This window comes from Myxocyprinus asiaticus, chromosome 27 (genome assembly GCF_019703515.2).
Source record: "Myxocyprinus asiaticus isolate MX2 ecotype Aquarium Trade chromosome 27, UBuf_Myxa_2, whole genome shotgun sequence".
Taxonomy (NCBI): domain Eukaryota; kingdom Metazoa; phylum Chordata; class Actinopteri; order Cypriniformes; family Catostomidae; genus Myxocyprinus; species Myxocyprinus asiaticus.
In genome coordinates, this window is record NC_059370.1 from 33,239,625 (window position 1) to 33,383,803 (window position 144,179).

The 144,179-nt window shown below is 37.5% G+C and overlaps 8 protein-coding genes across 15 annotated transcripts; 7 read left to right on the top strand and 1 right to left on the bottom strand.

Annotated features, from left to right (window-relative positions):
- Nucleotides 1-2,704: 2,704 nt before the first annotated feature.
- LOC127417995 (mothers against decapentaplegic homolog 5-like) lies at nt 2,705-40,487 on the top strand. Of its 2 annotated transcripts, none has more exons than XM_051658300.1 (7): nt 2,705-2,851; nt 18,561-19,364; nt 34,692-34,949; nt 36,952-37,062; nt 37,966-38,187; nt 39,195-39,451; nt 39,764-40,487. In XM_051658300.1, the coding sequence occupies exons 2-7, from the start codon at nt 18,962-18,964 to the stop codon at nt 39,905-39,907; spliced, it is 1,395 nt and encodes a 464-aa protein (XP_051514260.1). In that variant the 5' UTR covers nt 2,705-2,851; nt 18,561-18,961; the 3' UTR covers nt 39,908-40,487. The 2 variants fall into 2 exon arrangements, with proteins under 2 accessions (XP_051514260.1, XP_051514259.1); XM_051658299.1 differs by lacking the exon at nt 2,705-2,851 and adding an exon at nt 18,228-18,333.
- Nucleotides 40,488-43,688: 3,201 nt separating this feature from the next.
- On the top strand, nt 43,689-56,152 carry LOC127417992 (E3 ubiquitin-protein ligase synoviolin-like). Of its 2 annotated transcripts, XM_051658295.1 has the most exons (17): nt 43,689-43,902; nt 44,093-44,112; nt 44,310-44,447; nt 44,550-44,642; nt 44,744-44,896; nt 45,579-45,627; nt 48,300-48,403; nt 48,658-48,784; nt 48,883-48,982; nt 49,085-49,150; nt 51,540-51,656; nt 51,758-51,909; nt 52,296-52,448; nt 52,529-52,675; nt 52,769-52,952; nt 53,050-53,162; nt 55,358-56,152. In XM_051658295.1, the coding sequence occupies exons 3-17, from the start codon at nt 44,316-44,318 to the stop codon at nt 55,522-55,524; spliced, it is 1,857 nt and encodes a 618-aa protein (XP_051514255.1). In that variant the 5' UTR covers nt 43,689-43,902; nt 44,093-44,112; nt 44,310-44,315; the 3' UTR covers nt 55,525-56,152. The 2 variants fall into 2 exon arrangements, with proteins under 2 accessions (XP_051514255.1, XP_051514256.1); XM_051658296.1 differs by lacking the exon at nt 44,093-44,112.
- A 557-nt stretch (nt 56,153-56,709) lies between these two features.
- LOC127417999 (integral membrane protein GPR137-like) lies at nt 56,710-61,553 on the bottom strand. 4 transcript variants are annotated; one of them, XM_051658305.1, is made up of 8 exons: nt 61,410-61,553; nt 60,128-60,831; nt 59,953-60,002; nt 59,575-59,815; nt 58,516-58,659; nt 57,861-57,989; nt 57,280-57,398; nt 56,710-57,177 (listed from the first exon to the last, which is right to left on the bottom strand). In XM_051658305.1, the coding sequence occupies exons 2-8, from the start codon at nt 60,470-60,472 to the stop codon at nt 57,084-57,086; spliced, it is 1,122 nt and encodes a 373-aa protein (XP_051514265.1). In that variant the 5' UTR covers nt 60,473-60,831; nt 61,410-61,553; the 3' UTR covers nt 56,710-57,083. The 4 variants fall into 4 exon arrangements, with proteins under 4 accessions (XP_051514265.1, XP_051514266.1, XP_051514267.1 ...); XM_051658306.1 differs by having other exon boundaries at nt 61,405-61,545; XM_051658307.1 differs by having other exon boundaries at nt 61,417-61,514.
- A 4,143-nt stretch (nt 61,554-65,696) lies between these two features.
- On the top strand, nt 65,697-73,793 carry LOC127417987 (5'-3' exonuclease PLD3-like). 2 transcript variants are annotated; one of them, XM_051658288.1, is made up of 12 exons: nt 65,697-66,011; nt 66,532-66,590; nt 67,266-68,180; nt 68,975-69,162; nt 69,258-69,435; nt 70,430-70,544; nt 70,664-70,791; nt 71,030-71,233; nt 72,261-72,400; nt 72,563-72,728; nt 72,827-72,926; nt 73,180-73,793. In XM_051658288.1, exons 1-12 carry the CDS (start codon nt 65,984-65,986, stop codon nt 73,383-73,385), a joined length of 2,427 nt encoding a protein of 808 aa, XP_051514248.1. In that variant the 5' UTR covers nt 65,697-65,983; the 3' UTR covers nt 73,386-73,793. The 2 variants fall into 2 exon arrangements, with proteins under 2 accessions (XP_051514248.1, XP_051514249.1); XM_051658289.1 differs by lacking the exons at nt 65,697-66,011; nt 66,532-66,590 and adding an exon at nt 66,652-66,855.
- A 725-nt stretch (nt 73,794-74,518) lies between these two features.
- LOC127418000 (vesicular integral-membrane protein VIP36-like) lies at nt 74,519-83,113 on the top strand. 2 transcript variants are annotated; one of them, XM_051658309.1, is made up of 8 exons: nt 74,519-74,894; nt 79,156-79,274; nt 79,361-79,478; nt 79,852-79,931; nt 81,320-81,481; nt 81,605-81,719; nt 81,805-81,924; nt 82,048-83,113. In XM_051658309.1, exons 1-8 carry the CDS (start codon nt 74,711-74,713, stop codon nt 82,206-82,208), a joined length of 1,059 nt encoding a protein of 352 aa, XP_051514269.1. In that variant the 5' UTR covers nt 74,519-74,710; the 3' UTR covers nt 82,209-83,113. The 2 variants fall into 2 exon arrangements, with proteins under 2 accessions (XP_051514269.1, XP_051514268.1); XM_051658308.1 differs by lacking the exon at nt 79,852-79,931 and adding an exon at nt 79,730-79,812 and having other exon boundaries at nt 74,569-74,894.
- Nucleotides 83,114-85,552: 2,439 nt separating this feature from the next.
- tmed9 (transmembrane p24 trafficking protein 9) lies at nt 85,553-89,486 on the top strand. Its single transcript, XM_051658321.1, has 5 exons — nt 85,553-85,719; nt 86,271-86,371; nt 86,463-86,588; nt 86,725-86,871; nt 87,538-89,486. Exons 1-5 carry the CDS (start codon nt 85,572-85,574, stop codon nt 87,685-87,687), a joined length of 672 nt encoding a protein of 223 aa, XP_051514281.1. The 5' UTR covers nt 85,553-85,571; the 3' UTR covers nt 87,688-89,486.
- A 1,206-nt stretch (nt 89,487-90,692) lies between these two features.
- On the top strand, nt 90,693-95,700 carry b4galt7 (xylosylprotein beta 1,4-galactosyltransferase, polypeptide 7 (galactosyltransferase I)). Its single transcript, XM_051658313.1, has 6 exons — nt 90,693-91,306; nt 92,404-92,733; nt 93,118-93,343; nt 93,426-93,509; nt 93,642-93,746; nt 94,685-95,700. The coding sequence occupies exons 1-6, from the start codon at nt 91,254-91,256 to the stop codon at nt 94,838-94,840; spliced, it is 954 nt and encodes a 317-aa protein (XP_051514273.1). The 5' UTR covers nt 90,693-91,253; the 3' UTR covers nt 94,841-95,700.
- Nucleotides 95,701-95,778: 78 nt separating this feature from the next.
- Nucleotides 95,779-111,668, top strand: LOC127418009 (homeobox protein EMX1-like). The gene is made up of 4 exons (XM_051658320.1): nt 95,779-95,814; nt 101,283-102,297; nt 108,459-108,643; nt 110,388-111,668. Exons 2-4 carry the CDS (start codon nt 101,949-101,951, stop codon nt 110,553-110,555), a joined length of 702 nt encoding a protein of 233 aa, XP_051514280.1. The 5' UTR covers nt 95,779-95,814; nt 101,283-101,948; the 3' UTR covers nt 110,556-111,668.
- Nucleotides 111,669-144,179: the final 32,511 nt, after the last annotated feature.

A 144,179-nucleotide genomic window follows, 5' to 3' on the forward strand; every position in this document is an offset into this window, starting at 1 on the left:
ACTGATGTACAGATGCAATCTTGTTTTATTCAAATAAAAAGTTCAAATTAGAATCTAAAACCTCTAAAAACTAATGGCAAAAAGTTACCAGTAGATCAATCAGTCATGTTCTTAATCATATTGCTGATCTATGTATTCATCTACAGATCAACAAAATCCCAAGACTGATAGTTGCAGATGTAGAAATGAAATTACCATATTATGTGAAATATTTATTTGGGTGCTTGAATCAATCATTAAGTATGACTGTTGATCAAAACAAGTAATTTAAAAGAATCTTTTACTGTGCATAACATAATTAATATTATGAGTTTTGCAGTACTGTCCCCCACAGCACAATTTTCTGTACAGTTTATATTTATTTAGATCTAAATTTGTGTTAACCTTCACTTTCAAATGGATTATTCCAGCTGTTACAAAGGTGATAGGCCTACAGGACTTTATTAGCAGAATAACATGGGATATGCATGCATTTTCCATCCATTTTAGTCATTTAGTCCAGATTGCTGGTTTTATGAAGCATAGGACATTTTCTCCCCTTTTCTCCCCAATTTGGCATACCCAATTCCCAAAGCGCTCTAGGTGTAGTGACTCGCCTCAATCTGGGTGGCGGAGGACAAATCTCAGTTGCCTGTGACCATCAATCTGCACATCTTATCATGTGGCTTGTTGAGCGTGTTACCACGGAGATCTAGTGCATGTGGAGGCTTCACGCTATGCTCCACAGCATCCACACACAACTCACCACGTGCCCCACCGAGAACCACATTATAGTGACCATGAGGAGGTTAACCCAACGTGACTCTACCCACCCTAGCAACCGGGCTAATTGGTTGCTTAGCAAGCCTGACTGGAGTCACTCAGCACGCCCTGGATTCGAACTTGCGACTCCAGGGGTGGTAGTCAGCGTCTTTACTTGCTGAGCTACCCAGACCCCCATAGCATAGGAAGTTTTAAAATTTGTTGATGTGTTTAATAGACAATGTCTTGGTGTTCTGGAGATAGAGATTTTGTTACTTATTTTTTAATGTTGGCAAATCAGTATCAAAATGGTTATTATGTGGTTACTGTGGAAATGCAGTTGTATCATAAATTCATGGACATTTATAATCTGATAGTGACTCAAATTATTAACTAGTACTTGTTGCAATGGAGCTTGGTACCTTAATCCATAAGAACTACGCATGGACGCTTGCTTTAGTCTTGCCATCCCTCATAGTTTGCATGCCGTCCCCTTGCCACCCCATAAAAAATATTCTAGATCCGCCCATGCAACACCTCAAAGGTAATGTGTTGGAAATAACTTTATTAAACATGCATACAGACCTAATACACAAAATACAACTATAATAAAAACAGGAGAAAATAGATGCAGCCTAGTCAAATCAGATTGCATTTGGACCAACTGTATTCTCAAGGATTATGCTGCATAGGCATTGCAAAACAGTTTGGATTAATATTCTTATTAATTGTAATTATAATATGTTATAGTTTCTGTCTGTTGAAAACATGAAAACCATTAAAATAGTGATTATAACAACATTGGTTCATATCTCCATTTTCTATTTCTGATGTCTAAATAGTAAATACTAAATAGCAAGAGTGAAAATGGCAGTGGCAAAACATCTGCATATTTGAATGACTGCAAAGCAGAACCAATATTTATTTGATGAATGAACACTAATAATAAAAGGGCTAGGACACTTAAAGGAATAGTTCACTCAAAAATGAAAATTCTCTCATCATTTACTCACCCTCATTCCATCCCAGATGTGTATGACTTTCTTTCATCTGCTGAACTCAAATGAAGATTTTTAGAAGCATTTCTCAGCTCTTTTGGTCCATACAATGCAAGAGAATGGGTGCCACAATTTTGCTCCAAAAATCACATAGGTCAGCATAAAAGTAATCCATAAGATTCCAATGTTTAAATCAGTGTCTTCAGAATTGATATTGTACAGTATGTGTGGGTGAGAAACAGATCAATATTTAGGTCCTTTTTTACAATAAAATCTCTTCCCTACTGAGTCAGTCTCCACTGTAACTTTAACATTCTTTCTCTTGTGTTTTTGGTGATTCACGTTCTTCATGCATATCACCCCCTGCTGGGCAGGGAGACGAATTTCTAGCAAAAAAGAACTTACATATTTATTTGTTTCTCACCCACAGCTATCATATCACTTCTGAATGTATGCATTAAAACACTGGAGTCATATGGATTACTTTTATGATGCCTTTGTGTGCTTTTTGGAGTGTCAAAATGTTGGCACCCATTCACTTGCACTGTATGGAACTACAGAGCTGAAATATTCTTCTTGTTCTGCTGAAGAAAGTCTTACACATCTGGGATGGCATGAGGGTGAGTAAATGATGAGATAATTTATCCCTTTAAATAATGCAGTGTAAGACAAAGTTATTTTTAAAGAGTTAATTGAAACACAATAGCTTTTACGTTTTGATCATCTGATCTAATTAGAACAGCAATTTACTCTTTTTTTTTTTTTTTTTTTACATTATGCATCCTACAGCCACTACAGAAAAAGTATAATAATTTCAGGCCAACAAAAGCACACAACACCTATCCAATACTCTATTTATAATTTTACATTTCCTTTTGATCATCTAAAGTGCATCAGTTGGCAAGGAGCTCCTCACTAGTGGAGCTAGAGAGGCTGTCAAATGCGCGGATGGATATGCACTGATGTGCTTCGCCTCCAGTCTGTTTGACGCCAGGGGAGAGAGAGAGACTAGGGAAAGAGAGACGGGGGAAAAAAGGAAAAAAAAATCAGCTTCATGTCGGTGTCTGTAAACCAGAGCAAAGGTCGAGAGACGCTACACCGTTTCATGAAAGGTATGCAATCTAATGATAGTACATCTAGCCGATAAAAAACCGATTAAGCGGTCAGTAACAACTTTATTCCGACAGGGATGGTGGTTTTTCCGCAAGGGGGTGTTGAGAAGTGCTTGAAAAAGTTTCCTTGCTGTTTGTGTGTGTGTGAGTGTGCAAACGAGGTGATGAAAACACGTGGAATAATCGTATCGATGTTTTTAAAAACAAAATTTCGAGTGCTTCAAACAGGATAAGGGACAGTTATTTGATGATTACTTGGGTTAAATGATGTACAGCAACAGATAAACCCGCAAAATGGAAATCTAAACGACTAACTCGCTACGTAGCAACCGAGCTAGCAGTAAGTTTGTACACAAAAGAGAAAAACACACTTAACAACACAATTATATTTAAAAACGATACCTTACGAATTTTTGACAATTATACAAACGGGTCATTTAAAAAAAGTAACAGTTATTGGGCTTTTAATTGAGTGTCCGTGGTCTGAACTCTCTCTGACAAAGTTGCGGCTAGTTTAGCTTAGCTTCAGCCGTTTATTGAGCTAATAAAGGGAATTATGTAGGATTTCACATCAAAACCGCTCACAATTACCTCATAATCCTACGAGGATGAAATAACGCAGTGTGTACTTCAATAACAATTCGTGGACCGTTGAAGAAAGTGACGGTTCGTTACATTCTTGTGAGGATGTTCGTGTCGTGGCGTGTTTTACTGCATGTCTCGATACTGTGTGATCTGCTCACCTATACAGCATTTTGGCATCTTTGTCCCAAAACCTAGTGTTTGTTTATAGCCTGTGATGCCCTAAAATGCTGTCTGGAGTAGGCAGCCAATCGGTTTTGAGACCAGGAACTATGTGAGTCTGTCTTCAGTAACATTGATTTAAACCACATTAACAGATTTCTGCTTATCAACAATTGTCTGTCATTTGTTTTCACGTCAAACCGATCCTTATCATCGAGCATTTCAGATGGTGTCATGAGTTTTTATCGTCCATCTTTATACAGTCTGAAAATATTCACGGTGACCGTCTCAGAGTTAGTGGGGGAGATGTGAAGCACCCTTGAAACAGTTGCATTCGGCCGTGCTTGAAATGATGTGAAGATGGAAATGTTAGAAATCGAAAGTTTTTTTGTTGTTGTTTTGTTTAAATGCTAGTCATGTGCTCTGGGACTGTTGTTGACCCTCTTGCTGTTTTTGGAGATTGTTACTGAACCTTTTAGATATAGTGCTTCAACAATATCTCTGTTCTCTGGCCTTCAATTACAGTGCTGTGGAAAAAGTATTTGCCCCCATCCTGATTTCTTCTGTTTTTGTGTATTTTTCATACTAAATTGTTTAAGATCTTTAAACAAAATATAACAGGCAACCTGAGTAAACACAAAATACAGTTTTCCTATAATTATTTATTTATTTGTATTGAAGCAAAAAAGTTATCCAACACCTATATTACCCATGTGAAAAACTAACTGCCCCCTTAAACCTAATAGCTGGTTGTGCACTTCTGTGAAGCACTTCCGATAACTGGAGATCAGTCTTTCACAGTGGTGGAATTTTTGCCCACTCTTCTTTGCAGAACTGCTTTAGTTCAGCCACATTGGAGGGTTTTTGAGCATGACCTGCCCGTTTAAGGTCCTGCCACAGCATCTCAATCGGTTTCAAGTCAGGACTTTGACTAAGCCACTCCAAAACTTTAATTTAGCTTCTTTTGAGCCATTCAGAGGTGGACTTACTCCTATGCTTTAGATCATTGTCTTGCTGCATAATCCAGTTGCGCTTGAGCTTCAACTCATGGACTGATGATCGGACGTTCTCCTTTAGGATTTTCTGGTAGAGAGCAGAATTCATGTTTCTCTCAATTATTGGAAGTCACCCTGAAGCAGCAAAGCATCCCCACACCATCACACTACCACCATCATGCTTGGCCGTAGGTATGATGTTCTTTTTGTAGAATTCTGTGTTTGATTTACTCCACATGTAACGGGACCCCTGTCTTCCAAACAGTTAAACTTTTGACTCATCAGTCCACAGAACATTCTCCCAAAAGGTTTGAGGATCATCAAGGTGTGTTTTGGCAAAATTCAGACAAGCCTTAATGTTCTTCTGGGTTAGCAGTAGTTTTCGCCTCGCCACACTTCCATGGATGCCATTTTTGTCCATGGCTTTTTTTTGTGACTTCTTGGATGAGTCGTCGCTGTGCTCTTGTAGGAATTTTGGAAGGTCGGCAAGTTCTGGGAAGGTTCACTACTGTGTCAATTTTTCTCCATTTGTAGATAATGGCTCTCACTGTGGTTCTTTGGAGTCCCAGAGCCTTTGAAATAGCATTGTAACCCTTCCCAGACTGATGTATTTCAATCACCTTTTTCTCCTCATTTCTGGAATTTCTTTCGACCTTGGCATAGTGTGCTACTGGGTGAGACCTTTTAGCTAACTTCATGCTGCTGAAAAGTTTAGGTTTTGATTTGATTGAACAGGGCTGGCAGTTATCAGGCCTGGGTGTGTCTAGTCCAGATGAACCCCATTATGAATGCAGTTTCATAGATTTGGGGATTTAGTAATTAAGGGGCAAATACTTTTTCACACAGGCCCAGTTGGTATTGGATAACTTTTTTGCTTCTATAAATAACATTATCATTTAAAAACTGTATTTTGTGTATACTCAGATTGCCTTTGTTTTATGTTTGATTTTGTTTGAATTTTTTAAACAATTTAGTATTACATATACAGTTGAAGTCAGAAGTTTACATACACCTTAGCCAAATACATTTAAACTCAGTTTTCACAGTTCCTGACATTTAATTGTAGAAAAAATTTCCTGTCTTAGGTCAGTTAGGATCACTACTTTATTTTAAGATTTAAAATGTCAGAATAATAGTAGAGAGAATGATTTATTTCAGCTTTTATTTCTTTCTTCACATTCCCAGCGGGTCAGAAGTTTACATACACTTTGTTAGTATTTGGTAGCATTGTCTTTAAATTGTTTAACTTGGGTCAAACGCTTTAGGTAGCCTTCCACAAGCTTCTCACAATAAGTTGTTGGAATTTTGGCCCATTCCTCCAGACAGAACTGGTGTAACGGAGTCATGTTTGAAGGCCTCCTTGCTCGCACATGCTTTTTCGGTTCTGCCCACAGATTTTCTGTCGGTTTGAGGTCAGGGCTTTGTGATGGCCACTCCAGTACTTCGACTTTGTTGTTCTTAAGCCATTTTTCCACAACTTTGGAAGTATGCTTGGAGTCATTGTCCATTTGGAAGACCCATTTGTGACCAAGCTTTAACTTCCTGGCTGATGTCTTGAGATGTTACTTCAATATATCCACATCATTTTCCTTTCTCATGATGCCATCTATTTTGTGAAGTGCACCAGTCCCTCCTGCTGCGAAGCACCCCCACAACATGATGCTGCCACCCTTGGTGTTCTTCGGCTTGCAAGCCTCACCCTTTTTCCTCCAAACATAACGATGGTCATTATGGCCAAACAGTTTAATTTTTGTTTAATCAGACCAGAGGACATTTCTCCAAAAAGTAAGATCTTTGTACCCATGTGCACTTGCAAACTGTAGTCTGGCTTTTTTATGGCAGTTTTGGAGCAATGGTGGCTTCCTTGCTGAGCAGCCTTTCAGATTATGTCGATATAGGACTTGTTTTACTGTGGATATAGATACTTGTCTACCTGTGTCCTCCAGCATCTTCACAAGGTCCTTTGCTACTGTTCTGGGATTGATTTTCACTTTTTGCACCAAACTGCATTCATCTCTAGGAGACAGAATGCATCTTCTACCTGAGCGGTATGATGGATGCATGGTCCCATGGTGTTTATACTTAAGTACTATTGTTTGTACAGATGAATGTGGTACCTTCAGGCATTTTAAAATTGCTTCCAAGGATGAACCAGACTTGTGGAGGTCCACAATTTTTTTTCTGAGGTCTTGGCTGAGGCTTTTGATTTTCCCATGATGTCAAGCAAAGAGGCACTGAGTTTAAAATACATCCACATGTACCCTTCCAATTGACTCCAATTAGCCTATCAGAAGCTAAATTAGGCTTGACATCATTTTCTGGAATTTTCCAAGCTGCTTAAAGGCACAGTTAACTTAATGTGAACTTCTGACCCACTGGAATTGTGATAGTCGATTAAAAGTGAAACAGTCTGTCTGTAAAGCATTGTTGGAGAAATTACTTGTGTCATGCACAAAGTAGATGTCCTAAACGACAATAGTTTGCTAATATGAAATCTGTGGAGTGGTTAAAAAATGAGTTTTAATGACTTCAACCTAAATATATGTAAACTTCTGACTTCAACTGTACACAAAAACAGAAGAAGGCTGGATTTCCTGATAACGTTGCAACTTAAGGTTTTACGATCATCTTAACTAACGTCCAGGCCCGGTTCCTGATCAAAATCACTGAGGGTGCTTCTGAAAATAGTGGGGGTGCTCTGTATAAAGTGGAGATGTATCCTAATTACAATTTTTTACAATCATGTTTAAATTCTACTAAATGTAAAGAACAGATTTTCATGTACAAAACATTTATTGCTTCATTTTTTTTCTTCTGACATGATCTGTCACTGAAAATGACAACAAAATGCTGCACCTGCAGATTAGGACACACACTGATGCAGCATTTTTTGTGTTGACAAAATGCAGAGATTTTTGTGTTTGCTGGGATTCAAGGAAATCCGCTTGCCAATTTACAGTATTAGTCTTACATATTCAATTGAGCGGGTGTGTGCAGTTATTTTAGTACAGGGGCCACATCAGCCATTAAGTAAAACATGGAAGAGAGAAGATAAAAAGTTCTGCATATTTGTATCTTTTAAGCCTAGAAGTATGAATGATGCACAGTTTTCTGAAGTGTGTACTGATGGGACCATTCTGTGATTGCTTGATGTTTTGATGCTACTTTTCTATCATGTGTTAGTAAAACTGAATTAAGACTGAGTATAATTATTAGTTGTTTATTTTACCATCCTTCAATGCAGTGGTAATTTAGTATTCAATTTAACGCTCTATATCAGGAGTCTGGTTTAATAGTAAAAGAAAATATTCGGAAATAATAGATTCTAAAAGCTTATTTTAATGTTGGCCGTAAAGTGGACCCGTTTACTTGTTTTATTCTGAAAGCATTATCAACCCGTTTACAGGCTCATGGGTCAATGGTTTGTTTGGCACCCCATTCAGCACACAACTGAATAAAACAGTCTGCATGACACTGATAAATGATTACTGCCGGTGTAACATTCACATACTGGTGTGAGGGACTTCAGCATTTCACAAAGAACAAACATATTCCTCTGGCACTTGGTTTTACTCACGTGTTCCCTCTGTGTGCGAATGATGCAAAGATCTATTGAGATTTTACTAAAGTTCATCACTGAAAAGGTTTGCTCACAGACTTGGCACTAAACAGCACACGCAGCCTCATGAATGACGAAATAGTGACTGCATCACTTTTCTTTGAGAAGAATATTGCACTATTGAGGGCTAAGTATTTTATTATAATTTTTTCGAAGAGGAGAGAGCGCACACACTCACATGCATGGTTGCCAGATTGCATAAATTAAGTATGACAAGGTGAAATATTTCCTATTTTTGCATTTATAAATCTCTGCTTGGGGTGTTGCATCTATTATCTGGCAACCCTGAGCATATTAAATGCTTGTGGATGCGCCATAGGTCCCAAAGCCAGATAAATGAAAGGATCTAATAAAAAAACATTTATGATAAATAGACCCGCGGGCAGCAGTATGCCCTGGTCTGCAATTGAGGGTGCTTTTTTTTCGTTTTAGGGTGCTTGGCACCCTCAAGCACCCCTGTATAACCGGGCCTGCTAACGTTGCTCGTTATTTTACGATGGAGTGTCATGTAATCAGAGATGGAGAACCATCAAAGAGCAGCATCACCATGTTACTGGCCTTTTAAACTGTTTAACACACACAAGTATTCATTCTGATTTGTTAAAATGTAGTAATGGTCATTTTTACTGTTCATGATGCATACAACTATTTTGTTCATACTATGATGCTTGTTCTTTGTCAGCAGTCTTATTTGGGGAGATTGAAATTGAAATTTCACTTGCTTTGCATGCAACTGATTTTTCAGTTTGATGTCTACAGGGCCTTATTAAGGTGCTGGAGGGGGGGGGGGGATGACGTTTGCACTCAGTCACCATGCGCTACACGGACGGATTTAACCATTGCGTACCTTCTATGTGTTTACATCAGTGTCCCCCGCTGAACGTGTTTACATGCACGCCTTCCTGAGAACATTAACTGGAGAATACAGTGGAGGATGCTGTGACCCTGATGCCGTCCCATATGTGTATGACTTTCTTTCTTCTGCAGAACGCAAACAAAGATTTTTAGAAGAATATCTCAGTTCTGTAGGTCCGTACAATGCAATTGAATGTGACCAAAATTTTGAAGCTCCATAAAGCACATAAAGGCATCATAAAAGTGACCCAAACGACTCTAGTGGTTTAATCCATGTCTTCTGAAGTGATCCAATTAATTTAGGATGAGAACAGACCAAAATAGTACTCCTTTTCCAATATAAATCTCAACATCAGCAGTCTCCTTGGCGATCATGATTTTAAGTCCTGTTACACTTCTTCGCCATCTAGTGCTCTGCGCATTCGTCAAGCACTATGAAGTGTAATCGAGCTTGAAATCATGATCGTGCCTAGAGACTGCAATGGCATGATGTACAGTGAAAAAGGAGTTATATTTTGGTCTTTTCTAATTCAAAACCAATAAGAAGATTAAAGTATCGCTTTTTGCAGCTGAATACAGATGATTTTGATTCTAGGTGAACAGTGTCATTTTAAATTGGGTGAAATACCCTATGGCTTAGCCTAAAGAATTAAGTTTTGTTTCTGCAAAGGTTGTTTGGATTGGAATTCTATTCTCCTTGTCTACCACCTACTTTTTGCAATAGCAGAATTTGATTCTAGTGAGAGCCTCTGGATTTCTGCCAACGTATAACATCTGTCACATAGATGTTCATGTAAGCTTCCACTTATGTTGTCAATTTCGAGCTATGAACTGATCCTGATAAATATTTATTAAAATGGGTGTAGTGCATTGAAGAAACAGTTTAAAACATTAGCCTCTTTTCCACCATCGGGCCGAACTGTTCTCGTTGCGAAACCGATCTATTCTGTGCCGATCCAGGCCAGCCGGTATGGTTACAGATTTTTTTTCCACTGTGGTGCTGAAAACACAAGAAATACGTCAAGTGACAAGTGACCAATCGTGAGTCGCGACATCACTACAGGTATTCCACCAGCACGGTTGTCTAACCATGCTGAGAATTCCGGGCCGAGAATGGTTTCTAGTGGTGCCATGCCGAATCGTGCCTAGGTGGAAAAGCTACTGTAACCATTCCTCACTGTGCTCTGAACCGTTCGGCCCGATGGTGGAAAAGAGACTATTGTTTTCTCAGAATTCTTTTTAGTATTCGACTTGGTGAGAACAATGTGGCGGTATTTGTAGATGTGCATCAGAAAGAGGGGCTATCCCTAATTGTGTTAATGATGTAATGCTCCAGGGATGGTGTCAAGCAATTAAACCGTTCCCCTCTGAACGACTGCACCTTTGTCTTAGACGGGTGTGACCGTCCCCTCCTTTTATGTAGGAAAGGGAGAAATTGTCTTGTTCTGGCTTTGTAAGGAAACCGTGTCTTCTTGTAAGGTATGGATATTTTGCTCAGTGTTTAATTTAGCTAACACTTGCATAGGCTGCTATTAGAATCATCTTCTGAACATGCGTGAGCTGAATAGTAAGGCTGTTCTCCTCTTGTTTACTTGCATCATATATCATTATCCTAAATGTTTCTGTCACTGAAATGTTTGATTGCTCTTTTAGTATGGCCATTATGCTTCTAATTTGATTTCAGAGATGATGCATGGGTTGAAGCTCACTAAGCGCACTAGTATGCGACTGCATGACAGCCCTTTAATGAATTAATTGATCTAGTAGGGAATATAAGCACATCGTTCCTGGTCTGGAGTTCTGTTAGTGTCAAAATGTGGCTCCGTAATGATTTAGAAAGCTTCTGATGTCATTTTTGTTCAAAAGAAACTGAATATTTCACATTAGATCTATATAATAGAGTAGCATGAAGATCCACTTTTTCTGATAATCATGTTATGGTGTTGTGCTAGTTATTGTCTGTATGTGCTATGAAGCAGATCATACTCTATTTTCATTTCACTGTCACATTAGCCTCACGTCAAAGCATTTCTTTTTGCTACTTTAAGCCAAATGTCTCCTAGCCATGAAATAAGACCTGCCAGTTCATTTTAAGCCATACAAGGAGTAAAAGCTTTAAATGGGAGGCTTTCTGTTACTCTTAAAAAAAAATCAATAGGGGTAATGCTTTGTGCTTCTCATTCTAAATGGAGCAGTAGAGTATAGAGGCAGGATGGAGATAGGGAACAGGGAAGTGTGTGTTTGTGTATTGAGCTTCTATATTGCTGATCTGAGTCCTGAACTTCCTATTGTTAAAGCATTGCTATCATCATTTCCACAGCAATAAAGGCTGAGTGAAGTTGTTACAAGCTGATTGCTTGTTTCGGCTGATAAGGAAGACTTTTTTTTCAAGCCCTCTCATTGCACATAATCACAGGGTGATTTTGTGAGTTCAAACACTGGTTTGATTTTTTTACATTCACAGTCTGTACGTTTACATGCACAATTACTGTATACAGGGTTCAACATTAACGCTTCTCCGGGACAAGTAGATTTTTAAAGGGGCAAGTGAAAAATAATTTTACTTTCCTGAAGTAGTGGTCAAATACTAGGGATTTGCGGATGACTAATTTCACTGACGTTTAAATAACATTTTGGAGACGACTAGTCTTAAAAGTAAGAAACTTCAGAAAACAGTCAAAAACAATTTATGCGACCCATTTAAAATACTTTATTCCAAATCCGACGCTAAATTCCACTGAAAAGGGGCATTTATCTGTGATGTGCATGCCTTGCATTATGGTCATTGTACATTTAAATATAGAACATGACACGCATTCACTGAATCAACATTAGCGAATACAGGCATATTTATTGAAAACAATTGTATGTATAGAGCAGGACCAATAAAGCAAACTTAATACCCTGTTCTAAATGGAATTCACCAAATAAAATGTACTTAACATATTAAAACAGTCAGGATATTGTTGAAAATAATGAACAGGTAAGCCAAATCTACGAAACAAAAAAGCGCTGAAAAGTTGGCCATTGATCTAATATGACAACTGTTCAGTTAAGAACGCTAACCAATAACAGTTACGATGTAAAAAAATAGCTATAGGATAGAAAAAAAATAGGCCTGTGAGAAATGTACAATAAATCGAATGCATTCTAAACATGACGTGCACTAGGGCTGCAACAACTAATCAATTAAATCAATAATTATTGATAATGGAGATAGACAACAAATGTAATTATTGATTAGTTGGATATATGCGGCGAGCACGGAGAAGCTCCGTCAGTAACTTTACAGCCCGGTGAATAATTTTTTGTTATAACTCATTTGTAAAACAACAGAGACAAGTTGATGCGGAAAAACACGACCCAAGTTGTCCAACACACGAGAGCACCTAATAAACATGTCAAGGAAGATCATAATAAGCAGACAGTTTAATGTGGAGCGTATGCTGCATCAGATGGGTTGTTGGAGTGATTGTGCTTTTTAATGCAAGGAGCTCTAGGTTTGATGCGCTTAAAGAGTTTAATGTTCAACAGTTAAATGGGGCAAAATATTAACCGATTTGAAATTCCAGTGCCGACTAGCAGCATCAGTACCGTTTAGTCTCACACATCCCTATCAAATACATTTCAAAATTCCGCCAAAATGCCTGTCTTTGTGAGGTGTTCATGTAAAAACAGAATTATGTCTAAAGTGGGGGGGGGGGCTGATTTTAATCAAAATGTAGGACTTGTAAGTTTAAATGTAATCTAGTAGACCTGCCACTGTCTAGTGTGTCCTTAATAGTGCCCGACCGATATATCGGCCGGCTGATATTAGCCTTTCACCGATATATCGGATATGCCGTATATTTTACCGATATGCCCCGATATGAAAACTTTTTTCAGAACATATAATGCAGAAAACAATGCTTTAAAATTGGTGTCATAGCATAGTTTGTCCAGCAGAGCACGCTCCGTCTCCATTGTTTACAGAGCTGACTCTGCGCTGATGGTGGTTCTGCAGACAGGACGGAGTTAAACAGTGCGGATTTGAGCGGTCTATTCTCGTTAAATTGCTAACTAGTTTGTGAAATACATACTGAAAAGTTAATAAAAAATGACCCCATCATTTTATATAACTAATATAACATTAACCCCTGTCCCTGACAACCATGTCACTCATGTTTATCACATCTGTTTGCTGTCAGCCAGCTATAGTTTCTCAGTGCAGTAAGTAATGTAGCAGATTGAAAGGTAAACATCAGAGCATCTTTTTGCATCTCAGCAGACAACGGTGCGGTGGTGGATTGTGTGTGGTGAGTGTTGATTTCACGCTTCGTTGTTACCTAGTTGGTGAGATACAGTGCTGGAAAGTAAATAAAGTCCATCTTTTACTCTCCGTAGCAATGAGCTTACAGCTAATTAGCTGACCACGTAGCTACTTTCATACCTTGTCAGCATGTAAACAGGTATTCACCAAACTGTTTTGTTCAGGATTCACAGTTTGGTACCCCCTACAACTCCAGTCGTTGCATTTATAAAATGTAATATTTAAAAGTCTGGTTTTCCAGACATTAAAATAGGATACGTAATAAAAGCAGATTTAATAAATAGTATATTTGCCCTGTGCAAATAATAATATATAGGAACTGTATCTAAAATAAATTGAGGGGTGATAAATACTAATACAACTGGCTGGAAAAATAGACATTTATTCATTTTAATATATATATATATATATGCATATATATATATATTTTGAATGTGTTGAAACTTGACACCGGGCGACGCACCTTAAAAACGGCATCGTAAGATCGTTTTCATGCTGAAGAGCTGCTTAAAAGTTTTTTTTTCTCTCTCTCGTAAATGTAAACGAGTGTAAATGCCAACACCATCATATATGTCGAAAGGACTGAAGCCTGTCAACCAAAACATGAACTCATTGATGTCATTAAATGAGTCTGCTTTTTTATTCCATCAGTTACTCCTGGTCGGAGGCTGCCGTATATATTTAGTTTATGCGTAGGTTTACGTCCTACATAAATTTAATGGTGCAACGCTCAAATATTTAGTAGAGTGTAAATTGTGACTTACTGCCCATTTACGCCACAACTAGACTAAGTTGTAACATACGTATAGCTGGTGCAACCGGCCCCTGATGTTTATTTAGCTATTTTATTTTTATTTATTCTTTATTTAAATGGTCAGGCATTGACTAATACTAAACAGTACTGATGTTTGTTTAGCTATTTATTTTATTTGAATTTATTCTTTATTTTAATAGTCAGCATTTGACTGATATTAAACATACAGTACTGATTTTTATTTAGCTATTTATTGTATTTTTATTTATTCTTTATTTAAATGGTCAGCAATTGACTTATTCTAACAGTACTGATCTTTATTAAGCTATTTATTGCATTTTTATTTATTTTCTCAGTGTTCATTTCTGGAATTTGTTGACAATGTATAAGAATAATGTCAAATGTTCTTTGATAAAAAATATTTAAGAAAGCAGCCTTCTGAGTACCTTTGCATAGTCATATTGGTGCAAAATTGGTGAAAAATCCACATAGAAAAGGTCTGTTTTTATTCCAGCTCAAAAATTAACTATATCGGCCACCATACCGGTAATCAGTGAATTTCCCCCTTCTAAAATCTGTATCCGTATAGGTCTCAAAAATCCCATATCGGTCGGGCTCTAGTTTGAACTCAGGAGCTCAGGTTAGCAGTTTGAATCAGATTCACTTTCTCAGCAAATCAGCCGTCAGTGAGCTCACAACTGGGAGCGCAGTCATTTCAAAATAAGAGTCCCATGTGTATTTTGGGCTTCTTTATAATTAAAAGTCCCGTATTGTGTACCACTTTTTTTTTTTTCTTCTGGTAATTATTGATTGGGATTGGAGTAGCACAGTAAACTGCATCTGGGATTTCATTCAATTTACACTCTTGTAGTCTCTCTGTCTGGACTATCCGTAACAGTAAAGAAAGACTAAAGCAATATTTTAAAACAATTTAAATTTTATATACATACACACACACACACACACACACACACACACACATATATATATATATATATATATATATATATATATATATATATATAAAATGAAGCTTTTGACTCTTAGGACAATTGAGGAACTTGTACACAATTATTACATAAGGTGCAAACATTCATTGATGCTCAAGAAGACAACACACTACTCTATGCATACTATACTTTATGTAAATATCTGTAATGTAGATTCTGAAGTGCAGTACTAAATAAAAAATATTTTCTCTTATTTGTATAAATTATGAAAGGGGTGTGAACATTTGAGACAAAAGGGAATGCAAACTTATCTCAACTATGTATTCTGTTTATTAAACCTTCGATTAATGGGTCATCAGCTGTCTTTTCTTCAGAATTCTATCTTGTTTCTGAACAGCAATCTAAATCGAGCAAATCTGTGATTTGGCGACTAAAAACAGCCATTTGGCTCCTTAATGTTTCAGTTTAGGAGCCAATGGCTCCCAATTCATTTTTTTAGTCTGGAGCCCTGCCCAGAGAATCAAGTTTGCAATATTGCATAGGTATAATACTGTTAGGTTGGGCATCTGTCGTAATTTTAGAAAGCATACAACAGACACTTTGACATGTTACTGCTTGAGCATGTAACCAATGTATGTCCTTTTTTCCTCTCTGGACAAGTAACTTTTTTTTACTCTGAATGGCCAATTTTCTTATCCGAAGGACAATCACATCAAAATCCTTAATGTCGAACCCTGGTATAATCAAGCTAAAGTGGGTTTTTGCATAGTCGAGCTATCTGTCTATCCAAGTATACATGATAAAAGTGTGTAATTGAATGCATATTTGAAAAAAGAACATCAAATACACTGGGTTAAATAGACGCTCCGCTTCTCTGAGCATAAATGCGCACAAAGCCGAGGCCAGTTGTTATCCGATTAACGTGTATACATGCAGTTAGTTCACCCAAACATGAATATTCTCTCAGCATTTACTCACCCTCATACCATCTAAGATTTCTTCTGCAGAACACCAACAAAGATTTTTAAAAGAATATCTCAACTCTGTAGGTCCATATAATGCAAGTGAATTGTGGCCAGACCTTTGAAGCTCCAAAAAAAAACAGATAAAGGCAACATTAATCAGTAAGACTCCAATGGTTTTATCAAGAGATCTTATTCACACTAATAACATCTTTGATTTTTAATGGGAATGACAACAAGGATGTGAGGGATAGACTTACCATCTCTTCAATTGCATGAACGGTATAAAGCTGTATAAAGCTCCTAGATCACGTCTGATTTTCCACAACTCATGTTGTCTGGAGTTCTTTGTCAGATATTTAATCAATGTTTTGTCCACGGAACGATCCAAAAACACTTAAAACTGCAGTATAGCCCATTGAAGAGACTGTAAGTCTATCTGTCACAGCATCGTTGTCATTCCCATTAAAAATCAAAGATGGTGCTAGTGTGAATAAGGTCTGTGTCATCTGAAGTGATCCAATCAGTTTTGGGAGGGAACAGACCAAAATATAGCTCCTTTTTCACTGTACATCTTGACAGCAGACTCTTTGGCGATCATGATTTCAAGCTCGATTACATTTCCTATAGCACCAACTAGCACTCTGCCCATGTGTCAAGCACTAGGAAGTGTAATTAAGCTTGAAATCATGATTGTGCCTAGAGACTGCAATGGCAACAAGTACATTGAAAAAAGGAGACACATTTAGGTCTGTTGACTGTTCTCACCCAAACCGACTGGATCACTAATCGACATTGATTAAACTACTGGAGTCGAATGGATTACTTGTTTATTTATTTATTAATGATGAGAACATTTTCTATCTAACTATCCCTTTAAGAACTATTTAATGTAGCTGAAGTAGATTTGTTTGGACAACAATGACATGACAATAAAATATTTTATTATTAATGTAGGGACTCTTTTATTGCTTCTGATTCCGTTGCATATATGTGCCTGTACACAAACAGGGCGTGAACAATATAGGGGCAGTTCTGTTGTACCGAGACTGAATATAAAGAGGTGATGACCTACTTTACCCACTGCATGATGACGTTATGATCCAACACTACTATATTCATCTCCAGGATTTGGATGATTTGGTCAACAAATATTGTGATTGCGATTTAAACTGCAATATGAAAACAAGTGTACTTTTTTTTTTTTACCAAAATTTGACAGTGTTTTGCCCATGTTGTTGGACTTTTCTAATGGGCTACTTTTTAAGGGTTCACACTTCAGTCCTCTTAAAAAGAACCAAACATCTGACCTTTTTCACTTCAGCCACAAACAAAAAAAATAAATAATAAATAAAACAGTGAAACAAAGAGAAAAAAACTTCATATTCACATTGTACCTGTCTGCTGTGTACCTGTTTTTGTTCACTTTATGATAGGGTCTCATCCCACTATTCATCATGATTATTTTTTGGAACCCAGTCAACTTGAATATTATATTATTGTTGTATTATCATCATCATCATCATCATCATTTTACAATAGTAATACATTTCTGTAATAAAATGTTAACTTGCATGGGACATTGCTATGCTATCCAGTTAAATGAAAGAAGTTTTAAAACGTCTAGCTTTAAATTTGGCGGACAACTGCCTGAGTAAATGAGTAGCTGACTTCACATTCACAACAGCTGTATAACGCACTCCTCATTTTAGCGTCTTCTCTTCCTTCCACAAATATCATGGTGTATTAATTGTATTTCTGTATTAACTTAAAGCGGCCAAGCATACTTGAAATGATGCAAAAGTGAATCTATCCCTCTAGCCTGCCCATCATGCAGCCATTCAGAATTCTCTAATAATAAATGCATACACTATACTGATCCAGTATTCTCATTTTTTTGTAAAGGATGGAACCATTTTGATAGGACAGGCAGCATTGTGGACAGTGAAAATGGGGAGTGCTTTGAATAGTAACATTTTGTCCTGAGGCCTGATATTTGGCAGCTGAAGAGGTCAAGGGGAAGGGATGTGGCTACAGGAAGTGGCGCTCAGAGGTCTGATATCCTTTCTGTCCTGGTTATACATACAACTTTTTCAACAGCTGCGCTGTGCTCTGCTTGTTCTTGCCCTGGGAGCTCCCTGGGTGGGGCAGCGGGAGGCTGTTGCTTACAGATCTAACACAATGACTTTGTTGTAGTTCGCCATAACACATGGCAGAAGGGTACATCCTAACAGTTATCTACAAGACCTCAGATGTGCATGTTAGTGTGTAGTTTTTATTGCATTGAATGGGAGGTAGGTGTTTTGCACACACCCTTTGGATGTAATTGTCTCTGCGGCAAAGAGGGACTGATGTGGTACTTTTAATGTTTTGTTACTTGTTGCAAAACTCATGAGTAGGCTAATTGTATTGTTCATCTTAACCTGTTCTTCATAACTTGAGAAGAATGTAATGAGATTTGTCTTAATGTTCTTGATTTGCAAACTCATGTCAGTTTCTTTTTTTTGTTGTTTTTTTGCAGGTGCTCCTTCAGGAAGTCTCAACCTCTGACTGAAACCAGATCTGGCATGGATTAGTCTCTAACATCTAACAGCTGTCTAATCTGTGTGTTTTTAATTCCTAACATCGCCTTAATTCCTAAATTGCCCTTAACACTAATTCTTGGAGTGGTTGTGACCCAGTTCTACACCCCCCCCCCACCACACACTTTACTGCAGGCCTTCCTGAGCACCAGCAGCTGCGTCCTGCTTCGATTTCCTGTCCTTGGTCGTACAAGGCTAAGCCTGTCCACTCCCACCCCCCCCCCCCCCCCCCACACACACACACACACACACACACACACAAACACACACATAATCATCTTCCTAGCACACTGCAGGCTGAGAGAGCTTCAGATCCTGCTTCCTGGTGCAGCCCAGCACTATGACCTCCATGTCCAGCCTGTTCTCCTTCACCAGCCCAGCGGTGAAGCGATTGCTGGGCTGGAAGCAGGGCGACGAGGAGGAAAAATGGGCAGAAAAGGCCGTGGATGCCTTGGTAAAGAAACTGAAGAAGAAGAAGGGTGCCATGGAGGACTTGGAGAAGGCCCTCAGCAGTCCTGGGCAGCCCAGCAAATGCGTGACCATCCCCCGCTCGCTGGACGGACGGCTACAGGTGTCCCACAGGAAGGGCCTCCCCCATGTCATCTACTGCCGTGTGTGGCGCTGGCCGGACCTGCAATCCCATCACGAGCTCAAACCCCTGGAGGTGTGCGAGTATCCGTTCGGTTCCAAACAGAAAGAAGTGTGCATCAATCCCTATCACTACAAGCGAGTTGAAAGTCCTGGTAAGTAATTACTGATGTGTTTGTATTATGACATTTACGCACATAGTCAGAACAGTGTAAATGTTTTTGATTAACAATAGGGGTGAGTGGAATGACTGTATACTGTGAAGAGATGTCCATTTTTAGACATTTTCATACTCAACTGTCGTGGAAATTAGCGATCGATTAATCGTTAACACCACAAAGCGCACGTTGAGGACTCCAAACAATATGTGCATGTTGCCTGCTGTTTAAATAAAATGTTAATTAATACACTGAAGAAATGCAAGTATTGGCATTTTCCTCTTAAAATATTCTTTGTTCAGTGTATTTTAATATATTTAGGCTATGTTTAGTACGAATTTGTGAATTGTTTAATAACTGTTAATGAAATACTGTTAATAATAACTTGTATATTAGATACATATTTTAGTTAATGAAAACTTCAAAAGAAGATCGTGGTATGTTTAGGACCTTTTGGACTTCATTTTTTATTTAAATAAAATTAAGTTAAATCATAACATGCTGCGTAAACAGTACATAACATACCGCTTCTCTGGTGGTGAGACGTCAGCTGAATGTGCCTTCGTGCTTTCTCAGAGATCGTTGACATAATTGTAGGTTGGGATGAAGCAAGGAGACTGGCAGATCAACAGTACTTGTTGTACTTTAACACACACACATGGTGTATGCAGAAAACAATGTTAATTTATAGAGAAACGCTTCAACACTGATTACATTGAGCCCGCTTCATCATCTTCAGTGCATGTGTGGTGGTTCTTCCGTGATGCGGACAAGACATGACATGCAGCGGGCAAGTGCCCTCCAGCGGCGGATGACTGTATAGATTGCCTTATCAACATCTGCTGGCATGATTACTGAACGCATTTGTTCTGAAATCAAGTAATTCACCAATGATAAGCTTAATCGATCAAATTATTAATGACAATTAGCCTATTGTCGATTAATCATTAACGTCCCTAAATACTGTGCGATGGCAGAAATGCTAGTCGACTCGGGGAAAAAAAAAACTATAGGTTACTCTGCATACTGTGTTGTGGATGGGTGGTTTCTGTTTAGACAGGTTTGATGATTATAACAGGAGCGATATAGTTTTGGCACATCATGCTGCACTGCTTTCTTCCAGTGTAGATACTTTGTAACTGTTTATTGTTGCCAAGCAATATCACAGTTTGGCATAATTAAATAGATGTTATTGTATGGTTATTTATATAAAAAATTTTGGGGTTGAATTTCCTGCAAAAATGATTATATTGTGACATATGCTATAATGATATAAAATGATTAATACAGTGCAGGGCTCGACATTAAACATTGCCATGTGCATGTCCTTCAGACAAGTAAATTGGCCATTCACTTGTCCGAGTAAAAAAGTTCATTGTGCGGTAGTGTTGTCAAAAGTACCAGTACCAAATCGATACTAAAATAAAAAGATGTAATGATACCAGTGTTTATGCAGTACCGGTAGTACCGAGCACCGACTCTATCCGGTACCAGCGTGCAGTATGACTGACACACGACAGCTTTAAAATGCTCACAGCTTATTTTGAACGTGTGCTCTGTTATTTGTTTTACACTGAAATGGACAATCAAATTGAAATCATGGCATGTCCTAATGTGATTTATTAATGCAATCTTAGTGTGGATGAGCCGTGTACTTTAATGTATACATCCGACCGCTCAGAATCATTCACTTTGTGTGAGATGACAAAGCAGGGCACGAATCCACTGTATAGCATGTATTACATGTAGACTATATATTTATATAATTAAATCACAGCATTTGCTCTTTAATCTCAACTAAACTATTTATATAGCATTTAAAGCAACAGAGTTGACCAAAGTGTTCACAGTAATACAATTTAAAACATAACATTTCCAGAATACCACATACACAAACACCAGTAATCTAAAATACAAACACTCCAAAACTGTGTCCTACATTTCATTTGTCAGACTCAAAGGCCAGTGCAAAGAGATGAGACTTCAGACATGATTTAAAAGTCTTCAGTGATCACACTGGGCCATGTGGCAAACTGTTTATCTGGCAAAGTGAAGCTTCACATGTCATAGTAAAAGCATGATTCAAAATAAAAATCTAGATGCCTGAAATTGAAGAAATTGTGACAGAAATGTATTACAGATGTAAAGTAAAATGCAATATTCCCTGTAATAATAATATTGAATAAAATTTGGCAACAAAAAAAAAAAAAATGCAATGACATGTTGAAAAGTTATATTTTCACTTGTTTAAAATTTCAAGAATTAATTGATTAGACTCAATTTTGATGATGAAATTAAATTAGACTAAAACATGCAGGTCTGGAAAATAATTAGTAAACTATAATTATTAAAATAATTATTATAATATTAAAAAATAACTAAACTGGTGTGTTCAGTAGCACATTATCATATTAGCATATTTTTGCTGTGGTATTGAAATTGGGATCGAGAACCGTGAAATTTCACTGGTATCGGTACCGACTACTGAAATTTTGGTACCGTGACAACACTATTGTCCAGAGAGAAAAAAGGACACTTCTTGCTGTTATATTTTTCCAACTTTACAACAGTTGCTCAACCTAATATTATTATAAACCCAAGTTATAATTTGTATTTATATTATTATTATACTATTATTATAATTTTTATGTATATTACATATTAAAATCGACTGATTCACATGGCAGAGTTGTGATAAAAATACCTTAATACGTCAGATAGAGCTCCAGAGAGATGAGAGATTGTTATTGGTGTTTGAACTTTTTCTTTTTACCCTGCACCCCAACTAATTCTGGTAGGTTTACACAAAGCATTTTTGCTATTTCTTCCCTTGTCATGAGGGAACACCACATGAAAGGCTGCAAAACTAGATAGCTTACAACATTGCATGCTTAACAACGGCATTCGCATATTGAATTAACAGATTTATAGTTCTGTAACATCTTAAGTTCAGTAAATATGGGACAAAATGCGCATCCTCACTGCATGCACTCACACTCAATTCAACAAGCATTCAATGAGTTGCTGCATGCAAGGTTATAACAGTTGTAATTTTTTATTTCTATTTCATTTGTAATTTTTCACTCCAATTTAGTTTTTATTTTGTCAGTTCTTTGTTAATTTTAGGTTAGTTTTAGTTTTGTTTGTTAGTTATTTTTTTGTTTTAGTTTAGTTTTTCAGTACATTTAGTTTTTTAGTTTTTATATAGGGGATAAATGGAGTATGGGGAAAACCGTCATTTTTGTAATTGTGTAATGTGCAGTTTATTGCATTTTAACCACAAAGTCCTCTTTAATGCACTGGACATGAGAAAGTAACACTTACTGCAACTCTGAAAACTGAACTTCAAACAAAACTCTTTACAAGTTCCAAATGAAATGTAAAACAAATCACAGATTGACAGGGTAAGACAAAATGAGTGAAATGACTGTGTGTGTGTGTGTGTATTGTATGTATTTTATGTATGTTGATAAGTGTGTACGTGTTAGAGGTCGACCGATAGTGGGGTTTGCCGTTACAGATAACTAAGGTGGGAAAACTGACCAATAGCCGATTAAATCGGCAGATAGTTTTTTAAATATATAATATGAATGAAAATTTTCCACACAATTTAAAATAGTGCTGAACTTAAGTATTACTTTTCATGGCAATACTTTAATACATTTCTCCCACTTGTACCTTCTTCAAAGCCTTTGCCATCTAAATTATTGAAAATATTATTTTAAATATTACAGGTCAAATGTGTTTGTTGTTCAGCTTTTGCTATGCTTCATCACTACTGACAATATTTGTTATAGTATTTTATTGTCATATTAAATCTATAAATGATGTAAAAGAAAGGGAGAGAGAAAAAGGTATAGAAATAAAATCAACTCATGTCTTGTCTTTTTAACGGTAATTTTAGAATGGCATTTTCTATATCCATGTGCCCTCACGTTAACACATTGTGTTATACAGTATAACAATGTGCGCTCATGAATTGTCTATCAAATTTATTTCAGACAGATATATCATGTTCTTAAGTTTTTTGTACATAACTAAATCATAAAATTAGGAAGTTTGTACAGAAGTTCATTTAGTCAGAGCAGATAAAACTTTGGGAAAATTTATAGTAAAAAAAACTATAAAACGGAAAACTATAAAACTGTTCCTGTGTGCGTGCAGTCACACAATGAATCGTGCTTGCACTTGTTCTTCTGAAGCAAACAAACAGCTGAGCAAAACAAAAACTGCAATTAATGACTGATTTACTACTGATAATTAACTTCTAAATTCACTTAGAAACAAAACCTCTTCGGAGCGTTCATGTTTATAATGTGACTAGAACAAATTGGACACCCCTCTACCCCGGAGAAAAAACTCAATGGATCTACACAAATTTTAGATTTATTCAAAACAGCATATTAAGAGGAAAGGTAAACAGTTTCCATCATTGACTTTAACATTGTTCTAACCATTCGAATGGCTAATGTCCATTTGCCTGGCCTCTCCACCTTGTCAGCAATGCAATTATCCAGTGCAGCGATTAATTATAAACAAATTAATTATGAAACCACCTTTGGTTGTCTTAAATGACTGATTTATTGTACCATGACAATAATAATAACATGCATTGTACGTGTACCTTGGCTTTTCTCTGTCAATGTTTTAAATGCGTTTGAAGCATCCATCTCTCTTTGTTTTAACCTCATGCTTTGAAAACAACCAACAGACAGTTCATATGACTCGTGCATTTTTTTCAAAGCCACTTGAAGATGTGCGATAGCTCTGTGAATCACAAAAGGCTGTCTTTAATAAGTAAATATATAATATGCTTGTGCAGCGCCAGCTTATTGAAGCGTTATTGAATGGTGCTACTCTGTTTACACACACACACACTCGCAGTTATTTTTAGCCTTCACGCGTTGCGCAACATTTGAGCGCTACTCAAGCATCTCAGCATCTCAGATGTAGATGCTCAATAGTTCGGTTCACTTATAATTTGCATTTAGAACGGCGCCGGAGGTACATTTTACCAGAATTTGAATAAGAAGTGAATTAAACTACTGTGAACTTGCTAACAAACAGACACATACAGGACTTACTGGAGAGTTCAGAATGTCAAAATAAAAGCCAGAGGGTTTTAAAGTTAAAGGTGCACAATTTAAATATATTACTGTTGTATTTAAAATTCTAAAAGTCAATAATAATAATAAAAATAATAATGTATTGTTATTATTTGTTTACAATTTATAACAATATTTAAGTTTAATGGGTTCCAAAAATAACTGTGAATGAAAGTGAACTGATATCTTACAACTAAATTGAACTAAAAAAGATCTGAATCCTTCAAAGTCCAGGCACAAGTTGAATGTTTTTTGCAAAAAAAAACAAAACTGCCTTTTCTACTGAACACTTGGACTGGAATTACTGTTAATTTTGCTGCAGCATTATCCAGTAGACGAGTTAACAATAAAGTTTTTCTTAATAGTTTGTACATTTATATTGAAATAATGTGTAGTTAAAGGTTTCTTTACATATAATTGGCATCACTCAGTGAGGTATAGATATTTTAAACTGATAATGAAAAAAACAACACTGGTATTGGATCGGTATCGGCCGATGCTGTGATTTCCGATATCGGGATTGGAAGAGAAAAAGTGGTATCGGTGCATCCCTACTTCAGACCTGTGTTTCCCAAACATTTTTACACTAAGACACCCTTTTATGGTAGTGTTGTGCAAAATACTTAAATTGTTAATCTTTAGTGTGTGATTATTAGATATTGTTATTCTAATTGATATTATTAGTTAGGTTTGTGTAGCAGGAGACATTGGGCACAAACGAGGCACAACACAGACAAGGTACTGTACACTTTTAGCTGTGGAGGGTTTTTTTATTGACTGAAGTGCAGCAGTGGAGAAGTGTGCAGGGTAGGTGAAGGTGCTCAGTGTGCAATCGCCGCCTTCACTTCATGCAGTGTGATGGTGAGTGGGTGCCTTTATAGTAGAGGTGAGACTCACTCCTTGTCCGAGTCTTTGTGGAAAACGAATGCCAGCAGGGTGAAGTCTGCTTCCTCTTAGTCGCTGCCTGTAAAAACGTAGAATAATGTGTGAGTGAGGTCACTAAATCTTTTCACATTTATCAGCGAGCTCACGGTACATTTCCTCACTTCTCATTCAGCTGTTTCTCATGCTGGCTTTTATCCCTGTGCCTCCCTTGTTGATTAACAGGTGTGCCTGATTACCTCTGCAAGTGAGTCTAATTGTCGTTGCCAGGGGTGACGCTGATTGGAAATTAGGCGCCTTGCCACAGTCCCCCTCCAAACATCATCCTGTTTCTATGTGGGTGGGTGGGTGGGCAGACATCCTTACCTGATAACATCCTGGAGAGCCCATCCCTGTTTCCGTTGGCTGACCCAGCTGCATAGTGAAGTGGAAGACCTGGAGTGCGAAGAACCATACAGATACATTCGTATCCTTTGCCCTGGCCATCCATTGGAGAGGTGCATGATCTGTGATTAATATAAAGGACTTCCCCAACAGGTAGTACTGCAACTCCGTGACTGCCCACTTTATTGCTAGGGCCTTTCTCTCCACAGCAGCATATCTGGTCTCGGCTGGGTTCAGCTTCTGACTGATATATACTACCGGGTGTTCCTGCCTCTTCCAGCACTGTAACAGTACTGCTTCCACTCCTGTATCAAACGCATCCATCTGTAAAATAAAAGGCAGAGAAAAGTCGGGGACATGTAACACTGGTTTGGATGTGAGGGCTCTCTTTAGTACCTGGAATGCCTGCTCAGCCTCCTTGGACCATACGACCCTCTCTGGTTGTGCTTTCTTTGTCAGGTCTGTAAGGGGGCAAGCCACAGAGGAGAAATCGGGGATGAAGCATCGATAGTGTCTGGCCAACCCCAAAAAAAGCATGTACCTTTCTTTGTCAGGTCTGTAAGGGGGCAAGCCACAGAGGAGAAATCGGGGATGAAGCATCGATAGTATCTGGCCAACCCCAAAAAAAGTATGTACCTTTTGGTGTTGGGATGAGGGAACTCTGTTACTGCTGTCACCTTGTCTTCCTGGGGAATCACCAGTCCTCGTCCTATGCAGAAGCCCAGGTACCGTGCCTCTGACAGACCCAGGTGAAACTTGCGGGGGTTGGCCGTCAGCCCAGCCCTACACAGATATGACAGCACCTTCCGCAGCCATAGTAGATGGTCTTCCCATCCTTTGGAATGGATCACCACATCCAGATATGCGGTGGCGTACTGTTGGTGGGGGCGCAGGATGACATCCATCATTCTTTGAAAGGTGGCTGGTGCCCCATGCAGCCCAAAGAGGAGAACCTGATACTGCCAGTGGCCCAGTGAAGTACTGAAGGCCGTCTTCTCCATTGCCCTGTGTGCCAGTGGGACCTGCCAGTATCCCTTCGTCAAATCCAAGGTTGAAATAAAACCTTTCAATGAGTTCGTCCACCCGAGGCATGGGATAGCTGTCGAAGGTTGAGACTTCATTTAGCTTCCTAAAGTCATTACAGAAGCAAAAGGTGCCATCCGTCTTTGGGACCATAACGATGGGGTTGGACCATGGGCTCTTGGATGCTTCAATCACCCCGGGTTTTAGCATCTTCTTTACCTCCTCCTCAATGGCTTGCCAGCGGGCTTCAGGAACTTGATATGGCCGCTGCTGTACCACTAGTCCTGGTGGTGTGCGTATATCATGTGATATTACCTCTGTCTGTCCAGGGACCTCCGAGAACCTGTCCTGACTAGGGCCTCCATTTCCTTTCGCTGGGCTGCCGACAGATGTTCTCCTAAATCCACCACTGGGGGTCCCTCCATGGCCAGTAGGGCTGGTTGATTTCCTGGCTCCACCCGGCACTTGAGGAGATTGATGTGGTAGATCTGGTCCACCCTCTGTCTCCCTGGCTGCCTTAGCCAATAGTTCACAGGCCCTGTATGTTCGTTGTTGGGCGCACTGGGACTCCACGAGGCGCTCTTCCATAAGCAGTATGACCCACTCAATTCTGTTCTTCACGTACTCAATGTTTGAGCGGAATGGTGATGGCTGCTGTTCCCAGGCTTCCCTCACTACACCTAAAAGGCCCCTGGGTTGCCGGCCAAACAATAATTCGAATGGTGTGAAACCTGTTAAAGCTTGTGGGACTTCTCTTACCCCAAAGAGCATGTATGGTTGGAAGTTGTCTCAGTCAAGCCCATCCTCAGCTATCACCCGCCGTAGCATCTGTTTCAGAGTCTGATTAAAGCATTTTACCAATCAGTCTGTTTGTGGGTGATATATTGAGGTGTGTAGTTGTTTCACTTTGAGGAGTTTGCATAGATATTTCAACATTCGTGAGCCGAAGGGTGTTCCCTGGACAGTCAATATCTCCTTTGGGATTCCGACCCGGCTGAAGAGTAAAAGGAGTTCTCGGGCGATGTTTGCTGATGTTGCTTTGTGTAGGGGAACTGCCACAGGGTATATGGTAGCGTAGTCCACAAACACCAGAATGTGTTCATGTCCCTGGGCACGGCTTTGACTTGCTGGCCATTGATATTTACCTCTCGTTTTGGAGCTGCCACCGGAACTCTTGAGGCATGTAAAGCACCCCGACATCCAGTCCCGTGCCTCGGGTGCATTTGGATCTGTTGGCATCGGCTCGTCTTGCACTGTGGCTGATGATGGCAACGAGAATGGCCTGGTGGTACCCTCGGCGCTTCGCGATCCCCTGGGCTTCTCCGAGGGAATGGGCAGCCTTCTCCCTGGCTTCTCTGGCATAGGTGGCTTTGGAGCATTCCACTGCTTTAAGTTCTTTTAATGTGGCAGGATTCACCATGCCGACCTGATGACAGTGCGCATGAGGTAGTGCTCTCATCATTTGATCCACTACTACCTTTTCAATCACTTTGGCTGGTGTAACATCATCTTCCGATAGCCAGAGCTCTGCCAGCCACTGTAATTGTGCCGCCTGTACCCTCACCGTCATGTTGGAGTCAAAGCCTCGGTCATCTGTGCAGTGCAGAATGGGAAGAGCCCCACCCTGCGAGGGTTTCTTGAAAATATTATAGTCATTTGAGGTGGTAACCGGCAGCGAATAGTAGATGCGTTGCGGTTCCCCAATGAGGAGAGGGGCAATAAATTGTGCCATCCCTTGCACGCCGCCACCACCTCAAGTGTATGTAAATATGCCTCAACATCGTCCTGATCAGTGAGTTTTTTCAGGATATATTGAGCTGTTAATCTCACTTCCGGGTGGGGGCCTGGGTAGCTCAGCGAGTAATGACGCTGACTTCCACCCCTGGAGTCCCAAGTTTGAATCCAGGGTGTGCTGAGTGACACTAGTCAGGTCTCCTAAGCAACCAAATTGGCCTGGTTGCTAGGGAGAGTAGAGTCACATGGGGGTAACCACCTCGTGGTCGCTATAATATGCAGTTCTTGCTCTCGGTAGGGCGCATGGTGAGTTGTGCATGGATGCCGCAGATAATAGCGTGGGCCTCCACACGCGCTACGTCTCTGCAGTAACATGCTCAACATGCTCAACAAGCCATGTGATTAGATGTGCGGATTGACGTCTCGGACACGGAGGCAACAGATTCAACTTCCGCCACCCGGATTGAAGCAAGTCACTACGCCAACACGAGGACTAAGCGCATTGGGGAGAAAAGGGGAGGAAAAAAAAAAAAATCTCACTTCTGGTGCTGGGGGGTCTAGCGACAAGCTGGAGAAAGTCCTCCATGCTGGGAATGGGAGCTGCTGCTTGGGGTGCCTGGTCGTGCCGCGAAGCAGGACACGTTGGGCACAAAAGAGGCACGACACAGACAAGGTACATTTTCACCCCCGGAGTGTTCTTGACCGAAGTGCAGCATTTGAGAAGTGTGCAGGGTAGTTGACCCCAAGCCTTCCCTTCATGCAGTGTGATGATGAATGCCATTATAGGAGAGGTGAGACTCGCTCCTCGTCTGAATCTTTGAGGGAAACAAATGCCAGCAGGGTTAAGTCTGCTTCCTCCTAGTCACTGCCTGTAAAAACATAGAAAAATGTGAGAGTGAGCTCAAGGTACATTTTCTCACCAACTTCAGCTGTTTCTCTCACTGGCTTTTATCCCTGTGCCTCCCTCATTGATTAATAGGTATCAGGTGTGCCTGGTTACCTCTGAGAGTGAGCGAGTCTAATTGTCATTGCCAGGGGTGACGCTGATTAGAACTTAGGCGCCTCGCCACAGTTTGTTAAAGTTAATAGGCTATTGATTCCATGCAGTCAGAGTTTGACTGAGGAACAGACCTGTCATTGAATTTTACTGGGCTTAAAACTACTATAGATTTACAGCTTAAAACTACTATAGATTTACAGCTGAGTACAGGGAGTCTTTTTCTTTTTTCTTGTCAGTATTGCTGTTTGATTAATATTAACGATATAACATACAGCAGCGGGTCTATTGGGATGCATTTACACATCGCACAGATCAGATATTTTGAGGTATAAGATTGTGCTGTCTGCTTTCACTCGTAATACAGTACATTACTGGCTGTGCTTACATTTGTATCGCTTTGACACAAGATTTGGTCTCTTAAAGTGGGGCATTTTGAACAAGAAGCACGTTTGACTGTTCACATGCGCAGCTGCATTCACAGCGAGAGACGAGCGCTCGCGCAGACATACGCGTGTGAGTGTTTGAAGGGTACAGAATTGAGACAGTATTTGGTATGCCGGTACTTTTAACATTGGTTGCAATGAAAATATTGAACTGAGCACCCCACACTGTAAAAAAAAAAAAAAAAAAAAATTAAAATTTACGGTAAATTACCAGCAGCTGTGGTTGCCAGAGATTTACAGTGGAAAATACGGTAACCATGTTTCAGGCTTTACGGGCTGTAATTTGGATGCCTGTATATTTTACGGTGCATTGCCATTTATATTATTAAATGATAAACTTGATACATTAACCTTCTGAAACTGTAAAAATCTGCTTTTCATTTTATAATGTATTGTTAATCACCGTAGTAATTACAGAAGGGCACATGATGACATGAAGTTCATCAAAAGTGGCCCTTCCAGAAGCAATAACCAATAAACAAGTAGAGACAGTGCTCGGTGTCACTCACACAAACACTAAACACCATCAGGGTAAAACACGTGAAATTAAAATAATTCAATAAACATTAACTAAACTAGATCAAAAATAACACAGATCACCCCAAAGTACATAACTGATATTAAAAATAAGAAGAAACATAACTATTCCCATAAAATATAATTAAATGTAATTGGTCACGCAGGGAATTCTGGGAATGCCCGATTATTATTTTGTTTTTTAACCCTAATTTTAACAGTAATTTACCGTAAAAAGGACTGTACTCTCTTGTTAAACATAATCTACATTTTTAACATTATACAGGAAAATCATACTTTTTACATATAAACCTTTTTAGCGTATATTTCAAGGTAACTACCAGTTAACCAATTAACCTTTTTCTTTAGCATTTTTACAGTATTTTACCCATTTAAATTACGACATTTTTTACAGTGCAGGGTGTTAATGGCGGATTTAAAGGTTTAATTACATATTGCAACAAAAATGAAAACTAAATATTTTAAGATTATTTTTATTTTAGTTAGTTTACAAGCCATGGAAATTTGTTTAGTTTCAGTTTTTACAATTATGCTTTTTTTTTTTTTTATTTTATTTCAGTTTACGTTTTAGTTTACGATAATAACCTTGGCTGCACGAGAGAGAGAGAGGGTGAAGAGCTGATTTATTCTTGCAGATTCTGGAATTACAGTTTGATGCAAAGACAATATTATTGATCTGATTTGTTCATCTGCATGGATTGGTTTACCAGTTCTCAGCTAATGTTTAAGTGAATAAAAGTGTGCGGGAATTCCCCGCACCACAAACATGGAACATGCAGGAATTATTAAAATCACGCACTACCCGCGATCCCGCTCCGAATTTTAGGACCTATTGAAAACGTTTTTAATAAATAACATGCCTAGGTTATATCACACGTAGAGCCGAAAAAAAAAAAACGTTTTTGTTATTGATGTTTTATTCAGGCTACTTTTCCTGTTGGGCAAGTAAAATTCTCTTTCACTTTTCCCTTCAAAAATCCACTTGTCCTGGACAGGCGTTAATGTTGAGCCCTGGGTGATTTAAAGGAATAGTTCGCCCAAAAATTATCATCTCATTATTTACTCTTACCCTATTGCCTTCTCAAATTCGTATGACTTTCTTTTTTCCTGTGGAACACACATTAATATATTTTTAAGGATATATAGTTTTTATATCCATACAATGAAAGTCAATGGGGTCCAAAACTTCCAAGCTCCAAAAACCACAAAGGCTGTGTGTAAAGGGTATCCATACAACTCAAGTGGTGTAATCCATGTCTTAAGTGATCCAATCAGTTTTGGGTGAGAAACAGACCAAAACGTTACTCCTTGTTCACAAAAATTTTCACATCAGTGATCTCCTTGGTGCGTTCATTAGAGAAGCTCGATTACGCTTTCTTGTGTTTGATATATGCGCAGAGTGCAGTACTCACAAGAGTTGTAGTGAAAAAAGTTACATTTTGGTCTGTTTCTCACACAAAAGCGATCATATATAGCATTCTGAGATGCTGTTCTTCTCACCACAATTGGACAGAGCTGTTATCTGAGTTACCGTAGACTTTGTCAGTTCTAACCAGTCTAACCAGCAGTGCAGTGCATAAAACCATCCAGAGAAGGATCAGGACCTTCTGTTAATGTTCACATCAACCATCAGAATGGGGGGAAAAAAACTGATCTCAGTGATTTGGACCGTGGCATGATTGTTGGTGCCAAATGGGCTGGTTTGAGTATTTCTGTAACTGCTGATTTCCTGGGATTTGCACGCACAACAGTCTCTAGAATTTACTCTGAATGGTGCCAGATACTAAAAAAATCCAATGAGGGGCAGTTCTGTGGACAGAAATGCCTTCCTTGTTGGTGAGAGAGGTCAACAGAGAATGGCCAGACTGGTTCAAACTGACAAAGTCTACAGTAACTCAGATAACTGCTCTGTACAATTGTGGTAAGAAGAATAGTATCTCAGAATGCTATTCTGAGATGCTGGTTGGCACTGTTTTGGCAGCACGAGGGGGACCTACACAATATTAGGCAGGTGGTTTTAATGTTGTGGCTGATCGGTGTACAGTTGAAGTCAGAAGTTTACATAAACTTAGGTTGAAGTCAACTGCTCCACAGATTTCATATTAGAAAGCTATAGTTTTGGCAAGTCATTTAGGACATCTACTTCGTGCATGACATGAGTAATTGTTCCAACAATTGTTTACAGGCAGATTGTTTCACTTTTTATTGACTATATCACGATTCCAGTGGGTCAGAAGTTTCCATACACTAAGTTAACTGTGCCTTTAAGCAGCTTTGAAAATTCCAGAAATTGATGTCAAGCCTTTAGGCAATTAGCCAATTAGCTTCTGATAGGCTAATTGGAGTCAATTGGAGGTGTACCTGTGGATGTATTTTAAGGCCTACCTTCAAACTCAGTGCCTCTTTGCTTGATATCATGGGGAAAATCAAAAGAAATCAGCCAAGACCTCAGAAAACAAATTATGGACCTTCATAAGTCTGGTTCATCCTTGGGAGCAATTTCCACCTGTTCAACACCTGAAGGTACCACGTTCATCTGCACAAACAATAGTATGCAATATAAACACCATGGGACCACATAGCCGTCATACTGCTCAGGAAGGAGATGCATTCTGTCTCATCTGTTATGAAGATGCTGGAAGAAACAGGTAGACAAGTATCTATATCCACAGTAAATCGAGTCCTATATCAATATAACCTGAAAGACTGCTCAGCAAGGAAGAAGCCACTACTCCAAAACTGCCATAAAAAAGCCAGACTACAGTTTGCAAATGATCTTACTTTTTGGAGAAATAATAATTATAATTAAAAAAAAACTTTTTTTATAATTTTATTTATTTATCACGTTATACATTTGCATATATACAGTGAAATTCTTTTTCTCACATATCCCAGCTAAGCTGGGGTCAGACATGATATGGCGCCCATGGAGCAGGTAGGGTCAAGGGCCCAACAGTGATATCTTGGCAGTGCTGGGGCTTGAACCCCCAACCTTCTGATCAGTAACCCAGAGCCTTAACTGCTGAGCCACCACTGCCCCCAGATGAAATGTCATCTGGTCTGATGAAACAAAAATTGAACTGTTTGGCCATAATGACCATCGTTATGTTTGGAGGAAAAAGGGGGTGAGGCTTGCAAGCTGAAGAACACCATCTTAACCGTGAAGCATGGTGGTGTCGGCATCATGTTGTTGGGGTGCTTTGCTGCAGGGGGGACTGGTGCACTTCACAAAGTAGTTGCCATCGTGAGGAAGGAAAATTATGTGGATATATTGAAGCAACATCTCTAGACATCAGCCAGGAAGTTAAAGCTCAGTCGTAAATGGGTCCAGAGCATACCTCCAAAGTTGTGGCAAAATTATTTAAGAACAACAAAGGTACTGGAAGGGCCATCACAAATCCCTGACCTCAATCAGATAGAAAATGTGTGGGCAGAACTGAAAAAGTGTGTGCGAGCAAGGAGGCCAACAAACCTGGCTCATTTACACCAGTTCTGTCTGGAGGAATGGGCCAAAATTCCAGCAACTTATTGTGAGAAGCTTGTGGAAGACTACCCAATATGTTTGACCCAAGTTAAACAATTTAAAGGCAATGCTACCAAATACTAACACAGTGTATGTAAACTTCTGACCCACTTGGAATGTGATGAAAGAAATAAAAGCTGAAATAAATCATTCTCTCTACTATTATTCTGACATTTCATGTTCTTAAAATAAAGTAGTGATCCTAACTGACCTAAGACAGGGAATGTTTTCTACGATTAAATATCAGGAATTGTGAAAAACTGAGTTTAAATGTATTTGGCTAAGGTGTAATGTAAACTTCTGACTTCAACTGTATATGCAGTATATCCCTGCAAGGATATTTGGCTTGTTTTTCTTGTGCATATTCAGTGGTGCAGACTGTGTTGGCTATCAAAAATATTTAGCCTCCAGAGGCCTTCTGATCCCTGTAAACTCTGTTGCCCTCTGCTTAGAATGAGATGTGCACTGTATTGAACTTTTCAAGGGCTGATATCACATGTCACTCAGGAGAGACAACACATTTGTGTTGAAGCTAGAAAACTGATCTGTTTTGCCTTAGCAATCACCTTGAAGCCAGAGCTAACCAATCAGTGCATGAATCTCAAGGATGCTAGATTATTTTTTTGCCAGAAATATGTAAATCATATGGTCTGTTTGAATGTAATTAAAAAAATAATTATTGTCTTTTCACAGTACTTCCCCCAGTTTTGGTTCCACGACACAGCGAGTTCAACCCTCAGCACAGCCTACTGGTGCAGTTCCGCAACCTGACTCACAATGAGCCTCACATGCCTCTCAACGCCACCTTCCCAGAATCCTTCCAGCAGCACAGTGGAGGAAGCTCCTTCCCAATCTCTCCAAACTCACCCTATCCTCCGTCTCCTGCCAGCAGTGGCACCTACCCCAACTCACCTGCAAGCTCTGGGCCATCTAGCCCCTTCCAGATGCCAGGTACATGTATTACAAGTCAAGATATTGACTATTCAGACATCAGAAGTTGGGTTGTCATGATAAAATTGCAGTAGTCCAGTACCAGGGAAAAGTTTTGCTAGAGCAAAATTTAATATGCTATTGAACACGCTCCTTTAAGTAATTTGTCACATTAACAGTCAGTAATAAATCAGGGCTGGGCATGAACTTTTCCAGGTATGGTACCAGGTACCGTTGCTGTCATTTGTCCAAAAACTATAAAAATGAAAAGGGATATGAGGGATCAGGAAGTCTACCTTGTAGTGATTGAGACATTATGCACAATTCACTCTACGTGACTTTGCATTGTTGATTCAGAAGAGTAGATTTCTCTTTTTCTGGTCAGTATTGTTGTTTGATTAATAAACAGCATTAGTTTTATTAGCCTGCAGTCATTCTGCAGGGCCCTGTGCACAGAGGACAACATTTTTGACCATTAATGCATACCACCACATTTTATATCGCAAGGCGTGAGTTCAAATGCATGTGCAGCTTTCGAAGGCAGCCACCTCTTAGTCAGGCAGCACACGAGTACCAGAGTCAGTACTCTGAACGACCGATTCTCTAAAATGTCTGGTATCGTTATATTTTAGTATGAACCCTAAGTACCAGTAATTTTAACATCCCTAATAAGAACTAAATGTAGCTTGTGTTTTGGGGAAAATTCCACTAGTAGCGAACTGTAGTTTGTCCATTGCCACATCAATATGGATATGTGATGCTGAAGGATTTTAATTTCAGTTGTGCAAACACCTATCATGAGATATGATGGTTGTGCACTGTAGATTGCTGTCAGTAAACAATGGAAATGCAAGCTAAGCAGCACACCAAAGCTCAGTGACTTCAGTGCGCTGAATGTCCTGCTAGTGGGTGCCCATCACTTGGCACTGGCCCGCACACTCCCTATTCTGTATCTGAGTGATTTGCTGATGCCTGCATCCGTAGGGTGGGTGCACTCAGGCAGAAGGAGAGCTAATGTTTTATAGCACTGTGGGTTAGAACTAAAGCTGGTTTTATTCATAGAATTTGCTTGATTCATCACAGCATCAACTGCGCATCACTGAGAAAATGATAAAAACACACAAATCTCAAATTTATGTTGCATTGTGAATTTAACTGGTTGTACTTCATGAGTTTCTTTTTGCGAAAACTGCAGTTTTTAGTGGACTAATGACTACAGATTTTATTGTTCTAAACAAGTGAGGTTTTTCATTTTCTTGGGTAAATAGGGGATAGGATATAGTGCGGACTTAAAGTTTTTTGGTGCAAATTCAACATTGTCATTTACTGATAATGAGGAATCATTCAGATTCATTGTCAGTTGAGTTTTTAAACAGCCAAAAAAAACAAAAAAAACCAAATCCAAATCCAAAGGAGAAGCACAATATAATTGTATTGTTTCCTACATGTTCATAACTTCATATAAAAGAGAACATTACCACTGGTACCATTGGTACCATTCCAGACATTGAATATTGGAATATTAACTATTATTAAACCCTTTTTAAAAATTCTTCTTGCATTTCTTTGGAGCCATTTAGGTGATTCTTAGCTGTACAAAGCTTTTGGAAGAGATTGAATTTAAATACAATTTGCATCTTGCATTTTAGCTGAACAACTGTTCTGTGGGACATTTGAATAGATAATATATTTATAAAGCAATATGTATATCTAAATAATAAACGCCCCTGCTGTAGATTCACATTTGCCTAGGTGATAATGTCAGCAAGAAGCCTCTAAAAATAGGCTAGCTGTTTTCTGGGATCATTAATCAGTCTAAAATATATGTAAGATTGACATTAAGGTGGGTGTTTGATGTAAGGGATTTGCAAAATCCGACACTAGAAGGTTTCCATAAGATGCGAAGCAGCTTCCTATAAAGATTCATCAGAATTTAGGCTCAAGGGAATTGCAGTGGAAGCCCATTTATTTGCATCAGGCCTCCTCTCCAAACCACTCTCTCTCTCCGGTGTCTCTTTACCAGCTGATACCCCACCTCCTGCCTACATGCCTCCAGATGAGCAGATGGTACAGGATGGGTCTCAGTCCATGGAGACTGGCAGCAGCATGGTGCCCCAGAACATGCCCAGAGGTGGTAAGAAACTGCTAACGTCCATTTATAAGCAGACAATATCAAGATATCCAGGTGTTAGTTCACTGAGCATATTAAATGCCATGCTTTTTTGTAAGATGAATGGCTTTAGTAAGCTTAATAGACCATGGTTGCCACATCTTGTTTTGAAAAAAAAAAATTGCCTATATTGAATGCTAAACAGAATTTTTATAGAGTTGCCCTTAGAAGTGCATTTTAAGTGTATTTTCATCTTTGCAAAATTACAATGTTTAGAGGACACATCATTTCTCATTTGCATAGTATGCAAACATGCTGAAAGAGCTCCTGACCATGTTTGAAAAGCTTGTTGATCTTTACAGGGGCCCAAATAACGCCAGATTATTTCTCAGAACGAACCTCACTTTTCCATTTTTGCAAATTCTTGTAGCCATCTTGTCCCAATATTATTTTTAGTGTACCAGAATGTACAAAGTCAGTTTCTCTCATGTTCACGCAGGTGCCCTAGCAGAGTAACCAGTGGTGTAGTTCATCAGATTAACAATGCTAATGTTTTAAACACCAAAAAGTGTCAGTACTTTGTCTGAATTTTGAACATTAATATCTTTTGTTTTATCATTCAAAACCTAATCAGCTTCTTTTTATGAAATGGTTTGCCTGAAAATGTGCTTCTGCTATCTTAATAAATCCCACTTGGTTTGATACTTTATATAATGCAATGACAGTCATACAAATTTAAGTGCGTCTTAACTGTCCAAATATATTTTGGGCCAATGTAGCTAAAAATTGGCTATTGTGAAGATAAATCTGTAGCTAAAATTAAGCTCTCTGATCTCTTTAGCATGTTTTTTCTGGCTGATATTGCAAATTATCTGATTATGTGGACACAATAGATGGCTTAAGCCCAAGGTCTTGTTTTCATATCAGATGTGCAGCCAGTGGAGTATGAGGAGCCCAGTCACTGGTGTTCAATTGTGTACTACGAGCTGAATAATCGTGTGGGAGAGGCTTACCACGCTTCCTCCACCAGCGTGCTGGTTGATGGCTTCACTGACCCATCCAGCAACAAGAACCGTTTCTGCCTGGGCCTGCTCTCTAACGTCAATCGCAACTCCACTATTGAAAACACCCGCCGCCATATTGGAAAAGGTATACACACCTTTCAGGTTGTTATCTGGAAGATCTTTTTTTTCAAGGTCCACAGTTTCAATTTTCCCCCTCTGTCCTGGAAACCTAGTAGGGGTTTTGAAACCCAGTGGGAGGTGACTTTTACCTACAGAGGTTCAGCAAAGGTTTGTCATTATAGTGACCTAGAATGACAACCTTTAGCCTGTTTAAAGGAATATTCTGGTTTCAATACAAGTTAATCTCAGTCGACAGCATTTGTGGTATAATGATTACTAGAAAAATGTTGACTTGTTTATATATATCGTTTAGTAAGCAAATATATTACTAAAATCATGGAAACATGTATAGTGTTTACTTCTTAAAGCTTTAATGTTCATTGACTGGCCCCAGTTCACTTCCATTGCAATTTTCATACTGTAACTATGATTTTTACTTTGTTTTAAATAAACAAGGGATGAATCAAAATTATTTTTTGTGGTAATCAACATTATGCTACAAATGCTGTCAGATGACCTTAACTTGATTTAAACCCAGAACAAGCTGCAATGATTATTTATTTGGCCATAATATCAATTTACAATAATCATCTTGTATGATTAGGCATGACCTGTTTGAAAAACAGCAGACAAATACATGTTTACAGTGTACACTTGGCAAGATAAGACCAACTATAAAAGAAACAAATGTGTCAAAAGCGTAAGCTTCTGTAAGTGTTTAATTACATTGGTGCTGGATCAAGTACCATTTTTAGGTTGTATTGTGATTCACTGTTGAAATTTGGAAAGGAAATTGACCAGAATAAAAGCCTACAAGTACAGACCTAAAAAGGGATTCATTCTTTTTCCAATCTTGTAGAAATGCATGTTTTTGTTTAATAAAAAAAAAAAAAAAAAAATATGTGAACACTTTTTCAGGAAATGGCCATAATGTCGAGATTTGAGTTCTTATAGTGTTTCCCATTCAATATAATGGCAAATTCGTGAAATACATATACAGTAAGAGCATATCTCCCGTGTTTGAACTCGCAGGTGTCCACCTTTATTACGTTGGAGGGGAAGTGTATGCAGAGTGTCTGAGTGACACCAGCATTTTCGTCCAGAGCCGGAATTGCAACTACCATCATGGTTTCCACCCAACAACTGTTTGCAAGATTCCCAGTGGCTGCAGCCTCAAGATTTTCAACAACCAAGAATTTGCTCAGCTGCTTGCTCAGTCTGTCAACCATGGTTTTGAGGCTGTCTATGAGCTCACCAAGATGTGCACCATTCGCATGAGCTTTGTAAAGGTAAGTCTGTGAAGTTTCTATGATGCGTATGTTCACCACAAGTGGGAAACTTTGCAATAGCTTTTTTACAAGGATATTTTTATGTATGGAAAGTTTGCTCTCCCCTTTGCCATATAAGCATTTAACAGTTCAGGGAATAAAAACCGTAGTAGTAGTGGTGCCATAACTACTTGCCTAAACTTATTGCTGTAAGCGTTTTTCCCAGCATTGCTTCGGTTTTTCATAGTTATTTGCCAGTGTGAGTGCCATCAATAATTCTGTTTAGAATTTGCAACAAGGAAAAATGTACTTTTTTTTTCTCTCTCTTTTTAGGGTTGGGGGGCTGAGTATCACCGACAAGATGTGACAAGCACCCCTTGTTGGATAGAAGTGCATCTCCACGGTCCCCTACAATGGCTGGATAAAGTTCTAACACAAATGGGTTCTCCTCTGAACCCCATCTCTTCTGTCTCGTAATGATGGGGCCCTCTCTTCTCGCTAGGAAGATCTTTTTATGAGCTTTTTTTTCTTTCTCCCCCCCCCCTTTTTTTAAAATTCACTTTTGAAATAAAAGGAGGTCTTAAGGGATGAACTGTTTACACTAGCTGCAGAAGGGTTTGCGAATCCTACAGCAGTCAGAGCGATAAGAATGAACTGGGGCTCTAAGCACAGCTAGCAGAGGAAAATTCTAGGCAGTGACAAAATGGACTAACTACTGCTTTAGCGATTACCTTCATGTTTGTTTTTTGCATAAAATTGTTTTAAAATGATGCTTGTATGACTGATTTCTCTAACTGTAGCTAATCTAGAAGATTAAATTGACATGCTTTCAAGTATCTCTATTTCACTTTACACCAGTTGAAAATGGCAATTTCCTAGTTCTATCAGGATCTTTTTAATTGCTATGTTTTCTAATCCCAATTATTTGCAAGGCATCTTTTCCTCCTTTTACTGTTAGACTCAAAGCTCATTAAAAATGTTTCCTTTTTATAGCTTCTGTTGCCTCAAGGCAAAACACAAAGTTACTGCTTTTAAATAAAGTTCTTTTTATCTGTCAGTTGACTTGTTTTTCTTTTATAGCAACAATGTTTTACAGTCTGACTAAGGAAAACTAGTAACCTCTTAGAATACACATTAGTCATGAGGACTAAGAGCAGTTTAAACACCCAAGTCTTTGCACGATTCATTGTAGTGTTTGTGTTATTACACAGCTTTTTTGACTAGTGCAGCATATTCTTGCATGTGTGTTTATTTTTTTTACAAGCACATAAATGCACCATTTAACAGAAATATAAAAAACAAAATTGTGTAGGAACAGTTGCTACAAATATAGCATGTACTTTTGTTTTCCAAAAGTAAATTTCTAAGAAGGTTATGTTAATAATGTGCCTGGAGACTTAATTTGACCGTGTTGTCTGTCAGTTGGTTCCCTCTACTGGACAAACAATGATATTTGTTTGTTTGTACTAATTTTTATTTTTATTTTTATTTTTTTTGGGACGAGGTACTAAGCATTTCATGTACAGTCCAAATTTGAAAAAATTGTAATTTCATTTTTAACCATTTTCTTCATTCTTGTCTGTTACATGGTCAAGTTTTTCCATGAAAGTGTGCATAAGCCTGCAAGCAAAATTCTTGATATTCATGTCAGCATCTAGTTATTTCCCATAAAAAGGCTAAATTATCAGATGAGACAAAGTTCTGTTAAAGGAATAGGTCACCCAAAAATGAAAATTCTCTTATTATACAGTGACTAGAACTTTGAAGCTCCAAAAAGCACTGAAATGCAGCACAAAAGTAATCCATAATACTCCAGTGGTTAGATCCATGTCTTTAGAAGTGATATTATAGGTGTGGGTGAGAAACAGTTCAATATTTTTGAGTCTTTTTTTGTTTTTACTAAAAATATCCACTTTCATTTCCACGTTCCTTTGTTTTTGGCCAATCAAATTTTCTGTGCATTTCCACACCTACAGGGCAGGGAGGAGAATATATAGACCATTTCAAGGACTATTGGTCTGTTCAAGGAAGTGATGTATCTGTTCCTTCAACATTTCCTACTACTTGTCATACTCATTCAAAACAACAGGGGGGGAGGCGCTTCATTCAGAGTGACTTTAACACGATTAACTGTACTAATGCTAACACAATGTCATTTTAAATTGTCTTTATTAAAATGTGGATAGTGTTGTTTGGTGACTGTATGCTCCCTGGATGCCTGGAACTAATGGAAATTAAAGCATTTAGATTTCCAAAAAAGCAACCACAAATGGACGCATGAACCAGTGAAGCGAGACAGCTGGATACTGCAGTACTAAAAAGGCTGTAGCAAGAAATTCTGGGCCCCTTTCATATTAAAAATTACAGTTTAAAATTTGTTGTGGGCCCCTTTGGACATGTGGGCCCCTAGAATTGTTACCACCTTTCACCCCATTAGCTACGGCCCTGAGTACTAATAACTTTAATTCACATCTCATCTCTGGTAGGTGAATGAAATTTATGCCAACTATTAAGTTTGAAAGGTAGAGCTCTAAAAGGGACTATAGGTTGCTCCCATTAAAATGAATGAAGCTGCGCAAGTCATTTACTATTACATCAGTCATTTAGCAGATGCTTTTATCCGAAAAGACTTACAAATTAGGAACACAAAAAATACATCTTTACTTTGGCCGCAGGTCACGGTGACAGCCTAATTGAATGGTTTTATTGAATATAATAGGAGTGATCCAATATTCCCGATCTCTCTGCTGAGGAAATAATTATGAGCATCTAAACTGCAATACAATTTCATCGTCTAATTGTGTAGATGCTCGGTATCAACAACTTATCTGGATTTGTCAATCCAGGTAAACGTTTGATATTCTGAGGAAAATTGTTAACTCTGAAATGTTAATGCCTTATTTGAAGGATCCGATAATGACACCGGAAATGCGCCCAGGCCAGTAGCGTTCTGATTCCTTTGTTATTGTTAACGTGCTTAAAATTGTCTTCACCCACACCTATAGTATCGCTTCAGAAGACATGGATTTAACCACTGGAGTTGTATGGATTACTTTTATGCTGCCTTTATGTGCTTTTTGGAGCTTCAAAGTTCTGGGCACCATTCACTTGTGTTCAGCAAAAGATAGAAAGTCATACATATTTGGGATGGCATGAGGGTGAGTAAATGAGAGAATTTCAATTTTGGTGTGAACTATTCCTTTCATGCCCATAGATATAGTTGTATATAATCTATCTTAATACAATAATCACTTATTTGCACATTCTTAAATTTTCACCGGATGTTTTACATGCTTTGTATGACTTTCCCTTTCAGATATTTGTTTTGTATTAGGCACAGTCAGGAAGCCTGCAGGAAATCAATCACCACCCTGACGTTTGTGAGTATTAATTGATGTGTAAATAATCTTATAGAAATTTCAGGGAAATATTAAAACCAGTCCAGTATTTCACTAACAAATTATGTCAACATATTTTAAAAACTGAACCCATATCAGAAGCAGGCCCTGAACACACAACTTCAAAAGAGAAGGTAAAAAGGGTAGAAAGTCACCATGACCACGTGTTTATGTATTGAGTTTTGTTTTTTGTTTTTTTTGTTTTTTTACTACAGTAACTTATCTGTAATTTTTTTGATACTTTTTGTTTATATGTTCTTGCAGGTTTAGTGAAGTCTATAATCCATAAACCCTTTGAACTGCACATATGCACATATAAAAGGTTTACAATGGTAACCATAGTTCCAGCCAAATTGACGTAGTGACGTTACTACTGTAAAATCATAATACATTAATAGAAAAATCCCTTTCAAACTGTAATAAGCTTCCAGAATTTGTATGATATCTATATCTATATATAATCACCATTATCATACTTTTTTTGCACAACAAATTCCTATTATAACTACGGAACTTTGGCGGAAACTATGGAAAAGAAGCTCAAATTATGATAACATTCTTGTCAGATTTTACTGCTGATTTTGAATATGTTCTTTGATCGTTATCTTGATCAACCGTTTTGGATATTTCGATCTTTCCTCATTGAGGTAAAGAGGAGCTGTACATTTATGCCGCTTGTTTGCATTGAAAATGGCTGCGGCCATCTATAAAGTGTTTTATAGATGGCCGCCGAGTTGACTGACTTGCCTCGAAAGGTACTTTGGTTTGACCCAGGTGGGCTTTTATTTTGGAATCGAGACTCCTGTAGGCGTAACCATAGCAATCGGTTCGCTCGCGCTGCTGTGCTGTCTTCACTCTACTGGCAGGAATGAATACTCACCGGAAGTGAGGTGGCCTTTCTCGAGAGCAAGCGAAAAATAAACACGTAGCCGTCAAGTGGCTACGGCTACAAGAGCCTGGGAAACACAAGATTGCTTTTAGATGGAAGGCTAGAAACGAGACGCAGTTATTTGAAGCAAAACGCAATAGAGGCCATCTGTCTAACGAATAAAAAGCGGATTCCTGCGGCAGTAGGTAAGACAGTGTGATGTCAGTCCTGCAAATCGGCCAATCCACTCCCAACTTGATACTTGTATGCATGTGGCCGGGTTATTAAAAACATGCCTTGTCGGATTTAGTTCGTGTTTATTGTCTGTGCTATTGTAGATTAATTGTCATACTTTCTTCCGTATCCTTTATGTAATTCCTATTCGGCATACTGCAGTCTGGGCCTTCAGTTACCAAGTAAGCAGTTCACTGGAAATGCTTCTGTCAGACATGTTATGAAAGTAATTAACATCTGGAAGATGATAAAAATGCTGATAATACTGGTCTGTCAGCATTATGTTTATCATTATGTTGCTTGCCCTCATCAGTGTATTTATCTGCATTCTGAGCTATCTCCACGTCCTTCTTGTTTATTGTTTTATCTTCCTTCATAGTCCAAGATGGTGCGAGCCGCTCTCGTGACAGCCACCAGTTTGGCACTTACTGGCGCCGTGATTACCCATGCCTATTTCCTCAAGAACCAGTTCTACCCGACGGTGGTATACATCACCAAAAGCAGCCCTAGTATGGCAGTGAGTCATCATCAGTTTATTTAGTGTCAAGTGTGATATGTGTGAAAGGCAGCTGGACACTGTAAACACTGTAATCTGACTTGATTACAATTCCTCTTGCAGGTTTTATACATTCAGGCTTTTGTTTTGGTATTCCTTCTGGGGAAATTAATGCGCAAGGTCTTTTTCGGGCAATTGAGAGCTGCTGAAATGGAGGTAGGTTTGTAAATTTACAAAATGTGCCAGAGGAATAGTTTTATAGTCTATTCTAAACATTTAAAAAAATCTGTTCTGACTGGTATATTTGTGTCCTTTAGCACCTGATAGAGCGCTCCTGGTATGCAGTGACTGAGACCTGTTTGGCCTTCACAGTGTTTCGAGATGATTTCTCCCCTCGCTTTGTGGCCCTTTTCACTTTGCTTCTGTTCCTCAAGTGCTTTCATTGGCTGGCTGAAGACAGGGTGGACTTTGTGAGTGAACACTGAGAAGATAAAGGTGCTATATGTAATATGTTTAGTGTACTAAATCATAAACTGACCATAATATGTCATTGGAGAATTAGGAAACATGCTAAGTTGAAATACTGGCTTCTCCAATAACAATGCTACAGCCAGTATATTCTACTTTGAAGTTTTCATTCCGGGCCGCAATTTGTGTTTATGTTTTGGCCTGTGTGATCCCGCCCACTGCCCACTCACCAATAGTATTTCGACACCGCCGGGTTGCCAGATTTGAACAAGTTTGCAGGCAAACAACACTGTGTGCTGCAGCCATGGAAGCCAGCAAACGAACTGGATCAGAGATAACAGATTCCACCCGACTTAAAAAGGCTCGCCATCCGTCTAAAAACCACCATGACCAGAGGCGTAGTAAAACAAGGATAAATACTGGAGATGCCTTTGGAAGATGGAGACAGCTTAAAGCCCAGAAATCCTTTAAAACGGATGTTGGCTAATTTGCATGTCAACATTCTGGCAACCCCCATGAGCTTCAAGTCTCTCCAGTATTTTGAATTTGGACTGCAGTACCCATTTCAAACGCTTGTTGTCAATCTTACATATAGCACCTTTAAATGAACACATTTGGAAAAAATATATATACATTTTTTTTTTTTTCCATTTGGAATTATTACAAATATAAAACATTTTTCAGATGGAAAGGAGTCCAAATATCTCATGGGTCTTCCACTTCAGAGTTCTCTGTGAGTAGATATTGCTGAATTATGCTGTAGTCTGTTTTCTTTTAATGACGCTGAATGTATCTAAGTTCCTCCTTTTATATCCGAAATGATTTTTTTTTTTTTTTTTTTTTTTTTTGACATGCAAATGTTTTAGCTGCACCTGTGTCTTGAACTAACAGTTATTTAAAGGAACATTCTGGATTCAGTACAAGTTAAGCTCAATCGACAGCATTTATGGCATAATGTTGATTACCACAAAACATAATATCGACCCATCCCTCGTTTTCTTTAACATAAGCAAAACTCGAAGTTACTGTGAGGCACTTACTATGTAAGTGAATGGGGCCAATTTTTGGCGGGTTTAAAGGCAGAAATGTGAAGCTTATAATTGCATAAAAGCACTTAAAATAATTTTCCTGTTAAAACTTTAGAGCAGTTTAGTTGTTTTACAGTCATTTTAGGGTTTAGGCAGTGAAGTTGTAAAACTGGATGTAACTACACAGAAAAGGTCAGTGAGCGATTTTATCACACATAAATCATGTTAACAAGCATATTGTTTATGTCTTAAGGCTATACTTTTGAAACGGTAAGTATTTTAAGGTTTTCGGATTGGCCCTGTTCACTTTCATTGTAAGTGCCTCAATAACCTAGTTTCCATCCACTTTTAATGCTGTTTTGTTATCAACAAAGTGAAAATACATAAAAAATGTTTGCAAAATTTGTTGTCTTCTGCTTGTTTCCATTCAAATGGCCTTTTATTGATAAAAATGGTGTGCGTGATGACGTCATGCTTAAAAAAACAGTGTCACATAAGTTTTGGTTTATCGCAAAATAAATCTGCCCTTAAGCCGTTTCCATACAGAAATGTGTGTATATCGCTAATTGTGTACCTTTTGCCTCCCAGATGTCCCTAATTTTTTCCCCCCGTAGTCTTTGTAAAATGAGGAGAGTTTTGAGACAATTCATTGAAATTAGCCAGCTTACTGTCATTTTAATTTCACAAATAAATGCAATCAGAAGAAGTGGAACTGCAATCAAAAGGGAGCAGTTGCCCTTCTGATAGGACTGTAATATTGGTCCTGATGTTGCACCTATCGCAGGTTGCCATCAATTCCAACCCGAAAGCAAATCGTCATGGCCCTGTTCAAGCTGGCAACCTGCAGCAAGTAGTGGGGGAAACCTTCAGTCTTAGTATAAGGACCATAAATCGGTGTTTTTTTCAGTGTGTACAGCTATTAAAGAAAAATTGGTGCGGTGTAATATCAGGGATTACATATGATACATTCCTGATATTCAATAGGCTATTTTAAACAATCATCTAATCTGAAGCATCACAACTGCATTATGTCCCGCATATTTGTCCAGCAACTTTTAACGACCAACTGAACTTGATTGTCATCTAAAATAAATTTTAGCGTCATCATGCAATTTACATTTTCTGAAGAAGCACAGCAAATGCGATTCGAGGTAAAATATTTAAAAGTTTTAAAATGTTCAAAAGCTTGTTTTGTGAAAGTGAACTCCACATTGGACAAATAGTTCTAATAGTTTATAGTCTTGAAAAAAGTGTAGAACATTCTGAGAATGTCATTCAGCCAACTTTTTTCATCTACAAAACAGGGTAAGGCTAATTTAAGTTTGTGTAATGAAAAGGCAATTATATAGGCCTAACAATATTATTTGTTCGTTTGGTAATTCATTTTTTTTAATTTAATGCATTATTCGTTTGGTAATTTATTTAATTTAATACAGGGAATTTTGCCAGCATTTTTTCAAAAGTAAACTAAACAATAATTTAATAGAATTGGGTTATGTTAGTGTTCCACAAAAGCACACTGAAGAATTTCTCCTTGTATTGTGTATTTATTTTAATTTAAACATCTTTGTGCACAGAAATGATATATTTTTTGTATTGTGGGCTAATTACTTGACTGCCATCTATTATTTTGAATCGTGTGGAAAAGCATATAAATAATAAATAAATGGATGGCTACTTCGATTAAATTAATCGCAAAGAGTGGCCATTCATTTGATCTCTATGCACATGTCGATGACAGGTGCATGATCGAGGTATTTGTGTTGGCACTCCTGGAAGTGTCATGAAGCAGATGTGTTTGCAGCATCGGATCTGTGCAGGTATGCCGTTAAGACCAATCCATAACAGTGCGAGTAATGCTTCATGTAGAATAAATTGGTTTTCAATGATGTATACCTTGTCGTCATGATTAACACAGGCTAACGAATGGGGTAAATTCTGTCATGTGACACTATATTTTTGCGTTAGGGTTAGGTGTTTCCAAACCAGTTTTTCGTTACATTTGAAGTGTTGACATAGAGTTTATGTGCTAGAGTTAAACGGAAAAATATTATGTCGGCACTTGTGAAATTTTAGTGCTAATTTTCCATCAGCTATATCGGTAAACTTTTTGATGCGCTACACCTTTTGTCGCAAAAAAACCCTTGGATGGAAACATAGGTAATGTTACCCAGATTTTTGCTTTTTTCAAAGTAGGGACGAGTCAGAATTCATTTGTGTGGTAATCAGTATTATGCCACAAATGCTGTTGATTGAGCTTAACTTGTATTGAACCTGGAATATTCCTTAAATATTAGACTACCATATTTGGACTCACTGTTGTGGTATTGCATCCTGTTTTGTAAGGGCGTCACTGATGTTTTTTTCTTTGGTACAGCTCTAATGGTGTTGTTGGGAGTGTTCGACTTTCTATTTGTCAATCATGCCTGTCATAGCATTATAACAAGAGGAGCATCAGTGCAGCTGGTGTTTGGTTTTGAGGTGAGCATTGTTTTATTTCATTTTAAATAGTATCTTAGCTTGAAATCCAGTGAGAGTAAATTGCATTACTAAAAGCAACGAAAGGCATGTCAACTTTATTATGCGATTTAGCTTAATTTGAAAAGTATGCTGCTTGTCAATTTAGAGATCAGGAAGTACTTCAGGCTACTAGAGTTTCAGAAGACCTGTGGCTTGTGATCAACCACAGTAAGCTTTGAATGTATGGTAAATGGCTTCTGAATTGCTTCTTTAAGTATGCCATTCTGATGACAATGGTGCTCACCACCTTCATCAAGTACACGTTACACACGATTGACCTGCAGAGTGAGAACCCATGGGACAATAAGGCTGTCTACATGCTGTACACCGAGCTCTTTACAGGTATAGCTTCAATGAACCATAGCATGAAATGGTGATGCTTCCAAAATAGCTCCACTTATTGACACACACTGATGTTATCTACACAATCTATCCTTCAGGTTTCATCAAGGTGCTCTTGTATATGGCGTTCATGACCATAATGATAAAAGTGCACACCTTCCCTCTGTTTGCAATTCGGCCCATGTATCTTGCAATGAGGTAAGTGAGAGATCATTCTATTCCTGCTATGGACCAGTGCTCTGTCAACAGTATAGTTTGACCAACTTTTCCTTGCTCTTGCAAAATCTTTGTCTTTATCAGGCAATTCAAGAAGGCAGTAACAGACGCCATAATGTCTCGAAGAGCCATTCGTAATATGAATACTCTGTGAGTATCTCTGTATTCTGAAATAATCTAAAATATTGTTTATGGTAATTTGTAATAATAGGTCACAGGGCTCCAGACTGCAACTAATGTGGCTGAAAATGCGGAAAAAAAAACAATTGTGGCAATAATTTAATGACAGTCAGGAACACTTTGTGTTCGTATGTGGTTTCGTCAGATATCACCTTGCGAGTTATTGAATTTCATCTTTAGAGCGCCCGCCAGTGTTCGTAGGCCACTTTTCGCCCTTTCTGTTTAGATGAGCTTGCTGCACGCAACAACAAATAGCAAGAGCCATGATCTCAAATTCACAAACAAATGACTCTTTTGAACCTCTTGTCTTTTATAATCAGTCACCCAAAATGATTAACAAAACAGGTTTGAATCAATTTGAATCAGATTCACTTTCTCAGCAAATCATAGTTGACAGAGTGTTCACAACTGAGAGCATAGACATTTTAAAATAAGAGTCCCTGGTGTATTTCGGAATTGTTTATAATTAAAAGTCCTGCGTTATGTAGATTTTTTTTCTGGTTATTTGGATTTAGGTAGCACAATAAATGGCATCTTGTATTTTGTTCAGTTTTGACTCTTGTAGCATTTGTGTGTGGGCCGCCCCGTCACAGCAAGAAAAGACTAAGCACATACTGTATATATTGTACATACGCACACACTGTTTTTACATTATTGGCCAATTAATCAGTTATCAGCTGTCTTCAACTTTGTCTTGCTTTGGAACAACCATCTAAATTGAGCAATTTTGTAATTTGGCAAGTAAAAACAGCTGTTTGGCTCCTAAATTACAAAACTGCTCATTGTAATTTTTTTTTAGTCTGGAGCCCTGTACTTTGAAAGTTACAGGTGGTATTAGGGTGATGGACATTGTCATTCTAGAGAGATTTTGATTGGACAAAAATCTACACTGGCGCCCAAAAGTTTGGAATAATGTACAGATTTTGCTGTTTCGGAAGGAAATTGTTTTTTAATTCACCAAAGTGACATTCAGCTGATCGCAAAGTATAGTCAGGACATTACTGATGTACAAAACAGCACCATCACTATTTGAAAAAAGTCATTTTTGATCAAATCTAGACAGGTCCCATTTCCAGCAGCCATCACTCCAACACCTTATCCTCATGCTAAATTGCTAATTTGGTACTAGAAAATCACTTGCCATTATATCAAACACAGTTGAAAGCTATTTGGTTCATTAAATGAAGCTTAACATTGTCTTTGTGTTTGTTTTTGAGTTGCCACAGTATGCAATAGACTGGCATGTCTTAAGGTCAATATTAGGTCACAAATGGCAAAAAAGAAACAGCTTTCTCTAGAAACTCGTCAGTCAATCAATGTTTTGAGGAATGAAGGGTATACAATGTTTGAAATGGCCAAAAAACTGAAGTTTCATACAAAGGTGTACACTACAGTCTTCAAAGACAAAGGACAACTTGATCTAACAAGGACAGAAAGTTGTGGAAGGCCAGATGTACAACTAAACAAGAGGATAGGTACATCAGAGTCTCTAGTTTGAGAAATAAATGCCTCGCATGTCCTCAGCTGACAGCTTCATTGAATTCTACCCACTCAACACCAGTTTCATGTACAACAGTAAAGAGAAGACTCAGGGGTGCAGGCCTTACGGGAAGAATTGCAAAGAAAAAGCCACTTTTGAAACAGAAAAACAAAAAGAAAAGGTTAGAGTGGGCAAAGAAACACAGACATTGGACAACAGTGTGTTATGGATCTTAACCCCATTGAGCTTTTGTGGGTTCAGCTAGACTGTAAGGTGCATGATAAGTGCCCGAAAAGACAACCACATCTATGGCAAGTGCTACAGGAAGTGTGGGGTGAAATGTCACCTGAGTATCTGGACAAACTGACAGCTAGAATGCCAAAGATCTGCAAAGCTGTCATTGCTGCACATGGTGGTTTTTTTGATGAGAACTCTTTGAAGTAGTTTAAGAAGTTCTTATTTTTTTTCTTCAAATTGTAATATAAATTTTTTACGTTATTAGTGTCCTGACTATACATTGCGATCAGTTGAATGCCACTTTGGTGAATAAAAGTACCAATTTCTTTCCCTAAGAGCAAAATCTGTACATTATTCCAAACTTTTGGCTACCAGTGTATATTCCTGGAAGAGAAAGACTGAATTTTAAATGTGTACATCTGTTAAGTATGAATTTTGTCAACTTTGAGGACACTTGTAGTTAGTTTGCTTTAAAACTAATGGACATGTACTTTAAGCCACAAAACTCCAATTTTGATTTAATGGGGTCTTTATGTTTATATATATATATATATATATATATATATATATATATATATAAAATATGGTGCAGCATTTAATATTTTTGAGGATTTACCAAATGACTAATTGTATTTTTCACAGCTATCCAGATGCCACCCCTGAAGACTTGCAAGCCACTGACAATGTGTGCATTATCTGCAGAGAAGAGATGGTGACAGGAGCCAAGAAACTTCCCTGCAACCACATCTTTCACTCAAGGTTCACGGCCAGTATATATCATAAATAAATGGAGGGCATTTCTCTTTCTTTCCTTGCATTGCCTGATAATGATATTAAGAATTCTTTGTCCCTCACTGTAGTTGCCTTCGCTCATGGTTCCAGAGGCAGCAGACATGTCCAACCTGTCGTATGGATGTTCTCAGAGCATCCCAGCCAAATCAGAATCCTGCCCCACCTCCTCCACAGGCACCTGCCCCTGCTGCTCCTGCTAATGTACCTCCACCTGTCAACGGTATGATAAAATGTCAAAATCTAGGTTGCCAAAACTAGGCTGATTAAGAGTAGTGGTAAAACCTATATCGATTGACTGCTACTGCCAATTTCAGGGATAGTTCACCCTAAAATGAAAACATTTACTCACCCTCATGTTGTTCCAAACCCATCTGACTGTCTTCCATGGAACACAAAAGAAACGTTAGGCAGAATGACAATCTTTAATCTTGTGTTCCATGGTAGAGAGAAAGACATATGGGTTTAAAACAACATTATTATTATGGATAATCATTTAGGTGAACTGTCCCTTTAAACTAATGGCTTCTCAAGGTTGTTTAGCTGAACATGGCTTATTTGATTATGTAAATCTGACTTCCCTTTACATGTTACATGTTTTCCATACAGTTGCCCCAGGTATGATTCCTCAGTTTCCTCCAGGACTTTTTCCGTTTTGGGGTCCCTTCCCTGGTGCACCACCTCCTCCTGCTGCCCCAGGTGTTCAGGCAACCACTGACACTCCACAGGCCAGTGCAGATGGAACGCAGACACAGGGAGCAGGTGAGCGCCTTTTATCTCCTTTGGAATACTTATTTGTCTTTCTGATTAAAGTCTATTTATTCTCACCATCTGTCTTGTAGAATCAGGAGCCAGCAGCTCCACTCAGCCTACTGCAGACAGTGCCTCTGCTGCTCCTGGAGCAATGCCTGGATTCCCCTTTTCCATGCCACCGCCTTTCCCATCAGCTCCATGGATGCCGATGCCGATGCCTCCACCTCCACCCTTTAGTATGTCAAATTGATCAAAATGCTGTATTAGTATATACATTTGTAGCTTATTTAAATCCCTGAGTAATCTTTGACATTCTCTATGTTTATTAGTGTCTTCCATGCCTCCTCCACCATCAACTCTGTCCACCATGTCAGAGGCTGAGCTCAGAGAACTGGAGCAGGAGGGCAGGCAAGGTTTGGAAGCCAGGCTGCAGTGCCTTCACAACATCCACACATTGCTGGATGCTGCCATGCTCAACATTCACCACTACCTCAGCACGGTGGCTACATTAAGGTATGCAAACATTGCTTTGTTTTGATGGAAAGTGGCACATCCTGTTCCTACCTCTGTAATCCCAGTGTTTTTGTTTTCTTACCTGCTTTCTGTTTAGTCCTCCTAGATCAGAAGCCAACACTGGTGAGACGAGTGCATCAGCTAATACGGAGTCCTCTTCCTCCATGAGCAACATGGAAATCCCCAGTCAGGTGACTGAGGATCAAACCAGTAAGTAGAAGACAATAACTGATTTCACAACTGCCTGAATGACATTGCTAATATTGTATTAAAAAAGTGGGAAATCAGGGTTGTTAACCACTTAGAATTGAATTGTGAATGACTTGTTGAATCCAATTACAGTATATAAGTGAATTGGTAACACTTTGCAATAAGGTTCCTTTTGTTAACATTAGTTAATGCATGAGGTATCATGAGCAAACAATTAACAATATATTCTTAACAGCATTTATTAATCTTTGTTAATGTTAGTTAATAAAAATACAATCGTTCATTGTTAGTTCATAGTGCACTAAATGTTAACAAATGCAACTTTTGATTTTTGAAAATTTATTATGTTGAAATTAACATCAACTAAGATTAATAAATGCTGTAAATGTATTGTTCATTGTTACTTCATATTAACTAATGTTAATAAATGGAACCTTATTGTAAAGTGTTACCATTGAATTTTAATTGCATTTGAATGAATGGAATGCAGAAATGTAATTAGAATATAAGTAGAATTATTTATAATGAAATAAAAAAATTCAAAGAAATTAACGTGACTGCTGTAAAAATAGTTTTTAAATGACGTTTCCATTTTAGAGAGAATAAACCAAACAATTATTGTCCACACAATAAAAGGAGTATTTCCAGGAACATTATATATATTTTATTATATTTACTAAATTAACTTTTTTTTTTCTTTTTTGGCCCGTGGTGCAACACCACTTCATTCTCTGATTTAAATCGACTATTCAATCAGACTTCAGTTTTGATGGCTTTATTTATTTAAGTTATCTTAAAACAATGTTGTTGAGATATTGTGGTGGTGTATGGGGAAAAAGAAGATGCCTTCAATTAAATGGTTGTGCTAAAGGAATATTCCGGGTTCAATACAAGTTAAGCTCAATCAACAGCATTTGTAGCATAATATTGATTACCACAAAAATTAATTTAGACTCGTCCCTCCTTTTTGTTGCTATGTAAGATTGACAACAAGTGTTTTAAATGGGTACTGCAGTCCAAATTCAAAATACTGGAGAGTTGTCTGCCCCGCCCCAGACTCGAAGCTCATGGGTGTTGCCAGAATTAGCAAACTCAGCATCCGTTTTAAAGGATTTCTGGGCTTTAAGCTGTCTCCATCTTCCAAAGGCATCTCCAATATTTATCCTTGTTTTACTACGCCTCTGGTCATGGTGGTTTTTAGACGGATGGCGAGCCTTTTTAAGTCGGGTGGAATCTGTTATCTCTGATCCAGTTCGTTTGCTGGCTTCCATGGCTGCAGCTCGCAGTGTTGTTTGCCTGCAAACTTGTTCAAATCTGGCAACCCGGCGGTGTCGAAATACTATTGGTGAGTGGGCAGTGGGCGGGATCACACAGGCCAAAACATAAACACAAATTCCGGCCCGGAATGAAAACTTCAAAGTAGAATATACTGGCTGTAGCATTGTTATCGGAGAAGCCAGTGTTTCAACTTAGCATGTTTCCAAATTCTCTAATGACATATTATGGTAATTTTATGATTTAGTACAGTAAACATATTACATATAGCACCTTTAAAAAAAGCAAAATTCTGGGTTACAGTGAGACACTTACAATGGAATGAATGGGGGCCAATTTTTTTGTTAAAATACTCACTGTTTCAAAAGTATAGCCACAAGACATAAACCATGTGTTAAAATGATTTTAGTGTGATAAAATCACTTGCTAACCTCTTCTGTGTAAAGATATAGCCAATTTCACATCTTCGTTGCCATGACAATGTAAGCTCAAATAATTCATGAGTTTTAACAGAAGAATTAATGTAAGTGCTTTGATAAAATTATAAGCTTCACATTTCTGTTTAAACCCTTCAAAAATTTGCCCCATTCACTTCCATTGTAAGTGCCAATATTATGCCACAAATGCTGTTGATTGAGCTTAAGTTGTATTGAACCCAGAATATTCCTTTAATTGTTTTGACCGTATTGAATTTGGTAATACAAATCTGAAAAAAAAAATTCTACATGTCAGGAAATAAATTGGCGTAATTACCCTAAATTAATGACCAAAGTTAATGATACATTTTTGCAAAATAGTAACTAAAACGATGGGGCATGGCTAATTCAAATTCCAAATAATTAATTGAAAGGGAGCCAATTCTTGAATTCGGAATCTTTTTCTAATCAATGCAAACACATTGTGTTCTCTCTTATTCATAGCTGGATCTGCAAATGGAGCTACAGGCTTTTCTCAACCAGACTCACCCACAGGAGGGGACAAAGAAAAGGAGGAAGAGTGTGACAAAGACGACGGCGAGCCGAGTGCAGCCGAGTTGAGGCGGCGGCGCCTCCGCAAGCTGGAGACGGCGCAACCTCCTGACCACTGATAACAATGATCTATTAAAATATGCAATTGTGAATTGACTTAAGACATTAGCAATGCTTTTCAATGACTCTCTTGGGCACTTGGCATGCTGAGATGTCAACTAATCAGAGAAAAGCTTGTGTTCTTAGATGTTATTTAAGAGCGGCACATCAAGACCCTTTCTGCTGTACGGTGGATTCGTTAAGTGTATGGAAGATACTCTGGTAGAGATCTGGTTTCTGGATAATGATGCGTGAAGATAAAGGATTCTGATAAGTCAGCTGTTACATTTGAATCAAGTATTGCATATGGGCAGACTTTTGAATGTGATTTGTATCAGAAGGGGACATGTGTTCAAAGATCAGTGAGGTCTGTGGATTTTTTTTTTTTTTTTTTTTTGTGCCCTTAAAATTTGATGTTTTCTCTTCTTTGTGCATTTTCATTATTTTGAGCTCAACATAAGTGATTTGTTTTCCTTAGGTTTAATTTGGTTATGGGTGAGATATGACCATGAACCAAACATTGGCATAAATGTAACACTACAAAATGTATAAAATGTTTTAATAGGAGGATCTGTACATGGTGCACAATAAACTGTTCAAGACGGACATTCATGTCCAGGAAGTACATTGAGTGTACATTAAATAAAAATGAATGTTTGTATTTTGTTAGCGAAAAAGAAGCACAACTTCCTCATTCTGAGTTCTGATAATGAGCGATAAATCACAGCAGTGGAAAGTAATTTTGAATTTATGCTGCGCTCATGTCGCATTTAAATTACTGTAATTACAAAATGATAACTCAGAGATTCAACTCTAAGTCCAAGGATATTAAAGGCCCAGAGGTTATTTGTTTCTATGGCAACACTCATAACACCAAAATGGACTCATATGTGGCTTTGTTGCTGATGAGAGGAAAATACTTAATCACTCCATTAATTCACCTCTATACTCTGACAAAATATAGAAGAACTTAGACAAGGTAGCATCAACTATAATACATTTTAAAATAGTAGTCTTACTATCTTGCAATGGGTGAAGCTGTTGCCTTTTGTCATTTTAATATGACGTCACAATGGTAAAGTGGGAGCAGTTGGAGCTTTCATAAAATGTGAGTAATAAGACTAAACCGTTTATACTACGGGGAAACTTGAACGACAATTGCAACAAGATGTTAACACAGTAAAAAGCAAATTACAAAATTGTTTAAATTAATTTTTTATTAAAATAGCTTCACAAGTATCAGGGTTTCAGATTATCAAATACAAGGCTAATACCAAAAGTATTGCTCCCTTTTACACCATTTCAAGTGGAAGGTCATAATCCCAATCACATCTGAAAATATGGTAAAAACATTTTATAGATGCTCTTCCAGATGATAAAAAGATTCATTAATAAAATCATTAACTGGTCCCTTTTATAAGAAGTGTCTTATCTAAAGTTGTGGTCAGCTTTACAAAGTCAAGGTGCGTCTGATGCATATTAGTGCAAAAATACCTGTTGATCTACTCAACAGGAAGAGGTATTGCTGTTCTATTGCCTGAGAAGATCAGAGAAAAATCTCTGCAGCTTTGCATAGTGGTCAGGTCTGTGGAGTTGAGTAGAGGGAGTGATGTTGGCTATTCTGACCAGTCTTATTAAAGAGGAGAGGAGTCGTCTCACTGGACCCAAACCAACTGTTGATGCAGAGAGACAGTTTAATCTTAACAGATCCAAATCATGTGGTTGTTTTATGTGCTAAAATACTGGAATTGTAACAATCAAAGACTGCCTTTTACCTGCTATGGGGATTTATGCCTTGACTCCAGAGAGAACCCGAATCATCATCCATTCCACGAGGATCATCAAAGAAATATGACCTTGAGCTTTGTGTGTTGCACATGGCTGGGCTGCAGTTCTGAAATAACATCAAATATAAAAGAAGATACAGTAAAAGGGTCAATGACAAATGTCTGAGACGACAAAATGTGTGCCAAGTTCTATAAAATGTAATCTTCGCATTCATGTTGTTTTCATAAATTAAAAAAAACTAAAAACTATTTGACCATTTTCTAAGCAGAGTAACTATCAAATTAACAATAAACTGCTTATGCCAACATTTTCTTTTTACAATCCCTTACCTAGAATTTTTTTTATTTAAGCCCCCCCAAATAATATCAAAATTAATTTTAATTCAGAAACTGAAAACATGTTCATAATAGAACAGGTGTATTAAATTATGCTAATTTTCTGTATTAATATATTTTACATGATAAAAACAATTTAATAAATGAAGATGAAATAAAAATAAATTTAATAATAAAGACAAAAAGCAACACAAAAATTCAAATGAGGCATAGAAAACATCTAATATGCAAACCCTTTCTTGAGGAGACTGGCGAACTCTGAAGATGAGAATGAGCAAACTGGTCGGTAGCAGCTCCCAAATGAAGAGAACAGCTCCAAAAATAATGTAGCCTCTTTCTCCAAGTTCACTGCGAAGGTCAGCCTTAAAGAAGATCAACACTAAACATCACAAACTGACTAGAGACAGAAATACTTTTATATATTAACTTCCAAAATTCCCCAAAAATGAGAATTCACTTTTTGTTCACTCACCGTTATGCCATTTTAAACTTGTATTACTTTCTTCTGTGAAACACAAAGATTTTTTCGCATGCGTTAAGCACGAGTAAGTGTAATCGAATCATGAATCATGAATGCGCCAAGATGGCAGATGTCAAGATAAATAGTGCCAAAGAGTTCCATTTTGGTCTATTTCTCACCTAAAACCGATTGTATCGCTTCAGAAGACATGGATTAAACCACTCGAGTCGTATGGATTACGTTTATGGAGCTTAAAAGTTTTGGACCCCATTGATTGCATTGTATGGAGAAACAAATACCATGTATCCTTCAAAATATCTTTGTTTTTGATACACAGAAGAAATGAAGTCATATGGATTTGAGACAGCATGAGGGTGAGTAAATAATGAAGGAATAATCAGTTTTAGGTGAACCATCCCACAGCGCACCTGATCAGAGATGTTGTACCAGTCGTAATCAAAGGCCTCTACTTTATGATTCTGAGACAAAAACAGCACTGCGAGGTTGTAGCAGGCCCTAGTGGAGAAGAGTAAGATTACACCTGCTCCCAGCACTGCAGTCGGACAAAGCCCCTACAAAGCAAAAAACAACATAAATAGCTGTGAATAACTTTTGGATATTTATTCCATTCTGTTGTGTAACAGCCACTTTCAAAATCTAATCAATTCCCAAAGAATCAAATAATCTACATTTTCTCTCACTGAATGTCCTTTTTCCACACGGAAATATGTCAGATTATGGAAGTAAAATGGGTTGCGAACAGCTTCGTTGGGCTGCTTCGCTTTGACTTTAAAGGGATAGTTCACCCAACAATAAAAATTCTCTCATGATTTACTCAATACCCATGCCATCCCAGATGTGTATGACTTTCTTTCTTCAGCAGAACACAAAGATTTTTAGAAAAATATCTCAGCTCTTTAGGTCCATTCAATGCAAGTGAATGGTGATCAGACCTTTGTAGCTCCAAAAGTCACATAAAGGAAACATAGAAGTAATCCATAAGACTCCAGTGGTTAAATCCATATCTTCATATAATAGGCGTGTGTGAGAAACCTTTTTTTTTTTTTTTTAACTCTAAATCTCCACTTTCACTTTTACATCTGAAAGTCACATGTGGTGCCTGTTTAGTTTCACTTTCAAATCTGAAAGTTAAAGTTAAAGTGGAGATTTAGAGTAAAAAAGGACATAAATATTGTTCTGTTTATTGCCCAAACCTATTATATCGCTTCTGAAGATATGAATTTAAACACTGAAGTCATATAGATAACTTTTATGTTTCCTTTATGTGATTTTTGGAGCTGCAAAGGTCTGATCACCATTCACTTGAGATATCTTTCTAAAAATCTTTGTTTGTTTTCTGCTGAATAAAGAAAATCATACACATCTGGGATGGCATGAGGGTGAGTAAATGATGAGAGAATTTTCATTTTTGGGTGAAATATATCTTTAAATTACTTTGGGTGCAGCTATTGCAAAGTATGCATTACCTTATTGCGTAGATAAGGGGTGGTGGGGGAAGAGAATCGAGTTAACAGGAGCAGAGATGTGGCCAGGCACACAGCTTCCAGAATAAAGAGTAGGTCGTTAACCAGCACCCGAACTAAAACCACGTTCCACACTTTGTCACCAGCTCCACCAGATCCTCCATGCTTTCCGAAGCTCGCGCAAACTACGTTGACACACAGGAAGGCTGCACTCATGGCTGCATACACACAGCGAGCCAACCATCTGAAAGTTAAATATTTATACACAAACACACAATTCTCAATAAACGTGTTACATTTAACCACTGTAACCACTTTTAAAAACAGCTACCCATCCAGTAATATTTGACACGCTGTATATGTATATGTAAATGCACTCACAGTCCTTTGCTAGGCTCAATGTTGAATAAACTTCTAACTTTGAGTAATTCCTGTCAAAAAGAAATATTGTTATTAGGGAGTGGAGTGACTTCTCATCCTAGCAAACACAGCATAGCACCAATTTAATCTACAGTTTAAAGCTTGCTTAAACTTAAGTAAATCTTTATTGTCTTACCTGAGTGAAGTAAAGGTTGAAGAGACTTAGGGTGAAAAACTGCAAACACACCGGAAAACAATAGAGGAGCCAGTAGACTGGAGTGGGCAGGTGGTTGGCAGCAAGGGCGTCACGAAAATAAAATGAAAAGAGTGTTGTGCGAAGGGCTGCCCAAAACAGGCAAAGAAAGAGAAAAATGCTCTGGTAGCTCCATCGTTTGTGCCGGCAGAGAAACAGCAACCAGAGCTGAATGAATACAACTAAGAACAGACTACCGTAAAGACAAGTGTAAAGGACTGTGACACCCAGCTCTACTGATGGGGCCACAGCTGGTCTGATGGGGGAAGGTGGAACTGGAGCCTGCATTATGATGTGCAAAAAGAGAAATGTATAAAGGAATGAAAAATGTGTAATAAAATGTTTAAACTGGGCCTTTAATATAAAAATACAAATTACATAAAAAAAAAAAAAAAAACAACTAGTATAAAACAAAGTGTCAGGATAAATCACATAAAAATTCTAAAAACAAAATTCAGGAAAGCAATTGAAAAGTTTGGCATACTTGCCCCTAAAAAAATGAGCAGCACATTAATTCTAGGTGAGAATATTTATTTCACAAATATGCTGTCACTGTGACACTGCTCATTCTACACGACGGAATAAAAAAAATAAAAATAAAAATAAATAACACATAGACGTCCCCCTTATCTCTCTGTGATCTGCACCTGCAAAGTGAAAGTGAAAATGAAAATTTACAATCTTAATTATTAAATGTCACAGGAAAGTTTTCCATCACAAAAACAACTGTAACATTACTTCAACACTAAATACCAAGTTCCTCATGTGTCTAATCGTCGACAACAAAGGTTTTTATTTGTGTGACGAAACTGAAACTAACAAAAAAGCGGAGCGAAATATAATGCAACACATACACCTGCTTAGATTTGTGACTTTACTGTAAGTAATATGAGATGAGATTTGTTTTGACAGTTGTTCCCCGTCGCAGTGACAGTCTGACTTTATTTATTCGTTAATCAATCGCCTGATCATCGAGATTTAAAAAAACTGCGCTCGTTCATACAGTTTTCAACTGTTCAGAAATGTACAAGAGCCAAACATTTGTACTAATATGACATAATACTGACGTACAATTGCTAGCTGTGTAGCTAACGTTGCTAAATTCACTTCAAAATCGATTTGCTAGTTCACAAACAGGAATGGTTTTGTTATAAAAATGCGGCAGCCATTTTTTTTAAAAAGATGCTGTAAATATAAAGAAATAATGAGACCAAAAATACCGTACAAATTACAAGGTATATGTAGTCGACGCAAGAAGTTAAATCTGATAAATCCGTTCCCTCATCAGTGAGCTCCGCTGCCCTTTCCAACTCCAGTGTTTTTATCAGAAGGACTCAGCGCTGTTGGCGACATCTAGCGGCATATGATGGTAATGTGAAAAGTAAACAACAGAGGAAGCGAGACTTCATGCTTCAAACCACTCCCTCTTCAAGTTACGCCTACTACCAGCCACGTCCACTTGTAAAACAAAAGTGTTATTTTGGTCATACTGCACTCAACAGCTATGGAGAGACGGTAATGTTTTTATTTCAAATAAAGTATTGCAGGATTTTTCAATGAATTTAAAAAAATATTATATCTAGATATTTTGGAACATAGTATACACATAGATAGTGCATAAACACTGGCGGCCAAACGTTTGGAATAATGCACAGATTTGCTGTTTCGGAAGGAAATTGGCACTTTAATTCACCAAAGTGGCATTCAACTGAACACAAAGTATAATCAGGACATTACTGATGTAAAAAAACAGCACCATTACTATTTGAAAAAAGTCATTTTTGATCAAATCTAGACAGGCCCCATTTACAACAGCCATCACTCCAACACCTTATCCTTGAGTGATCATGCTAAATTGCTAATTTGGTACTAGAAAATCACTTGCCATTATATCAAACTCAGCTGAATGCTATTTTGTTTGTTAAATGAAGCTTAACGTTGTCTTTGTGTTTGTTTTGTGAGTTGCCACAGTATGCAATAGACTGGCATGTCTTAAGGTCAATATTAGGTCAAAAATGGCAAAAAAGAAACAGCTTTCTCTAGAAACTCATCAATCAATGTTTTGAGGAATGAAGGGTATACAATGCTTGAAATGGCCAAAAAACTGAAGTTTCATACAAAGGTGTACACTACAGTCTTCAAAGACAAAGGACAACTTGATCTAACAAGGACAGAAAGAGATGTGGAAGGCCAGATGTGCAATTAAACAAGAGGATAAGTACATCAGAGTCTCTAGTTTGAGAAATAGATGTCTCACATGTCCTCAGCTGACAGCTTCATTGAATTCTACCTGCTCAACACCAGTTTCATGTACAACAGTAAAGAGAAGACTCAGGGGTGCAGGCCTTATGGGAAGAATTGCAAAGAAAAAGCCACTTTTGAAACAGAAAAGCAAAAAGAAAAGGTTAGAGTGGACAAAGAAACACAGACACTGGACAACAGATAATTGGAAAAGAGTGTAATGGATCTTAACCCCATTGAGCTTTTGTGGGTTCAGCTAGACTGTAAGGTGTGTGAGAATTGCCCGACAAGACAGCCACATCTATGGCAAGTGCTACAGGAAGTGTGGGATGAAATGTCACCTGAGTATCTGGACAAACTGACAACTAGAATAACAAGGATCTGTAAATTGCTGCACATGGAGGATTTTTTTGGTGAGAACTCTTTGAAGTAGTTTAAGAAGTTCAGCATTTTTTTTTCAAATTGTAATAGTAATTTTTCACGTTATTAATGTCCTGACTATACATTGTGATCAGTTGAATGCCACTTTGGTGAATAAAATTACCAGTGTTTTTTCCATAAGAGCAAAATCTGTACATTATTCCAAACTTTTGGCCGCCAGTGTATATATCTATGTAATTAATTTTCTAAGCAAATTTTACATTCATAATTGTATATTTTTAATGTATAATGTATAAATAATGTATAAGAATAATGTATAAATGTAAATAAACACATAAATGTGGATTGTTTTCTATTTTCTTAAAAGAAATAAAACAATATGTAATTATAATATCAATCTGTTTACACAGAACCATTAAGAACAACTGCAATATGCTCAGCTTTAAACTCTTTACTCTGGTTTATGTATAAATTACCATATTTGTATTGCCTTCTTTCTTTGTCTTTTTTTTTTCATCTTTCCTTACTTTGATTTATATTTCCTTGTTACTCATTTGGTATTGGTTATCCACATGTACAGGTGCATCTCAATAAATTAGAATGTCGTGGAAAAGTTCATTTATTTCAGTAATTCAACTCAAATTGTGAAACTCGTGTATTAAATAAATTCAATGCACACAGACTGAAGTAGTTTAAGTCTTTGGTTCTTTTAATTGTGATGATTTTGGCTCACATTTAGCAAAAACCCACCAATTCACTATCTCAAAAAATTAGAATATGGTGACATACCAATCAGCTAATCAACTCAAAACACCTGCAAAGGTTTCCTGAGCCTTCAAAATGGTCTCTCAGTTTGGTTCACTAGGCTACACAATCATGGGGAAGACTGCTGATCTGACAGTTGTCCAGAAGACAATCATTGACACCCTTCACAAGGAGGGTAAGCCACAAACATTCATTGCCAAAGAAGCTGGCTGTTCACAGAGTGCTGTATCCAAGCATGTTAACAGAAAGTTGAGTTGTGGAAGGAAAAAGATGCACAACCAACCAAGAGAACCGCAGCATTATGATTGTCAAGCAAAATCGATTCAAGAATTTGGGTGAACTTCACAAGGAATGGACTGAGGCTGGGGTCAAGGCATCAAGCCACCACACACAGACATGTCAAGGAATTTGGCTACAGTTGTCGTATTCCTCTTGTTAAGCCACTCCAGAACCACAGACAACGTCAGAGGCGTCTTACCTGGGCTAAGGAGAAGAAGAACTGGACTGTTGCCCAGTGGTCCAAAGTCCTCTTTTCAGATGAGAGCAAGTTTTGTATTTCATTTGGAAACCAAGGTCCTAGAGTCTGGAGAAAGGGTGGAGAAGCTCATAGCCCAAGTTGCTTGAAGTCCAGTGTTAAGTTTCCACAGTCTGTGATGATTTGGGGTGCAATATCATCTGCTGGTGTTGGTCCATTGTGTTTTTTGAAAACCAAAGTCACTGCACCCGTTTACCAAGAAATTTTGGAGCACTTCATGCTTCCTTCTGCTGACCAGCTTTTTAAAGATGCTGATTTCATTTTCCAGCAGGATTTGGCACCTGCCCACACTGCTAAAAGCACCAAAAGTTGGTTAAATGACCATGGTGTTGGTGTGCTTGACTGGCCAGCAAACTCACCAGACCTGAACCCCATAGAGAATCTATGGGGTATTGTCAAGAGGAAAATGAGAAACAAGAGACCAAAAATGCAGATTGAGCTGAAGGCCACTGTCAAAGAAACCTGGGCTTCCATACCACCTCGGCAGTGCCACAAACTGATCACCTCCATGCCACGCCGAATTGAGGCAGTAATTAAAGCAAAAGGAGCCCCTACCAAGTATTGAGTACATATACAGTAAATGAACATACTTTCCAGAAGGCCAACAATTCACTAAAAATGTTTTTTTTATTGGTCTTATGATGTATTCTAATTTTTTGAGATGGTGAATTGGTGGGTTTTTGTTAAATGTGAGCCAAAATCATCACAATTAAAAGAACCAAAGACTTAAACTACTTCAGTCTATGTGCACTGAATTTATTTAATACACAAGTTTCACAATTTGAGTTGAATTACTGAAATAAATGAACTTTTCCACGACATTCTAATTTATTGAGATGCACCTGTACTGTGACAACTGTTCAATGTTAACAATAAAAACGACCCTTCATTGTGAACACTGATTGTAAAAATGATATTATTTATAGGGCTGCTGAAGTTAAAGCGTTTTCTTATCACATTAATGAAATTTTTGTATAGCAGAATTACACTGTTATCAAATCTCAAGTATTAACACACGTGAAACAGTCAATAGTAGCTTATTATATGGTATTTGGAGGTACTAAACCTAACCCCAAACCCTAAACTTAACCCTATACTATACTTTGATAACTCCTTAGCTGAAGGAAGAAATTTTAGGATAATTTTAAAGTGATTTAATTTTTTCGATGTTAAAATATTTTCTCCTATCTCATCCTAATGTATAGAGGCAACTAAGTAAGCCATTCAGAGGTTGATTTCCACAAAATGTGTAAACACTGTGAGTCGTGACTCTGCAGAGATTTCCAAATTTGCCCAGTTTGTTTGAGCGACCTGTCCAGCTTGACACAGCAACAATGGCTCAACCAATGGTGTGGGTTTGGGGCGGCATTATCTGTTTGTTTTTTTGTTTGTTTGTTTTTTTTTTTTTTTTTTGGCCAATGGCAATGTTTGAAAACAACCTTTATTTTTGTAATTCCATTTGGTGACGCTAATGGCACAGAAAATATATAGAGTATAAAATCTGCATAAATCTGTATAAAGCTCCTAGATCACATCTGATTTTCCACAACTCATGTTGTCTGGAGTTCTTTGTATACTGAATGTTCTTGGACAGATATTTTATCAATGTTTTGTCTCAGGAACGATCCAAAAACACTTTAAACTGCAGTATAGCCCATTGAAGAGACTGCACGTCTGTCCCTCACAGCCTCGTTGTCATTCCCATTCAAATTCAAAGATGGCGCTAGTGTGAATAAGGTCAGTTGACACTGAGAACAGGAAACGGTTAGTTCAATTTTAGCAAAGTCTTTCTAGCAAGTCAGTCCACTGTCGGCCATTTGTGGAACACTCTCGGGAGGCTATTTCCAGTTATGTCAGTGCAGCTCCTATCTACTTGAATGGAGAAAGACCAAAATCTCAAAAACGGTTGGTCAAGATTACGATCAACGAACATATTTCAAATCATCAATCAACTCTGATAATACTGGTATCATAAATTGTGATTCTTTACCTCATATTGCGCAAAAATAAATAAATAAATAAATAAACCCGCAATTTTTCCGGCTTGTATAGCTAATGCGCATGCGCGTTCTAGAATTGATTGACAGGTGATGTCCGTATCTATAAGGTGATTGGCTCTTTTAACTGTAAGGCGGGACTTCCTTTCTACATCCGTTGAGCGCTCGGCGCCCCTTGGTTGAGCGTTCAAATTTCTCCCATTCATTTTAATAGAAGTGGCATAATCTCTGATTTTAGCCACCTAACTGTCATTTAAACCGTCATTTTTGTAACTGTCATCGCCGTTTATGACTGTATTTCATTACTCGAAATAAAATAGTGTGAATATAGGTCCTGTTTTAAATAATAAGACTGTATGTGTTTGAGACAGTTTATATACTTTATTTATAACTGGTGATTTAATAACTTTAATCCTGGATTTTGTCAGTCTCTTTGAGGATGGATCGCAGGAGCGGTGCGTACAAACTCAGAGGCTGTGAGTCAGAGGTGGGTAGGTACTAATAATACATGAACTCATGATTGTGTTAGGTCTCTCTCTCTCTCTCTCTCTCTCTCTCGCTCTCTCTCTCTCTTTTCTTCACAGTACCGCACTGTGTGCAGTAAGTTCTGCAGCCACGTCGCAGACACAGATATCAAGTTTATCTCCTCGTACAGACTGTCAGATATTTGGTTTGGAAATATTTATTTTATAACCTTTTAAACTAGTTAAGGAGTTGTGTGGGGTTATTCTCGGCTGACGGCTGTGGTCATGGTGAGTAGCTTCCGTGCTAACTCAAGGCTCAAAACTTGCTGTCAAAGGGTATAAAAAACGGTTTCAAATTGCTTTCTTTAGCGGTTTTTGCGTTTATGTTTGTTGCATTCATGTTGACACATGTACCTTCCTGATCTTTTTAAATAAATCAATCGTTTTTCATTTTAATCGTTTTTAAGGTTAATAGAGATCAAGTGAAATGCTGATGATTGAGTGTTACTCATATTATCTGAAAACAGCACATTATATTACTATGTTATTACCATTTAAAAAATATACTAAGTAAAAAAAAAAAATTTGTATAAACTCAAAACAGTGCTACATTACTTGCACTCAGACAATACATACAGTACAGATGTATACACTCAAACAATATATTATCATGTGTTTGAATTCTATTTATGTTATAGGAACCTGAGGATGTGCATTTTAGGTCAGCTGAACATTTGTTAGGTGAGGAAGACAATGATAAGGCAACATCTGAGAGGAAAGAGGATGGAGAAGAATCGCGTAAATCAGGGAGAACCCCAGTGTCCCGCATTCCTACCTTTCAAAGCTCCCTGGCCCGCAAGCGAGTCACCGTCCAGACTGCAGAGTCATCCACCTCACCCAAGACGGATGGATCCAGTCAACAGGGCCAAAAAGAGAAAGCTGGCTCTGTAGAAGCTGGAAAGGCAAAAATATCAGTATATGGGGGGAGAGAAACAGCACTGCCCATCCCATCAGCTCATTTGCACACAAGCTGCGATATCTCAGATAACACCTCCAGTACTTTAGCTCCGAGAAGTGATCATTCCCTTGATCAAACATCTGAGATTACAAAGGACTCTGATCAGGTTGAAATGCCACTGCAACGGCCCCCACTCAAGAACATCCATGAGACCTCTGTAACCTCTAATCTCGTCGTAGAGCCAGTTAATGAATTTGAGACTGTAAGTGGAGAGACCCCTTCTGAAGATGAACCAATATCTGCACAGGTTGCAGCTGTAGATCAGCTGAGCTCTTGCTCCTCCGTTGAGTTCTCTGATCAAGTTTGTGAAGATACTGTGGTAGAAGACTTTGAAAAGGGAAGCGTGAAAGAGACGGTATACCCATCACAAATGGTAGAAGAAAATTGTGTAACAGAGAATGATGTGAAACAGTGCTCTGTTCTAGATAAAGCTGATGGTTGGACACATAGAGGTCAAGATAAAACTGCTAAGATGCATAAATCATCAGATAGGAAAGACTCAGTAAAATGCCTTGAAGAAACAGGACAGAAAAGCAAAACTGCTGATACAACTCACACAACACACAGCAAGACCAGAATGTGCACACCTTCAAAGGTAGGGTGTATCATATTTCATAACATGCATTCATAATTAGTGTCATTTGGTTCACGCATCGCCATAGTCCCTTTCAAGGCAAGTTAGTTACTCGGCGGCCATAACTGGACAATCCCGAGTAGGCTGGGCAGCTTTTTTCTATTTAAACAAGCGGCATAAAAGTACAGCTCCTATCTACTTGAATGGGGAAAGACCGAAATCTCCAAAATGGTTGGTCGAGATTTCGATCAAAAAACGTATATAAAATCAGCAGTAAAATCTGACAACAGTGGTATCATAAATTGTGCTTCTCTAGCACAGATCACGCTAAAAATGCTATTTTTCAGGCTGGTTCAGCTAATGCGCATGTGTGTTCTCTAGCTGACTGACAGGCGATGTCTGTATCTTAAAGGTGATTGGCTCTTTAACCAGTTAGGTGGGACTTCCTTTTCTACATCTGTTGGGCGTTCCAATTTCTCCCATTCATTTTAATACCAGTGGACCATCTCAGGCTAAATAGTCTCTGGAATCTCACATTTTCTTTAGAAAATGTAAAAATCTCATTAGTAATACTCATTGGGAATGGCTTCTTGTTGCGCTTGAAATGTCTTTCTCAGGACTAATTTGAAGTGTACTTGCATAGATGCATTTCTGTTTTGCCATTAAAAACACTTTCAGCAGAAGGGGATGAGTGAAATTAAACAGCCAAAGTCATTTCATCACTTTCTGAGGTCTTGGTATATCATGTTTGGCAGGGAAGATGTTTGCATAAGTAAACAGTAACTCTTTTAATCATTCATTTTATCTGGTTTTAGCAAGGAAAAGGAGGGAGCTTAGCTCTTTTCTTTCTCTTGCCCTCCATACTCCTCCTTTTGGGTGGATTTGGACTACACATCTGGCAGTATGGAATCCCTAAATCTGTGTCACACCTAATGTCACAATTGGAGCTGCACTGGCTGGAAAGTTTATGGCTGCCTCAAGAGACATGCACCACTGACTGTAGGTGAGAAAGCAGTTTATCTTCATATTTCTGAAGTCTTGAAATGGCAACTTTGAAATGTAAAGGTTGTAAACGTGTTTCGAATTGTTCCTTATAAGGTTCACTCTTGTTGAAAGCATCCCTGAAGGTCTACCCTCTGGCTCACCACACCTACCAAGCATCTCTGAGGCTTGGACTAACCTACTAAATGGAGCAAACAGCTCTGTCCACATTGCTGCGTTCTATTTCACACTCCGAGACTCAGACCTTGGTCTTACAGAGCCCTCGTCTGTGCTGGTATGTTGGGTCATGGACATTTTACTATGTATTTTGCATTAAAATAGGGTGTTACTAATTTTGTTTACTTTGATAATGTGTTCTGCGCACCACTGGTTCTGTTATATGGGAAGGCAATTGACCCTTCGCTATGCTCTGCCTACCTTGGTTACGATTGCTCGCTCTGACAAGCTCTGCAGAATGCCCCATTGGAATGAATGGGAGACTGCCGTGAACGATGTGGTTTTTGGCTAAATATTCTCATAAACGGAATGGATAATATTTTTTACATGGGCTGGTATGAAGAGTGATATTGTAATGCATAATTATATGAAGTTTTTTGGAAAAGAATTTGTTAAATTACACAGTAATTTGGTTAAAAACTGCAGACTGTGAATCAGAATCAAGGCAGACAATTATTACAGTCACTTGAAAAGATAAAATATTCATTTAAAAGCGATTACACATCTAATAACATAAGTGTAAGTGAACAGAGCTGTTTATAACATCTCATAACACACTCATTTTGATCCTGTGGACTGTTTAATTACTATCGCTTTTACTATGACTTGAATCAATACATAAATTAATTAACGTTCAGTTATTTGCTTTAATTACCTTGTAGCAAATGTAGGTGTAGTTGCAGATGCTAAATGTTCATTTAGGAATGAGGGCTGACAGAGCTTAATCCAAATCATGCTCTTCTCCAGATTTATTTAAAGATTATTTTGAAAAAAGAAAGAAAAACACTGCGGGTAGCCTCTGTGGGTAACTCGTGTAACTATTACAAATGACCCGACAACAACGTGTTTTACAATTTTTTGATTATTTTGATAAAATCCCCCTTAAAAGTACTCAAACACACATTACTCCCATAGGCTTTCATTGTAAAATACTGTAGCTATCACATGTCAGAGTAATGGCGGCAGGGCAACAGTTGCCAACACAAGATTTGTCAGAAGCGCATTTAAGGCAGGCTTAGCGAAGGGTCAACGCAGTCATATATTTTCTAAAGGGCAAAAAAGTGTTCAACAAACTAAAGCAGCTGGAACCCAAAGGAGTGAAGTTAAAGATTGCGGTGAACGCCCCTCAGCCATACATTGAAGACACAGATGAACTGGTAGCAACAGGTACAACAGGGTTTCACTTTTGCATACAGCATGTTAAAACAAATATATTGAGATTGATAAATGATTGATTCATATTTGGAATGTAACCTTTTTTTCTCTTGCTTTATTTTTTCTCTCAGGAGCTGAGGTCAGGGAAGTTGACCTACAGAGTATCACTGGGGGCATTTTGCACACCAAACTATGGGTTGTGGATAAGAAACACATGTACGTAGGGAGTGCAAACATGGACTGGCGTTCCCTTACCCAGGTACTTCTAAAACTATCAACACTGTGCATCCTTTTCCTATTGATTATACAGTATGTAAATCAAGTAAATTATCAGATCACCCAGTTAATTTAATTGGACTAGAAATACTATGGCTCCTTTGTGAAATGTTGGACTTGAAAGTCAAAATAGCAGTTAACCCAATATAAAATCCTCAATAAAGTTAATAACAAATGCGTGCAGTGCATATGCTGACCTTTATAATGAAAATGTCTGGCAGGTCAAAGAGGTTGGAGTGTCTGTAGAAGACTGTAGCTGTCTAGCACAGGACGCCTCACGGATATTTGACATTTACTGGGAGACTGGTTCTCAGAAGAATGGATCGCTACCTCCTTTCTGGCCTGGCCGGTTCTCCGCCCTCTCTAGTTCTAAGTACCCATTAGCTGTTAAATTCAACGGTGTCCCTGCACGTGTCTATTTGTCTGTGAGTTGTGTTTCTCTCACAAGTTGACTTTGTTTGTTTATAGGGATAGTTCACCCAAAAATGAAAATTCTGTCGGTATTTACTCACCTCATGTCTTTATTTTTGTGAAACACAATAGGAGATGTTAGGCAGAATTAAAGGGATTGACAACCTTAGGGCGTCTTTACACAACCTTGTTAAGACTGCTCTGTTCCTGCTCAAAATTCTGTGTAAAGATGCAGTCTGGCATAAAAGCCAAACTAAATTATGCCTGCTCTGACCCGCCTCAGCCCCTCGTATCAAAAGCAGTTCTGAGAGAGCATATATATCTCAGAGCAGACTTAAACTGTGTTGTTGTCCTGATAGAGCATCTATTTAATAAATTAGCTTTATATTTCAAAGTATAATTTTAATCTTATAACATTATTTATGCAATTGTAATTGCTGTGTAAATACTTTTATGCCACCTCTGAGCAACATTAAGCAATCTGTGTAAATACACTAAAATGCCACTTCAGTGCCAATTCTGAGCCACCTTTGCAGTGTAAAGATGACTTTAGTCAATTTATACTTTCATTGTATGGGAAGAACAGTTTCTCAACATTCTTTAAAGATTCTCATGGATTCCATGGGAAAAAGAAAGTCATATGGGTTTGGAAAGACATGAGGGTGAGTAAATGATGACAGAATTTTCATTTGTGGTTGAACTGTCCCTTTAACTGTTTTATGTCCACCATAATCATAATAGATGTTTTGCCATTGCATGTCTTTCTATACAGTTTTATCCAAACCCATTCTAACCTGTTCACAAGTTCACTCATTTTCTGCTTTCTTGAACTGAATTGATTTTCTTGAGAATTTTCTTATTTCACCATATTTTCACTTAAGAGAATCAGAATATTTTGTCGTTTTGTAAATGCAGTGCATGGACAGTATATGTGGCCTACTTCTTGTTTTATTCATTTCTGAACATGACACAAGCATTTTCAGTATATGCAGACCAATACAGTGTGTTACTGACACCTGTTATATGGAATTATTATTTTAGAGTTCTCCTCCTCCTTTATCATCATATGGACGTTCTGATGATCTCTCAAGCATCCTTTCTGTAATTGCTGATGCTGAGCAGTTTATCTATGTGTCTGTGATGGACTACCTTCCCATGTCCCAGTTCACAGAGCCCATCCGGTAATCTTTACCTCTTGATATTTGAGTAGGGATACAATAATTCTGTCATTTGAAATACGTTTTTGTGTGGGACAATGTGCATTTATATTGTGCATAATAGCTTGTGAAATATTGTTATGGTGTTCTTCATGTTTTAATGATAATGACTGTTCCGTTGTTTAGGTTCTGGCCTGCCATCGACTCGGCGCTCCGTGAGGCTGCTTGTGCAAGAGGTGTTGAGGTGAAACTGTTGGTCAGTTGTTGGAATCACTCACCTGGTGCCATGTTTGTCTTTCTACAGTCTTTATCAGTCCTTAACAAGCCTCCGCTGAGCTGCAACATTCATATTGTAAGTTTCTGTATGTTCTTTACATTTTCCAAATTTATTTTTTTAAATCGGGAATGACTGGTGATTTAATGACTAAAAAAAAAACTTGCGGTTCCCAGAAAGTTTTCGAAGTGCCTTCAACACAAGAGCAGAAGACGATTCCGTTTGCACGTGTCAACCATGCCAAGTACATGGTGACTGATCGAGTTGTTTATATTGGTATGTTGGTTGTTTCCCTTATACATGTGCCAGTTTCATAGCATGATCTCACCAGCATGCTTCTTTTCAAAGGACAATCCATATTGCTGCCACTTGAAAGCAGGTTTGGCGTTGCCTCAAAAAAATGCCTGCCAACAGTAACAGTCCTACATGATAAGCTGTACAATTGAAACACTGTGAAGTTTTGAAACAGTGTGAATGTCAAAATAGTAATCTTGCTCTGATGATTGATTATGTATTTCATGTTTTACAGGCACATCCAACTGGTCTGATAATTATTTCACCCAGACGGCAGGGGTTGGGCTTGTGGTGAATCAGACAGGTTCTGCAGTAGGGTGGGGTCAGCAAACCATTCAAAGCCAATTACGTAATATTTTCCATAGGGACTGGGATTCAGAATATGCCCAAACCCTCACTGACGATCATGCAGAGCACTGCAGTGGGAAAAAGCTTACATAATATAATATGCTCTTTATTTGTTATGTTGCTAAGCACCCTTCAAGTAATGAAAACATGAACAACCTGGAACTTATTCAAGCATTCTTACCTGCGGCATTCCTGCCTACTGATAAATTATTCATACTGTATATATGTGGCCAAATGAAATGGATGCTGTGCATTTTTAATGTTTGTTAAGATACAGTATGTTTTTGTTTTTCATCAAGTGCATTTGCTGTGCATTTATTGTATATTTGCATTATGTGACATTTGCAAGAATAAGGACAAGGTCCTTGAGCAAGTACTGATTTATGAAGTTGATGATGCTAAATTTGACACGTGCATGTAAATTAAATATTGTTATTAAGCCACCTTAATAGGTGCTTTGGCTGTAAAATGTATTTTTGAAATAAAACTGTACTTTTCAGTAAATAATTGCTTACTTTATATTTTTAGTGTGCATTTTTATGTTTTACTTTTAAGTTAATAGTCTTACATTTTACAGGATAAATTAATCTTCTAAGGTTAAAAGTATAGGTACAGTTTCAAATCACAATCAGATTTTTATCATAAGTATTAGTAATATAATCGGATTTTAGTCAGAAGTATTAGTAATATAATCAGATTATAGTCCTGACTGTCACATTTTCTTTCAAGTGAAAGAAATTATAAGAAATGAAGTGTGCATGTTATCCAAATATATAGAACTTTAATCATACAAAAATAATGTTGGATGCTAACAAAGCTTTAAAATAAAATAACTAACAATGTATTCCCCATATGTCTGTGCATCTAAAGGATTTTATTCTATTTTTTAAAAAAAATTTTTTTTTTTTTTATAAATATACCGCCAGCAACCTTCCGAAGTTGTAAAGTGAACGTAGAGTTCACAGTTCAGAAATGTTACTTCTCTTAATTTTGAGACAAAAGAGGACTTGAAAGACAATGGTTGCGTCTCAAAACCTAGTTTAACAAAACGCGTCAAAAAATGCAACGTGTTCAAAAGGCTTAAACTTTTGACTCGAAAGGCGCCCAAAGATGCTGTTTAGGAGGCCGTTCATACCGTATTTGCGCTGATAAAACTAGACGCAGCGACGAACGCTGGTGTCTCGAGACGTGATTTTAACTATTTAAGTTATGTTTTAACTTCACACTGCGTCTACAGTCAAAGACGATCGTCTATATCCCATGTTTACATAGAAAAAGAGCGCGGACGGACCGAAAACGAATTAAAACATCAACACTCCACCTAGAAAGGAAAGACACCTCATTAGAGCTTTGAGACACCGCCAGCGTCTTCTCACAGGAAGTGGAAGTACATATTGAGGAAGGAAGACGCTGAAAAAATGGCACGAGAAAGAATCCCGTCAGCTTTATGGCTTCACTCTCAACCAAGTGTTACACGTAAAATGTGTCACAGAATATTCTTACTTTTATGGTTACTTCATTTTTCCTCTGTATATTCAGATATAACAGACGGCAATGCGGAGTACCTAAAGCGCGAGCACTCGCTCATTAAGCCATATCAGGGTGAGTAGCTGCCTGCTAGTGTGCACTCACCTAATGTGGGTTGTTGTCGTCATTTAGCCACACAATCACTGATGTATGTTAAGTTGTCACTCCACTATCTAGAGTAGAATTTCAACTATGTTAGTCTTTTATGTCGTGGGATATGTATTTTAATGGGAAAATATAATCATGGGTAGAAGTATGCCACAGCAGAGAGTTGCTCTGTAAAGTTGCATGATCCTGAAGGAATACAACTCAATGCAAACAAAACTATGCAGGGAGCTCCTTTATTTGAACAGGTGAAGTCAGTTTGAATTGATAAAAGTTTCCAGGTTGTAAAAGAATCTACTTTTCCCTTACAGAGCATGCAAATTGTCAAGATACTATTTAACTGTAGAAAAGATCTTGGATTGCTTAGAAAGTGTAATAACTATTGTACTGTATATTGTATATGCATTATATTGCACATAGGCTTGTGGCTAACATCAAATACATTGTGAATAAATGTTGCAGAAATTATATGACCATTTACACTGGCAGCCAAAAGTTTGGAATAATGTACAGATTTTGCTTTCGGAAGGAAATTGGTTCTTTCATTCACCAAAGTGGCGTTCAACTGATCACAAAGTATAGTCAGTACATTACTGATGTAAAACAACAGCACCATCACTATTTGAAAAAAGTCATTTTTGATCAGATCTAAACAGGTCCCATTTCCAGCAGCCATCACTCCAACACCTTTTTTTCTTCTTCTTTGGGATTTTATGGTAGTTGGCATCCAGATTGTTGCATTACTGCCATCTGTTCTCCACTTACATAGAGTCCATTTATTTAAAGTCGCGTGTCCAGTCCAGTCTTTTTTTTTATTTTATTTTTTATTAAATAGACACTTCCTACCTTGTTTACTGTCTGCACATTCTAGTATACCTTTAATATTGACCTCTGTCCATCCCATTTCCCATAGCTGTATCAACAATTCTTGTCTTTCTTGATTGAATTTCTCACATGACGTAAGAATCTGTTCCACTGTCTCATATTCCAGGCACTGAGTGCACAGACCTGTTGGATGTTTTCCCATGATGCGAAGTGCACCATTAAGGTTGCTATGTCCCATTCTTAGCCTGCTTATTATTACTTGCTCTCTCCTACTCCTTTATTTCTTACAATCCCTACTGTGCTTCGTATTGTCTCCCTTTTACTGCATTATCCCACTGTTGTTGCCATTTTTGAATTATTTTCCTCCATACAATGCTTTGCCCTTCTGATTTTGATAATTTAATATTAAATTCAACATTTTCTTTTTTGACTGCTTTTTTCACCATTTTGTCTGCTCTCTCATTGCCCTGGATACCTGAATGAGCTGGTACCCACATGAATGTAACATTTTTCCCCTGCCTAGTTAATCTTGAATAGCTAAACAAGATTTCATAGAGCAGATCCTGATGATTTCTGGTTGCCCCTGATTCAGTGCTTACAAGAGCAGCTATAGAATCACTGCATACTAAAAATGTGTTACTCCTGGCTTGTTCAATCCATTCTACTGCCATAAAAATGGCAAATAATTCAACAGCATAGACACTGGGGCTGTTTACATGACAAAGTTTTCAACTAAAAACGGAAAACTTTTTATGCGTTTTGGCTGTTTGTTTACACGACAATGGCGTTTTGGGGCCTGAAAATGCAAACTTTTGAAAACAGGTTTCAAAGTGCAAGTTTTTGAAAACGATGCCGTTATTGTCTCCGTGTAAACATACAAAAACGCGAATTTGTGAAAACGATGACGACATGCGAATGCGTATTGAGATGTGTAACTATCAATATGAATACTGGTGTCTGTGCAAATAACAATAATCAACAATTTAGTCATTTGGAGTGTTGTGTATGGAGTGTGAACATTGTACAGTAGGCAGAACCTGCAGTTTGAAAATCTTGAAATTAATGTATGGATTCAGATGGGAAAAATGTATTTGTATTTTAAATGTTATTAATTTATTTACTTAATTTTATTTGATGTACCTTTACCCTGCAATTCATTCACCCACCTTAGAATATGAAAACATGAGACAGTGAAAATGCATGTTAGATCTAGTGTACACAAGACCTCTCTCTCCGTTAGAAGATATCCATATATCAGAGTTCTGTCTGTTACCCAAAACCAGTCAACATCAACAGCTTGTTTTGTTAACTTACTCTCCTACCAGCCCAAGAGTCAGCAGGGGGAATACAGAAGAAGGCAGGAGATGAAGTGATGGTAAAAATGAGCAGAGTTTATTGAATAATCTTGAGAGCTAAGTCTATAGGCATGCGGACTACAAGACTGTGTTTGTGCTGCTCAAGATTTTGAGTTTATTGACGCTTCTCCAGCAAAGTAATTGTAGTAATAAAGCAACCTCATCGTCCGTCCAGACAAAATTGCTTGATGCTTTCGCCATCTTCATTGTTTGTATTCAGCGCTCTGTGGAAGAATGCTTATGTGCGCAGGCGCGTAGTGTTTCTTTACAAAGTGACATCGCCAACTACTGGCCTGGCATGCATAATACAGTGCTTTTAGTAGTTTTCATGGATCCGTGTGAACGGGGATCGTTTTGACAACGTTGTCGTCTGTACGCGAAACTTTTCAAAAATGCAAAGGAAAAACTTTTCCGTTTTTGTCTAAACTAAAGTAGTTCCATATCTACGACTGGATACTCCAGCACCCATACTGGTTTAATGGGCCATACAACAGTTTCTCCAAATCCTGTATCAAATACTCTCACATCTTTTGCTATTTGATCTCCTGTCCACCCAAATCTTTCTCTATGTATCCTCTCCTTCTCCCAACATGCTTGCAACACCCTTTTTTTGGGTGGTAATCTCTATGCCCCCTCAGATTAATTCAGTAATTGGCTTCCAACTGAGGTCGGCATAACCCCAATGGCATTTCTCCAGCTTCCACTTGCATTGCACACACTGGGGTAGTCCTTATTGCTCCTAGACAAACTCTTAAAGCTTGAGCTTGCACAATATCTAGAACTGCCAGCGCAGACTTTGACGCTGAGCCATAAACAATACTTCCATAATCTAGTCTTGATCTTATTAAAGCTATATATATATATATATATATATATATATATATATATATATATATATATATATATATATATATATTTCAAAGCTATAAAATTAGCCCCCATTTTAATCCTGACAGACATCTCATAACGTATCACTTTTTTACATCAATCTACTATATATTTTATATGTTGTTTCCATGTTAAATTCCAACACCTTATCCTTGAGTAATCATGATAAATTGCTAATTTGGTACTAGAAAATCACTTGCCATTATATCAAACACAGTTGAAAGCTATTTGGTTCGTTAAATGAAGCTTAACATTGTCTTTGTGTTTGTTTTTGAGTTGACACAGTATACAATAGACTGGCATGTCTTAAGGTCAATATTAGGTCAAAAACAGCAAAAAAGAAACAGCTTTCTCTAGAAACTCGTCAGTCAATCAATGTTTTGAGGAATGAAGGCTATGCAATGCTTGAAATTGCCCCCCCCCCCCCCCCCCAAAAAAAAGGAATATTTCATACAAAGGTGTACACTACAGTCTTCAAAGACAAAGGACAACTGGCTCTAACAAGGACAGAAAGAGATGTGGAAGGCCCAGATGTGCAAATAAGAGGACAAGTACATCAGAGTCTCTAGTTTGAGAAATAGATGCCTCACATCTCCTCAACTGACAGCTTCATTGAATTCTACCCGCTCAACACCAGTTTCATGTACAACAGTAAAGAGAAGACTCAGGGGTGCAGGCCTTATGGGAAGAATTGCAAAAGGTTAGAGTGGGCAAAGAAACACCGACATTTGATAACAGATAATTAGAAAAGAGTGTTATGGATCTTAAACCCATTGAGCTTTTGTGGGATCAGCTAGACTGTAAGGTGCATGAGAAGTGCCCGACAAGACAGCCACGTCTATGGCAAGTGCTACAGGAAGTGTGGGGTGAAATGTCACCTGAGTATCTGGACAAACTGACAGCTAGAATTCCAAGGATCTGCAAAGCTGTCATTGCTGCACATGGAGGATTTTTTGATGAGAACTCTTTGAAGTAGTTTAAAAAGTTCTGAACATTTTTTTCAAATTGTAATAGTAATTTTTCACGTTATTAATGTCTAAACTATACATTGTGATCAGTTGAATGCCACTTTGGTGAATAAAAGTACTATTTTCTTTTCATAAGAGCAAAACCTGTACATTATTCCAAACTTTTGGCCAGCAGTGTATATATCTTATGTTTAGGTGTTGGAACAAGTCCCTCTAGTCAGTGGGACTTTTGGGGAAGTACTTTAGTAACTAGCCAGTATGTGCGCCTAACTTCTGACGAGCGGAGCAAACAAGGGTCTATCTGGAATACAGTGGTGAGTAATTTGGCCATACGGAATTATAAAGCTTGATAAAGTAATTTAAAAAACTAACAAATTTGTGCATTTTTCTCTTTGTACAGCCATGCTATTTGAAGGATTGGGAGATGCATGTGCAGTTTAAAGTTCATGGATCAGGAAGGAAGAATCTCCATGGAGATGGCTTTGCTGTTTGGTATACAAAAGAGAGACTACATCCTGGTAAGTTTGATGGCCACTTTACTGTGAAGACATTGCCGGTTCAGATCCCCTTCTAAGGACTTTCTATAACCATTGCCATTGTCCACGACTTTCATATGATGCATACATTCATATTCATGCTCCATGCTTTGAATTGTAATATGTGAAAGTTATATAAATCTGTGTATGCAATTTACAGGTCTGTGCTTCGTCTGCAAGTGACATGGTTTGCACTTCTTCTAAATAGTTGATTATTTCATGCTTTCATTTAGGGCCAGTCTTTGGAAACCAAGACCATTTTGTAGGCCTGGCTATTTTTGTGGATACCTTCCGTAATGACCTCCAAGGAATGGATGTAAGTGTACCTTACTCACAGGTCCTTCTTTCTCTGCAGGCTCCGTGTTTGGCAGTAGTGCCAATTTCCATGGGTTGGCTATTTTTATTGACACTTTCTCTAAAGATGAGGCTCCAGATGTGAGTTGAAAGATGTAAAATACTTGTGTTTTTGTACCTTCATTTGAATGAAAGCTTTGCTTTTTTATTATCAGAACAATTTAAGACTAGATCTTCAATCTAGCAAATAGGTTTGGGACTTTTAGAATACTGGAGTTCCATTCCTTCAACATGTCAGGTTTCTTCCTGGTCTATCCAAGCTTTGTTCTCACTTGGGAAAAGAGCACATATAGATTATTTGCCAGGTATTTGCAGCCAGATGCTGAACAAACCTTTACATTTAATTTTAACTACACTTTACTATCCTGTTTTACTATATGTTCTGGGATGATCTTTCAACTATTATTTTCAAACCCTACAAATCAGCAATGCTTTCTCTATGTTTTGCTTTCATCATGTGGTCTATGTCTTTTTTTTAACTTTCATAATTCATTATTTGTTGCGCTAAATGTAAGCATTTTGTATAAAAGATAAGACCATCATATATTTATGCTGACCAACAAGTCTTTATATTTACAGTATTACTTGTTTTGGCTTTAGACATGTTAGTAAACTTTTTAATATATGAATACAGAGAAAGCATTTTTATTATTATTATTTAAAGGGATAGTTCACCCAAAAATGAAAATTCTCTCATTTTCTCACCCTCATGCCATCCCAGATATGTATGACTTTCTTCTGCAGAGCACAAATTAAGATTTTCAGAAGCATATCTCAGCTCTGCAGGTCAATACAATGCAAGTGAAAAATTGAAGCTCCAAAAAGCACATAAAGGCAGCATAAAAGTAATCTATACGATTCCAGTGGTTTAATTAATGTCTTCTGAAGTGATCCAATTGGTTTTGGGTGAGAACAGACCAAAACATAACTCCTTTTTCACTATATACAGGTGCATCTCAATAAATTAGAATGTCGTGGAAAAGTTAATTTATTTAGATGACGCTAGGAAGTGTAATCAAGCTTGAAATCATGATCCCTAAGGAGACATCTGTTGTCAAGATTTATAGTGAAAAAGGAGTTTCATTTTGGTCTATTCTCACCCAAAATCGATTGGATCGCTTAAGAAGACGTGGATAAAACCACTGGGGTTGTATGGGTAACTTTTATGCTGCTTTTCTTTTCTTTTTAGGAGCTGCAAAGTTCTGGTCACTATTCACTTGCATTGTATAGATCTACAGGTCTGAGATATTCTTCTAAAAATCTTCATTTGTGTTCTGCAGAAAAAAGTCATGCACATTTGGGATGGCATGAGGGAGTACATTTTTGGGTGAACTTAATTTTTGGGGTTCTTTAAAGCCTACTGTGTACCATAATTTGGTAATTAACATTTCATTTTAATGTTAACTATATTACTGAAAAATAACTGAAAACATTTTATCCCTGTTTTTGTGTGTGTGTCTTTTTTTTAGCGCTCCTTTCCCTATATTTCTGCAATGGTTAATAATGGTTCTCTTCCATATGACCATGGGAAAGACGGCCGGTCCACTGAATTAGGAGGTTGCTCTGCTGAAGTCAGAAATAAAGACCATGACACCTACATGGCTATTCGATACTCCAAAGGTAGACTCACGGTAAGAGGCTCAATAAATGTAAATCCATTGCAAAACATTCAGGCAGTTTCTTTTGGACCCTCAGATTTAATTAATGGAATGATGTGTAGAGAAGAATCTCACAGCAGTATTCTGTTTTCACAGATTATGGTGGATGTGGACGACAGGAATGATTGGAAAGAATGTATTGATATCGGTGGCGTCCGCCTCCCTACAGGCTACTACTTTGGGGCTTCTGCAGCTACAGGAGATCTCTCTGGTAAGCATTACTTCGATATCTCCCCTAAATGTCCATGGTAATCTCAATGCCTGTGGCCCAGCTTCACTGTGTTTCTTCTGTTCAGACAACCATGACATCATCTCTATGAAGATGTACCAGCTGATGGTAGAACATACTCCTGAGGAGGACAACCAGGACTGGACAAAGATTGAGCCTAGTGTCAATCTCCTCAAGTCCCCTAAAGGTAACACAACTGATCACTAGTGCACGTTGAAAACGTTCAGAGCAAAAGGGATTTTTCAGTTAACTCTTTCATGTTTAATTTTATTCTCCGCTGATTTCTTTTTTATCTTCTCCCACGGAACAGACAATATTGATGATCCAACTGGAAATTTCCGAAGTACACCCCTCACTGGATGGAAGGTCTTCCTACTGCTGCTATGTGCCCTGCTTGGAATTGTGGTTTGTGCAGTCGTAGGTGCAGTGGTCTTTCAGAAACGTCAGGAAAGAAACAAGAGGTTCTACTAAACCGCTCCAACATGATTTCAAAGAACTTTAGAGATCATAGATGGAAGACATCAATGTGAATTTTTAACAACTGTATAAATGTTTATATTTTTGAAGTGGTTGATTGGAAGGAAAACTGGTTTGCATCTAAGGAGTAGGATGCGTGGCTTCAAAGAATTTATTTTATGTTGGTCTGTCTGATTTTGCAAGATTGATCCTTTTGTGCGGAAGTATAATAAATGACACATTTTCAATGCAGTCTTGCATAGGACATCTTCATTTTGTTTATGCCCTGTATAAAATGTGTTTTAGTTACATTTATACTTTCATAAATTTTTGGTAATTTTATTTTTATAGCATTGCTTTGAAAACTTTATCTGCTTTACTTTGCCATCTGCTCATTATGATTTTGTTCTGCTCTGGAGTACCATTTTAGAGCCTGTGTAATTTACTTCGTAAGAGGATTTTAATAGACTGCACAAGACTAAATCAAATTGATGAAAAATGTCCTTTTAAACTGATCAAATCAATTTAAATGTCATACCTTATTTTCAGGAGATACTGTCCTGGTCCCATTTTGTTCAAGGTCTCCACAGTAGTGTATTGGAATCTTAATTCCCAGTGTTATACATTTTTGACCGAACATGCACCAAAATGTGGTGGGTATTCACTTTTGCAAGGAGAATAATGATCTCTACAAGATAACAAGAATTCAACCTTATGGGAGTTTTCATCCAAATCTGTTTAATAAATGTTGATCATTTTTCTTTGACCACTGCAAAGAGTAATTGCAATGCACTGAATTACAATTGTTTCTGAAAGAAGCAAGTTCCTGTAAGATGTTTATTTTCTGTTCAAGAACAAGTGGGCAATGTCTGTAAAGTGATGCTTTTTGGAGAGGAAAATAAAGCAGTTCTACCAGTGGACTTAAATGTTTGATGTTTTCACTTTTCTGTTTTCTGGCCCTCACAATAATTTAGACATTTAAAATTCATTATAAATCCATCCTGGCCCCTTCCCTTTATGTCTCTGATAAATATTAAGTGAGTGAGGCCATTCTGCTTTTTGCACCAACTGCAAAATATATTGTCTCTATTGGATTGAATAATTCTGCAAAGGGCTACAGAATAGACTAACATTGCACTAAAGGGGTCATGACATGAGAAATCACATTTTCACTGATCTTTTGACATATAAGAGGTCTTTGTACTATAAAAAACATTCTGTACATTTCAGAATTCAAAACTTCCTCTTCACTGCAAAAAGTGCATTTGTTGAAACCAAGCTGCCAAAATGCCTCGTTCTTTACTTCCTGCACATTGTGATGTCTCACTGTGGTAGACATTTGCATCTGACCGCCTCCACAACAACACATCAACGCCTACTTGACCTTTTTAACTTCTGTAGCTCTGCCCAGCAGTGATGAGCAGTATGAAGGCAAAGAGAGAGGAGGTCAGTCAAGAGCAGAGAGCCAATCATAAAAGTGGGTGTTTACTGTCAGTCTTAAAGGAGAAGCAACAAACTTTACTAATATTATAAGCAGGGTTGGGAGGGTTACTTTTGAAATGTATTCCACTACAGATTACAGAATACATGCTGTAAAATGTAATTTGTAACGTATTCAGTTAGATTACTCAAGGTCAGTAACGTATTCTAATTACTTTGGATTACTTCTTCAGCACTGGTAGATTTTTTTCACTTGTTTTGACTATAAAAAATCTGCCAGTACAGTAAGACAAAATACACGTTAAAAATACATTATCTGAAAAATCTAAATATCTTATGCAGCGTTGTTTCTAAAACAAGATAAATCAAATTGATATTGTTTTATGGATTTTTAGATATTTTTACAGGGAAACGATACGACAATTATCAAGTTTATGATTTTTTCCCTAATATCAAAGGTCTTACTAGAAATTATGATCTAACGTGAATTTTCTTGATCAAAAAAATATGATCGTGCCTGGTAACATGTGCATGTAAAATGGCTAGAAATAGCATTTTAGCTTAGCGTAAAGCTGACAGTTTACACAAGGTTTATTTCTATTTCTTCTGCTCCAAACTTACTTCAAACTTACTTCTCTGTCTGCTCGTATGAATGTGACACATCATAAGAAAGTGTTTCACTGCTGTTCAAATGCACTTTGGATCGCATCATTTATATGTATAAATGTTTTCCTGGACTAAGGAAGGGAAATAAATATGAAATGAAACAAATGTCAATAAAATGCAAAGTAATCTCTTCAGTAATCAAAATACTTTTTGAATGTAACTGTATTCTAATTACCAATGATTTAAACTGTAACTGTAGTGGAATACAGTTACTTATATTTTGTATTTTAAATACGTAATCCGTTACATGTATTCCGTTACACCCCAACCCTGATTATAAGTGACCATATTACACATATTAGAATAATAAAAAAAGGCATGTCATGACCCCTTTAAATCTATCCAGGTACTACTATGGATAGACTTCATATTTGCCATTGCCACAATAGCTACATTAAAATAGTTTGAAGACATATGATTTTTAGACATACAAATGTGTATTTTGTACACATATTTTGCATAATTTTTTAAAAGTGCATGCTGTAATTTTTCACTTATTAAAATGTTTTACTGATATTTTAATTTTAAATTAACTGCATATTTTAAAAGGGTGTTGACATGATAAAATGCACATTTCAACAATGGCATCACATCAGTAATGGAGAATTTTTGCTTTTGCATGATTCTATATCAATTTCACGAAGACGACAAGCGCAACATAAATAATAAAACTGCTGACTGAGTGCACTTTTAAAATGTGTAAAATGCAAGCTGCATTGCATCTATAATAACAGTATGCAAGTCTATTTTTTTCTATTATCCATACAACTTGAAATGTAGGCTATATTGCATTTTTGGTAAACCTATATTCCCACATAGTTTACTTCTATTAATATTAAATTACACAAACGCTAGGTACAACATTCTAAGTATTAGCCTATGTTCACTTTTGTTTTCCAAGTCTCCCTCCTAATGAAGAGAGAAGGCTAAAGGAAACTTTAAAGATGGTTTCTATGGTCATTTTAAGTTTTTAAACGGCATTTGTCATTATCGGTTATTTTACAAATCAATGACAAATTTAAGTTGTAGGCGCCTCGCTTTTCTTCTATAATATACAAGTCGACAATGTATGAAAATGTCAAAAAGAACCGATGAACGAGTGTAGATCTCAAGACATACTTAGCAGGACCTAAAGTACCAAAAACTACAATGACCATGAACAAACACGCGATTACTGGAAAAACGCTTGTGATTGGAGCATGGCAAACGTTGGGTTACGTGGCATTGGAGCTTCTACGCAGGCGCAGTGCACTTTTCACCGGCAGTGTCAAGATGGTGGCAATCAGAAAGCAGCTTACACTTTATTTAGTGTTGTTGTTAAACATTTACATCAGTTCTGTATCTTCGTTGTACTTTCATATCGGCGAGACTGAAAAGAAATGCTTCATAGAAGAAATACCAGACGAGACCATGATAATAGGTAAGTATGAGAAGCAGGAATCGCCAGCCTAGCAGTGCACGCTAATGCTTAGCCCAATGCTAACTAGCAGGCTTGTCAGGCAAAGTTGATTCGTTGGCAACCAGCTGGACTTAATGTGCTTTTAGGAGAACTAATAGAACGAATGAAAAAGAACGTGGAGATATTTACTAATAGAATCTGTCTGATATTCTACGATGGCCGAGATGAATGAAAACAAACAGAAAACTAAGGTGGGATTACTTTTCTAGGTTGGATTGCAACATTAGTGGATTTTTGTAAGGTTTGGTAGCATTGTATAAAGTTGTTAAGACAATGTTATACTTCGAAAAGTTAGACAGGATCAGATATTGTGAAACATCCTGAATACTCAAGTGATATATTGCAATATAAACTGAAGATGGCATAACTCCCCAGTCTAAGTAAATGCATTTGACCTGCACTTTTGGTGTGTCTCTATCCATGGGTCATTGTGAACTCCATTCTGGTGTTTTGTGCTACACTGTAGTGACTTTCACATTTTTACTACCACTATGGCATTCTGTATTACCCAGGTAACTACCGGACACAGCTCTATGACAAGCAGAAAGAAGAGTATTTGCCTGCTACTCAAGGACTTGGGATGTTTGTGGAAGTGAAAGATCCTGATGAGAAGGTCAGCTTGATTAGAGATTTTGTAAGGAATATTTAAAGTCCAGTATTGTAATTCTTCATGTTCTCCTTTGCTTATCTTTCCTGGATTTCAGGTAATCCTGTCCCGTCAGTATGGATCAGAGGGCAGGTTCACCTTCACTTCCCACACACCTGGAGAGCATCAAATCTGCCTGCACTCCAATTCTTCCAAATTTGCTCTGTTTGCTGGGGGAATGCTTGTGAGTTCAATCATGTACCTTACACATGCATCATGCTGTATGTTCATCTTACACTTTATTCATAAATAGAATGCCTGTTGTTTTCACGGTAAAACGGCATCAAATTTTTATTGAACTTTTTGTATTTCTAATACAGCGTGTTCACCTGGATATCCAAGTTGGTGAGCATACAAACAACTATGCAGAAATTGCTGCCAAAGACAAGCTCACTGAGTTGCAACTGAGGGTGCGACAGTTGATGGAGCAGGTGGATCAGATCCAAAAAGAGCAGAACTATCAGAGGGTAAGTGTCCTGCTCGGTTGGGAATCAAAAAACAATGCTTATTGAGAACCAGTTCCATAAAAAAATGTAAATAAAAAAAGATTTCCATGGTTTGCTTACAGTTCTGGAATGTCTACGCCCTTTCACCAATGTGAAGAAAACACCGTAGTAAAATATACGCATCAGAGCCACCTTAAACTTTGCCGTTGTCATGATGAATAGTGTGTTTTATTTTCCTGTCAGCTGTCCACTAGAATCAACAAACTACTCTCACGCACCTAATTCATTGTTTTTCACCATTAAAACTCTGGTATGCATGCCACTACTGTGCTGGCTTTGTAGTAAAACATGACATCTGTTTTCTGAAATATCTCATCATTTGAAAACAGGTTGCAGAGGGTAGTGAATGCAACAAGAATTGTTGTGCAATTATTGTCCATAATTTTTATATATATATATATATATATATATATATATTATTTATTTTTTTTAATTACAGAAATAATCATTGTTAAGGAACTGGATTAGTGAAGTGGGATTGGAATCAGAATCAGATTTTTAATTACTTTTACAGTCATACAGATATGCTGGAAATATAAAGTTTTGTTTGCATAAAATGCTACACTCTGGCTTTATTTCCTGGACCTTATCTGAACATTATTGATGTTATTCTTGTTTTACTTGCAGTTTCGAGAGGAACGCTTCAGACAGACAAGCGAGAGCACCAATCAGAGGGTTCTGTGGTGGTCTATTGTCCAGACTCTAATTCTGGTGGCCATTGGTTTCTGGCAAATGAGACATCTCAAGAGCTTCTTTGAGGCCAAGAAATTAGTATAGAACTGTTTGGATTTTTTTTTTATTGTGATGTCAGTTGATACAGTACACAAAATTTTGAAGATTAACGGGTCATGTGTGGTCAAAACTGCTAAACTCAACATGCTCTCCGTTCCGTTCCCACCCTAAATTCTCTCGTTGTGTCCTACTTTGAGATTTATTTCACACTGTTTGTTTCAGTGCCACACCCCCATGTAATGTGAATATAGTTTCTGTTCAGATATACATTACAGTTTGTTGTTGGCTGTTTGAGGGTGAAAACCACTCTGAGTGTTTCAGCCAAGTAAATTTACTGCAGTCAAACGCAATTGCATAGTGAATGCCTTTTTCTTTCTTTTTTTTTAAGCCCCATAGCTTGTTACAACATTTTGACATTTGTTTGGGTAAAAGTGATGAAGTTACTATTAACTGTATCAAGGGCTGTGAGTGTGATGTTTTTCTACATGGATTATTTGGTTAAACATTTACAAGACAAAAAGAACAGCGTTCATCCTGGTGGCAGGTGTAAATGTCTTTTGTTTGTCTTTATGGAGTAATTAGTTCGATATTTAAAGAGTTTTTCTCAGAGTGAATGTTTGTTGTTGTTTTCTTTTATATTCTGGTTACACTTGGTTAAACAATGTTTTCTTTTCTTGGACCCCCCCCCCCCAGATGAGATTAATTTTATGCCGCTTCTCTTTTGACAGCTACAATTTGGTGTTGACCAAACAGTATGTATACATGTTTATCATATGCACATATCCAAATAAATGGCAAATTGTAGTTATCAAAAGTTAAAAGGTTTAAGTATACATGCATATAACCAGAGTGATTACCTTGCACATCAAAATAAATACTTCTGGGATATATATTTTCATGAATATCTTCTTACATTTGTCATTAACTATACTTTGTCTAACTGAATGTAGGCATATTTTATTATAATGAATTTTCATCAACAATGCCCTGGGAGAACTATATACCATCTTGGACATACAGTACATAATTTTTATGTCTCTGTTTTGTACATCTTTATTTTTCCTGTTGTCAAATACTCATGCAGATGTATAGAGATTTCAATGACTGCTTCACCCTTAAATTGACCTTAATCATTTTATATTTATTTTTCTTTAAAGAAAAAAAAAATTAAACAAGCTGCCCAGAATACACTGTTTAATTTTTTTTTTAGGTAGTTGTGATTATTATTTTTTTAAATTTTGCATTACTGGAGTCTTTTGTTCAATGTATGTTGTATTTTCTTTCAAAAACATAGTTTTGCATAGGTTTTGAGTGCTCTTCTCACGTTTGTACGTTATAAAAGTTTATCAAAGTGTTTTTTTTTTTTTTTTTTTATCATTTTAGTTTATAAGCAGCCACAGGGAAATGGGTTTCTTTTTCCAAGTAGGGACAGGGGAGGGAAAAGTTTTGTTGGTAAGAAATGTACCCCATAATTGCACTCAAAAATAAAGCTTTCCACTCCCCCCACTATTGACTTGTCTATTATAATCCTCTTCATATTCATTTGGGTTAAGTGGCCTTTATGAGATATTGGTACTTTGAGCAATTAATATAAGAGAGGAGTATAATACTATGGCCAATGGGCATATAAGAATCAGCTTTATTGCCAGGTATGCTTATGCATACATGGAATTTGTCTTGGTGATAGAGCTTGACTGACAGATAGCTTGTCTAATTGAAACACTGGTTGTCAAGAAAGTTCTGCAATACGTTGATAAATGTGTGGTAGTAGATGTGGCCAATTTTACTAACACCATGTTCATCACACTTTGAAAATGTCTTCAGAAATAAAAAAATTATTCAAGCTCTTTAGAACTGAGATTTACACTTTCTTGTTAGAAATTATTTTTAAAAATCATAATGTATGGTTGTAATTGGCACAGACAAATGAAACCTCACCTAAAACTGCTACCTGTAGAGAAAAGGTAACACTTGATCCATTTCAGCCTCACATTTTTACAGTTTTGGACTTTAAACTTGCGACACAGATTTTAAAGGTGCACTCTTTTCATTTGGTTTTATATCGTCTTGGACTTACACTGGCACCTAGGGCTCTGGATGCAGCATCATTCAAAATGTAGTTTTCAGAATACGAACCCATTGTAGAAGTTCACGACTCAGACATCCATGATTTATTTAATCAATGAGTGAGAGTATCCAAAAACACTGCGGATGCTAATATTGAAGCGAGCAGTATTCGGTTGGTCCTGTGATCCTACCATGGCGGTCTCCATGTAGAAAAAAACAAAAACAGCCTTTATAAATAGGGTTGCCACCCGTCCCGTAAAATACGGGATAGTCCCGTATTTAATCAATACAGGACGCGATTTGTCCCGTATTTAAGCTGGTCAGATGGCGTTACGGTGAAATCGTTCCAGATCGCCAATTTAACATTGATATAAGTTGGAAAATTTGCCTACGGTGGGTAAGGGACCATCTGAAAATTCCACACATTGTGCTAAAATGTGCTAATACTGTGGAGGATGTGGTAAAGGACCGTCTGAAAAGTCCACAAATGGTGGTAAAACTGTGGTTTTTTTCTATATAAATGTTCAATAAGATCAAACAATGTATGAATTCAATCTTAAAGACAAAGTACAGGTGAAGGAAAAAATAAACAAATAATAAAAAAATAAAAGTATGTATAAACCATCCAAAATGTATTCATAAATAAGATAAAGAATTTAAATAAATATATTTTTTAACATATAATGTCTTTTTTTTTTTTTTTTATTATAAGTCATGGGTCAGGAAAGTTCTCATTTTAGCATATATAGATTTTGCCATAGTAATTAGTTAATGACAGTAGCTTTACCTGTTAATCATGTATATATGATATTTTTGTTGTTTATACGACTTGTATTTATAAAATTGTGTGAGTTTTTTTTTTTTTTTTTTTTAGCTTTAATTGTTGTTAATGTTGCTACACACTACCAGCCGATCAATCTAAAGACAAAATGCTCAGAAAAGCCTAGGAACTCAATTTCGTTCTTTGTTTCGCGGGAAATATTATACGGACGGACTAAACGAGACCAGCCAGCGTGTGATTTTTTTTCTTTTGTCACAGTTCTACATTAAGTTTTCGAACGTTTATCGTCAATGACGCCGCGTATAAAATAAGCGGAAAGTAGATAGTATGTCTGCGGCTTGTAACGCACACGAAAGTAATTCAGACAGCTGTTCTAGTCAAGTCGCGACACGAATGCGAGCTCGAGTCCTGCGCTTGCTATTTATCACACCGTTATGAGTGACGTGTAACTGATTTCAGGAGTCTATAATCAAGCATCAAAAGACATAAACAAACATGAATTAGCTTTATGGTTTATCTTTAGCGTTTAAAGTGCGGTTAGTGTTGTATCGGCTATGAAAGGGAGCATTCAAGGCGGCAACTTGAAGAATGCGATTTAAAGTTGCAGATCGTTTATGATGGAGACAAACAACATATTTTAACTTGAGATTTTAACATGTAGGTGACATGATCCTAAAACAAATCCCGTATCGGTGAATAATACGTGAATAGATTCAGTCTGTCTGCTTCAGCGTGGTACATTGTTGCACTGGAAGGCACAAAGATGATGTACTCTTCACGCAGAAAACCAGTGCTGTATTTCAAAGATGACAGAAGGTAAGCATTTTGAGATCATAAAATGCATTTTTGAACATGTAACCACTCTATTTTATTCTTATATATTCATATACCTGGTTTGTTGTAATAATTTGGAAAGTGTGCTCTGTGGGTTTGGATAACCCACTGTGTGACTGTGGAAGAATGTAATTCCAGTTTGCTAGTGGCTGATATTTGTGTTTGATAATTTCAAGAAGTGAAAGCCAAAGGCTGCATCATCATGGAGAAGTTCAGTGAGTATGTGGTGTAGTGCCTTATTCAGGAGTGTGAGGAGTTTGTGTCATTGAGCTAAGCCAGCTGTGCACAGATGCATGGGCTCTGCTGTGTCTTTAATGGAATAGCTCTCCCACAAATGAAAATTCCCTCATCATTTACTCACGCTCATAAATACCATCCCAAATATGAATGACTTTCTTTCTTCTGCAGAACACAAGCAAATATTTTTAGAAGAATATTTCAGCTCTGTAGGTCCATACAGTGCTAGTGAATGGTGACCAAAACTTTGAAGCTCCAAAAAGCACACAAAGGCAGCATACAAGAAAATTGATACGACTCCAGTGGTTTAATCCATGTCTTCTGAAGCAATCCAGTCAGTTTTGGGTGAGAACAGACCAAAATGTAACTCCTTTTTCACTGTACATCAGATCGAGATGGAGTTGTATGGATTACTTTTATACTGCCTTTGTGCTTTCTCGAGCTTCAAAGCTCTGGTCACTATTTACTTGCATTGTATGGACCTACAGAGCTGAAATATTTGTATAAAAATCTTCATTTGTGTTCTGCAGAAGTAAGTAAGTCATACGGATCTGAGATGGCATGAGGGTGAGAAAATGATGAGAACTATTTGTTTAAGGCCAACAACTCTAGTTTGTCTCACAATATAGCTATGGTTGCTGTTGATCTATGTATTATCATATTCTAACATTGTTTATCTTAACATGCTTGTAAAGTGTGACTGGAACTTCATCCAAGTAACTGAAGTTTTAAACACTGACTTTGTTTGCAGAGACTGTTGTTAACGTGGATTCCATTGAATGATGCTTGAAAAGCCGTTTTGTATGTCACATTTCAAGTTTATCTTGCATTTATGTTTTCAGTTTTTTATCAAGAAAATGCACCGTCTGGAAGCTTTTCGGGCTCTGCATTGTGTTTGTTCTGGGGTCTCTTCTTTGGGTGCAGCTGACTTGTTCAGGAGACATGAGCCAGGCTGTTGGATACAGCCACCTCCCTCACCAGCCCTGTCCTATGGAGAGACAAGCTTCCTCTGTTGATGACCCATCCTGGGGCCCTCACAAAATGGCCCTCATCGTTCCATTCAGAGAGCGCTTTGAAGAGCTTCTTGTATTTGTCCCATATATGCACGCTTTTCTCAACAAAAAGAAAATACGGCATAAAATATTCATTATCAACCAAGTGGATCGCTTTCGGTGAGTAGCTTTTACATGTTTGTGTTTATCGATGGGGTTTGTTTATTGCCCAAGTTGGGTAATGTGTGATGATTAATGTACTCTTTGTTCATTATACAATGAACAGTGTTTTTTTTTTTTTTTGCTAGTCTAGTCAGGACAGTAGTTCAGAATTTATACTAGTAGTAGTAGTTCAGATTTTTAATAATTGCTTTGCCAACATTTTCACTGGCCCCACCACAAAAATGATACATTTTAGAATTGTGCCGGGAAAAAAATATTTACGTAGTTTTCTTAAAAATTCTACACTACTTTAAAACACACGTGTTATCTCTTAGGATCAAATTTGTGCTTTTGGATGAAACAAATAAGGATTTTTATTTGAATGCACTTAATGTCTTTCAGATTCAATCGAGCTTCACTTATTAATGTTGGCTATATGGAGAGTGATAATGACACCGACTACATTGCGATGCATGATGTAGACTTGTTGCCGCAGAATGAGGATCTAGACTATGGATTCCCAGATGAGGGACCCTTCCATGTGGCCTCACCAGAGCTTCATCCCTTATATCATTATAAGACTTATGTGGGTGGGATCCTGTTGCTCACCAAGAAACATTATCAGATGGTAAGATAAATAAAATATACCAAAAAAATAATAATTATTGTTTCATAAAATAAAAAATGTGATTTTTGATTTCTACCTGAAGTGCAATGGAATGTCAAATCGCTTCTGGGGATGGGGAAGAGAAGATGATGAATTCTTCAGAAGACTGCGAACTGCTGAACTTCAAGTACAAAAGAACTGAAAGAAACACATTTGCTTTATAATTAGAGCAGCTTTTACCCATGAATATTTTTTGAAATGTGATGTATTTCTGATTTGGTAAAAATGATTTGATTTGTAATAACATAAATCTCTGCAGCTTTTTAGGCCAAAGGGTATTACTACAGGAACTAAAACATTCAAACATATCCATGATCCAGCTTGGAGAAAGAGAGATCAGAAGCGGATTGCTGCACAAAAGCAGGTAGAAATAATAATAATAATAATAATAATAAAAGTCTACATGGGTTTATGAATCTGTACTAAGCTAGATCTTGAAAGGAAAGCCTTGTTGAAATGTTTTTAACACTATCACTAGTTTATTTTTTTCTGAAAGTCATGAGAATTCCCAACACTGTGTCATTTCCATCTCAAATTCTGTACTGTGTGTAATAGAATTCTGTGAGGGAAATGATGATGATGATGAAGTCAAACTCCATTGACTTGCTAAGACTAATGTCATAGCTAACATTTTATGTATCCTAAATGCACACAATTAAACAATATTTTTTCACCTTTTGCATAATTTGGCAAAATTCCAGCTTGATTGGAAATGATGCCCAATAAAAAATATTCTGCTCACAGGAAATATTTACTTTGGTTTTTCTTGGTTATTTTAGCACAAGCATACTCTTTAGTAACACATTTGTCTTCAACTTTTGAAAAAACACTTGATCAGGTGCAAAATTGTTTGGTTTGGTAGAAATGAGCCACATCTGTGGGACGGTTGTAATAAAAATAAAAAAAAATGATAGAAATAAGTAATTTAATATTGAAAAGAGTAAAACAGTAAAATCTGTACATAAAAGGCATTTGAAAAGTACCAAAAATAAATGATGAAAGCATGGTCAAAAGTTTCCAAGGCAGTTTTAATGAGACCTTCATATAATAAAAGAAGAAAAAGAAATCTTAAATCTGTTAGATTTAATAAAAATCAACTCCTGGGACATGAAAGTGCCCTAAGTTAAAGAAACACCCATAGATGTTTGTAAATATGACCAATAAGGAAAATTGTTTCAAGGCTGTGGGAAGTTGTAACATTTTTATGAACAGTTATTAGAACAAGCTGTTAGAGTACAAGTTTTCCTGTTTAGATGAAATGTGTCCTAATCATTTGGTTATATTTTCATGTGCTTTTCTCAGGAGCAATTTAAGGTGGACCCAGAGGGTGGCCTAACTAACATCCGCTACAAGGTGGAGTCCAGACAGGAACTGACCATAAGTGGAGCTCCATGTACTGTCATCAGCACGTCTCTGGAGTGTGACCTCAGCCAGACCCCATGGTGCCAATTCAGCTAATATGCCTCAGCAGGATCTGTAAAGCCAGAATTGTACCGATTCTCCCTCTGCTGTGGCAGGACAGCTTTGACAGATTATTTGTGCGGGTCACACTTGAAATATCACCCTGATCGTCGTACCAAAAGGACTTGAATTGGTGATTACGTTAGGGGAAATGACAGAGACTCTGAGGTTTTGTTTTTATAGGTCCGTGTTATTTACTTCGTCCATGATGAAGCGCTGCCTGTATAACTGCCTTGACTTGCCTCATTTTTTACTGAACTGTAGACCAGTGTCAGGTACTGCACTGAGTTTGCATCAGCATCATGTCAGTCTTTTAATGATGTATTTTATAATATTTTATTAGCAGTGGCCTGTTTATGGACTGTTTCTCATAGTGCAATTGTGAGTTTTTGCTCAGCCCTGTCTTAACAGAATTCAACTTTCTTTTTGCTTGAATTCAGAAACTACAGAATTATTTCCTGGATACTTGGTGTCTTGAAAAAGGACAATATTATTGTATAAAACATGGGTTTAAGGGTACTTTGTATTTGCGCATTATTCAGTATTTATATATATAAAAAAGTCTCCTAATTTGCTTTTGTCTTTTTACTTTATGTTTGTAATTCAGAATGCATTGAATGCTGTTACAGGCAGCTTGCATCCACAGGACTGTATAGAGATTCCAAAAGCTATAGCCAAAAACATGAACGTATTTCAGTGCAACAGATAATACAGTTCTGACATCACATCTTTCTTGTTTTTATTAGCAAATTTGGTAATGGCTGAACATAAACTGTGAATCAGTACTCTGTCCAAACAGCAATATGTTTATGTAATATATTATGTTTGCTGTGGCAATAAACTGCTTGACAACTGCATAGAGCTTGTTTACTAAAAATCAGGAAAATATGACACTAATGCAAAAATTTAATTCTCTGTTTTACAATACAGGGTACTTCACATTCACCAACAGAGCATTGTCCAAAGTAACAGTAAGTGTGTGAGAATAGAATTTTGTTTTGCTTGGTATTTAAGTATTTGTGTATGTTCTCTCCCTTTTTTGAAACGGTACAAGACTTCTGAATCATGATAACTGTTTGTCCATGTGGTTTTTAAGCTAGTGCTTAATTTCAGTGATGAAAATTTGATTATTAGCTACTGGTTTCCAGGTACCCTTGAAAAAATTACTAGGGAAACTATAGTTTCCCCCAAAATACCGTAGGTACTACAGTTAGTGTAACTAATGTAACAATGAGTTAATGTGGGACCTCCTTTAAATAGTGTAAAAAGCTTTTAGAATCTTTTAGTTTTTGTGTCTGGTGGCTAATGCAAAGCTATCAGTTTTATTATAGTAACAAAAACTGTACAAACTGTATTTGGCCGAATTTATGATTACCATGGTAATCTTGGCCACTGCAGATTTCATGTTAGATTAAATTATTAGACCTCCTGAATGTGCACGAGCAGCATCAAAAACTTGAAGATGTTTTGTATAAAATTCACTAAATCCCTTTACCTCAGAACTCTGGTGACAAAGTAATCGATTTAGAGACCATAAACCTGAGTTGATATACCATGGCCTGTTCAGTTTCCTATTTATATTTCGATAACACTTTACAATAAGGTTCCATTTGTTAACATGACCTGACAATGAACAATACTTTTACAGCATTTATTAATCTTGGTTAATGTTAATTTCAGCATATATCAAATCAAAAGTTGTATTTGTTAACATTAGTTAATGCACTATAAACTCTTGAACTAACAATTGGATTTTTTATTAACTAATATTAACAAAGATTAATAAATGCTGGTGAAAATATATTGTTAATTGTTTGTTCATGACACCTAATGTATTAACTAATGGAAAATTATTGTAAAATGTTTCCATATTTTTATGAGGCATCTGTAAAGAGATTAGTTACTTTGCCACTGTTTTCATCTCATCATTTAGTTCTGGAGCTGTTGACACAGAATATCCTAATGTAGCTGCAAATCTCATGAATATTAATTGTTATGTACAGTAAAAGATTCTTTTAAATTACTTGTTTTGATCAACAGTCATACTTAATGATTGATTCAAGCACCCAAATAAATATTTCACATAATATGGTAATTTCATTTCTACATCTGCAACTATCAGTCTTGGGATTTTGTTGATCTGTAGATGAATACATAGATCAGCAATATGATTAAGAACATGTCTGTTAGATCTAGTGGTAACTTTTTGCCTTTAGTTTTTAGAGGAATTTATTTGAATAAAACAAGACTGCATCTGTATATAGGGAGGAAACACACTGAACATCGGTGCACCCCATCATCAATCAGCACCTGGTTACCACACACACACCTGAGAGCGATTAAGAGAGAGGGAGAGAAAGAGTAACACACACACACACACACGAACTGGAGATTTTCAGGTGGATTATACACATGCCTGACGAAAGCTATTTCAAAAAGTGGTGAGGACACGTCTCACCCATCTCAACCCATAACTGACAGCGATGTATCTAATAATCATTCAGTGAATACTTGGAAACAACTGATTAATTCATCTTTTACCTCTTTTTTTCCACGTATTTGTCTATGTGGTCATTGTTGTTGAGGAAATAAGCTCATTAACGCGCGAGAGCCCAAACACTGTACACGCGCTGCAATAAGGTAGGCAATTGGTCAATGCTGTGATTGGCTGCTGCTGTAATCAATCACGGGATTGGTCAATGGGTCTGAAGTCATTTGTGCATTTGGTGAGAGTTTAGGCAGTTTGACATGAATAAACCCTTACACAATGTCAAAATCAACCATAATATACTTACATTTATGATTAATACATTTGGATACTTATGCTGGGGTGGCAATGCTTTTTCTTATGGTGGCATTTGCCACCCCGGTAGATCCGCCCTGGCCCCTGCGTCAATGTAAATCTATGGGATTTTTCCGAGAGATTTGATTGTCTGCTGTGTGAAAACCATAATTCCAATTCTGATTCCAATCCAGTCTGAAGCGTCTGGAGGTCTGCTCCAAGTTTATTGGATAGTTTAAAGGAATGTTCCGGGTTCAATACAAGTTAAACTCATTCGACAGCATTTGTGGCATAATATTGATTAACACATGTATTTTGACTCGTCCCTCCTTTTCTTAAAAAAAAAAAAAAAAAAAAAAAAAAAAAGCACAAATCTGGGTTCCGTTGAGGCACTTACAATGGATGTGAATGGGGCCAATTTTTAAACGTTAAAATACTCCGTTTTTTTTTTCTTCAGTGTGTTAAAATCACTTACCTTTTCTGCATAAAGTTATAACCAATTTTACATCTTGGACTTTACAACGATGTGATGTCAACAAACCCAAAAATGACAGCAAAAATGACAATTTAAACAACCTTACAGCTCAAATACAAGTTTTAACAGAAGAATAAATGCATGTGCTTTTATAAAATTATAAGCTTTACATTTTCTGTATTTAAACCCTCCAAAAATGCCACATTCACTTCCATTGTAAGTGCCTCACTGTCACCTCGTTTTTGGCTGTTTTTTAAAGAAAAGGAGGAACGAGTCCAAATACATTTTTGTGGTAATCAACATTATGCAACAAATGCTGTCGATTGAGCTTAATTTGAATTGAACCCGGAACATTCCTTTAAGCTCTAAGAGGAGTTACTGTTAATACATTTTGTCTTTGTTTGGGGATTTTGGGAAAAACCATAATTTTATATAAATTTATAATGGCTTTCTCAGGAGTCTACATTTAAAAAATAAAAATAAAAGCCTACATTTGAGGCACATACCTGTCGAGCTTCAGCAAATGTAAATCACACTTTGGTTACATACACTATATATATATATATATATATATATATATATATATATATATATATATATATATATATATAATTTATTATTATTATTATTATTTTTATTTTAATTTAGTCAAAGCTTTTAGTACATTACATGCAACCGGCTGCAGGACTCTGCACATTTGGAGGGGGTTGTTTTGTGCCTGCCTGTACGGATTGGTACACTGGAGGGCGTTGTTCGTAAAGGATGAATCCATTACAAAAGTGTTAAGTCTATAAATTGTTTTGCCCAAGTCATTTCAGTCACTGATTGAAGACTGTAACAAAATCCTTGTGAAGCCTGTATCATATCTATAAAACTGCCCAGCTTCCATAACCTGAAAAAACAAAACCTTAATACCTCTTCACATATTGGACTGCAAGATATATTCCTAACTCTGAGTGCCATAGTGAACAGTGTGTTTAAACCACTGTATCTTTTCTTGTCCTCTTCCCCCACATATTTTTAGCTTACTCTGTGCTTTTGAAAGGGATTCAACTGTTTAATGCATGCACTGAAAGCAAACATTGTTGAGTGTCTTGCCAGTAATAAAGTGTTTTATAACCCTTAACCCTAAAGTTATTTTACACACTTTATCTATATTGCTGTTCATCATTATTATCATGTAACGTGTAAATATAAATCGATTTCAGTTTTTTTTTAATCCAAAACCTTATGCCAAATTGAGCTGAATTATTCAAATATTTTTTCTTTCTGTTTTAAAAAGCAAATGCTAATCTGCTAAATTTAGCAATTGCTAAATTGATTTTATTGTCGCTGTCATTTAACACTACTAATAGTACTTTGTTCTATTTATAATCTAAGATAATTTAAAACTGGACAAAATGATTTAGCCTTTTTGTAATTTCTCTTTGTCTATCTTTTATATTTATATATATTTATCATGAATAGGTATTAATTAACGTTATATTTTTTTCCCATCATGTTCCCAATTTCTCTAAGCATTGATTGTCATCCATTTCATTAACCCTCTCTGAGTCAACTAATGACTAGTGAAATAACCATTCTTGGCTGCTCCATGTTCAAAGAGGGTTTAAAACCAGTTAGTTCCAGGCAGGGGAACAATAATCACATTTTAACTCGCCTTCACACCCAGAGTGCTTACAAAAACTCCAACTGTTATAGCCTTTCAGCTGTGCACAATCTGCAATCAATTGCCAGAGGCTAAATTAATAGTTGTTAATGGCCATTTGTATTTGAGGCAAAGGGGACAAAATTAGCCAGAGAAAGCTATTAATTATATGCAGAGGGCCTAAGAAGGCAGGCACAAGAGGGCTGGAGACGGGCTGCTTTGGGGTTCAATGAGGTCTGTGCCCTGCGTGGTTCACATGGGTTTTCGCTGTGTGGATTGTGAAAGGCCTGAGCAGGGGGGCTTTTGTGTGGTTCCTGAGCCACGATTGTTCCTTCTGAAAAGGGTGACATCTGTCCGGGGTTTCTGAGACTCTGATCCACCCCATTAGCCTCCATCCTCTCTCAACAACTTATTACGTTTGTTACTGACAAATGAGACAAGGAGAGGCACTCGAGACATATCAAGCCGAGAGATCAATGCCCCATTCCCTTGATCTATGTCTGCTTCATTAAGACACCTTCATAAACTGCTTAACAAGCCATGATGATATTCTTTAAATAAAATACAAATCTCTGCACTGTATGAGTGATGTGTCGTGATGTATTACATCAGATTTGCTGTTTTTTTTTTTTTTTTTTTTTACTCTCCCCTAATTTAACTTAAATGCATTTAAAAACTTCCCTGTATTTCAGTTATCTTTTCTATAAAGAATATAATTTAATGAGGTTTATTCAGTGCTCTTTCAACAACAACAACAACAACAATAGTATAATGGTAGTAAAATAATAGGCTAATAATGATGAAAATAATATTGTATTGATAAAAATAATTATAAGTAATTATATCACTACAAGGATTGATAGTGATGATGATGATGATGAAATTGATATGGCGGTGACAGCAAATGTAATGCATGTTTTAGGCTGTTATTAGCCTATAGGCTGGTGTTGGATTATTATTATTAATAACAACAACAATAATGATGATGATGATGATAATAATAATATTAAATATTATTAGTGCCTCTTAATTTAAGTTCAGTTAGACTACTTATTTGTAGACATTGATTTTAAATGGTCAATGTTAGCGCTTTGATTATAATACACTACAAGATGCAAAACAATAAATCACAATTTTATGCTACCTTATAAACGAATCACTTTTACAACATTTTCACATTTGACCTATTTATCGGCTTTTAAAAAATTAACCAATTCACAGTATTTAATATATATATATATATATATATATATATATATATATCTAAAAATGTATAATAAATGAATAGACTATCTAGAAGAATTATGCGCCTGTTAAATTACTGTAACGGTAGAATAAAAAGCATTAAAGCTAAAAGCAAAATTTATGAAATCTTTTAGTAAATTAGCTTTTTTCTGCATGTAAAATAACTTGTATAACTTATATAGTAAAATGCCTTTGACTTTTCAACTGTAACCATTCAACAACTCATTTAGCCTATTCTTCTTAAATGTGTGTCTAATCTAAATATAATAGATATATTTTGACATTTCAGGTACATGTTGAACTCTTGCTGATCAAATCCAGAATTACTTCACACGACACAAAATGGCTGTACTTTCCTGTTAGCACCACGCTAATCCATCTGCGCATGCGCACCACACCTTTTAAGTGGGGGAGATCCGCGTGCAGGTGTTGAAGTTGGAACTTGACAAGCGCTCGCGCAAAAGCTGACGGAGCATCGATCATAGAGCTGGCAGCGATCTACACCGGAGGAGCTGATGCCCGCATCACATCAAACGGACCAATGAGACAGCTGAAAGCTCATTCGTTTTGCTTTGATAAGGACATGCAAGAGATGAGATCTGAATTAATTTGATCATTACTGGTGACGGTCAAGCTCGTGAGTGCTTCAAATTGACAAAGTCAGAACTCTCACCTCTGTATCCAGCTATTGGGAGAATATTGCAAGCCACGAAATTCAAGGAGCAAGGAGACTTGTGAAGTTATGGATTGTAGAGGGACTGTGGCCATGTAAAAAATAAATTTTTTAGATTTTTTTTATTTAAACGTGAGTTCACTCCATCATCGGCTTCAGACTGAATTCCCAGGTCACCTGTATAGGCATCTGTTATTTTTATTATTTTATTTATTTGGCTGTTTTTTAAATTTTTTTTTAATTATTATTATTTTTAAATTTATTTATTTACTGATCATCACAATGTTCCAGTACAATAAGAAGTGCTTCACCATCGAATCTCTTGTGGGCAAAGACTCGAATTCCTCCAGTGCTGCTGCGGATGAGCCCATCAGACCCACAGCTCTGAGATTTAATGAATCCATGCATCCATCTCCCTTTGGGAGCTGCTTCCAGAACTCAGGCAGGACACTGTACGGCAGCAGCCCAGAGATGATGTTCACAGATCCGGCCACTCATTCCACCAACGCAGGCCTGTCTCTGCGTCACCTTCAGATCCCCACACAGCCCTTCTTCAGTCCGCATCAGGGGGACACCTTGAACTTCTACCCATGGGTGCTGCGGAACAGATATCTGGGACACCGATTCCAAGGTACAGAGCGGACTGAAAAACTGTGTTCAGTAATATTGACTTTTACAATAAAGTGAAATAAAATATTGGCTTTAACATTTCATAGGCCTACTCAACGAAATTCGCTTTCAGTGCAACATAATCAGGTCTAATTGATCAATGGTTTCTGAATGTCATAGGCTAATATTGTTTTCAACAATATTTTATTTTAACTTTCATATCCGTATTTTAGACGATCAAAGCGCACCGATCCGATGTCGTAAATTGTCCTCTATTTGGTCTCTCAATCGTATTATTTTTTTCTTTTTCGATCGGTAGACTAATTTTAAATGTGTTATAATAACCATCGGCAAATTCTGCTTTGCAAGATAATTATTTTTTGTGTAAAAAAACAAAAAACAAACAAACAACAAAAAAAAAAAACAACAACAACGGTTTGACTTTAAATTAGCTGAAGCGTTCATTTTGGCTGTATCAGCCAATTAACTCCAAATGTACTTATACATGTATAGTAATTAATTAATGAGGACATGTTTATATAGAAGTTAGGGACGTTGTTCTATAATTAAGATATTCAAACAAAATTCAATATATTTCGTGTTTGTTTCAAACCGTTCTAAATCCTTATTGTAGAATATATAAGTGATTCATTATTAATGCATTATGATAAATAATGTGTTGAAGTATAAACTGAAAACGAAGACAAATGTTCTGCCTCTTGCTAGTGAGTTTTAATATTTTACTTAAATGAATCTAATTCATCCATTTAGGAAAACTGCTTAAACTGACATTTTAATATGAATAAATTTGAAGTAGGCTTAATTTATTGTGTTGTTACTTGACGCTAAAGTTTTTTTTTTAAATTATTATTTAATTATTTATTTAGGCTATGTATCTTCTTAAATATGGGATTTCTGCAGTTTACAGCCTACACCCAAAACATTGTTAATTTTATTACACTATTACATATGTTATGGAGGGACAGAAATAATTACAATTACTAATGTATGTGGATATTTGAATGATTTCCTCAATGCGTTACAGGCAACTATTAGTTTCTTTATGTTCGAGACTCTATAACACGTATATAACATACGTGTTATGATGGGTCGCAAACGTATAAAGCTCTCAAAATATAAGATTCGTTTATAAAATATAATTCTAATATTTTAATAATAAATGTGTATAATATATGTTATTACAAATTTTAGCTTTTGAAACAATAATTTGGGGAAGCACTTTACAGTGTTAATAGATATTTGCAGTTATCTTGGCTAAAATAATAATAATAAAAAAAGACTATTCGCATTTTAAAATATTTTAAAGCTGTTTGATCCTTTCAAGGTTTAACATTTTATTTTATTTACCACAATGAGATTAATGTTTCTAAAAATTTCTGTCAAACTTTTTTAGGCTATATATATATATATATATATATATATATATATATATATATATATATATATATATATATATATATATAAAGAAAATATATATATATATATTCGTTTTTTCTTTATATATATATATATATATATATATATATATATATATATATATATATATATATATATATATATATTCGTTTTTTTCTTTTTATATATATATATATCTTCGTTTTTTCTTTATATATATATATATTTATATATATATATATATGATTTTTTTTAAGGTCAAGATGATTTGATCGTGCTGTTTGCAGAGTCCTTTAAAAAGTGTAATCGATACCTGGTGGCCCTATTTACCAGGCAGTTTGTTAAAGCAGCTATCAGTAACTCTGGCCCCAGTCTTACTTATTGACTCCACTGTGATGGGAAGCCCAGCAACATTAGGTGTGCTGTTAGGGTGCTGAGCTGCAACACAGTCCTCGGGGGCATTGCTCAGGTAATTGGTGGAAGTCAGAGGTTGTTGTCACTATTACTCAGATCCGGGGCTCAGATAGAGCCTCTTTGTTTACACACAGAGCAGATCCACTCACTGATGGTGTCCAGTAACCTCAAAAACTACTGTTTAGACAAGACTAAATACAGCCGAGGGGATTGGGTGGGAAAGGATCACCTATCGTGAGAGTGTCACTTTTTTGTCTGCACTAATGTGTGCATGGGTTTTAACTCTACCACTTCCTGAATAGGATAAGATATGTGTCCATGTCCTCGGATCCGTCATGCAGGACAAGGTAAACAGGATCCCAGACTGGCCTGCTGTTGTACATGAACAGGGTTCTGTGTTGTGGGTGCGTTTCACAGACGTGTGTGTATATGGTACAGATAGCGATAGGAAATAGGTCAGACGGTCTTCTACAAAAAGCAGATGGACTTGGCATCGTCATTGTGCAGATTTTTTTTTTTTGTGCACTATCAGGTGACAAAACAAATCTTTGAGGTTCCAGATGCATGAACAGTATCATCAGACTCTTTATCCTTCTCTTTTTCACTTAAAGAGGGCCCATTCCAAAGCATCCATTTGCTAAAATAATAAAAATAGCAGTTGAGACTTAAAATATTGACTTAGGTAATATTTCTTTAACACAATTTTTTGGGTTAACAGTAAGTAAATATAGAAAATTCTGATCCTGTTCAGAGGAACCATAACAGGGAATTCTGTAGGAGTGACCAAAGGGTACAGTCTCTTTATTTCCCACTATAGGCCACCCTTCTCCCTGCCTGTAATGAGAACAACGCTGACAAGACCAAGATTGTTTGTGCCAAGGGAATGGTAGTAAAGCTGATCTGGGTGCCATCTGGTTCCCTTTTCCTCATGTTGGGCGCTTTCTTGCCATAGATAGGCCAGTGCATGTTTGAGTCCAAACCCCCGGAGGGTCTCCCTGCTCTTCAGGAGGCTTGATTCTCTGTCAGTGTTCTGGCCTGCTAGTCTGAGCCACCACTTCTCTCTAGAGAGAGAGACATGGAGGTGATGTGACACATGGTCATGGCGACTGCAAACTGAGTGCACAAGAACAAGATTTGAAATTCTCTTGTTGAATATACAAGTCCACTTGTAAAAATGCTACTATTTTAATGTGTTTGAATTTTTTATTTATTTACATATATAATGTAGTATGTAAATTACAAATTATGTTATAAGCATAACAATTTAAGTGAAAAGTTGATTCGAAATAAAATAAACATGAATTGTATTATTTCTTAGTATTTGTTGAGTCCCCCTTGTGCTTTAATGATAGCATGCACTTGAGCTGGACTCAACAAGTGTATGCTAAACCTAATTTTGTTATCCCAGAATTATTTGAAAAGGTTTCAGATAGCATCGTGTGTGATTCAATGTACGCAAGGAAATCTGACCTTTTGTTTAAAGGATTCAAAAGAATATTTTAGGTACTACTCAGGCTCAGCTCAATTGACAGCATCTGTGGCATAATGTTAATTACCACAAAAATTTATTTTCTCGTCCCTTGAAAATCTGGGTTGCAGTCAGGCACTTACAATGAAAGTGAATGGGGCAATCCGTAAACATTAAAATACTCCCTGTACTCCCACAAGACATAAATAATATGCATTTTAACATAGGTTTAGTGTGATAAAATCACTTGATAACCTTTTCTGTGTAAAGTTATATCCAATTTTACAACTTCGTTGCCATGATGACGTAATGCCTTGAACCCTAAAATGACTGTAAAAACACAGATTTAAACTAATTTACAGCTCAAATAATACAAAAGTTTTAACAGAAGAATTAATGTAAGTGCTTTTATAAAATTATAATCTTCACATTTCTGCCTTTTAAACCCTCTAAAAATTGGCCCCATTCACTTCCATTGTAAGTGCCGCACTGTAACAAACTTTTGGTTTATTTAAAGAAAAAGAGTGACGAGTTGAAATTATTTTTTGTTGTAATCAGCATTATCCCACAAATGCTGTCGATTGAGCTTAACTTGTATAGAACCCGGAATATTCCTTTAACATGGCAAATGTCACAAATTTGCTTATTTGACTGGTGACCAGAGATGCTGAATATTAAATATTTCTTTCCATTTTACATGGAATCAGACTTTTGAACCCCACTGTATCTTTGAAATAAATGGCCAGGTAAAGTTTTGAAAAGTTAGCCACTAATGTAAGGGCCATTTTTGGTTGGTTGGTTCTCAGCGCACCTTGAGGACGGTTTAAGGAGTGTTTGTCAACACCTTCAAGCTGCATAGAACTCATTATTTACATTTTTTCCACCCTGCCAGGGCCCTGCTTCTCTCATTTTTGCACGGAGATGTCTCCACTGTTTTTGCCTCTGGGGTTCAAAGCATTTTCAACACACCAGCTGAAAGCAATTGTCAATGACAGTCCTCTGACAGAAAATATGCACCTTTTACTAAAATGGAACTTCTCTGTTATTGAACCTTTTACAAGAATAACCGATACACACTAGTCAGTCAGTGCACTGAAACAAACACCCTGAATTTTGCAACTGTTCCGCATTGGGATTCGGGAAGCCTAGAAATGCATGTCTGAGTGATGTCTGTGGACACCGTATTATTAAGCAGGGTAGAGGAGCTGTGGTGTGAGCTGAAGTTGCTTCTCTGTGATGGTTTAATGCCCCTCTGAAAGGAGTCAGTTTAAAGCTATTGTCTGCAGATAAAGGGCTAGTTTCTGAGTTTTTAAAGAGACTTAAAATCCGAGAAGCCTCATTCTAATCCTCTTTTCATCTTTTGGTGATGCCATTAGTGATCTTTTGTGTTCAGAATTGGTACATCAGTGTGCTTTCTTTGATGATGAGTGTTAAAATTTGAATGAGTTCCCAGTTAACTGAAATCTTACGATGAACAATTTGGATTTTAAAGTTTGTAAATGTGTGGTTAGTGGATGGTGTTGTGCAATTATATTGTATGCTGGGAAAGTATTTCTGGATGAATATGTTTCATAACATCCATTTAATATATGAATATCTCTGTAACCATTGGAATTGACAGTTTAAACATCTTTATGGCTTGAGTTATGGCATGGACCAACCATATACAGAAGGGGTTGAAGTCGTTATAGAGACAAACATCTATTCGAGACGTTTGCATGCTAAAGATGTACGTTTGCGATTGTACACCTGATGCGAATGATGACACATTTTGGTTATTTTTTCATTGACATAAGCTCATGATCTGTCACTTCTGTGTGCTATATAATCCTCTCTGTAATCGCTCCGAGAGAATATTTTGTTTATATTTGACTGTGGTCATCATCTTTCTGAATATTCTTAAGCATAGCTCACTAAACACTAAAATGGTCACGTAAATTACACATCCATTTGTTTATGAAATTTTTTTTTTTTTTCTTTTTCTGTGTGTTTGCAATAATTGACAAATGGATTATGCTCTCCAGATGTTGCTTATGGTCAAGTGAAGATCACGCTTGTGTGAAAACGATAAAGGCAAAATTTTATTATTGCCCCATGCTGAATAAAATCAGAGTAAACGTAAAGGATTTAGACTTGCTTAACTGACAATTAATAAATCTATCTCAGTTGTTTTTGCATCTTTCAACGTTTGTTGTTGATCTATGATTCAGCATCATGACTTTAAAGCCCTGCATTTGTATGAAAATCAGGGTAATGCCATATTATCAGGCTCAAAGGAGAAAGTCTTCTCTTTGAATGCATTGAGAAAGCTTTCCGAGTGCTGAGAATTTCAGTTGGTATGAATGATGCGGTGTGAACACACCTCACGTAACCCATGTCTGTAACCGACATGGAATTATTCAAATCAGCTCAAGTGTGGCACAATTAAGACATGCAATCCTGCTTTTAATATATGCATTGCCATGCCAATGTAAAGCACATATTTTGGATAAAAGCATATGCTGAATGTCAATGTGAAGGTTGCTATTAAATAATAATAAAATAATATATTAAAAATAAAATAATAAAATTAGCCTAATGTTATTTTCAAAGCATAAAATGGCATTAAATGCACATCACTAACAAATATCCCTGAGAGATATTTATATATATTGGCCTATATTCCTTATTTCAGACATATGAAATAATAATAAAAAAGGTTATATATCAGGAGCAATGCAATGATGTCATTATGATGTCAATAATGTCATCATCATTTTTATTGAACCACATCACAGAGCATATCAGATTTTTTTTTAAACTATTTAAAAACATTTTTTTTTTTTTTTTTTTTTTTTTTGCCAGATTAACTTTTCTTTCTCTCTTCAACTGATTGTCCTCTACAGGTGAAGACAGTAGCCCAGAAAACCTGCTGCTACACGGGCCTTTCTCCCGCAAGCCCAAGCGCATCCGCACGGCCTTCTCCCCATCACAGCTGCTACGGCTGGAACGTGCCTTTGAGAAGAACCATTACGTGGTGGGAGCCGAGCGGAAGCAGCTAGCCAACGGGCTGTGCCTGACAGAGACACAGGTAAGAGGGCAGAATTTTCAGGGGCGCACGCGGCTGCATTCCACCACACTGAGCTTGTAAACACCGCAGCGTGTGAACACACATTCATTCATAGGCCTTTGACATCGTGACAGGACGGAAGTAATTAATCATTCATTGCCTTGGGATAGGCCAGATCAATGCCAAAGCATGCATTCAACAAGTATTTTTGGGATAATTTCACAATCAGCTTCACATACATACTTGTTTAAGATTGTTAGGCTTGAGCAATGTCTGTTGTGATAAAGGAAAACAGCTACTGGTGTTATAAGACTGGCTCATCTTTAAATTCAATCATTTTGTTTTTAGAACTACTTTTATTTTGGATTTTCTTTTTACAAACTGTTGTCTCTATCAAGCTGACCTAGTAAGAATACACTACCTTTCAAAAGTTTGAACACCTACTCATTCTTTCTTATTACTATTTTGCACATTTTAGAATAATAGTAGTCATTAAAACTATGAAATAATACAAATGAAAGTTGGGGAATGAATGAATATAGAATAAATATATTAATGTTTTTAATTTGTAACATTTGTAAATGCATTAGGTATCATGAACTAAAAATGAATGATATATTTTTAAAGCATTAATTAATACTGGTTAATGTTAATTTGTAAAAACACAATTGTTCATTGTTAGTTCATGTTTGTTCATAATGAATTAACAATGTTTTTAAAAAAAAAATTTGAATCCCCTTTTCTCCCCAATTTGGAATGCCCAATTCCCACTGCTTACTAGGTCCTCGTGGTGGCGCAGTTACTTGCCTCAATCCAGGTGGCGGAGGACAAGTCTCAGTTGCCTCCGCTTCTGAGACGGTCAATCCGCGCATCTTATCACATGGCTCGTTGTGCATGACACTGCGGAGACTCACAGCATGTGGAGGCTCATGCTATTCTCCGCGATCCTCGCACAACTTACCACGCACCCCTTTGAGAGCGAGAACCACTAATCATGACCACGAGGAGGTTACCCCCTGTGGCTCTACCCTCCCTAGCAACCGGGCCCATTTGGTTGCTTAGGAGACCTGGCTGGAGTTTGCATTAACAATGTTAACATATTACAGGTTATGTTTAAAATGAATGAATATATGTTGAAATTAACATTGCTAAAAAGTGTTGTCCATTGTTATTACATGATACCAATGTAGTGAACTATTGTTAATAAATACAACCTTGTTGTAAAGAAATTTGTGCATAGGCACAATTTATATTTGTCTAAAAAAACTACTTTCAAGCAGTTAAGCGTAACTCTTTACATCAAAAGGTTTTTAGGATCATGAAAATAACAAATTCACTCAAGTGTGTCCAAACTTTTAAGGCATATTGCAGTAGAGATCATTAAAAATAAATATAATTTTGTCAGCAGATTGAGAGATTACATAAACAAGCATATTTCATGTTTCTTTTTTTTCTTTTTTTTAATTTTTTTTTTTTATCAGCATGCATAAATATGTTTAAGTCTGGAAAAATACAAGGAGGGAAGCTGCCATATAATTTTGATTTTTGTTTCTTTCAAAGGACAAAAACTTTGTGATTTTATTACTTTAAAACTTTTTTACTTCTCACTTTTTAAACATTTTGATATTTTACCTCAAAATAAATAAAACAAAACAATATAAAGATGCATTTTCAAAGATCTTGAAATATATCTTGAAATATATTTTGCTGGATGGCTAGATAAGCTTATAAATTGATATGGCTTCTCTTTCTTGCTCCTGTTAAGGTGAAGGTCTGGTTCCAGAACAGAAGGACCAAGCACAAAAGACAGAAGTTGGAGGAAGAGTCACCGGATTCCCAGCAGAAGAAGAAAGGTAGCCAGCATATGAGCCGCTGGAGGGTAGCAACTCAGCAGGGCAGCCCTGAGGACATAGACGTCATTTCAGAAGACTGAGATCATACGGTTGTATTATCGAGGGCAATAAACCATCAGTCATGTTGATGGATTTCTGCCACTCACCGTAAAAAAGAAGTACATTTTCAGACACTGCCATTCATTGAAGTGGCTTGTAAACTACGGAACTGAGTCACAGCTATGAAGTCGGCCAATATTGACTTCTGATCATGCACAATTGTGAACAAAGACGTTGACAGCTGAACTGCTTACAAAGACTTGACTGTAAGACTTCTGTTTGCAATACACATGGACCTCTTCATTTTGGATCGCACTCCATCTCAAAGCAATGAAGACTTTTTTGTACCTTTTGTTTTATAGGTTTTAACTCTTCTCTTGCTCCTTTATTATCAGTCAGAACATTTCTGTCATTTCCGTCATATGTTGATGACAAAGATAATAAATAAAAACAACACATTAGTGGATTGATAAATGTTTCCTAATGTTAAATTGTTTCAGACATTCAGTGATCACAGTGCAACAACAATCCAGTGCATAAATGAATCACTCATAATTGTACCTCCATACAAAATGTTGTGATACTTTTGAACTGGATGTCTGTATTTTACAAAATCGTTCTAACCAATATAACAGCAGATTCACTATAAGTGGTGAAACAACTCGTCACAGTCAGATATGTTTTATAGTCTTTCTAGAAAACCACTAGTGCAGTTACACATTTGAAATTGTTCTATTTATTCAGAATGAACATACTTTTCTATGCATTTGAGCTACAAACCCAAAATTTTATTTTGTGTTTTACATCTAGGTTAAAGCTTACTGAAGACTTTACATGTATTGTGTGAAAATTATTTTTATATATTTTGTTTTTGGTACCACAATGGCTCTTGAACTGATCTCAAATATCAGTGAACTAAAGAAGCTTAGAAAATGTTTCAATTTCGTTTTACACTCATACAATTAAAAAAGAGGGGAAAAAACAGTCTAACCTCCAAGACCCAGAATGGTTTGTAGCACTTCATAGCAGATTGTTTGTTTTGGGGTTTTATTTAAGGTGATAAGCACTGTAATGTCATCCGTTTGTCTTCACTGTTCAGGATTTTTTGTTGTGTGTTTTAAATTTTTTCTGCAAACTTTTAGATAATAAAATCTTTAACTTAATGATTCTTTGTAAATTATTTATCCTTTGTTCTTCGTATAATAATTACTGTATTCCCTTATATTGAATGCTTTAGCATGAGGAGCAATAATGTCATTTTATTCAGACCATGTGCATTTTTTAGAAGTGATTTGTTATGCTTTTGCATCCCTGAGGAACCACAGCTTAATGAGTTCAGTTACATAAAAATACAGGTATCATTAGCCAGAAGTCTTTTCAATAATTTATGGTGCATATAAGTACTTGAAATTGAACAAAAACATCTCCACTTCTGGATTTACTTGTGCAAACATTGTGATGCCAAAAAGTAGTGAAATTCAAAACCAAAACAGTACCACCTTTATTTGTAGCTGTTTAAAATACTTAGTCTGGGATTACAAGAAGAGACAGAAGCAATAGAGACAGCCGAAATAGATTGAAGAACTGTGTCAAATTCTTCAAGAAGTTTGGAACATCCTTTCTGCCAACAACTAAGAAAAACTGTGTCCTGGTGTACCTAGGAGAATTGGTGCTGTTTTGAAGGCAAAGGTGGTCACACTGAATATTGATTTAGCTTTTTTTTTTATGTTTACTGGACTTTGTATGATGTTAATTGATAAATGAAAACTATTTATGACATTATTTTTGAAGACATCCTCACTATGCAAAATTTTTCCCAAGTGCCTAAAACTTTTGCACATTACTGTATGTATATTCATTTTTCATTTTTAACAGCCTGAAACCTGATTTCAGGCTGTTAAAAATGAAAAATGAATCCATGTTACCTTTATGTACTGTAATTTTGTAATTTACACCTACTAACACTTAAAGTCCAGTGCAAAATAAATTTATTAAATGTACATCTTTGCATCACCTTAAAACACACAGACATTGATACATAGCCTCATTATCAGCCCATATACTTATAAAATGTGAAAGCAAATGGAAGAACAATCTATCCTTTAATTAAAGGAAAGAATCCCCAGGAAACAACACTTCTGAAATACATATGGGAAAAAAAATCCAGACACATAATCCATGACACTTAGAGATATAAAAGGATTAATTTAAACTGAAACACCCACTTCACGAAAAACAACTTTCTCACAGACTCTCTTTCAAGTTTAAACAAAAATCTATGTTTCTATTGTAACAATTCTGTTTCAGACAGGCAGGTATTTAAATTAGTACATTTTCAGTTAATTTACCTGTTCCGGTTTCACATACATACAACCCCCCCCCTTTTCATATTGAAAAAAAAAAGAAAAAAGAAAACTGCTCATTAATCTTTTGAGTGCTATGTTACTTACAAATATTTCCGACTAGCTACCTGCCTCCATGTTGTTGCCATGGATATGAAGAGGTGTAAACAAAAGAACAGATGGTTGAAAGCATGTAGGTGTTAAGATCAGTCTGTGATGTTTCCCAACTATGTTAAGTGAAATATTTAATCTAACTTGCAGTAATTTGATCTGGATCGGTGCCAAGTGTGGACTGGGGCACTGATTTAGGTTCTTGTTTCAAGATAATCAAAACTAATGCTTCACTGTTCTTTATCGTTATCTCCAAACCGAGTTGGTCTGTGATCTCTCTCTGACAAAATAAACACATAACAAAGTGATTTATTTTTTATTTACTCTCTTTTTCTAGGAAATGTTGCCACGATTCCACCAAGCAGTATTGTTGTAGATTCAGCAAGCTGTTAATCTTTTTTGATTCTCACTGTAGATTTAAAAAGAGAAATTGGTGAGTGCAAAAATGAAAACAATAAAATGAGGAATATAATAAAAGCCTTGTGTGTCTTTGAGTTTGCAGTGCTTGTGTTAATTTTGCAGTGCTTGTATTAATATAATTTGTATTACGCTTCTGTCCAGCTGTCATACAGTGCTGTGGAAAAGTATTTTCGCCCTTTCTGATTTCTTCAATTTTTGTGTATTTTTCATACTAAATTGTTTTAGATCTTCAAACAAAATATAACATAAAACAAAGGCAACCTGAGTAAACAAAAAATACAGTTTTCATATATATATATATATATATTTTTATTTATTTATTTTTTTTTTTATTGAAGCAAAAAAGTTATCCAACACCTATCACCCATGTGAAAAACTAACTGCCCCCTTAAACTTAATGGCTGTTTGTGCCACCTTTAGGCATGGACCACCGCCCCCCTTCAGCCCCCCACCCCCCCAACTCAAATTTGTTGGGGGGGTTTGGGGGGTTGTTGGGTTCACCCAGTTCCGCCACTGTTCTAGTGTGTATGGCGTGGGTGACCTGGGTGTGTCTAGTCCAGCTGAACCCCATTATGAATGCAGTTTCATACAGTAGATTTGGGGATTTAGTAAATAAGGGGCAAATACTTTTTCACACAGGCCCAGTTGGTATTGGATAACTTTTTTGCTTCAATAAATAACATTATAATTTAAAATCTGTATTTTGTGTTTACTCAGATTGCCTTTGTTTTGTGTTAGATTTTGTTTAAATTTTTGAAACAATTTAGTATGAGGTACTGTATACACAAAAACAAAAGAAATCGGGATGGGGGCAAATACTTTTCCACAGCACCGTAAATCCATAAAGCACAATGTATATATATATACATTGTATATATATATATATATATATATACAGTATATATATGCTATTTTTATATTTATTTAAGCTATATATACACAAAAATATCAAGAATTACAAACCACACTTTTAAGGAATAATTTGTGCAATTTATTTTTTACAAATCTCATTATCAGAAGATATATTTAGAAAATAATTTGTTGATTCATATTGTTATCAAAACTATTAATTATAATATGTATATTTTGGTGCTTGGTTGGTGGAGATTATGGAAATGATGATATCTGTGGGTTAAAAAAGAAAGAAAGCAATCAGTTTTCTATCAGTGACTCATTTCTCTCATTTGTGGCTATCAACTGCAGCTGAGCAATTACCATGTGTTTAAAGGGTGCGAACATACAGTACCCCAGTGAGGATATAAATAGTGTCACTGTTCAATGGTGTATGTGTTTTAATTACAAGTATTCATAAAATTATCTGAGTAACTGCACAAACAACATGTTGCTATTAATATATGGGTTGTCATAATCCAGTGTACAAACAAAAACACAGTAGGTGGATTTACCACATACACAGTATTTAGCAAATCTAACAATGACGCATTTTGGCAAAATCCTAGTTTGAGAGATATTACTTTTCCAAGGCATAAATATTTGGAATATGATGAACAAAAGGCATTATTAAAATGTTGTACATCCTTGCCTACATTTGATGACAGGATAATAATTTGGGATTTGGGTGGGTAGGCTGGAACTGGGAATGTTTGGACTTGAGAAGGGGGAAGTACATACAGTACTAGCGGCATTTGAGTATCTCCCTTACATCAACTGAATTCAGAATGCTATAAAAATAATTTGATCTGAAAAATGTTATCATAATCCAAATACATTGCAATATTTAATCAGGCTCCTTTATACATCCTAGTAATGATTGCGGAAAATGCCCAAAATTTGCCTTCTTTCTTTCTTTCTTTGTAGATTTGCTGCATGAAATTGCTGCGTCTGATGATACCATGACAAGAAACAGTGTGATTTACAACACAAATGATATGATAATTACAGGCTGGCAACTTTCAGGAGCTAGTTAGCCAGTTTTATGGACTGGAAGAGCTTGTTTCCTCTGCTGCCACCTGTTTGGTCTGCACCGATTGGCTGCAGGGCACTCGAAAAAAGAAAGCAGCCACCCTATTATAGGGTACTGCCAGTCAAGTCTAGAAGAGTAATTGATTGGTTTTATGAATCAGTGTTAGGAGCTCTAATTAATGCACAATGACTGTTGCCGATCCAAAATCCATGGGCTGAATCAAATGCGCACATTCAGTGGTTACATCAATCTTTTTGAAAGTAAATTGCTTCTGACGTTACAAGACCATGTGTTTTCATAAAAATATTTTGATTGGCAAGGTTTTGTTGTGTACCCAAAACAGTCAGTGAGAGTTTTTTGTTTTGATTACAAATATTTTAATTATTGCAGACATGCAGTTTTGCTATGTTGAAAACATACCAGTTTCTTTTGTGTCTGAATGTTTGTAAAGAACACAGACAGAGTAATTACACAGTATCACCAGTTAACAGTGTATTGAATGGACAAGGACAGCGAGTGAGTCAAAATAAATCATAGCGATCATTAATTTTCAATGAGTTGATGAAACATACAAAAGAGAACAGACAATAACTGTAAATGGTAATTACTGTTTTCATTTATATGTCCATCTACAGCATTTGTTTCACATATTCACATATTTAATCTGTTTTCCTATATATAGGACTGTCATCTCTCTGCCATTCCATAATGAAACGATCGGCAGATTCTGTAAGGTCTGCGATGGCATCCGCTTCCTTTGAAATATTCATATACTGTATAAATTCATAGAAATGTACTATTATGTCTCTTTCCCCATTTTAGTATATAGTGCATGGATAGTATACACGGTGCCAATGAGTCAGGGTCACAAATTAATAAGGGCTTGGGGCAAAAATGTCCCAAAAATTCCAAATGTGGGGGCAACAAACAAACAAACAAACAAAAAACACATATAAATACAAAATACGAGTTGATGTTGATTTAATTTTATAAGTAACAACCTAATTGTTCAGATTTAAAATATATTTGAATGAATTCATTAAAAGTATCTTACTTGAAAGAATGACACACAAGAGTTTTTATATGGTTAGAAACAATATGCCTTCATAAAGGTAAAAAAGCCCTTGAAATGTTCCATGAAAAGTTTAACTTTACGTAAAAAACCCCCAAAACAAAACAAAACAAAAAAACAAAAACATTCCAGTGGGCAAAAATTGCCCCTTGATTAAAAACTATACTACACCGCACCCAAAAGTATAACCTGTAACCCCCCCTACATTGTGTAGACCAAAAATGGCTTGTAGTTAACATGCTAAATAATATCTAGTGAAAATCTAAACATGCAGAAAGGTTTGTTTGAGGATTATGTTTAGGGGTAGGGTAAGGGTAAGGGTTACACAATAGAAAATATAATTAAGTATCAAAACAATAGTCAATAGAAAGTCCCCATCATGATAGAAAAACAAATGTTTGTGACTTGAGTTGTCCCTCCTTTGTTCTTGTGGTTCATCTAGAAAATTCAATGCATGATTCAAGTGCAGGGTAAAAACTGAGAAAAGCAGGCCCAGCAGATGACTTTGACTGACAGCTGATGGAGTGACACTTATAGCTTTTTGCTCATACCAGAAACAGTTTGCATTGCTTTCACACAGACCTGTGACTAATTAAGGTAATCGCCTTGTAGCCAAAGACACATTGTACATGCTCAACATGTGCAAAAATACCACAATTCGACATCATACCATTGCAATGATTAATAAACACTGATGAGAGCATTTCTTTTCCTGCCAACGCCTCTCCTCCCGAATCAGCTATAAAAGTGACGCGTGTCCCCATTGGCACTCAGTAGACAACACCCGACAGCAGATTTTCTCCAATGTGATCACACATCCCCTATTTATGTTCTAGCACATTACTATTTAAGGGGCCCGGTCTGGTTCTGGGTGCAGAACTGTAATGAAAATTAGTTAATCATCATCATGGTTATCCGGTTGCAGGTACTATATTTATAATTTCCTGTATTTATGTATCACAGTAGGAGACTGACCACTGACAGTCATGTCAGACAGAGCAAGCTGAGAGGTTTACGCCACTTCAGTGGCTCACACTTCCTTCTAATGGTTATCAGCAGCTGTCCATTGAGAAAAATGTTTGAGTGAGATAGATGCATTTAGTCTCACTTTAAGCAGGCTTACAGACCATGCAATTAATATGCGCCACAGGATATTAGGGCTTCTGCTTTTAATAAATAAAAATGATAAAAAACAGCTACCGGTAATCATTTGCATGTACATTAATGGAAGTGAATGGAACACAAAGTCGTGTGATTGCGCCTTTACTCTATAAACAATAAATAGCTTCTAACTGGCTGTGTGTCATGTCGTGCAGCAGTTTCACATTCCAGACTGATCTCACAGTGAAATCGGAAACAGTTGTATGACTTTTCTTTAACCATAATTTGAAACATTGCCCTCAGTGTCCAAAGTGGTAACTGTTGTTGAGCATATGGGCGCGTGTGAGCTCCATTTTCCAGATGAAATGTCCACGGAGGGGTGCCTAAAGCGAGTTGTGAAGCGAGTTGTTTTTAGCTGTACAGGCTGAAATACAGTGAAGAGGAATGCATATTTTATAAACTGAATCTCCCAACCCAAACCCTAAAGCTAACCATCAGTGGGGTAAAAAATTAATGTTAGATGGGAAAATGCAACCTCCAAATCATGATCTTCACTGATTATGTGAACGCTGCTGATGCAAAATGCTTTCCTGGTTGTGCCAAAAAGGAAGGTAAACATGCTTGAGCAAATGCAAAAATGTTTGATGGCAGATGCCGCTTATCAGTGAATCGGAATAATGTGTCCGATCCTAGGGTACTGGAGCTCTTGAAAACAGCATGTCGACTTCCCGTGCGATCATGTTGCACATTCATTGTGAACAGACAAATTGCTTGTTGCTGGATACTTGTCGCATCACTCCTGGTTAAAGGTTCTCTGAAAAGCAGTAGGATTTTGCTTGTGTCACTTAAAAATGTGGAGAGGTCTTACCATTGATTAGGGTTAGACTAACATCGTGCAGGATGCAGATGTGACATTTAGCCATAGGCTAAAGGCTCGCTAAGTTTAAAGCTTTGGATTTATAGCCATAGATTGGAATAGAACTGTTAAATGTGTGGTCCTTCCAAGGCAAAGTGTATGAAACACAAACTATGACAAGCATTAGACTCAAGAAGGTATTCAAAGTGTTAAACTCAGAGCTATCGTGTGAGAGTATCTAACACTTATTTCACAACACTCCTTAATTGCTGCTTTAAGCAGCACAGAAGAATGTTTTAGTATCAGGCCTCGGGTTAAGACTACACATCATGAAAAGACATGGTATTTCCCTATTATCTGCTCCGTCTTGAATGTCGCTGTAAAATTCCACCACATACTTATTAATAAGCAGCAGTTAACTTGTGTTCACTGGTGAAAATAGGGCTTAAATATGGTAATTCAGGAGGGAAAATTGAGACAGGCAGGGTGAGCATCAAGTAAATGTAGCCTCAAATGGAGACTAAACATGAAAAGGGAAAATGAATGATCCAAAGTTATAAATTAAATCTTTTTAACTCAACTCAGTGACAACCAGGGCCTGCTAGTCATCTTGTGTGCAAGCCAAAGAATATTTTTTAATGCTATTTTTTACTCTTTTCCACCTATTCCTTTGCATGGTTCTGAACCATTCAGAACATTTCATTTTGGCAGTTTAAATTGTAATACCATACAGGGGATATTTTGCATAAATGATAAACAGACAGTCATACATTATAGCACTTGTGGCAAGTTAGCCCAAAGGTGATGTTTTCATTTGGAGTTTGAGGGGACCCGGTTTCAAATCCTGACCTAACACAAATTTATTTATTTGTTTTGTTTTTAAACCAGCTCCGGCCCTTGAGAAATTGGTCTCCCAGTGCCTCGCCCAGTTGCCCGTTCCCTTGGCCTGCTTTCAGCATGGTCGTCCCGTAGACATCTTTGCTAAGGAGTTGGTCAAAGCAGCCTCCGGATGGGGTATTGATGAGACCATCCTCAAGCAAATTTTTTTGGCAGGTCTGGCCAAGCCCATCCGTCCAGAGGAGCTGGGTTCGATTTTTCAGTTTTCCTTTTGGTATTTGGTGGACTACCTCTGCTGAATGGCAGAGATGGAACGTCTGCTGCGAGGGTGGAACACCAAGTCCCAAAATCCCCCTTTGTCTGTGTCTTTGGAGAGGCCTGCTGAGCCCGTTATTGAGCAATAGGAGGCAGCCAATTCAACTGCAGCTCCTTCGGGCACCTCTCGGGCTTCTCGACCCTGGAGACTGTGGCCCAGTCTCTGCCATTGCCCACGACCATGGAGGCCGTTACCCTATCACAGCCTGTGCTCATGGCCACGGAGGTTTCCCTGTTTGATTCTGCTCCCGTCCTGGAGCCATCCGGCCTCACTCCCGTCCTGGATCCGTCCTGGAGCATTTGTCCTCGCTCCCGTCCGGGAGTCGATTTTTAAAAATAATGTGCTAAAGTGGTGGTCACACTAGGCCTTGTGCGCGCAAAGTTTTTTCGGACAATGCGACAAACCAGGATACGATGTCATGTGGGAGGGCTTCTGGTGTAGCCTAAGTAAATAATACATCACAAATAATATTATATTAAAAATGTTAAAATATATTGTCTATTCCCTGTCATGATCCTGCCATTTTGGTCTGGTTTTAATGCATGATGTGGCAGGATTGTGACCGTTTCCTCCACCTCTCTCTCAGGTTGTCCATGTGCTTTTGTTTTCCACTTTTCCTCGTATTTCCCACAGGTGCTGCTCAGCAGCGCAGTCAGCGTTGTCATGGCAACGCTAATTCGCGCTGCTTGTGATTATTGCCAGCACCTGTGTTCAATCTTCCTTTCCTCTTTATATTCTCTACTTTGTCTTGTTTCCCCATCAGATCATTGTGTTATGTTCAGTCTCTAGTTCCAGTTGTGTTGTTTGTATCCTGTCCCGCTATCCAGTCGGTTCATTCTCAGTTCCTTTTGTCTTGTTGTTTTGTTTTTTTTCTCCCTAGTGAGAGTTTTTGTTAACTGTTTGGTTTAGTTTTCCTAGTTAGTTTGTTTTCAGTTCTATTTTTGTCTTATCTTTTAATTCTCCCTCGAGAGATTTGTTTGTATTTTGTTGGTTTTTCGTTTCAATAAAACACATTTCATTGCCATCCTGCACCTTGGGTCCTTCCTCAAATATATCATGACACTCATTGTCCTGCATGTGTGATAGAGGGAGAGAGAGAGCACACTCTCATTCAAGTGACCTCGAGAAAAAAAGGCACTTTTTTTGATGAAAACTTAAAACAAGTAACTCTGAACAAACACTTCGATGTTCGCAATAAATATGTCTGAAAATGTCTGCATGTACCTTACTTCACTTTCAGTGAACTTGTTTACATTTAGCTAATTTGTTCGCCACTGAAGTTTGTCAGAGGTAGACTATTTGATACAGATACGCATAACTCACTCTGGCTTTCAAGAAGCAGGAAAAATTCCAGACATTAAATAATAATTACATGTGTGGGATGTTTGTGTTGTAGGGATGTACAGGCAGATTTCAGATATAAAATCGGTGATTGAATGACTAATGTGTACTCACTGAAAACATAAGATTTTCTATTAAGTCAATAGGCATACTGGAATGTTTGGACATATCAGTATGGTGGTGCAGTGGCTTCACTGTTTTGACGTCATCAGCAATCCAGTATTTCTGTATTATAAATTAGTGGTATTAAGCCGTAAGGTATTAAGAGGTCAGGGTGTGACATTTCGATCTTCTATTGGTCACGCATCCTCTCGTCTTATGAATTCACGGTTCAGAGTTCACCAAGACTGAACTTTGGAACGCGTCGTACAAAATTTAATTGCATGAGGAGCTTGCGTTTCCTGTCTTCCGCGTGTGGATGCGATTGAATGGGAGTGAATGGAGCGCGAAGTGTAGTGTGACCGCGCCTTAATTCTAGGGGCGTAGCAACTATTGGAACTGCGAGGGACATGTCCCCCTCACTTTTAGAAATAACTAAATTCTCTAGTGTGATGTATTTGCGTTGCCATGACACAGAGGTAATCTCACATTCTCCACTCGGTTGAGACATCCAGGATAAGCACACAAACGCACCATTGTGAGTAAATAAACAGATAAATACAGTTAAATGCATTTCTCCTCACTTGTAAACAGCACTGCTCTTCCGTCTGTGACACACATGCGTCAGTTCTCGCGTGTTTCAAGTGCCAATGCGATTACATCACACACGCAAACCGCTACTGAAGTGTGAAGCACGGATGTATGGAAGCACGATTCAGTGTTAAAAAAAGTACTTAAATATTTATCTTTTTCGCACCAAAAGTGATGGTGTCCCTTTAGAAGACATTAATTTTAACAGCTGGTGTCATATGCATGACGTTTATGCTGACTGTCTGTGATTTTTGGAGCTTCAAAAGAGAAATCACCATCCACTTGCATATTAAGAACCTACTGAGCTAAGATATTTTTCTATTTTCTTCAAATGTGTTCTGGTGAAGAAAGAAAGTCATACACACCTGCGATATCATGAGGGTGAGTAAATGATGAGAACATTTTTATTTTTAATACCATGCTCCTTAACCGACCACAGGCTTCTGGTGGGAACGTAGCTCTGCAAAAATGATTTTAGGTATGCTGGAGCAAAATTATTTTTCCATGTCTCGACATTACTTGTACCATGGTTGTGGTGCTATGGTATTTTTTTTAATACCTCAGAGTACTATAGAAATGTGATAAATGAATATAGTCATAATTCAGTACCAAGGTATACAGTATATAGGCTATGTATCACAGTACCATGGTAATACAATATGCACCATAATTGTGCTTTACCATCATGGTAACACCACATGAGGTTACTTTTTGAAAGGGGATTTTAAGAAACTTCAGTAGTACTTCAAATAAAACACTGTAAATGTACTTCTTTTGGAGATATTTTTGTTTTCTTATAAACTTATAAAGTTTTAGATCAAATTACAACTGAATATTTTTCAAATTTCATATTTATATATTCTATCAAGTAGTTTTTTGGACTTTTGCAATGTAGCTTGCAGTGTACTACTTTCGCTAAAGTTTAGCTTTCAGCTTAGTTGAGCTTTTTTTTTCTTCTGTAGAGTAGCTGGTAATTTAGTTAGCTAGTTACATTTTTGTGTAGCTTGCACAACACTGCATAGATCCCAATAGGCCCTATTTTCTTTCGTGAAAATGTAAAACATGACTGGTCAGTGTGAAATTTTAGACATCCTGTAATGTCTACCATGTGTTATTGATCTCAAAATGACGTTGGGTGTACTTCAGAGGCTGGCCCTATATGCAATTTACATTCTAATTGTCATCATCCTGTCTGTTTTAATAAAAAAATAAAATAAAAAAAATTCCCATTGTGGTAGTGGTAAATGCAAATGAACAAATATTATTTTCATCTTTTAAACATTGCGAGTTTAATTGTTTATCTAATACGTTAATGACCCACTAGCACTCACATGATGACATTTCATTGCCACATTTAAAAAAAAAAGTAGCTAACCTCTCTTGCATCTGATAACACAATAATTAATAAGCATTAACAAACTTTACTAAAGAGAGTATCATAAGGCAGGAGCTAATTTGTCATCAAAGGGAAATTTGCATTATGGTATATTTCACTATCTCTGTTCAAAGGTGTCAACATTTACTCCAGTGCTGCTAATTAATTTTCTCCCAAACAGGATGTTTTTATTCAAATGAGCCAGTCCCTTCATTAGCACACCTGTGATTTGCTCCCTCATTAAAATTGATATCCTGTAAATTTTTACATCTGCAGACAGTGGCTCTGTTACCAAATATTGAGCAAGGTAGCACTGTGTTGATTAATGTTATAACGAGTCAGTGAGTCAACGAGGACTGATTTGCATAACCTGTGCAAAAACAAAACCTGTGATGAGTATGCGCTCTCTGCTATTGTCGGAGGTCTCTTCACAAAATACATTGTATTGTGTTATTTCTACCCTCCGGCCCTCTAACATACTTACTGACACCATGTGGAGCAAAATGTAAAGCAGGAAATATCAAAGAAACAATGATTCATTAAAATGCAGTTTATAAGTCACACATTGTCAGAGGCAAACTGATATCATGAACTTTTTTATTTTTTTTTAAGAACTGTATCTCTGTTTCCCCATATTGCGCATGATATGGTATGTAATTTCCTGGCAGCAATCCAGTAATGACATGGGTATGTCGGTGGTAAGGTGCCTCCGAATCCCCTTCTGCAATCAAACTAACTCAGTTTATTCTTCAACTCTCTGAAATAATCTATTCTAATTGGTCAATCGCTTTACATAAACCTGAGGTCCGATATTTTTTTTATTACAGCTGCTAAACTGTATATTTGAACATTATCCCTGGCAACCAATCTCCTACACATTGTTAGTCTCTAGTATCACTCCATGGTCCATTTATTTACTTATTTGTTAAGTAGCCATGAAAAATACAGGATATTACACAGTAAGTCAATCAGTATTTCAAAATAAACACCTTCAGGATGATACAAGACCCCTGCTGCATGTCATCTGAGTTTATTTTGTAATAATCCTGCTGACTTTACATTATCCCTTACATATTATTAATAAGAGTGAGGATGCTCCTGTTATGATTACATTGAGCTCTCTTGAAAAACGTTAGTTACAACTATATCACAGATTCACGTGGCAATCAGGTGCTTTGTGTCTTTTGTTCACTCTAATAGGCACCAAACCAATGGGTACTGGCACTGTCTAAATTGGCCTTTTGGACATGGGCTATTTATTGGCTATTTGTTTAAAATGGACTGTGGGCAAAGAGCAGGCTTCTTCCTTTCCCTTAAATTGTCTTTTGTATGAAGTCTTATGGGTGTATTCTGCACTCATGCATGCCAAGTGAGGGGTGGGACCCACATTCTGCAAATTAGCAGGCCAATTTCCATCCAAAAGTTTGGACAGTTCAGACCAAGCGTTACACACTGGCCCACAGAGGAAGGCCATAACCATTGTGGTTGGACCAGAGGCTATTCCCCCAATTCAAAACAGTTGACTTAGTTATTACAACTAGGGATTACCCAAATAGTTTTACCATGCTCTGTTAGGTTTGGCTCATGTAACACGAGGTCGGGATTGGCCACAGGGAGGTTTGTTTATTTAACGTGTATTGTGCTTGCACAGGGGTTTGTTAAGGTGTGTGATGAATCCTGATTGTTTTCACCCTCTTGTTGACAGAGTGGAGCAGAAGATTTGACAACGGCATTAGCAAAGAAAGCACAAACATCATTACAGTGACCTTGTCAAACCATCAAAGCAAAAACACTAAACAGAAAGCACTCGCAGTATATATCTGATGACGAGTGGTTAAAAAAGGCTTTTGGCAGGGAATGATTCATCATATGTTTCTGTTAATGAGAAAATAGAAATTCGTGAGGCTCTCTGCCCAAGAAGTTGGTTGCACAAAATCTTGGCACAAAACCACCGGTGTGTGATAGAGTTAAATAAATGCACTTAAAGTTGTAATTATAAGCATATGCACCACAGTCTGTTGTGTTATTTTCCAGCACGCTAATCACCAAAAAACAAATTTAGTGCGTCCTGCTTGTTAAGATTCTGGAAAGACTTCACAGTTAATAATTCATAAGCACTTGCTAATCTCACTGTAGGAGTCTAATTAACGCATCATTAAAAACATAATTCTGATAATTATAATTTCTCACTTTTTAAATGGGAGCGCCACAGAACCAAGCAGAGTGAGGAAGGGTGTCTGTATAGCCAATTTACTCAGTGAACCAGATGCCAGATACGGGAGCAGAGTGTAGGAGGAAGAGGCCCAGAGTTAGGGAGGAAATCAAGGCTGGTACACCCCGTCTAGCTATCATAATGTATTCTTACTAAAATAATAATCTTACTAAACACAATGTTGACTTGTGTTATTTGATGTTTAGTGTAATCTGATAATTAAAGATGACTTAAATAATATATCTGAAGATCTGATTAGCAGAGTCACACCACAAATGTAAAAATAAGGCTAAATCGTTTCATCAGGGAATATTTTTGAGATTTATGCAGAACGTGCATGTATTTAAGGAGAAATATCGGTGTAAATGACTCACAGTTCATCCTTCTTTTATTATGTCATCAGAGGGTGCACCGGTGTGAGAAAGACCCCAGATGTTCCTGGTGCGGCTGCCATCCAAATCAATTATTCTTCTCTCAGCATGAATTCAATTCTCCTGCACTCATCAGAGGCGTGAATAGGTAAACATCACTCTATCCTCTTTTTCCCTCATGATGCAGCGCCGCATAAAATGAGGCGAAGAGGCTGTATGAGCTGAGCTGTGGCTTGTATATATAGAGGATGGTGTTGCTGCCTTCCCATCACGCCAAACGCGGTTAAATATGGCACTGATTTCCCTAATGGAATAGCACAAATTCATAAGTCTATCACAGTTGTGTACCCTTGTTGATGCTCTCTGGAAGTGAACGATTAGATTCTTCTTTCACATGCTGTTTGATGGAGCGATTAGCTAAAATATTCACCTTCTTAAGTGTCTGATGATCTAAAAGTCTGTGGAACCCGTGCACCTGTGTTGGGGTTGATAAGACTTCACGTGATTAGACCTGGAAGACTCTTTTTGAATAAAGTTCCATTGTATTCGCTTTCGCACCTGCATGCGATCAGGAGGTGAGAGCTTCACCACCTCAGGTGTGGAAAGGATGTCGACTTTTGTTTGTGTGTGAATGTATGTGTGTTGTTGTGTGTGTTGAGATGGCTTTGTTTCTTGCATGTTTGTGACTTACTAGAAGTGGTTCACAAGTTACAAACTGTGTTAAAGTCAAGACAAACAGACTTTGAACTTTTTGTGAGGCCTAACTAATTTCTTGAAGGGAAAAGTGCATTTGTGGTTTTTGATGGGGTCATAGCATATATTATTATATATATATTTTTATTATAATTTTTTTAACTCGGACTCCTAGAATTAAATGGTCTGTGTATGTAACAAACGCCCCCTTCACATGTTAAATGCACAAAAGGCACTGAGCACTGTCTTAGGCTCTGCTCACATACTGGCTGTGGGTTTGTTGTCATGTCCAATGTAGTTTTTAGCTGCCACATTCTTTAACCTCGTGCTAAGCCCAGCAAAAGCTGAAAAATTTTGCTTTCAATGGCTTTATACGGAGTTAGGGTGAAAATAAAGTGAATTTCGAACTGTTCTGAGACCAATGTAGACAGACAGCACACTGGAGGTTAAGTCATTCACTAAATGGAGCAAGGGTGCATCCTACATCTTTCTATGCAGCTAAGTGCATTCACACCTAAAATCCGACCAAAAGTTCCATTTAAGTCTGCAGATGATTTTTGGACCACTCAACATGTTTGGCAGACATGGGACAATGAAAATCAATACATAGATTCAGAATTTTATAATGCAAAATTGTATTTTAACATGGTTGGCAGTGATTTGATGATGTTGGCCATTACTTTTAATCAGAATTATTTATTCAGCTTTATAGAAAATCAGCTGTAATGTCTGTAACGTCTCAAACACATGATTAACCAATACTCCTGGACACATAACAGACTATTTGATGAAAGACATCAGACTTTCTATAACTTGGTATTACTTTAAATTTCACAACTTAGTCCCGCTCTCCACATATAAGGACATCAATTTTTAGAAAAACTATTTGCTCTAGAATTTTTAATTTTTTTATTTTTTTGCTTGTTTATAAGTTGCTACTAGTTACAAATCAAAAAGGGAAATGGAAAATGCACACAGCAGTCATGCGGGGGTCTCAGGAGGTTAATAACAAGCTCTTTGCAAAGCCTGTATTACACTGTGACAGGTTCACAAAACAATCTAGCTAATACTGTTAAGATTTTAATCTGAATTAAATGATCAGTGATCTTGTCTTGTTGTTAGGAACAGCACAAATAAATGAAGGAGTCGTAAGGACTTGGAGGAGCAAACGTTAGAAGCTTCAGCAGGTGTTTCTCTTGCCTGAGCTGTGATTTAGGACACCTCCCTCTCAGCTCAAAGACCCTGAGGGTAAAGGTAGGGAAAGTAAATGAGGAGTTGCTATGGTAACACCTGCAGACTTGTTTCTGAGAATATAGTCCTGATAAATGTTGTCCCATTCATGGAAGTCTCAGCCTCAGATGAATGTTAACTGCCCATATTATGCACATTGCTCACAAAAACAGCAAGCTTCAATCTGATTAAGCCTAGCACACACTACACAACTCAAGCTTGTCTTCTTTGATGTTTTGAGTCTAGAAGGCTTAGATTGCACAGTTGAGAGCTGTGTAGTGTAGCAGAGTAGACTATCATGAGCTAAGGCCATCATGAGATGAACAAGAGTAGATGGAATTTAACTGTTTTCTAAAAAAATGTCCCTTATTATTTAATAGTTTGTTGTTTTTTGAGCCCCTTGATAACACTTCCAGTGCAGTGTAACATGAGGATTCCATAACTATTAACAACACTTAATATGCAGGTGATAATCACTGACTACATAATGAGCTCCTTCCCAGTTCCTCTTTTGCACTTAAAGTAAATCATTTACACTCATTATATCTTTTGAAGTAATTGATGTCACCCGTTCAAAAGTTCATGCTCCATTAGTGGGTGATAGTGTACAACAGTAAAGGGGTGAGATATCTCAACCGTTCTTTATAAACCCATCAGTATTAGGGCTGCTGCTGACGGTGTGGGCTGGCTGCAGATTCATGCAATGCCGCCGCTACAGATGGCAAAATCTTGTCCAGCCATGAATTCTCTGTACAAGATGGCTGGATTGGCTTATGTCTCCCCATTGCCGTCTGCACACATTAAAGATGGCCAGCTACTCGGCACATCACCGTGCATCAAATGGAGCCCACGTAAAACTGTTATCTTTGAAGTATGGTGTCACTACGGTGCATTAGCAATCATCTGTACATTTTCAGATTTAAGTGCTGGAGGCACTTTTCTGGCATGGGCAAAGTCTGTATGAAGACAGGAGGCCCACAGGTTTCTGTGACTGACAGACAATGAGGATGTCAGCGAGAGAGAAAACTCTGACCTGAACAGAAGCGGGAGGCTGGTGCTTGCAACTCTCCCAGCTGAGGTGCCTGCCGGTGCAGATGGATAGGGACTTGATGTGGGTCTCTGTGTGGGAGAGAAGAGAGCTGGGAACCGCAGAGAACTGAAAAGATACTTTAGTTCTCCCTCACCTCTTCAGTGTCTCTGACTGAAGATCAAACCACCTTTGTTGAAAACAGTTGCAAAACATAACAGGTCCTGAAAATTCTTTAATATGTTTTTAATCATAATGTGTCAGCCATTACCAGGCACACCACAACCATACTTTTTGCATTATATATTCAAATTATAAATATGAATTCCAAACTTACAGTGATAGGTTTAAAATAATGTGGCAAATTATAGTTTGTACTATAAATGCAAAATGGTTGTATATTTATTGATTTGAAAATGTTTCTGCTGAAGTTTCAAGAAATCATATTTTCCCACTTCAGGCCCAATGTACAAGGGCCATAACCACATATACCTCGGGAGACCAACCTAGAAGGACATGCCCCCCTCCAATAATATACAGATTAGTGGTAAACCAATGTTTTTTTAAAATGTCCGACTCCTAAATTATTGCCCCTAATCTTAAACATGTGGTCACAGCCTTGCAAAGTATAACAATAGTTATTTATTACTACTAATGCTTTAGTGCTAAATTTTATTAACCATAAAATCTGAACAGATAATTGAATAATTTCTGGAAGCATCACTCAGGCCATGTCCGAACTAACATGTTTTCATTTGAAAATGCATTGATTTAGCTATGTTTTCGTGCATCATCAACACTGGAACTGTGTTTTTCTCTCCATAACCGCATACTTTGTAAAATGATGATGTTAAGAAACGTAAACTAAGATATCAAACAATATACATTATACACATATTAAAAAATAACCCACGACATTTATTTTTTAAAACATTTTGGGCAATAACAATTCTAGCAAATATCATTGCATCGTGTATCAGTTCTTACAGTCCATATTATTGTACTTTGCCAAGATTTTGTTTGTTTTTTTTTGTTTTTTTAGCAAAAACTGATCACTGTTTTTTTTTTCATAGCACAGATGAAATATTGATCCTGACATGGCCAGTATATTTAAACTTAAAGACTGTAGCTCACAACAAGATTGATGTTTAACGGTATGACTATAGGACAAAAATGAAGTACATAAAACAACATCCATTAAAATAAAATAATCCTATACATTGAGATTTCATATTAGTAGTTGATATTTGTAATTAATTTTTGATACAACATAAATCACAATTTTTATTATGGCACCTGATGCCTACAGTCCTTTCCAGATATGGTGTGTAGACCCTAGAGCATGCTCACATTACAGTGATGATGTTGCAATGATTTAATGATGACAATTGAAATCAAAGTTCTAAAGCTATGTGCGGTAACCATTCACCATTCCTTTGATTGTAATAAAGATAACAGCAAACATACTAGCAATTACAAATTTGAGCTATACAGAATAATGGCAGCCATTGCCTCTGTTGAGTGATACACAAGTTTTAGTAATTCATTGAATGACTTCAACACTTCATGTTTATTATCATACCAACTTCTGTACAATATCTTATTTTTTGGTCTCCCAAAACAGAAGAAATTAACCACAAAATCTAACACACACATACACACACACACACACACACACACACACACACACACATGTTGGTGCAGCTATCATTATGAGGACTCTACACAGACATAATGATATTTATACTGTACAAACTATAGATTCTATCCCCTAACCCTAACCCTACCCCTAAACCTAACCCTCACAAAAAACTTTCTGCATTTTTACATTTTCAATAAAACATCGTTTAGTATGTTTTTTAAGTGATTTAAATTATGGGGACACTAGAAATGTCTATATAATATTATTATATATATAATATTATTTTTTTTTACACAAATGCATTCGGCAGACGTTATTATCCTAAATTATTTGCAGTCAATTCAAGGTATAATTTTTTTCAGTATGTCTGTTCACTGGAAATAAAACGTCTCGTAATGTACGTAACCTCAGTTCCCTGAGACGAAGGGAACAAGACATTGCGTTCTGCTAATGCCTGTGGGGAGTGTCCTTCTACATGACCTAGTTGAAACTTCTCTACAATAACGGCAATTTTAATATTGGCTATGGTGTTTTGAGCCCCACCCTTATAGCTGTCCATTATAAAAGCAGGCGAGCAAACACCATTCCTCAGAATTTTCTGATTGAGGGACAAAGAGCGCATCACTTGCACCTCAAAGAACTCTGAGTCTTGTAGTGCTGCCAGCATTCGCAATGTCTCGTTCCCTTCGTCTCAGGGAACCGAGGTTACGTATGTAACCGTGATGTTCCCTAATGACTCAGTACACTTGACATTGAGTTCTGCTAATGCATGTGGGGAACAGAGTCCCATCACGCCGCACTACATGACATAAACTTCCAGAGAGGAAACATGATGCCACTGTCCCGTGTTACGGTGACCGACATGAGTATGCCGCAAATGAGTGACTGTGATGTTAGGCCAGGAGGGCAACACTCAGAATGGATATATGAATTTTAGTCATATAGTATGAATTAACCCCTTCACGAACCCAGTCGGGAAGGAAGTTTTATTTAGAATGAAAGTGCTTGTGACTTTATGGGAACACAATGGTCCGAATGCAGGCGGCTGTGTAAAGTGAAAAGGAAACCCATACTTAAAAAGAGGGGCATAAGTATATATTTGGCCAATAAAATAGCAAGTGCTCTAGACAAAGAGGACTTGTTTTGAGAGAGATGTTATGTCTAGGTTGTAAAACTTGTGAATGTGTTTTGAAAAGACCATCCTGCTGCAAAATATATGTCTTGTAAGGACACACTGTTCGTACATGCCACTGAAGAGGCCACGCCTCTACTTGAGTGTACTTTAACACCAACCAGGCAATTTGCACCCTGCGACTCGTAAGCCAGGATGACCGTATCAACGATCCAGTGAGAAAGTCTTTACTTGGAGATGGACATTCCTTTCATGTGTCCTCCATAGCACACATAGAGTTGGTCAGACAGTCTGAACTAGCGTGTGCACTCAATGTATGTGTGTAGTGCTCGCAAAGGGCATAAGAAATGCAATGACTGTTCCTCATCCGAATTAAATGGAGGAGGGAAAAAGTCTTGAAGGTGAACCACCTGCGCCATGAAGGGTGTGGTTATAACCTTAGGCACATAGCCTTTTCTGGGTTTGACAGTGGTTTTGAAATACCCGGACCAAACTCCAGACATGAACTGTCAACTGACAGTGCTTGCAAATCACCAACTTGCATTACTGAGGCCAAAGCCAGCAGTGATGCAGCCTTAAGAGAAAGCACACAGAATTCAACATAGTCCAGAGGCTCGAAGGGAGGCCCGTGAGCACTTTTAGGACCAAGTTAGGTCCCCAGTCAGGGCTGTAGCTGAGCGAGGGGGATTTAGCTGCCCCGCCCCCTAGGAATTATGATTAAATCATGTTTTCCTATAGAGGTGCCAGTTTCAGGTGTGTGATATGCCGATATAATCACCACATAAACTTTGAGCATAGACGGAGTGAGCCATGCGTCTGATTGTTCTTAAGAAATGTACGAAATTCAGGTATGGGGCAGTTCACTGGGTCTTTGCTGTGTGAAAAGCACCAATTAGTGAACACATTCTATTTCAGTGCTTAAATGCGTCTCGTGGATGGCGCTCTAGCCTGTAATATGGTGTTCATAACAAACTGAGCCAATTCTGACTCGTCTGCTGTGCTCCATTCAAAGGCCACACATGTAGGCTTTGCAGCTCTGGCTGGGGATGCCAAACCATGCCTTGTGTTTGAGAGAGAATTTCTTCAGCAGAATTTCCCATGTAGGCCCATCCAGTATTTATACCATTTCCAGAAACCAGGACTGATTGGGCCATTTCACCGCAATTAACAGAACTGTTTCCATGTCCACTCAGACTTTGCTGTTGACAGAATGAAGGAGGCGCCATACGTGGGCCAGCGTGTCATGGCGACATATATACGCCACTACTCTTGTGTTGTCCAAACGAATCAGAACGTGGTGATGGTGATTATCGGAATGAAAAGCTCTCAGAGCTCGAAAGACAACCAGTAGCTCTAGGCAGTTGACATGTCACAGCCGCTTCGCACCTGTCCAGGTGTCGAAAATCGGGTGTCCATTACACACCGCGTCCCAACCCGTGTTGGATGCATTTGTGGTCAGCACTTTCCTTCTGAAAACTTCACCCAGCATAACATCCTGTTGGTAGAAGCCTGGCGCTGTCCATGGTGCTAGAGCAGCCAGAAAGTGGTGAGTCACTGCGATGCGCATGAAAATGAAATGACTTTAGTGGTAATGTTTTTTTCAGTTTGGTTGGTTCCCATCGGTGCAGGGCTGAGGTGGCTGCCTTCGTCTGGACCATGGCTTGTGTGGCTTTACCAGCGGCTCGGCGGCGACATTTGGCGGCGCTGAGGTAGTTGGTGTGGGGGGTTTAGCCAGAAAGATGATCGGGGCATGAGTTCCACGTCCTGCTAATCACCAGGCAGAGATGTGCCACTACCGCCTCTTTCAGGGGGGGTAGTTGGGCATAACTTTGTTGAGAAGAGAGAAATCGCTTTATGAGCAAGCTGAATAGGGCGTGTGCCAGGATTTTGTCAGTTCGTTATGAACTACCTGGAAGAGTGGTCGCTTGATGGCATCCGGACTGCCCGAACCATTCATCAAGGCGAGATTTTCTGGAGATTACTCGAGACCGAACTCTGCGACCACCCTAGAAAGGACACGAAGCATCTCCTTGTCAGTGGCGTGTGCATGCTCCTCGCCCTCGCTGGGGGAAGGGGCAGCAGCGTATTCACTGACTACTCGCCAGATGCAGTGAGAGTCCTAAGATCATCCCCAGTGTCAGAACCACCAAACATGATGAGGCCACGCGCTCCTGCAGAGGGCTGGATCTCGTCATGCACATAAAGTATTGGCACAGACGCATTACATGGAGATTGAGGGGCTCGTGGGGTGTGTGCCGGTACAAGGTCAACCTCAAATTCATCTTGCTCAACCTCGCGGCCCCGCCGTGCCTCCTCATGTGATCCATCGGGTGTCACAGAAGAGGTGGGTGGGAGGGCGTGTGAGGCTGAATAGCCCCTCAGAACGAGGGCGATTCACGAGCGAAGCGTCTTGAGACTCAGTGAGGGCAGTCTGTCTCCATGAGAGCTGTCTCTGCGTGGGCACAGCCCAGACAGTGAATGCAGCTCTCGTGCTGATCTGATGGCGGGATGTGTCCCTCGCATAAGAAGACACTTACTGAACGACATCTTTAAAAATACCCGCACACATAAGCGGCTCTTTTAGTTGACTCGTGTATGTCGACTGCGAAGTAGTAGAGGGCTTCTAGACGAGATCGCTGTCGTGAAAGAATAATTTTCTGAGGAATGGTGTCTGCGCATCTGCTTTATAGCGGAGAGCTTCACGCCTAAAAGGGCGGGGCTCAAACACCATAGCCAATATTAGAATTGCCGTTACTGTAGAGAGGTTTCAACTAGGTTATATAGAAGGACACTCCCCATATGCGTTAGCAGAACACAATGTCAAGTGTACTGAGTCGTAAGGGAACCTATGACATTAGCTTTGCAGTGCCATGCTCTATCATTTGAGCTGCAGTATTGAAACGCCATAATTTCCGTCATCAGTAAGAACTTCTCAGATGTTTTCAATGGTGATTAATGAAGGCTGTTGCATGGTGAATAAAAGAAAAATTATATTCTTCTGAAACAAGAACTGTTTGCTGAAATGCCAAAACTCATGTTTGATCTTTTTAACAAAATTTTCGTGTCTGCAGAAGTGCTGTGTTGTCCTAGAAGACATGAGTGATACTTCCACGCTGGATCAAAAAGTCTGGAGTCTGGAGCAACATTGTTGTTATGGATGATGCACAAATTTAACGGAGACAGAAAAGCAAAATGAGCGTTTAGCCGTGAGTGTGAATTGCCTTTCGCACCAGACAGATTTTCTGATCCTATTATGGCTCCAGCTAGCGTTTTTAGTGCAAATTTCACAGTGCTTGTGTGGATTGCACATGCTCCCGATGCCTAATGAGGGAGCATTAGCCAAGGGAGAAGCAGTAATTAGAGCAAGCATCAGAGTTGTGGACAGATGGCATGCAAAGACAAGTATTTTCCTTCAGACTTATTGTCCCTCTCCTGTGAGGGATGTCAAGACACACAGCTATGATTTCAACTTGTAATACTTTTGAAACACTAATCACAAAACAGTTTACTTTGAGGAGCTAAATGGGTTTACCACAGTTCTTCTAAAACTAAAGGAATGTGTAATATTTTTTATAATTTTTTTTATTGTTCAGCATAAGCACAGGAAGTCTGATTTTCAATATTAACACTGTAAGAAGTGGCCAAAAAGTGTTTCTATTTCTAATTGATCTAACCCATAAAAATGACTTTTGTTGGAGTAACCTAATTTGTCAGGTGGATTTAATCATACTACAAAACATTTTTGACTTAATAAAAACAGTTAATTTAGATGTTACTACATGAAGCACATTTTTTAGGTTACCTGACAAAACATTTTCATAGTTTGCTCAGTGCTGAAGACATTTGTGTTACAGACATAAACACCTCTACTACTTAACATTTTGAATTTATTTTGTTTAGATGCCTTTGAGTATACAGTATTTGTTCAGACCATAGCGTAGCATGGCAGATGAAGCTGCCTTGTTAGTTGGGATAGTCATTGTTTTATTTTTTCAAAAATCAAAAAGAATGACATGATTATTTAGTTTTGAATGTACATAATTAGCTTGAGATTATGGTATAATTTAATGTGTTTTATTATTGTATTGTTTATGGTAATTTATTGTTCATGTACTCAAATATTGTGAGACGTTCTGCATTTGTCAATGGCACATTTGGGTCTCTAATTACATTGCACGGAGTTGCGAAGAAAATTGTGCGAAGATGATGACATGCCTGTCAACAAATCTCTGAGGTTTATGGGTAACTTAACAGAGTGAGAATGTGACTTGGATGACAAACACAATGTGAAGTGCCCTATTTATGCATCTCAGCATGTATTAACAGTCATCCACGTGCTGCTTTTGCATGCTGTTTTACAGCAGTGAGGATGCAATACACATACACACACTCACACGCACAAAAATGACAAATAAAATGACTGTTAAGAGGCTTCTGTTTGTATCAAAACTAAAAAGTAATTGGCAACATACTGTATATTTATTACACATTAAAATCAATATTCTCACAATGCACATAGTGCTTCTCTTTGAAAGCTTTCTGCTTATTCTCTACCTCTTTTACACTCTCACTCCTCTCCTTACAGGGTTCAGCTGCCAGTTCAGGTGCTGCTTGTAAAGGTGTTATATGGGCTGTGCAAAACTAGGCACATTAGTCAAAGAGGCTCAGCCATCTCTCACCGGATGCCATGCTTTATGGGGTTAATTCTGATTCACACATATTCCCCCAAGCATCAAACACTCTTCCTCCATCACTCACTCTCTCTGAAGGTATTGAATCAGCACTATGTGGATTTAAAGGGCCATTGCTTCTCAAAAGGGACTGATAGCCTTGGCTTTCATTGTGTTTTAATGCAACATTCTTGCATTGTATTTTGTTTATTTTTTCTTCTTTTATGTTGGTACTCCCCTGGCGCTGTCGGTCCAGCTTACACACCTGCACTGCCCCAGGGACTGTCCATGGCTCAGACTCCACACCCCTGACACTCTGTCTATACATAGAAGAAATGTGGAACACTTACACCTGAGGAATCTTTCAGAGAGATCACAGAGACTGGAGTTATTGCCCAGCCATCACAAAACACTATAGCTGCAGTTCTGGCACTTCACCTAAAAGTCAACCAAACCTATAATCACAAACTAGTTATCAACAAAGACAATCTGACAGGAATTAAATTAAAATTTGAGTGCCATTCTCAAAAAAAGGGAATTGGGTTTACTCTACAAAACTCGTGGGTCATGGCCGGTTCTGATAATAAACAATGCCAAATGCAAATAATTAAACTAATCATGTTATCATGCATAGTTAGAATAGTAGATTAAATAGGGTTATCAACATTTAAAAGTAAGGAGAAAACATTTCCCATATGTTTTTTTTTTTAGTCATGTGTCCAATCAAACTCTACAGTATTCTGGCTCAAATCCGGCATTTCGTAGAAGCTAGCCAAATTAGGCTGATATCAACATGGACAGGCTGCATAACATACCCTCATCTTTGAAAGCCAACAAAACTTTGCAAGGTAAAAGAAAATATGACCCAGACTACCTTAAATATGGGTTCACTTACAACAAGGTTAAGCATGTTTTCTTTGCATTTAATAATTGGCTGCCGAGAGCATGCAACCATTAAATTAATTTGTATATTTTTTTGATGATCAGGCATTTAGAAACCAATGATAAACCAGTTAATAACCAGTTTTTTTTTACTTTTGTACAATAAATTTTGGTCAGTTTTGGGTTGCTGCTGATGCTCAATTTGAAATCTGGGTCCTGAAACAAAACCAGTTCAAATTAACACATCATTTGAGCACATTTACATGGACATTCTTACACCGATCATACTTAGCCAAAAATGTGTGTGGTCATGTAAGTACTGCTCTTTGGTCAATGAGGTTGAAAGTTGTATGAGCTTATTCATTTTTTTAAATAACAGCATCCCTAGTTTTGTGGTCGTCTATGTGCATGTGGGTCTGATTTAATATGTGTGTACATGTGTAAGAGTGTACATGTGTAAGAGTGCAATAACTTTGCATGTGAGTTTTTGTGTACGCATGTGTGATCAGCAGCACCTGGGACATCAGCACACCAGGAATGGTCTCTTTCCCAGAGTGCCGAGCAGCAGTGCCCGCCTAGCTTTGACACCTCAGCTGTCAGCCCGTTCTGCTGATGAGGAGAAGGTGTGGGGCGATGAAGCCGATAATGAAGGTACCATCTTGTTGTCAAGACAGATTGTTTGCTCTGGGCTTTCCGAGGTGCTGGCAAGCTCCACCAAATTCCATGCCCCCTCTGCCTCAGGGCTTGGCACCTATGCCGGGGAGAGGAAGATATTTTTACCCAGCGTGCAGCTTTCCGCACTCCTGCCAAGAGATCTCTCAATGATATTATTTTGCCCAATGACTCTCTATTTTGTAGGTATGCATACATTTTCCCCTCTCTTTAAGTAATAACTGACAGTAAGCAAGCACACAAAAGAAGTGATTTTATATAGGGTTTTTTAAAGGTTACAAACGTGTAAGGATACCTCTAAATAAAACAAATTATTTTTTTTCCCTCACTGTATAAAGATTTAGAATTACTCTGTGAAGTGCACAAATGGTTTTATGTAGGGGCTTCCTCTTCATTTGAGGGGCTTCAGAACTGAAGACTGAATGACAGTATTTGAGTGAGCCAAGACTTTATAAGGGTGCTTTGTGAAATTTGTCAAGGATTTGCCTCTAATGAGAGTTTGTCCACTTGATGAGGGACGCCCACTTCCTCTGCACTAAATACTATATTCATTACCTTCTTGTCATTGATACTGTATTAGTTTTCTCAGATTTATTTGTATTCTTCATGATCTGCCTTTCCAGATCAAATTGATATTTATGCTCCCTATATTCAGTATATATAGACCTTGAAAGAAGGGTAGAATCAGGAAAACACTAACTAACTAACTAGCAGTTATCTGATCTTTATGCTGGATAAACACTTAAGGACCCTGTCAGAAGTGTAGAAACCGAGAAAAAGCTAACAAAACTAAATCCGAATAACTGTTAGGGCATTAATCGCATAAATTAACTGAATCATCTGAAAGAAACCATATGCAGAAGCATCTGCTTTCTCTGACTCGTAACTTGCTGAAAAGTCCAAACCATCTCCAGGGTCTCTTGCAGCACACCAAACACTTATTTCAAATGGAAGGGCCAACTGTCCTCCGTTCTTCCCTTGTGAGGGCTTTTTTTGGCACACAGGGATGCTCTACCTCCACCGCCGACACTCTCAAATAACTCTCTCCAGACAACTCCCAAAAGTGGTGGGATATGGACTGTGATTGGATATTCTTTGTGTGTGAATCCAATGCAAGTATTTGGAGAAGCATAAATCTCAGACTAAATGTCACACAAAGTGACTGCCAACATATGATTTGAAGTAAATATTTTCTCAGGCATAAATTCATGTGACCAACTAACTCCCAATCTGTTTCAGCTTTGATGCAAAAAAAAGTTATAATAATATCTTCTGAAATATCTACATTTCCTGAATCCTATATGTTCATTCCACTACAGTGAATCACCAAAGACCTGGGAAGGGGGGTTTCAAGGAAGACAGGCTTATGTAGGTAGGTAAAACTGAAGGAAAGCTTTAATCTGTGTTATTTTCAGGCCTTGAATGCTTGAGTGCTAAAGTGGCCCGTGGCAATAGGATACATGAATGAAACTGGATTGGACTGCCAAGAACTGGCCTAGTGAATGAATGAATGTTACATTTATATAGCACTTTACTGACACTACACTCAAAGCACTTTACACAGTGAACATGGGACTCTCCTCAACCACCACCAGTGTGCAGCATCCACCTGGATGATGCAACAGCAGCCATTGTGTGCCAGTACACTCACCACACACCAGCTATTGGTGGAGAGTAGAGTTATAGAGACAATTAATGGATGGGGATTATTAGGAGACCATGATTGATAAGGGCCAATGGGGAGAATTTGGCAAGGACACCAAGGTACTCTGGGATTTTTAATGACCACAGAGAGTCAGGACCTTGATTTAACATCTCATCTGAAGGACAGTGCCTTTTTAGAGTATAGTGTCACCATCACCTTACTGGGGCATTAGGACCCACACAGACCACAGAGTGAGCACCCCCTGCTGGACTCCCTACTGACCTCTTCCAGCAGCAACCTTAGTTTTCCCCAGGAGTTCTCCCATCCAGGTACTGACCAGGCTCAACCCTGCTTAGCTTCAGTGAGCAACCAGTCTTGAGCTACAGGGTGATATGAAGCTTGAGTAATTCTCTGGGGATGGATGGATATATGGATGGACGGACGGACGGACGGATATGTATGTTCATATCCTTCAACCCTGACCAGTCTCCCAGTCCCCACAGCATGATTCTACCACCACCATGCTTCACTGTTTGGATGGTATTGCACAGGAAATGAGCTTCTTCATTTCATCAGACTAGAGAATCTTGTTTCTCACAGTCTGAGAGTCCTTTAGGTGCTTTTTTGCAATTCCAAACAGGCTTTCATGTGTCTTGCACTGAGGAGAGGCTTCCGTCTGGTCACTCTGCTATAAAGCCCAGATCGGTGGAGTGTTGCAGTGATGGATGTCCTTCTGCAAGTTTCTCCTATCTCCACACATGATCTCTGGAGCTCAACCAGAGTGACCATTGGGTTCTTGGTCAGCTCTCTTACCAAGGCCCTTCTCCCCCAACTGCTCAGTTTGGCTGGGCGGTCAGCTCTAGGAAGACTCCTGGTTGTTCCAAACTTTTAAGAATTATGGAGGCCACTGTACTCTTGGGAACCTTCAATGCAGCCTACATTTTTTGGTACCCTTCCCCAGATCTGTTCCTTGACACAATCCTGTCTCTGAGCTCTGCAGGCAGTTCCTTTGACCTCATGGCTTGGTTTTTGCTCTGATATGCATTTTCAGCTGTGAGTCCTTATATAGACAGGTGGTGCCTTTCCAAATCATGTCCAGTCAGTTGAATTTGCCACAGGTGGACTCCAATCAAAGTGTAGAAACATCTCAAAGATGGTCCAGAGAAATGGGATGCACCTTTCAAGTGTCATAGCAAAGGGTCTGAATCAATGTGATATTTCAGTTTTTTCTTTTTAATAAATTTGCAAAGTTATCAAAAATATGGTTTTTGCTTTGTATTTATGGGGTATGGAGTGTAGATTGATGTAAAAAAAAAAATAATGAAAAGCGTTTTAGCATAAGGCTGCAACATAAAATGTGAAAACAATGAAGGGGTCTGAATACTTTCTGAATGCACTGTATATATATATATATATATATATATATATATATATATATATATATATATATATATATATATATATATATTTTTTTTTTTTTTTTTTAAGAGAGTGAAAATGTCCCATGACAGGGGGTTACCAAGATAAATGGATCTAAACATGGGGGACTCTGTTTAAAATAGGCTACTGATATGACTGGAGCCTTTATCTCATGTCATTCTACATGATTTTGAACATATTTTCCCCCCAAAATACTATTAATTTCTTTGCAGGGAAACCTTTTTAATGAGGAAAACAAATACTAAGTGCACCTTTAACTAGCCTTTGAGGCATGCTTTCATATCACACCACATGCCATGAAAGTGAAGACCAGATGAAAGGCCACGCAAACGCTGGAATGCCTACTCACTGCAGAGCTGATGGCTAGGAAGTGATCATGTGCGCTGCACTAATCACTTGTGATAATACAAGTGAGCTCCAGTCCTGCCGCTTGTAATGAGGGACTTGTTTTGGGAACCTGGGATGACGGCAGCTCCTGCAGGTGTCTATTGTGTTTACTCTCCATGAGGGGTTTAGGAGTGGGAGGAGTGACGGCTAGTTTGAAAACGACCACTAGAAAAGGACCAGGCATGGATTAGCTTGTTCCCAGCAGTATGGGGCTATTTTGGAGATAACGTCATTAGATGGCATTAAAGCAATTCACTTTTTCCCCTTTATTCCAGAGTCTTTCCACAATAAGGAGAGGATTAGAGTAAAAGCAGCTTTAATTGACAAACTACAGTCATTGTTGATTTTCCTTCAAAATAATGTTATTCCTCACCACTCAGTGATACCCTATAAAGTGTTTAGTATTCAATCCATCTCTGAAGAAATTCCAGAGAAAACAAAGTGTGTTCTGCATGTGGAAACCTAAGTTTGGTAACCTGCTTTATGTGGTATAGCTTCTAAATCAGGAGAGTTTTCGAGGCCAAGGACTCCTAAATATGATGATACACTTCCGAGTGACCACCCCCTACCTCCCTTTCTAAAATGTAAAGGCAACTTTAAATTTTCATGTAGAAAGACTCAATTTTACTTGTGAGATAGTTAGAGTGATGTTATAAAGATAACATGGCTTTTATATTGTCATTGTACTAAAGCCAAAATAAATTATTAAAATAATCTGTAAAATATTATTTCCAAGAATATTTATTTTGTATTAAGTTTACAGTGTATTTTTTCTTATCATTTTATTTTCACTATTAATTAATTAATTAATGGGGGGGGGGGAGGGGGGAGCTGTCCTTTTCTGCATATCGTGGCGTCGTTTTGCGGCCCTCTTCAGCCAGTCGTGGCTCATTCGGCATAATGCGGCAGCCCATTTCAGCTTATTGCCGCCCGTTTGGCACCGTTCGGCCCTGTTTCGTTGCCAGCCCACCAGGAAAAGTCCCGGTTCTCCGTATGGCCAGTCCACCCCTGTTATTCAGATTTTTTTTTATTATTATTATTTAATATGGTTATAAACTATGGCTGATGTCAACAGAATAATATATTCATGAGTAGTCTAATTATTTCCAACCAGTCTGTAGAAAGCAGAATAAAACAATAATATGTCAAATGCTGTAATGTCTAACTTTGCTTTTCTAAATTTTCACAATTTAATCTTTGACATTTTCTGCTGACCCCCTAGCAGCTCTTTGCGGACTCTTGGGGGTTCCTGGAACCCAGCTTGAAAACCCCTGTTCTAAATTACCTGTTAAAAAATAAGATTTAATATGACTGAATCAACCTGACTGTATTTGGTTACACCAACAATAGTAATTTTTAAGGGTTAGATTGAGTAAAAATAGAAACTTAAGGTAACAATTGTAAGTTACCTTTTTTTTTTTTACAGTGTGTATTATATTGATTGAATGACTGATCCTCAATTTCTTAAAATACCAAACTTGTGTTTTGTAAAAGCTACATGTTTAAAAATCAGTGGTAAATTAGTTCAGCTATCAAAGTGAAAATGTCGGGTTGTTTTGTCTAATGGCTCATACTTAAGAATTTATTACCTGACTGAAAAATTAAGATTTGCCAATTATAGCCATTAGAAGAAAACTATTTTGCTCAAGTGAGGCAACTTTTGCGTTCGCTTCATAGCGGGAACAAGCAGTGCTGCACTAATGTAGTCCTTCATCTCTCTAGAGCTGCACTGTAATTAAAGCATGATTAAGAGTCTGGGTCTGATGAATGTGTTTCTAAGTGCACCATGCTGTGCTGCTGTTGGGCTCAGCATGGCGATTTTAATTGATTCCTGCTAATCAGTGAGCAGAATTAAAACAGTCACAGTTGTTTGGAAGAACAAGAGAGCAGGTCTGGGCACTAGGATGAGTGAAACCAGCAGAAGGCCTGATCAACGCTGGAACAGTTTTTAGCCCTGCATAAATTATAGTGGGGAGGCACATCATTGCGCCTGGCAGTTTGGTGAGACAAATGCTTGCTGCTATTGTTTATCATCCACAGAAATATTCACCAGAGACACTGTTCTGTCTCATCTCAATTCTCAGTAACGTAATATGTGTTTTTGCTATCTATTTGCTCACTATTTTTTGTTAATTTATAATTATACGACTAAATAGTCAGGAATACAATGGAAGTGAATTGTTCTCATGATCCCAGCATGAGAACTGATTTATTTGCATGATTTATTTGAAAACGTGAAGAATACAGTGGAATCAGTTAGAAAATTTAATATGATTGCAAGGGTTTTGTAATTTCAAGCAGATTTCAAGCAGTCTGTAAGCTCCAACCTGACAAGTCTTTAGATGGTCTTACCCCCCTATAGGGGCTCTAATGTTGGCAGGGGGCTCTGCTGTCCAAAAAGAGGAAATCCTGATAATGTTCGTGACAGCAGCCCTCGGGGCTATGCACTGAGATGGACCAATGACTTCACAGTGCTTAAATTACAACCTTAAATCATTGAAACGGTCAACTGTGTAGGGACAATGCAACAGAATGCTGATAAAGCTGTATTGGCCAGTTATGCACTGATTTATTAATGGATAAGCCTCCTTTAATCTCCTTCCAAATATATACAGTATATTTTTTTATAACACCTGTAAGAGTACTCCCGTGTCAAAAAGCAACTTGGCCTCATAGAATTACATTACAATACCTCGATATTTGCAAAACAGTTTAAATGTGGCTGGCTGTTAAAAAAAAACACTTGAGGCACTACAACAATGTTTCCTTTCCCAGAAACCAGGAGTAAAATGGCAGATTATCAGTTTATAAACACTTATTTTTTACCTTGTTCCTCACACAATGCTATCTTATGACATCAAAACACTTTTACTATAGTGCATGACTTGTAAGGTGATACATTTCAACATTTACATTACATAACTATTTACATTTTCAAAGTGCAATCAAGTTGCATGGAAGTTCAACTAATAGAGCATTACACTTCAAATGAGTAGGACTGTGGAACGAGTCCAGAACAGTACGACATGTTGACATGTGAGCCAAATGTGTAATACAAGCACAACAAATTGATGTGGTTGCTTAAGCAATTGTGTTTTTCATCTCACATTTACTTTTATGACAGTATCTGTTTGGTTTATTTAAGGTTTAGGGTAGGGAGGTCGGTCGTTTTTTTATTTTTATTTAAAACTACACTGAGCATTAACCTTAAAAACCTCATCTGTTTGGGAGAACATTTAACTTGCTTTTGCACAACACAGTGGACATTTCCACTCTG

Coding starts and splice junctions, on each gene's coding strand:
- LOC127417995 (XM_051658300.1), top strand. CDS start 18,962: ATGACCTCCATGTCCAGCCTGTTCTCCTTCACCAGCCCAGCGGTGAAG. Junction 34,950..36,951: donor TAGCCCCTTCCAGATGCCAG/GTACATGTATTA, acceptor TCTCTTTACCAG/CTGATACCCCACCTCCTGCC. Junction 37,063..37,965: donor CCAGAACATGCCCAGAGGTG/GTAAGAAACTGC, acceptor TTTTCATATCAG/ATGTGCAGCCAGTGGAGTAT.
- LOC127417992 (XM_051658295.1), top strand. CDS start 44,316: ATGGTGCGAGCCGCTCTCGTGACAGCCACCAGTTTGGCACTTACTGGC. Junction 44,448..44,549: donor AAAGCAGCCCTAGTATGGCA/GTGAGTCATCAT, acceptor TTCCTCTTGCAG/GTTTTATACATTCAGGCTTT. Junction 44,643..44,743: donor TGAGAGCTGCTGAAATGGAG/GTAGGTTTGTAA, acceptor TGTGTCCTTTAG/CACCTGATAGAGCGCTCCTG.
- LOC127417999 (XM_051658305.1), bottom strand. CDS start 60,472: ATGCAGGCTCCAGTTCCACCTTCCCCCATCAGACCAGCTGTGGCCCCA. Junction 58,660..59,574: donor CCCCTTATCTACGCAATAAG/GTAATGCATACT, acceptor TTTGCTTTGTAG/GGGCTTTGTCCGACTGCAGT. Junction 57,178..57,279: donor GGCATAAATCCCCATAGCAG/GTAAAAGGCAGT, acceptor CTGCATCAACAG/TTGGTTTGGGTCCAGTGAGA.
- LOC127417987 (XM_051658288.1), top strand. CDS start 65,984: ATGGAGAAAGACCAAAATCTCAAAAACG. Junction 69,163..69,257: donor ACATGCACCACTGACTGTAG/GTGAGAAAGCAG, acceptor GTTCCTTATAAG/GTTCACTCTTGTTGAAAGCA. Junction 72,729..72,826: donor TGAGCTGCAACATTCATATT/GTAAGTTTCTGT, acceptor TGCGGTTCCCAG/AAAGTTTTCGAAGTGCCTTC.
- LOC127418000 (XM_051658308.1), top strand. CDS start 74,711: ATGGCACGAGAAAGAATCCCGTCAGCTTTATGGCTTCACTCTCAACCA. Junction 81,482..81,604: donor ACTCCAAAGGTAGACTCACG/GTAAGAGGCTCA, acceptor CTGTTTTCACAG/ATTATGGTGGATGTGGACGA. Junction 81,925..82,047: donor TCTCCTCAAGTCCCCTAAAG/GTAACACAACTG, acceptor CCCACGGAACAG/ACAATATTGATGATCCAACT.
- tmed9 (XM_051658321.1), top strand. CDS start 85,572: ATGGTGGCAATCAGAAAGCAGCTTACACTTTATTTAGTGTTGTTGTTA. Junction 85,720..86,270: donor AGACGAGACCATGATAATAG/GTAAGTATGAGA, acceptor TGTATTACCCAG/GTAACTACCGGACACAGCTC. Junction 86,372..86,462: donor TGAAAGATCCTGATGAGAAG/GTCAGCTTGATT, acceptor CCTGGATTTCAG/GTAATCCTGTCCCGTCAGTA.
- b4galt7 (XM_051658313.1), top strand. CDS start 91,254: ATGATGTACTCTTCACGCAGAAAACCAGTGCTGTATTTCAAAGATGAC. Junction 91,307..92,403: donor TATTTCAAAGATGACAGAAG/GTAAGCATTTTG, acceptor TTATGTTTTCAG/TTTTTTATCAAGAAAATGCA. Junction 93,747..94,684: donor GGATTGCTGCACAAAAGCAG/GTAGAAATAATA, acceptor TGCTTTTCTCAG/GAGCAATTTAAGGTGGACCC.
- LOC127418009 (XM_051658320.1), top strand. CDS start 101,949: ATGTTCCAGTACAATAAGAAGTGCTTCACCATCGAATCTCTTGTGGGC. Junction 102,298..108,458: donor TCTGGGACACCGATTCCAAG/GTACAGAGCGGA, acceptor TGTCCTCTACAG/GTGAAGACAGTAGCCCAGAA. Junction 108,644..110,387: donor TGTGCCTGACAGAGACACAG/GTAAGAGGGCAG, acceptor GCTCCTGTTAAG/GTGAAGGTCTGGTTCCAGAA.